We start from the raw sequence: 144,179 nt of genomic DNA, 5'->3' as shown, positions 1-144,179 counted from the left end.
CGAGCAATGGTTGGTTAGCTTTGAATGGCTGATAGGCACACACGGATTGTCCTTCTTCCCATTATCTGCATAACTTTCCCTGAACTGCTAATGCGTGGGTTTCTTGGGCCTTAACCAATTTTTCTTATTTGTTATTATATATTCATCTGCCAAGGTTGCTATACCGAGCATAGTTCCATTCATTTTAGTCATTCATGTGTATCCTTATATCATCATGAACACAGTTTCATTATTATTCCTTGATTAATATGAGTTGTTATAATCTGTTAAAACTTCCCTTCACATTCATAGATTTGCGTCACCAGTCAAAATGCTCTTCTTCGATTTGGCATTTTCTACAAATGTATGTCTCCTGCTTTTATTGAAGCTTCTAAACTTGTGTTAGTATGCTTGTGGGACAAGTTCGTATCCTTTTAGGATGACTGTCTTTATGATCTCATAGTTTACACAGTCCTTCGCTAGAAGTGCTGCATATGTTTTTTGAGCTTTGCTCCTTAATGCTGTTTGAAAAACATTGCTCAGCATTCTCTTGGCCAGTTCATATTAAAGGCAGTTCTCTCAAAGTGTGTAAAGTAATCTTCTACTTCCTTCACTACAAACTTTGGGACCAGGCGTACTTATTTCATCATATTGAATCTGCTATGCTTGTCCTTATATATTTGATACTCATCTAGATTTTTTGCTCAATCCAAGCTTTCTCGATCTTTATCCTAGCCTTTTTGAGTTTGACGTGATTGGGCTTCATGGTTGTTGTCTCTGCCGGTAAATCTTCCAGTGTTTCTTCTGTGAAAATATCATTATCCACTATGTGTTCACTGATTACTCATATCAATTGAATTTTTACTTTGGCTCCCTAATCTCTAATTCTTCCTTATTTTCTCATCTCTATAAAGTTTACATTTCTACACAGTTTCTAATAGTATATTATGGGTGATCACCACGAGATCAGTAACAAACAACGCTAGTAAGGGCTCACCACTTGGATAGCAATCCTCATTGAAGAACCCAGATGATTGGCATTAACAAGTAAAGAAAAATGACCGATGTAGAATATTTTATGGAAGACTCATCTTCAACAGTTTCGGATCTCCCTACATCCTCATACTATATTAACAATATATATACATACCTATGTATACATATATATGTATTAATAATATATATATATATGTTAATAAAAAAATATATATATTAAAAGAATATATATTAATAAAAAATATATACATATTAATAAAAAAATATATATTAATGAAAAATATATATCTTAATAAAATATACGTAAGTATCAAAACATATATGTATTAATAAAAATATATACATATATACTAAAAAATATATATATCTTAATAAAATATATGTAAGTATACAAAAATATATGTAATAATAAAAATATATATACATATAAAAAATATATATATTAAAATGTATATATATATATTAATAAATATATATATTAATAAATATATATATATTAACAAATATATATATTAATAAATATATATATATATTAACAAATATATATATATATATTAACAAATATATATATTAATAATTATATATATGTATATATATATTAATAAAATAATATATGTATATATATATTAATAAATATATATATGCATATATATATTAATAAATATATATAAGTATATATATATTTAGTAATATATATATATATATAATAATAAATATATATATATGTATATATATTAATAAATATATATATGTATATATATTAATAAATATAAATATATATACAAATATATATATATATATGCATATGTATTCAGTAATGTGATTGATAATTTAAAATTCAAATTAGAATTAAATTATAAATCCGTTTCACAAGAAGGAACAACAAAAAGTCAATAATTTGTACGATCGTTTCGGAAAACAATGTTTTTATTGTGGTATACATTAAGCGCCGGACAATAATTTTTACATATAGTATTTAAAAAAAAAACAAAGTTTCCTCATCAGCAAAAGTATTGGGAAGGGTTTTTAATATATGTAAAAGACACCATAAATAAACCTAGCATTAAAATGAAGGCAGATGTATCTGGACAAAATTAAAATAAAAGGTATGTATTTCCTTGATAAGCAAATTAGTATGGATTAAAGATAGAAATAAAATAGAATAAAATTATAAATCTGAATTTGGTTTAAATATAATATTATAATAATATATTTCTAACAAAATTCATAGACACACACATATACATATATATATACACACATATATATATAAATATACATACACACGCATATACACAGATACATACATATATATATCAATATATATAATTATTTACCTTTTAATTCTTCGCCTTTCGAAATCAGGAATTAAGGTCAAAGTATTCATATGGATGTTTATTGTAGCTTTTCAACTCATGAAATGATAAATTTTTAAAAAGAACGCTAATGGAATATTTTATATCGGTTAGCATACGTTTGATTAAACCGCTAAATTAAAACTGAAGAAAAAAAAGGGAAAGATAATCTTATTTCTTTAATTAAACATTGCAAGGGAGATAATTAGTATTTAATTTATTATTAAGGAATAATAAATCAAGCAAACAAAATATTATAATCTATTTTGAAATTACTGAATTTAATATTTGATAATTTATTTATTTATTGAAATAAAAAATATCATAGATTAAGGCTCAGAATATATTTTAATAATATATAATAATGGTCGATATATCTGATCAATTAATATTAACAACAATATTAAAATATTTAATAATACCTATCTATATTAATGTATATATAATTATATATATATATGTATCAATATGTATCTATATTTATCAAAATATATCTATATTTATCAATATATATATATAATTATATATATATATCAATATATATATATATATATATATATATATAATTTATTAATGTGTATATATATATATATATATTTATCAAATCATATATATATTTATCAATATATATATATTAATATATATATATATTATGCTTATATATGCATATATATTAATATATATATTAATATATATATGTATTAATATATATATATATATATTTATTAATATATATATATATTTAATATATATATACATTAATATATATTTATTAATATAGAAATAAAGATTACAATAAGTTTACCAAGGTAATCAAAATGGTAAACTTAAAATATGTTATAAATATTAAACAATTAATATTTACAAGTAAAGTAATCTCAACCAGATGTAAAAGCTCAATAAACCCGAAAAGGAAATAGAGCTTATAATATGAACAAATGATTAATAAAACATGTTAAAAGACATCTTGAAAAAGATATAAAAACATATCTAATTTTAAAAAGGAAGCACAAGATGAGTGGATAGTCCTTAATCCGTGGAGTTTCGAAAATACTCTCCTTCTCATCAGAGGGCGGGACTTAGCAAGATGCGGGATCGGATTTTGCATGTAAAAGTATTTAATAAAACTACAAGTAAGTAAAAGATCTTACTTGGTTAAAAAAAGGGTGAGGTAAGGGGAATAGGAGGTAAAAGAAAAATGATAAAAAGATTTAACATGAATGGATTGTCCGGTGAAGGGTAACAAATCTAATATTAATATATATATATATATATATATATATATATATATATATATATATATATATATATATATATATTAATATATATATATATTTTTATATCTATATTGTGTAATATACAGATATATATATATTAATCAATATATATATATATCAATATATACGTATGTATATTTATTTATATGCATATATTTTATAATATATATATTTAATATATATGTATATATATTAATACATGTATATATTTATCAATATATATTTGTATATATTTATTTAGTTATATATATATTTATTAATAAATATATATATATATATCAATATATATATATATATTTATTAATAAATATATATATATATTTATATATATATATTTATATATATATATTTAGTAATATATATATATATTTATTATTATTTATATATTTAGTAATATATATATATATTTAGTAATATATATACATATTTAGTAATATATATATATATTTAGTAACATATATTATTAATATATATATAGATATATTTATTAATTATATATATATAATATACATATATTTAATATATATATATATGTATTTATTGTATATATATTATGTATATATATATATTTATTATAAATATATCTACTGTATATATATATATATATATATTTATTATAAACATACTTACGGTATATATATATATTTATTATAAACATATTTATGCTATATATATATATTTATAATATATATATATATAATATCTATATAAAGATATTACATATATAGATTATATATTTAATAATATATACATTTTATTAATATATATATATTTATTATTACATATATATTTATTCATATATGTATATCTTTAGAGATATATTTATTAATATATACATTTATTAATATATATATCTTTATATATATTTATAATTATATATATTTATTAATATATACATATATTAATATACATATATATTCATATATATGTATTTATTTATATATATTTATTAATATATATGTCTTAATATATACATGCTTATTAATATATAGATATTTATTAATATATATATGTTTATTTATATATGTATTAATGCATATATATTTATATATATAAACATAAAAATATATCATTACAGATATATTTATTAATATATATATTTATTAATATATATATATTTATTATATATATATTTTTATGAATATATATATATATATTTATTAATATATATATATTTATTATTATATATATATATTTATTAATATATATATATATTTATTAATATATATATATTTATTAATATACATATATTCATTAATACATATATATTAATTAATATATATATATATTTATTAATATATATATTCATATATGCAGTAATATATATATAAATATGTATTAATTGATATACATATATATATATTAATATATATATTATATATAACAAATATATATATATTAATATATATATATAAATATATATATATATATCAGTATATATATAAATATATATATCAATATATCTATACATTCATATATATATATATATTAAAAATATATATTTATTAATATATATATTAATATATACATATATATATATATATATTTATTAATATATATATATTAAAATATATACATATGTATAGTAATATATGCATATAATAAAAAATATATATATTAATATATATTAATAAATATATATTAATATATATATAAATATATATACATTAATATTTATACATTTATATATATATTGATATATATATAAATATATATATATACTAATATATATATATTAATATATATATATTAATATATATATGTATTAATATATATATATCTATTAAACTATTAATAAATTTGTATATATTATGAAATATACAATTGTTAATAATCATATAAGTATATTAATATATATATATATAAATATTCATATGAGAATATTAATATATATATATATTTTATCATATTTATATAAGTACATAATATGTATATATGTAGTTATTAATATATTATCATAAGAATATTACTATATGTATATTTATTGATATATATATATAAGTATGTTACTATATATATGTTTATCATTATATATATATTAATATATATATATATTTATTAATATGTATTTGTTTTTAATATATATATATTGATTTATTAATATATATGTATATGAATATATATATATATATTAACAATATATATGTATATATATATCTATTTCTCTGTATATATATATATTTGAAAATATATACATAGAAGCAATATATATATTTATCAATATATATATATGTATCAATATATATTTATATATTTATCAATATATATATAGAATTATCAATATATATATATATTTATCTATATATATATATATTTATCAATAGACATATTTTTTTATCAATATTTATACATATTTATCAATATATATATATTTATTTACCAATATATATATATATTTATTCATCAATATATATATATTTATCATCATATGTATACGTATTTATCAATATATATATGTATTTTTAAATATATATATATAATATATATTTATTGAAATATATATATATATATATATTAAACATTATACAGATACATTTCATAATATACGTATAAATTTAATGATATATATATATGCATATATTTAATATTATTATATATATATTCAATACGATATATGTACGTGTGCAATAATATATGTATTTAATAATGTATTGATATTTATCTTTAATAATATATATATATATATTTTCTATAATATACATATATATATTCAATTATATATAGGTATTTTATAATATATATATTTTAAAAAATATATATGTATTGTATAATATATGTATATATTCATATTTAATAATGTATATATGTATATATTTAATAGTATACATATATTTATGTATATATAATTATATGTATATGTATCAACATGCGTCTATATTTATCAATATATATCTATATTTATCAATATATATATACATGATTATATATACATATCAATATGTATATATTTATTGATACGTATATTGATATATTTATCAATATATATATATATTTATCAATATATATATATATATTGATAAATATATATATATATTTATGTATCAATATATATATATATTTATCAACATATATATATATGTAACAATATATGTATATTATCAATCTAAACATATTATCAATATAAATATATATATATATATTTGATGATATATATATTTTCATATATATATACATATTATCAATATATATATATACTATCAGTATATATATATTATCAATATATATATATATATATATATATATATATATATATATATATATCATCAACATATATGTTATCAATATATAGGGTGGGCCAAAATAAGGGTCCTATTTTTAAAAATACATAAATTTTTATCAATATATATATATTTATCAATATATATTTATTTTTATCAACATATATATATTTACCAAGACATATATTTCTATCAATATATATATATTTATCAAGATATATAAATTTTTATCTATATATATATTTATCAAGATATATATATATTTTTATCAATATATATATATATATATATATATATATATATATGTAAATATATATTGATAATATATATATGTATATATATTGATAAAAATATAGATATCTTGACAAATATACATATATTTATAAATATATATATAAATATATATATATTAATCAATATATATATATTTATCAATATATATATACATGTATATATTTATTAATATATATATATATTAAATAATATAGATATATGTAATCATATACATATGTATTTAATAATATATATATACTTAATAACATATGTATGTAGTTAATGATATATATGTATTTAATAATATATATGTATTTAATATTATATATATTTGTAATATATATATATTGAATAATGTATATATATTCAATAACATATATATATATTTAAAAATGTATATATTGTATAATATATATATATTCAATAATGTATATATATATATTCAATAATATATGTATATTAAATAATATATATATATGTAATTAAAAAATATATATTATATTTAATAATATATATAGATATTATATTTAATAATATATATATTATATTTAATAATAAATAAACATTTTATAATACATATATATTATATGTAATAATATATATATTACATTTAATAATATATCTCTATATATATATTAAATAATATATATATATGTATTTAATAATATATCTATGTATATTTAATAATATATATATGTATTTAATAATATATCTATATATATTTAATAATATATATATGTATTTAATAATATATATATGTATCTAATAATGTATCTATATATATTTAAAATTGTATATATATATATTTTATAATATATATGTATATATATATTTTATTATATATGTATCTAATAATATATATATATGTAATTATATATATATATTTAATATTATGTATATATATATTTAATAATATGTATATATAAATTTGGTAATATATATATATATTTAATAATATGTATATATATATTTAATAATATGTATATTTATATTTTATATTATATATATATATTCAAAAAAAAAAAATATTTAATAATAATATATATATATAATAAATTATATATATATATAGTTATAATATATATATATATAATATAATATATATATTTAATAATATATATATATATGTTGCATAATATATGTATTGTTATATTTAATGATGTATATGTATATATATGACATTATCTATATATATTAATGTATATATAATTATATATATGTATCTATATTTATCAATATATATCTACCTTTATTGATATATATATACTTATATATATTTGTCCTTATATATATATATTTGAATGTCTATACATATATTTATCAATATATAATTATACATATTTATTAATATATATATAATCAATATAAATATAGATGTATGTATTAATATATATATTTTATTAAGATATATATACATATGTATATTAGAAATATATATATATATATAATCAATATATATAATCAATATATATATTATCAATATATATATTATCAATATATATAAATATTATCAATATATGTATATTCATCATATCAATATATATATTATCAATATATATATATATTATCAATATATGTATTATTAATATATATATATATATATGATCACTATATATATATTATCAACATATATATATTATCAACATATATATATACATTATCAACATATATGTGCATATTTTCTCAATATATATATATATATATATATTCTCAATATATATGTATATATATATATTCTCAATATATATATATATATATATATATATATATATATGTATATATTCTCAATATATATTTATTTATATATAATCAATATATATACATATATATTCTCAATATATATATATATATATCTCAATATATATATATATATATTCTCAATACATATATATATATGCTCAATTTATATATATATGCTCAATATATATATATATATGCTCAATATATATATATATATATATGCTCAATATATATATACATATATACATATTCTCAATATATATATATATTCTCAATATATATATATATATATTCTCAATATATGTATATTCTAAATATATATATATATATATTCTCAATATATATATATATTCTCAATATATATATATATATATATATATATATATTCTCAATATATATATATATATATATATATTTTCTCAATATATATATATATTCTCAATATATATATATTCTCAATATATATATATATATATTCTCAATATATATATATATATATATATTCTCAATATATATATATATATATATATTCTCAATATATATATATTCTCAATATATATATATATTCTCAATATATATATATACATATATATTCTCAATATATATATATATTCTCAATAAATATTTATATATACATATTCTCAATAAATATATATATATTCTTAATATATATATATATATATATTCTCAATATATATCTATATATATATATTCTCAATATATATATATATTCTCAATATATCTATATATATATATATATATTCTCAATATATATCTATCTATATATATTCTCAATATATATATATATACTCTCAATATATATATATATATATTATCAATATATATATATATATACATTCTCAATATATATATATATATATATATATATATTCTCAATATATATATATATATTCTCAATATATATATATACTATATATTTATATATATATTCTCAATATATTTATATATATATATATATATATTCTCAGTATATTTATATATATATTCTTAATATATATATATATATTCTCAATATATATATATATATAATTTTCTCAATATATATATATATATATATTCTCAATATATATATATATATATATATATATATTCTCAATATATATATACATATATATATTCTCAATATAGATATATATATATATATTCTCAATATATAGATAAATATACTCAATATATATATATATATATGGATTCTCAATATATATATATATGTATTCTCAATATATATATATATGTATACTCAATATATATATTTATATATTCTTAATATATACATATATATTCTCAATATATATATATATTCTCAATTTATATATATATATTCTCAATATATATATATATATTCTCAATATATATATATATATATTCTCAATATATATATATATATATATATATATATGTATATATATATATATTCTCAATATAAAGGAGATTAGAACAATTGTCTAAAGAGCAGAGTGTATTTTAATATAATAGTGAAATTTCTAGTTTAATTAAAATACAGGAAAGAAAAAGTGCTCGTTGTAATTTAGATATTTAGATATATAATAAGCTCGATAGGTAAATATCCTAGAGCTAATTTAATATTTAGTAATGTGATTGATAATTTAAAAATCAAATTATGATTAAATTAAAAATCCGTTTCATCAGAAGGAAAAACAACAACAAAATCAATTATTTGTACGATCGTTTCGGAAAACAATGTTTTTATTTTGGTAGACATCAAGTTACGGACAATAATTATTACATATAGTTTTTTAATAAACAAGGTTTCCTCGTCAGCAAATATTGTGAAGGGTTTTTAATAAATGTAAAAGACACCATAAATAAACCTAGCATTAAAAGTAAGGCAGATGTATCTGGAAAAAATTAAAATAAAGGTATGGATTTAAACTTGATAAGAAAATTCATATGGGTTAGAGATAGAAATGAAATAGAGTAAAATATAAATTTGTTTTAAGTACTATATTATACATACATACATACATACATACATACACAAATATATACATGCATATATATGAAAAATAGACACATATATACATATACATAGATATACAGATATATACATAAAAATATAGGTAGACATATTTACCTTTTAAGTTTTCGCCTTTTGAAATCAGGAACTATGGTTAAAGATGTTTGCTATAGCTTTTCAGCTTATGAAATGATAAATTCAAGAAGAACGCCCGTGTAATAATTTATTTCCGTTAGCATACTTTTGATTTAAAGACGCCACGGTTTATAATTCGAAAGAAATTGTAGGTTAATGTTATTTGTATAATTGAATAATGCAAGGGGGATAATTAGTCATATTTTCTTTTATTAAAGGATGTAAGGGGGATAATTAGTCTAACTTTATTTATTACAGAATAATAAAAAAAATTGTAATCTATTTTTACTAATAAGTAATTTTTAATGGTTTAAGGAGGTTTATATTTATTAAATTTAAACCAACGTTTATGACTGCATGTGAAGATTAGTTCCTGTCTTGAATTTAATAGGGTGGTTGCATTTTTTATATCTTTATATTTCAAAATTTTTAGGGTCTCTTTTGTACATAGTGCACAGAATTTATCTTCTGGTTTATATGGTTTGCAAGATTCAATTACTCGCCATTTCAACTTGAAAGAAATATTGCTATTTTTGAGTTGCCAAATATAGTTGGATAGAGTAGTTTGGTTTGACAGAGAGTTATTTTTAAAAGAATATTTGTGCGTTGAAATTCTATGTTTTATTAGGCCAGATGTGAAGCCAAAATTCTCAATATATATATATATATATATATATATATATATATATATATATATATATATATATGGTGGATATCTGTGCGAGCAAACGCCCGGGCATATCCAGGATTGGATGAAGTAGGTGTATATTCACTAGCAGAACAGCCGGCCTCACCTGGGATTGTATGACCTAGGTGAAATATAGGTCCGATTAGACAATTTTTAAGGCGCTTGTGCAGTATAGGTCCGATTTGACAATTTTGTAGTACTTGTGCATTATAGGTCCGATGTGAAAATTTTGAAGGTGCTTGTGCATTAGAGGTCCGATTTGACAATTTTTAAAGTGCTTGTGTGATTTGAAATATATAGAAGATATTGTGCAGTATACATGTCATAATATGCAAGTGACCTCTCTACATTGTCGACTACCATTAGATTAATATACAGTCATTGTTATTATATGCCAGTGACCTCCCTTGGATGGGGCTTCATTGTCGAATACCATTAGATTGATATACAATCATTGTTATAATATGTAAATGACCTCCTTTGGGTGTAGCTCCATTGTCGAATACCATTATATTAATATACAATCATTGTTATAATATGCAATTTACCCCTCTTGGATGTAACTTCATTTTTAGATTCCATTAGATTAATATACCATCATTTTTATAATACACTAGTTACTTCTCTTGGATGTAGCTTAATTGTCGGATTCCATTAGATAATATACATTCATTGTTACAATATGCAAGTGACCTCCTTTTGATGTAGCTCCGTTGTCGAATATTATTAGATTCAGATACACTCATTGTTATTATATGCAAGTGACCTCCCTTGGGTTTAGCTTCATTGTCGAATACTGTTAGATTAATATACAATCATTGTCATAAGTAAGTAATCTCCCTTGGATGTAGCTTCATTGTCGAATACCATTAGATTAATATAATATCATTGTTGTAATAAGCAAGTCACCTCCCTTGGATGTAGCTTCATTGTAAAATTCCATTAGATTAATATACAATCATTGTTATAATATGCAAGTGACCTCCCTTGTGTGTAGCTTCATTGTCGTATTCCATTAGATTAATATACATTCATTGTCATAATATGTGAGTGACCTCCCTTGAATGTAGCTTCATTGTCGAATACCATTATAATAATATACAATCATTGCCATAATATGTAAGTGACCTCCCTTGGATGTAGCTTCGTTGTGGAATACAATTAGATTAATATAAAATAATTGTTATGATATGTAAGTTAACTTCCTTGGATGTAGCTTCATTGTCACATTCTATTAGAATAATATGCAATCATTATAATATGCAAGTGACCTCCCTTGGGTGTAGCTTCATTGTCAGATCGCATTAGAATAATATAAAATCGTTGTTACAATATGCAAGTGACCTCCCTTTGATGTAGCTTCATTGTCGAATACCATTAGAATAATATACAATCATTGTTATAATATGTAAGTGATCTCCCTTGGATGTAGCTTCGTTGTCGAATACCATTAGAATAATATACAATAATTGTTATAATATGCAAGTGACCTCCCATCGATGTAGCTTTATTGCCGAATACCATTAGATTAATATGCACTCATTGTAATATTATGCCAGTGACCTCTCTTCGATGTGGCTTCATAGTTGGATATTTGTACTGGCAGATCACCCAGCGTTGCCGGTGATTGGATAAGAAAGGTGGATATCACATGTGTGTGCGCATGCAGATACCTGGTATCTGTATGCACGCACATGCTTGAACGTATGCATGGTGTGCTATTATGCCTGAATCAATATGCGCATATGGACCCGTATAATCGCCTCCTTGGGAGGCGGGGGCGTCGATGTATGTATGTATCTGTGTATGTGCACATCCATGCCTACGCACGCACACCCAATCTTAGCACCTTAAAGAAAATTTGACGCAAGCAAGAACAACGCAGGTGCCTGTGCATGCAGGTGCACGTATGCACATATATTTGCACGCCAGGGCGGGCATGTATGTGTACCTGTGACCATTTCTTTTAAGTATATATGTGTGTACGTGTGCATGTGTGTACCCGTCGCTGCAACTGCTCACTGACCCCCTCCAAACAATTAACAACAAAATAAAAACTAAAAATAAACAAACCGAATCATAGCCCCCCCCCCGCCTCCAAACATAAGCTAACACCCAACAGCTCAAGACATACTTACCAAGAAATCACCTCACCAACGAGACGCTAACAACTTTAACACTAAAACTCGGATTGTAAAGTAAACCCCCCTCCTCCCACCTCCACATATTCTCCTTCCCCTCATGTATCCCTATGCCCTCAGCCACACCAGAAATGAACGTCCCATACCCTCCCCCACAAGTTCCTTAAACACCAAAACTAAAACATTATCGACACAGCAAACGCCTCTCCACCTTCCCTCCTTGTTCCCTTCCTCTCTTCCTCTTCCGCCCTCCTCGCAAACCTTCCCTGACCTCATTCACTCTTCCACTCTTTCATCCCAAAATAGCGAACATTTCTGTGAAAGTCTGGGGACGCTACAGACGGCCAAAAAAAAAAACGGCCTTGTAGCCGAAACAATAATGTAACTTAACAGAACGATAAGGTAATAAAAAATAAAACGCATATTGGCTCTACAACAGTATTGAGCACTTTCTTCAGTTTTTATTAATTACCATCTCCACTAAATATTAATATATATATAAATATTACTATATTAATATATGTATACTACTATATTAATATATATATATATATATATATATATATATATATATATATATATATATATATATATGAATATATATATATATATATATATATATATATATATATATATATATATATATATATATATATTAATGTATATTTATATTTTGTGTACAGAAAGATGTTAGTTGAGACAGATCATTGGTACCGTCGGTTTCAAGCCCGATAATAAGGCCCGTTTAAGGTATCCTTATCAAGCTCTCTTCAGCCAATATTCGTCTATCTTATAACCGGAAGTGTGAAGTATATATACCTCGCGAATTCACGTTTACATCTCGTTTTGTTTAATCCCCCCCTTTTATTTATCGGATAATGTAATACCTAATTTTAAACTTTGAATTATTTAAATTTAAGATCTAATTTCGAAAAAAAATTTTTCTTTATATAGATCGATTTTAATTTGAACCCAAATTAATTTTAAAATCTCTTTCTTTATGTATAAAAAACTTTAAAATCTGCATTGGTATCGGTTAAAAACTTAAAAATTCGTTTAATAATATCGAATTACATTTAAAAATTTCCAAAAATACGTTTAAAGTTTAAAAACATATATTTTTAATAATATCTAATCACGTTTAAAAATTTCGAAATACGTTTAAAAATTATTTAAAAAACCTCCAAATCTTTCAAGGTTTGGGGGAGTGAGTATTTATCTATCCTAAGTGATTTCCCTAGTTTATTAACATTATTATATTTTTCTATAGTTTTAAATTCGAAATAGATTATAAATTACATTTATAAAATATAATTAAAAAATTTTTTTATAAAATACATTAATTTAAAATCTATAATATATTTGCGATTCAAATCCAAGTTTACCGACTAATCATTTATGTATTTTACTAGTATATATATAATATTTATATATATATCATATATAAATATTATATATATACTAGTATATATATATATTATATATATACTATATATATGTGGTATATAATATGTATATATTATTTATATTATATATATATTATAGATATATATATTATATATGTATATATTTTATATATTAAATATATATTATATATTATATATATTATATAATATATATATCATATAATATATATATAATGTATACATATATTATATATATGTATATATATTATAAATTATATGTATTGTATACATATATATTATATATAATATATATATATATATTACATATATATATTTTATATATATTGTATATATATCATATATATATTATATATATTATATATATAAATATTATATATATTATATATATATTATATATACATATTATATATATATATATTATGTTTATATATTTTTTTTTTTTTACAAAGGCATCACCACATTATCAAGGCCCAGAGGCCACTCAAGGATAAGGGTTAAAGAGTGTACAGTAGAAGTTGGTCAATATAATAATCATTAGTAATGAAAATTTGGTAAATTTAATAACTTATATGGAACGGCTCATCAAGAACTTATTTACTTTAGACTTGAACACAACCATATTGTAGTCAGCCGGAAAGCAGGAAAACGGAAGACAATTCCACAGGTGTGCAGTTCTAAGAAAGAAGCTTTGTTCATGGAATGTACGTTTAGGTTTAGGCACAGATAAAGAGTGGGGGAAATTATTGATAGTGTTTACAGCTAGACGAGTGTTTCTTGTTAAAGTTTGGCGAGGGGGGACCATAGATTGAAGCTCAGTTGAACACTTTCCATTAAAATAACGATACATCAGAGACAAACTCGCAACATCTCTTCTGTGAGATAGAGGTTGCAAGGAGGAGAAAAGGACATCTCCTACGAGGCTACGAAGTCTATTTTGAACTCTATCAAGGCAGGACAAGTCCTTTCTAGCAGCTCCTGCCCAGATGTGGCAACAGTATTCCATCCTTGGACATACCTGGCTCTTATATAGATAGAGAATAGCATCAGCAGTGAGATATCTACTGGATTGATAGAAAGATCCCACCATTTTTCCAGCGGCCTTGGCAACAGATTTGATATACGTGTTCCATTTAAGATCAGGAGTAATGGTCAAGCCCAGAAGCTTGTCAAAACTTGAGGCCTCCTGAAGACGAGAGCCATTCATTTCAATTGCTGACAAATGTGGATTAGAATGTTGATGATGTAAAGAGAGAAGCTTGGTTTTAGATGCATTAAAAGTAACCAGCCACTCCTTTCCCCATTGTACTACGTGCTCAAGATCAGAGGATAGAGAATTGGAGAGAACTTGGTCGTTTACTGTCTTAGATGTGGTACCATAAATGGTAGTGTCGTTAGCATAAATGTCTACAAATGATGTAAGGATATGATTTGGAAGATCATTAATGTAGATCAGGAAAAAAGTTGGGCCCAGGATGGATCCCTGAGGTACACCGGCATTAATACTGTGAGCTTCTGATTTTTGCCCCTCAACTACTACTCTTATGAACCTATCAGAAAGAAATGATTTAATAATTGAGAAGACTTTTCCAGCTATACCATAGCTAGCGATCTTATGAAGTAAACCTTTATGCCATACCCTATCAAAGGCTTTAGATATGTCAAGAGCAATTGCCCTAGAAAGATTGCCACCGTCGAGAGATTTGCTAATCCTATGAGATATAACTGTAAGGACATCTGCTGTAGATCTAGCAGAACGGAAACCATATTGAGTGTCACTAAGAAGGTTATTTTTGTTGAGATGTTTGATTACTTCTGTATTTAACACAGATTCCAGCAACTTACTCATGACGCACAGGAGACTTATTGGCCTGTACTGAGAGGGGGATGAGCGATCACCTGAATTCTTAAATACAGGGCATACTGATGAGATTTTCCAGGGAGATGGGAAACTATTCTCCTTAAGACAACGTTTAAACAGTTTTGTAAGTATGGGCGCTAGTTCAGGTTGAAGTTTTTTGAGTACTATAATTGGAATACCATCAGGGCCAGTTGCTTTACTGGAATCAAGGTTTTTGATTAGCTTGGCAACATCACGTACAGATATACGTATATCACATAGCGTGTTTTCTGATACAGGAGGAAATATTGGGGGTTGACGGTCTTGGTCGCAAAGGGTAGAATTAGCTGCAAAGTTCTTGACAAAGAGTTTGGCTTTGTCTGATGCTGACGAGATTACCTCAGGTCCATTGATAATAGTTGGGATGGAGCACACGCTTCTGTTCAGGATTCTGTTTGCTATTTGCCAAAACTGGTGGGAACCAAGCTGCTGCTCAGCTACTTTGGACTTAACAGATTGAGCATACAACTCTCTTGCGTTCCTTATTACTTTCTTACAATGATTGCTGGCAGTCCTGAAAACGGCTTTAGTTTCCATACATCTATTACGTTTGAAGCAGTGGAAAAAGTGATTTCTGTGCGCAATGGCAGCAGCACATTCTGGAGAGAACCATGGCTGGCTGTTAGGTTTTTGCTGAAACTTTTTCGAGGGTATGAAATGGTCAATACCTACAATTAACCATTCAGTTAGGTCTAATACTATAGAGGACACATCCTTTTTAAACATGGAATGCAGAGGTAGATCAGATATAAATGTACGGAAGCTATCCCAGTCAGCCTTAGTGTATCGATATACTGTACGATGAAGAGGTACGTCTGGGGACTTATTACATTTCATTTTTATCTTAATTGATACAACAGAGTGGTCGGAAGGTCCAAGAGGCGACAGAACAGAAACTGAACATAATTCAGGGCAAGTTGTGAGAAAAAGGTCTAGTAGGCTCGCATACTGGCCGTCATTATCGGGCACACGGGTAGGTTCCTGAACAATCTGAGTGAGGTCATAGGCAATGGAGAAATCATGACAGAACCTCCCCTCATCATCGGTCTTGTTTGAGTGGGTCAACCATTCGACGTTGTGAACATTGAAGTCTCCACATACGTGAATGTTAGCTGAACGATAAGTAGAAAGGACTTGGTCAATTTTCTCAGATATGCTTTGTAAGATAGTAACTCCGCTGTTGTGGGGGCGATAGAGAGTAAATATAAATGCAGTAGTGTGAGCTAAAGCAACCCGGAAGCACATATAGGGTAAGTTAGGATCTTCCCTGGAGATGTCCCTCCCACATGGAAAGCTATCTTTAATATAGGCACATATTCCATGCCCATGGCGATCTTGGGGGTCAGATTTAGAAGTTAAGTTAGAGTATCCTGTAATTGCAAACTCATCTAGGGAAATAGCCTGTCCAATGCCAGTTTCACTTAAAAATAAAAGGTCTGGTTTAGTCTCCTGTAATTGGGTTTAAACCTCTGGAAGGTTAGAACGTAGACCCCTGATGTTGGAGAAGGAGACATGGTAGTAGGGGTCTACGTTGGAAGTTGGAGAACTGGGTTTAATCGTGTATTTTTTCTTGAAACTTGTCATGATGAAATTTTGGAATTTGTGGACTAGGTCGACAGATTTACTTAGAGCAGGACAGAGAGGGGAAACTAAGAGAGAAAAAGAAACGAAGAATTTTTTTTTTTTTTGTACCACATGATAAGGTAAAGCCGTAACAATTACCCACTAGTATGGCATCGAGAGGCCCCACCAGAAGCTACTGCATGGTCCAGATGCCATTCACCAAATGGCAATACAGCAGCCCCAGTACTTTGCACCTGCTGATAGGACAGCCTCCTTAGTGGTTAATCCAAGGTTCGGGTCCCTGACTATCAGGCGGATAACGTCAGCCCAGACAAAACGTTTACCTCCAGCACCCTTACTAGTGACATGGCTACAAGGATAGACATAGAAACAGAAAATTTCCACCAACTCTGCCAACTGTTCGCGCAAAAATACTGCCAACATAGAAAACAGCTTTTTCTTCTCCCTTTGTCAGAAAAATCACTCATTTAAAAAATGAGGACTCAGGGACAAATAAGAAGAAGCGAGAGTAACAGGAGCTGCCGATAACGCATCCACAATGCGTTTTCTACTCTCCATTAAAAAAAAAAAAAAAAAATAACTATTAAGTATTGTACTTAATAAAAGTCCAACGGACATGTTTAAGGGAAAGTATGGTGATAAATTCCCCTCCCACGAACTAAAAATGAGTACAATTAGGTAATCTATTTTTGCAATCAACTCAGTAGATAAATAAACATTTATGGACGAGAAAAAAAAAAAAAAAAAAAAAAGCTAGCATTTAATACAACAGAAATACATAAATTAAATACTGAAATAAAAGGTAGTTATTAATATTTGAATCTTAAAATAAAAAGTGCGAATTAGTAGAGAAAATCACTTATCACAACAACGCTTCCGTCTCCAAACTAGTGAAGAATTTAACTTTTAATAGCGCTCAGAAGATTTTTTTTTTTTTTTTTTAAATTAACCGTTAAGAGAAAGCGTGATTTTATTCTGAACTTTAACTAATCACGTTTTAAGCAACTTATGATATAAAACAAAATCGGATGGGGGGGGGGGTTCTTCCGAAGTTAGTTGGTGACGTTATAAGTAATTGCGAGATAAGATGGGAGCCAGAAATTAGGGGTGGGGGACTGAAAATGATAATATAATGGATTGATTATACAATATTTAAGATCAACTTGGTAGATAAACATTTATGGACGAGAAAAAAAAAAAAAAGCTAGCATTTAATACAACAGAAATACATAAATTAAATACTGAGATAAAATGTAGTTATTAATATTTGAATCTTAAAATAAAAAGTGCGAATTAGTAGAGAAAATCACTTATCACAACAACGCTTCCGTCTCCAAACTAGTGAAGAATTTAACTTTTATTTACATATTATATATATTATACATATTATATATATTTATATTTTGTATATATATTATATATATATTTGTATTTTGTATATATATTATATATATATTTATATTTTGTATATTAATTATATATATATTTATATTTTGTATATATATTATATATATTTATATATTATATTGATATTATATATATTATATATATATTTTATATCTTATACATTATGTATATATTATATATATATATTATATATATATATAATATATATATATTAGATATATACTTATATTTCGCATACATATTATATGTATATTATATATATATATGATATATATATTTTATATATATTATATATATATTATATATATATTTTATATATATATTATATATTATATGTATATATCGTATATATGATATATATATATATATCTTACGTATATAATACATATATATTGTATATATATTATATATATATATTGTATATATATTTTATATATATATTATATATTATATATACATATTGTATATATATATATATTGTATATATTTTACATATATATTATATATATTATGTATATATTATATATATTGTATATATATTTATATATATATTATATATATATATATATATTATATATATATATTATATATTTTTGACTTATCGAGTAAACAGAAAATGCAATTACTTTGTTTCGTCAAGTCGTGGCTGTGAAATGAATCGAACCGGAAGTTCAGTTTTATCAACAAAGCAGGTTCGCACTAACGGTTACAAAACTATATTCATTTTATTTAATATTTTAATAATTCAGGGGGTTAATTTATTTTAATTACATAAAAACATCCCACGACTCTAAAGATGGGTTGTCTGAAAATTGCAAATAAATTGGTAACCTAGAAATATGGTTTTAATCACTTGTAACAAACCAAGAATTAAATTTTTATATATATAGATAATATATATATAGTATATATATATAATACATATATATTTAATATAATATATATATAATATATATATCATATACAAATATATAATATATATATAATATATATAATATATATATATATATATATATAAAATATACATATTCATATAAATATATTTATATATATCAATAAAAATACATATATATATGATAAATAAATAAATTTGTATATATATTAATAACGGTCTTTCTCACAGTTCTCCTCTTTTTCTGATTGGTATAGTTTCTCTCTCGTAGGCTTTTCATTCAGCAATTAATCCCTTGTGGTCAGGAAGCGAATCTTTACTCCATTATATTTCCAGTTCTCACTACTCCATTTGTCACTTGTAAACTGCAAGTTGATTGTTATCCATAGTGTGTAGTTGGGTTGTTGTGTAGAGAAAGTTTTTTTTTGTTATTCAGTGATGTTAATACAGAAAGTGAATTTTTTATATTCATTTTGTTTTAAAATGTTTAGTGCTAGGTCGATGGTACTGCAGTAAAATAGAGTTTTCTGCTGGAAGGGCCTTTTTTTAGGATTGTTTCATCAATACAGCAGAGCACGCCACTTTACTGTGGTCTTCAGAATCGTCAGTGAAAATGTATAAATGGTCAGGGTTCTTTCATGAGGATATCACAGGATTTCTCTTGGTAGGTATAAGGGTGAGATTTTGCTTTTGGGAGTTCATTTAATTATAGTATTACTTTGGGTTTTTTAGAATCCAAAGATGGGGTTTCAGTCAGTATGTGTTCTTGAATACTTTCTACAGCCATTTCTGATTCCTTTAGAATTGTTTCCATTTTAAGACTAAAGAGCTTTATGGCTTTTCTTCTTGATTGCAATGACTCTTATATTTCGGATTGAATATAGTGTGACGATATTGAGATATGTTAATATCGTATTAATAAAAATAAATAAATCTAATAGTTAAAATGCCGAGATGCGAAGGAATTAAAATGACCAAGTGAACCGTCACCATGACAACGACGGTGACAGTGAAACAAAAAAAAACAAAAAAAACGGTGACATACTTAAAATACAGAAAAATATAATCAGCATTCATACCGAAGAAAGTGAACCATTAAGAATTGAGATGCAAGCAGTTGCAGAAGAGATTCCAAAAAGGGAACACGTCTAAGCAACTCCATTAATAAAAACAAGAAATATGAAAGAAAACATATTTTGCGTCAGTCAGCGTAAATAAAGGTCAGTCTGCCTTTTACTCTTTTTATTTGTCAGTTATAAAGATATATTGGACCACTTTAAGAGAACTATTAAATGTCGAAAACTCAGAAATCTCGCTAGAGTCTGATAAAAAAAAATATCACCCGAAAGAAAAAAAAATAAAAGGGAAAAGGAGAAATAAAAAACAAACAAAAATAAAATAGACAACGTGAGACAGACAAAATAAACAAAACGGAAAATCAACAGAAGTAGTCTCCCTTCTTCTATTATAAAAAAAAGGAGATACTGATGTAAGGGGTGCAACGCCGTAAATTATTTCTGTTCTAAATTTGTCTTTCTCTTTTTTTTTTATTGGTAGTTTGATACGCAATATATATATATATACAAAAAAAAAGGAGAAAGGAAAAAAGAAAAAGAGCAGACTTATGAATTTACATATATATTATCATCTTTTAAAAGTTGTATATATTACCTGTTTGTTCTTTGATTCTGTTCATTATATAAAAAAAGTAAAATAAATTAAAAAATAAAAATATATATACATATTGAATCGGTTGTCTTTTCATGTTAAAATATATGCTGAAATTTCTCTGACCTATCATTTCTCACAGCGATAGAACAGCCGGTTGCTAAATACATCCATAAATAATCAACCATCTCAACAAAAATAACCTTAGTGACACGTAATACGGTTTCCATTCTGCTAGATCTACAGCAGATGAGCTTACAGTTATATCTCATAGGATGAGCGAATCTCTCGACAGAGGCAACCTTTCTAGGGCAATTTCTCTTGACATATCAAAGGCCTTTGATAGAGTATGAAATAAAGGTGTACTTCAGAAAATCTCCAGCTACAGTATAGCTGGAAATGTCTTCTCAATTATTAAATCATTTCTCTCTGATAGGTTCATAAGAGTAATGGTTGATGGGTAGAAATCAGAAGCTCACAGTATTAATGCTGGAGTCCCTTAGGGGTCCATCCTGAGCCCAAGTCTCTTCCTGATTAATGATCTTCCAAATCACATCCTTACACCATTCGTAAACATTTATGCTGATGACACTACTATCTATGGTAACACATCTAAGTTTGTAAACGACCAAGTTCTCTCCGATTCTCTCTCCTCTGATCTTGAGAAAGTGGTACAATGGGGAAAGGGGTGGGTTGTTACTTTTAATGCATCTAAAACCAAGCTTTTATCTTTACATCATCAATGTTCTGATCCACATCTGGCATCAATTGAAATGAATGGCTATCGTCTTGGGGAGGCTTCATGTTTTGACAAGCTTCTGGGCTTGACCCTTACTCCTCTCTTAAATGGAACACATACATTAAATCCGTTGCCAAGGCCGCTGGATAAATGGTGGGATCCTTCTATCGATCCAGTAGATATCTCACTGCTGATGCAATTCTCTATCTATATAAGAGCCAGGTACGTCCAAGGATGGAGTACTGTTGCCACATTTGGGCAGGAGTTGCTAGAAAGGACTTATCCTGTCTTGATAGAGTTAAAAATAGACTTCGTAGCCTCGTAGGCGATTTTCTCTTCTCTGCAACCTCTTTCCCACAGAAGAGATGTTGTGAGTTTGTCTCTGCTTTATCATTATTTTTATGGCAAGTGTTTGACTGAGCTTCAATCTATGGTCCCCCCTCGCCAAACTTTCACAAGAAACACTCGTCTAGCAGAAAACACTATCACTAATTTCCCCCACTCTTTATCTGTAGCTAAACCTAAACGTAGATTCCATGAGCAAAGCTTCTTTCTTAAAACTGCACGCCTATGGAATTGTCTTCTGTTTTCCAGTTGACTACAATATGGTTGTCTTCAAGTCTAACGTAAACAAGCTTTTGATAAGCCGTTCCATATAAGTTAACAAATTTCCATTACTAACGATTACTATAGTGTCCAATTTCTACTGTACACTCTTTAATCCTTATCCTCGAGTGGCCTCTTGACCTTGATAAGTGGTGATGCCTATGTAAAAAATAAAAGTCTTTAGGTAAGATTTTCTGGCTGATCGGTATATGAAACTGCAATAGTCAAGTTTTAATCTCTCTAATGAAGTTATATAGAACTTTAATTAAGTTCTATATAACTTCATTTGAGTTTCTTTATCCCCCTTCCCCCACACTCGTAGTAGTTGCAGTCTTTTATTGCAACTATTTCTTAGGTTCTTCAGGTGGGGGATAATCTGTCTCTATGATGTCCTGGCAACTTTATAGTCCTTTGCTCTCTCTATATATACATATACAGTTATATGTATCTCCGGTTGAAACCAAGCATAGGTTCCAGAAGTCTGCTCTTTTTTGCTATATGGGAAAATCCGTAGGTGGCTTCGCCCTTTTCCACTGTGGTTGTATACATGTGCATTGAGTCAGGTGCACAGTATTGTATATGCTGTAGATTTACATCTTGGTTTGATCAGCAAGACGTGCCCCTTTCACATCTGTCTTGATTGCTGGCTAGGAACAGGAATTACTTTTTTTTAATGTTTTCTGCAATAGGTGGCCTTGATTCTGTTTATTTGAATTATTTCTTTTCTTTTTTCCTTTGGGAATAAAGATGGTGTAAGGAGAGAGAGAGAGAGAGAGAGAGAGAGAGAGAGAGAGAGAGAGAGAGAGAGAGAGAAATATACTTTGTCAGGAGAATGGGTAGGATTATATAAATGTTTGGGTTATTTCCGTTGGGCTTTTAAACCATGGGTGTATGGAGAAAGGGAGGCTGTCTGGTTGTCTGGCAATTATAAAATAAGCTTATTTTCATGAGACAGAACGAAAGATGAACATAGCTCAGGGCAAGTTGTGAAAAAAAGGTCTAGGAGACTTGCATACTGGCCATCAGTGTCGGGCACACAAGTGGGTTCGTGAACAATCTGAGTGAGGTCATAAGCAATGGAGAAATCATAACAGACCCTATCCTCATCATGTTTTGTTTGAGCAGGTTAACCATTCCACATTGTGAACATTGAAGTCTCCACATATATGAATATTAGCTGAAGGATGAACAAACAAACTACTTTTATGCGATCAACAAACTACTTCTATACAAACCACTACTACTGCCTGTCTGCTTTCCGAGACTACCCTTCTACACCAGCAAACTCTGACTCACTCCTGCAGCTTCCATCTCTTCCTGCAGCCCTCAGCAGCATTCCAGTATCTGTCGACATCAGGCTACCTGCTCCAGTACTTTTAGCTGTCAGGCTACATGTTCCAGTGCCGGTCGACATTAGGCTACCCATACCAGAACCTGTCAATGTCCAGCTACTCATACCAGTACCTACTGATGTCCAGCAGGCCTGTTCGAATACTCACTATCATCTGGTTACCTCCTCCTTTCATTTTTTCCACATTTATCCATTACTTATATTTCAACACTCACCACAATACATTATTCTATTTAAAATAGACCTGAAGGTTTTAAATGATTTTATTTACACACCACACACAATATATTAGGACGACAATAAAAAAACAAAGAAACCAAATAAAATGAATAGACTGTTTCCAGTTTTCAAGTTCATTTAGAACAGGAAACAAGCAGGTCGAACATCAAGTGGAAGTGGTATTTAAGTGGGAAGAAATAGGGATGGATGTTAGAAATAGATGCTGTCCTTCGAAGTTAAATACAATTTGGAGAGGATAAGGGCAAAATAAATGTGAGGAGTGGACATCTTGAAGGATTTCTATTACTGAAAAACTAAAACAGTGACAGGACTCATTGAGTCTAACCTCACCACAATGGATTTCAAAAAGACCTCGTCAGGAAACACATATTCATATGTTCACAACTTTCACTCCTACCCCTTTTGTTGAATGTCATCGAATGTACCCTTCCCTATAACATCTAATTTTAATCTTAAGTTGAAGAATAAAATAATAATTTTAAATCTTAAGTTTAAGAATAAAATAATAATTTTAATCTTAAGCTGAAGAATAAAATCAGACTGTAAAAAAGATCAACCACATGACATGGCATCCAGATCATCATTCAGGATTGCAAAAAAATATTGTTTCTCGCTCGTCCACAATAGTTGTACAATGACGATCACATATGCTACATCTAGAAATATCAACTGCTTGGAATAATCCAAGAAATTAATTTGTTGACATACTCTCGAAACTGTCAAAGTTTACAGCACTTGAAGGTGTTTTCAGTCATTTCCTTGTTACCATGTTTGTACAAAAAGGGCTGCTGTACTGGGAAAAATATAAAAATTGACACAGTCTAGAAGGATTTCTTTTTTGCTGACTGAGAACAGAAAAGATAAAGTATAGTATTAGGGCAGATACTACACTTTGATCCCAGCTAAGACAATAAAATAATAAATGTTTGGTTTTCATTTATTATAAACTGTTTAAGAAATATTTATGCCAATTCACCATTCAAAAAACTGTTTTTTTCTCAACTATATACAGAATACCCTCACTCACTTGTGGTTCACCGTTCGTGGCCCTCACATACTCGCAGATTTTGTTCCAAAAGTGTTTTCATAATTTTGGCAATTTATTAAATTTCTTAGAGAATTTTTTTAGCAGAAATACACATTCACCCTAAATAATTTAAAAATAAGTCAGTTAATATAAAATAAGTAGACTTTTTAGTCTATTAAAAATGTGCAAAAGTTATAGTGTGTTAGCAGAATGCTTTATGCCAAATTAATGGTTAAATACGATTAAATCTTTCCATGGAATTATTCATTTAATCCCAAACCCTGTATCAAACACATAATACTTAGTTTGCTGCACCTCATCATAACAAAGGTCCATACAAAATCTCAGCCAGATCGGCCTAGTAGTTTCCGAGAAAAAGAGGAATGGACAGGTGGCCATACTAGATAGAAAATTAGAAAAGGGAAATAAAGCAGTATAACTGGTAAATAATTTTAAAATAATGTCATTTCATTTCTTGTTGATTGGCTGCAGTCAAAAGCATGAGAGATTAAACAACTTTTTTCTCTCAATTGCACGAGAGTTTTCAAAATGATTTTTATTTTTTATTACATTTTCAGCCCAAACAAGGCACATTGCCACTGTGGTGTAGGGGGCTACTATCAGGGGCAGCAGCTACTGGGGCACTATGTTGGGATTTGGGCAGCAAGATGTCGGTTCACGTTACACTTGAACTTCTGCATGTCAGTACAGTTGGGGAAGCAGGGACCTGGAATAGAATTCCAGAGTCTAGCAGTTCTGGGGAAGAAACTACTGGAGTAGAAAGATCTTCTACATCTAGGGATCTCTACTGTGTGGGGGTGGGATTTAGCTGCCTGTCGGGTTTGTCGAGGGTGTCTACGTCGTGGGGGCACAAGTGTCTGCAATTCGTCAGAGCATTCACCATTAAAATACTTGTAGAACAGGCAGAGGGATGCAACGTTTCGTCGATGGGACAGAGGCTGAAGCTTAGATGCCAGTTCAGGGCCTATCAGATTGGCGACTCTCTTTTGAACCTTGTCTAGGAGCAAGTGACTAGCAGCAGATGCACCAGCCCAAATGGGACAACAATACTCCATACATGGGCGAATGGTGGCCTTATAGAGGTACAGGATCCTTTCAGGTGTCAGTAGTTTTCTAGCATGGTAGAGAGAGCCTACTTTTTTCGCAGCGGCCCTGGCAATGTTTTCAATATAATTGTTCCAACTCATGTTTCCTGTGAACGTTAGGTCAAGCAGTTTGAAAGATGTACTCTCAGATAAAGAGTCACTGGCCATTGCTATTGGTGGCAGAGAAGGTTTCTTGTAATTATTGAAGGAAACCAGTTTAGTCTTGGCAGCATTGAATGTGACCATCCATTTATGTCCCCATTCCACTACAGATTGGAGGTCATCCTCTAGTGTTTCTGCCATTTCTTTAGATATGTGTTCATTTGTTTTCCTGTCATGCCTGTTATAGAGTGTGGTGTCTGTAGGGAAATGTGCGACTTACCTAACTAGCATGTGTGCATAATTCAACGGGTCGGTCGTGGAATGAAATGAATGAAGAAGAAAGAAACAAAAATGGCTGCCTTATCTCTTTATATGCCTGCAATGTGACCACCCGATATGCAAACGAGATGCGCCCTGGTTGGAGATAAAAGAGGGTTGATTTTTTAGAGGGAGGTTCATTTTGAAGTTGGATTTCGAAGAAATAAGTTGAATTAGCAGAAGTTCGTTTGGAGTTGAGAGAAGGTACGTTACATATACAGAAGTTTGGAAGTTGGAAGTTTGGACAACAGTGTAAACCTTACCCAGGAAATTATTGGTGCGACGGGCGGAAGAAATAACACTCAAGTTATTGTATTATAGTGTCATCAGCATATATACCCATCTCAGAGGCAGTTTTGTCGCGGAGGTCATTAATAAATATTAGGAACAATAGAGGTCCAAGGATAGACCCCTAAGGCATGTTTGAATTCAAGTTTTTGGTAAGTTATATGTAATTATACTGTATCTCTGTATGTCATATGTCATCAAAATGCTCTGCATCTTTTGCAGCTCCAGAAAATTTGGCAAAGCTGATAGCATCTGTAGAAGAAGCAGAAACAGAACCAGGAAGATTCTTTACAAGAGGATGAGTGTCTGACTCTAAAATGACTGGCTGAACTCATGCAAAAAACAAAAGAACTGCAAGAGAAAGCTAAATCATGGACTCATGAAACATGAATTACATGGTTCGTTCTAAAGAGTTCTCATTTATCCATGTTAACATGCAAAACATTTTTTATCATGTTAAAAAAAAAAAAAAAAAATTACCTGACAATAACCGTTTTTCTAATGAAAGTCAAGGAAAGTAATCAAGAAAATATTGCACCACCTCCTGATTGTCTTGAAGAAACAGTGTCATCATAATCATCCTCATCAGCACATTTTCTCCTCCTCCATTATTGACGAAATAAAATTAAAATGTTTTCAGTTCATCATAACTACATTATTATTCTATTAACAAAGCTGTCTTTAAAATGTGTCTAGAAAGCATATTTTAGTGTATATATATATAATATCATGTTTGAAGGTTACATCAATAATTTGCAATTTTCAGGATTCATGGGAGAGGAAGAAACATAACCTCTGTGAATAGCAGAGGGATTCTCTATCATAGTTTAAAAGTCTATGTTGTATTACTGACTTAGATAGCAATAAGACGTTTTGATGATATAGGCGTGATAAATGAAATAGAAACTTCTGCATTTAAATAAAATTATTTTCTATATTATACAGAGTAGTCACTGAAAATGGATGTTTTAAAGGAAAACAACACTCTGCAAATATTTCAACAAAAATTTTATAATGTACTAAACATTTACTAAACTATGCCATAATGAATATTTAGAAGCGAAAAATTATGTCTGACAAATGATGGCCCATTTTCATGAGCACAAATTTGAAGCTGCTTTCTAAAGTTAGCCTCCACTTTCATTAAAGTTTTTTCGCCTATTTTTTGGATGTTTTCACATATTGCAGTCTTCAATTATCCAAGTGTGAGGTTTCCCAGCATAGACATGCAATTTCAAAAATCCTCACAAATAAAAATCGCACATAGATCGGGTGAATGTGGAGGCCACGGGAGATCTCCAAAGCGTGAAATGACATGATTAGGGAATGCAGCTCGAACAGCAGTCAAGGATAAACAAATAACAACTAAACGGCATTTTAAGCCGGTTTTGAGACTACCTTTCTCGCTCCCTATCCCTTACTCAGGGAGCGTTCTATAAACATGTTTCTCATGACTCACTTTGTAATAGAAAAAAACATTCATTTGATAAAAATACTTTTATTCATCTAAATAAATAATTGGAAAAGTGATTTTCTTTTATGTTTAATTTTATAATAGTATGACATTTTTGCTCAGCGACCTGCACAGATGTGGGTAAGGAAGTCCACCAGCAAAAATGTGCCACCCAGCTCTCTCCCATCAAATGAAAATCTATGAGGGAAATCTCCATATGATATTGAGCTGTGTATAGGCTGTTGACTCTCCCTGAGTAGTGACTAGAAGTGTTAATGGCAGATTAATAAAAGCATGCATATCAACTGATAAAAATATTGCGATTAAATTAAGACGAAAGATTAATTTCTTCAACCTTTTTTTCCTGATTGTATATCCAAATGAATTAAATCCTTAGATGTTCGACTCTGAAATTTATAACAACATGGTGACTTTTTTTAATGTGTTGGATGCACGATACTTGAATTATATGGCTTTATGCCTTCCTTGAATGTATTTGATTGCTCAAATAATAAGTTGAATCCACTATCCTCCATGGATAATCTTGTTGAATTCTGCTCTTAGGGGGGTGGGTGGAGGTCACACACACACACACACAAAGGTGCAGATATTTTCTGCTTACATCTTTCAAAGATACAGAAATTTCCAATTTCGAGTTGGCATTTTAATCTCTAATGCTGAAATAATTTGTTTCATTGAGACAATAAGAACAGTTGTTTCTCTCCTTTCACCAGAGAGCATTTTAATATAAATAAAAATTAGAATTATTTCTTTATTCCTTTTATTGGTGGTCAACCGAAATCTATAAAGTCCTCTCCTGTCAAAGGTCGACTCAAAACTGATTTTTAATTTCTTCAATCACACATGGTCCGCACCATGCGTGTGTGCTGATGTATCTAATACGAAAGGGTTAATTTGATTAGACAACATTTTGTTGCCATGCTGAAATTCTAAAAATACTTCAGACTTGCATGCCGTAAGTCTAGACATGACAATCGTCACCGGCCATTTAGCGTCACCCAGGAGAGGAACGACACAATAATAAAAAACAAAAAACAAACAACTTTTATTCATTTAAAGTCAAGTTACAATCTTAGTTAAAGCATGTATAAAACCAAACCTCTTAACTGGAAATAAGCTTTAACGTGCAAATAGTTGCAGTGACAAATTCTATGTTGATTCTATGCATGAAAATTGTCTGCTAATTAGAGGAATTTTTACTATTTTATTGCATTTTTTTATCTAGAAAACGGACAACATTAGCATTTAACAGTATTTATTTCACATTGAATGATAATAACCCATCAATCATAGGTTAATATTTTTTATCCAAATATGTAATGATTACTTGATGTATTCTACTCATAGATACGTCTGATATTATCCAGAATGTCAAAATCAAATAAACATGTATTAAGTTGAATGTTTTATTTTACTCATTGTTTGCATATAATGTTTAGATAATTTTATGTTATTACTCCACATAGGTAATGCTGCTAGTTTATATATATATAAATATATATATATATATATATATATATATATATATATATATATATATATATGTATATTGAGAGAGAGAGAGAGAGAGAGAGAGATCATACTTAATAGTTGCATATATTAATTAATGCTGCTGAGAAAATAAAGATAATATGGTTAAAAAAAGAAAAGAAAGAGAAATACTACTGTTTAATAAGATTTTATCTCAATCAATTTGAAAAATGATACAGATCACCAACACTCAATGCATTCTTTTAAAATAATGAAATAAAAAGATACTTTTAATGTTAAAAAACAATGAAAATTGAAATAATATTGTATGCTTTATGAAGACAAAAAAAATGTCAGCCAATCAACAGAAAATCAGCCAATCAAAATGAGAATGTTCATTGATAGATTAGATTATTATTTTTTGGTACATAACATTTAACAACATTTAAGTAGTAACAGGTTTTATTTTTACATTAAATTTTCCACACATAATGACAGCATAATAAAATTTAACCAATATGAAACAAGAATCAACTTGCTAGACATATTTAAATTGTGACAATTTCTCTGTAATTGCATAATAGGATGATAATAAAAATTTTATTATCAAGAAAAAATTTCCTGAGTTAAGAGTTTGTTTTTTATTCATTAAAAAAAAAATGATTGGATTTTGTATCTTTTGTTGAATTCTCACAACAGATTTTTTTGAAGGCCTTGGGAAATTCATGTCAACATAAATGTCTAGAGAAAACTCTAGAAACATTCATTCAATTATTAAATAATCTGTTTTCATTGTAGACATTTGTATCCTCATTGTGGTCCCATAAGGTTGCTAAAAAGTATGAGCTAAGCATTAATGTTGTCTATAACGGAAGTAGGCAACACCAACGGAAAGTAAAACGACTGCTATGCTACCAGCTATCACAGGCCACTTCCATCGCTGAAATGAACAAAAAATAAAAAAGATAGAATCAATAAAATATTTACAACTTTGAATAACTATATGCAATCGATGAGTATAACATTAAACAAGATCTGAGTTTTTGGAGTATAAAGTCACTAATTAGTCACTCTGTAGTTGTACTGGTCACTGGTTAAACATAATCTGTCTTGAGAATGACAGGAAACTAAACCCTGATGGCAGACACACAAATTTACATCACAAATAACTAGTGAATTAAAACTTCTTGAATAAATATTTGAAGATTTTAAGAGAATCATAACAGAATCAGACCTAAACAGGGTGATATGCCGTAAAAAAAAAAAATAAATAATTATAGTTTTTTTTTCTTCGGCATAACATAACACAAAAAAAGGGCTAATCTGTTATAAAAGAAAATTATACTTAATTAAACATTTTTCATGGATAATATTAAGTGTGAACATTAATAAAGAAGATCTAGTCAGAGAATTGTATAGACAAAAATTCCAGAATATTCCTTGCTGAGGTTTTCATATGCAATAACAAAAATTGACCTCAACGAAAAGTTTTTTTCTCAATGAAAACAAATTTCAAAAAGGAAAAATTTGTAAAGTAATACAGTAGTTCAAACTATCTGAAAAATATATTTTCAGATTTTTAAATTAAAAACATGATTGTTTTTGCTCTTAATAACACAAAGTTTTCTTTGAACTTTTAAGATGAGGAATTTTTATTTACAGGTTTTCTTTGAACCATCATCTTCTATTTAACATCTTCCAAATCAATTTATCTCTGATCAGGTCTTTCCCTTAAGTTCATTTTTATCATAGGTTTTCCTTGGTACAAACTGGACTGGCTATTGCCCTCTTTAATGCTAATATGTCTATTTCTACAAAGTTTGTCTTTTTCACAAGTTCATTTATAATGCGTTTCCTGACGTATTCAAATATAACTGTTCTTGATTATTTTATGATCTTATTTTTTTCTATTTTATATCACAATTTTTTCACCAGATCAATAACTTTCACAACATTCAAGAGCTTTTGGTCCTTTTTTCTTAATATTCTTACTTCAATCTAATTGCAGATTCCTAAAATTGTTTTCCCTTCTCTTAAAAACATATCCTTCTCTAATTCCTTTCATTTTTTACTTATTTCCTCAAACCACTAAATGTCTAACAAACATTCAAATATGCTGCCACAGCAAGTAATACTTTTTCATCAACCTTTACTAGTTACTGTAACAAACTTGTCATAAAACTTGTCTTCCAGATCTTCATGCAAACCATGTTATGTATCAAGAGACGTTGCAGGTATCAACTTTGACAGTATAATTTCATCACATGATTAACATCACTTCTTTATCCACGCAATAAAAATACCAACATCACTTATTCCCTTTTCATTTCAAATGTGATGATAACACACTTAAATCTGACAAACTGAAGATGATGTTCACATTTATTTTAACTAATAAAAACTCAACCATAAATGATAAAATAAAACATCTAAAAACTTTAAATGCAAATGCTTGGAAATTACTCACACCACATCTGGGCTGGTGCATCCATTATTAATTTCTCACTCGTAAAAAAAAAAAGAGTTTCAAATCTAGTAGGTTCTGCACTATCAGCCAAGCTCCAACCACTGTGCCATCATCACAATGTTGCATCCTTGTGTATGTTTTACAAGTACTTTAATGAAATGTGCTTTAAACTTATAGCATTTGTGCTCTCCTCTATGTACATATTCCAACTAACTCAACAGCAAAATCCCACACCTTACCTGGTGATATCCCTAAACGGCAGAAAGCCTTCTACTCTAATAGTTTCTTCCCTCAGACTGTCAAACTTTGGAATTCTCTCCCTGTTTCATACTTTACCGACTGTACTAACTGGCAGAAATTTAAATGTAATGAGAACAGACATCTTGCTGTTCAACTCTTCACAGACACGATTCCAAATAGTATTTCCTTTATGTTCCAAGTGGCAATATTCCTTGTTTGGGGGGGGGGTGAAAGTAGTTAAAATCAATGTCACACTTCATGTAATGACTTATGCGATACCATGTCTGAAGTTCTTATTGAACTCACAACCTATAAGCAGAACGGTTTATCCACTTGTCCATGTGGCCAGTTTGAAATATTTAGAAAGTTATTGACTATGAAAAAAGGAATCTGAAGAAGGCCAGAGAGGTAGAAGAAGACAAATGTGAACATTGCAACAACAAAGATGAGGAAAATAGTTGTATGACACTATTGGTGCCATGAATGCACGCAGCGAGGTGCATATTGCAGTGAGGGGGGTGTTTAACTGGACGGGATAGAGGAAGAGAGGGCAGAAGAGGGGTTGTTGATGTCTGATTGGAACAAAACAGAAATGTCTATGGGATTTTGTCAGAAAGATAAAAAACAAATAATAATTGTTTTTATCCCATTGTCGTTATATATCTGTTAACATGAAAGGTTGTTTTTAAAACCTCTGTTGAGAGGTATGAAGAGATCCAGAGATTCTTGGTTGATTAAGGCTGACAGCTTAGAATGGGGGTCAAGGAGAGAGGGTCGCCACCGGGCGTTGTTTGACCTGGGATGACTAATCACTCCTAATTTTATAATAAGTGAAGGCCTCAGTGCAAAGGAGGGTTAAAAGTTGGTAGAGATAAGCTCTAAGAGGAAGAAAGAAAAGGTGTTCGTAACCACTCTCTGAAGGAGAGGTGAGGAAAAGGGGTTGGATTTAGAAAAAGGGATTCTAAAAAAAAAGAGTAGAATCGTAGCCAGAAAACTGAACGGCTGGGCTGGTCAAGCGCTCCCGATTTGGGAGCCCTCAGGGCCTGATGTTATGATGTTAACTAGCCTGTGTTAATGGGAAATCTGTGACTTTACTGGTCTGGTCTTACATCGTTTCACTGCTATAGTCAGTCACCTTAATTTAGACAGTAGCTGTTATGAAGTAATGAAATTAACAAATAGTTTGTTATTGTTATAAACCGGAGTTTGTTTGTAATGAGGACTCTTAATTTTGCAGCAAGCCACAAGGACCAGCGAAATGATTGATGTACAGGGTAGGAGACGATTCGATCGAGAGGCAAAGCGCCCCACCATGAAAACACAGTGGGTGAAGACAATCAACAGGCCAACTTGTGACGGGACAATGTACGATCGAAAGAACACCTGTCATATCGCGTGGAATCCGACGAGGTTAAGGACATCTGGTGTGGTGTGGTGCAGTAATGTGTCTGTGTTGTTGAAAATTGATGAGCAAAAAGTCTGAAAACTGCAAATGCTAAACACATTAAAAAATGATTAAAAACTGGTTTTCTTCCACTTGACATGAAAAATTTACTTTTCATGATCATTATACTTACGGAATGATCCACAGAAGGTTTGGTGGGGGTTTTAGTTGTTCTAAACATCTTTTTGTACATGTTACGTTCAGACTGAGTTTCTTTTGTTAGCTTTTTTGTGAGTTTTGATAATTCTTGATGAATGATCTGCAAAAAAAAAAAAAAATTTGATGAAAGAGAAATGAGATAAAACCCAAAAAGCTGGGATAAAATTAGCTACAAGGCAAATTGAGGTTATTGCCAATCAATACTGTCTTGCCTGTCGACAAACTACTTCAGAGCAAAGTAGTGAGGTACATCTTAATACAGTTCCCTCATCATTTACTGTTCATGTTCATTGCAATTTGTCTTTGACTCAAATTATGCGAATTTGTTCACACTCTAGTTGTCATACCTTTATTTCCAATGCATTAAACAATATCAGTGAGAAGAGGCATAGAATGCAACAAGTAACTGTGATAGACACTAGCGCACAACTACATGTATTTGGTGACTTTAATGTTCACCATAAAAACTGGCTTGGATTCTCTACTTACACAGATGCAGCGGGCAGCACAACTCATAGCTTCTCTATATCTCACTCCCTATCACAAATGGTTACGTTTCCAACCCGTTTCCCTGACCAGCAAGAACAACACGCATCACTTCTAGATCTGTTTCTGACTACAGTTCCTGAGGATTGTACAACAAATGCTGACAGCCCACTCGGGAACACTGACCATGCAGTGATAATGGTAGAAATCGCCCTAAATTCTAGACCCAAAACTGAAGAGCCAGTGCTCAAAACAACGAGATATTATAAAAAGGCTGACTGGGAAGCCATCAGAGATCTTATCAGAGATGCCCCATGGGGAAATATTTTTTCTCTTCCTGCTGAACAGTGCGTAAATGAGACCACTGAATGGTTCAAAACAGCAATGGAAGCACATGTTCCCATGCAGAAATTTTATAGCAAGCCCCACTATCCCCAATGGTTTACTTTGACTTGCGCAACTGCCATTTCTAAAAGGCAGCATGCATACCGCAGATTTAACTGACATAAGTCCAGTTCAAACAAACAGGAGCATATAGAAGCTAGAAGTAACGTTAAGAAAGAAATAGCGACAGCTAAGAGAGAATTTACTGAAACCACTAAAAAATGCATCGAAGCAAAAAAATTAGGAAATCGTAACTTCTGGAAAATCTACAACAGTGTAGTAAATAATGGGTAATCAATAATTCCCCCGCTAACCAACAATCATGAGGTTGTTTGCTCAGCAACTGACAAGGCTAATATGCTTGCCAGCCGGTTTGCCTCAAACTCCACACTGGACCCTTCCAACCACCCCCTTCCTGACTTTCCTTTGCAGACAGACACCACGCTAGACGATCTAAAAATCACCCCTGCTCAGGTACACGCTATCATAAAAAACCTTGACACTTCAAAAGCATGTGGACCTGATCTCATCCCAGCTGTGCTATTAAAAAAGTGCTCAGCCGAAGTAGCTCCAGTTCTCTCCAAACTCTACAACAAATGCCTTAATGAATCATGCTTTCCGGGCTGTTGGAAAACTGCTTCTGTGGTACCAATATTCAAGAATTCTGGCGAAAGAACTGACCCATCAAATTATCGCTCCATTAGCCTCCTCCCACTTTTCGCCAAAATATTTGAGACCATAATTAACCATGCTCTAGTCCGGCACCTTACAGATGACTGACAAACAATATGGATTTAGACAAGCCCGTTCCACAGCTGACATACTCACTGTAATCTCTGAACGAATATACCATTCACTGGACAAAGCGGGGGAGGGCAGAGCGGTAGCTCTAGATATATCTAAGGCTTTTGACAGGGTATGGCATAAGGATCTCCTCAGGAAAATTAAATCATACGGTATCACTGGTAGAATACTTAACATTATTAAATCCTACTTAGATAAGAGAAAAATCCAGGTTGTCCTCGACGGTCGTACATCTAAACAGTGTGATATAAATGCGGGAGTGCCTCAGGGGTCTATCCTTGGACCTCTATTGTTCGTAATATTTATTAATGACCTCCCCGACAAAACTGCCTCTGAGATGAGTATATATGCTGATGACACTACAACTCTATAACAGGAATGACAGGAAAACAAATGAACACATATCTAAAGAAATGGCAAAAACACTAGAGGATGACCTCCAATCTGTAGTGGAATGGGGACATAAATGGATGGTCAAATTCAATGCTGCCAAGACTAAACTGGTTTCCTTCAATAATTACAAGAAACCTTCTCTGTCACCAATAGCAATGGCCAGTGACTCCCTGTACATCTTTCAAACTGCTTGGCCTAACGTTCACAGGAAACATGAGTTGGAACAATTATATTGAAAACATTGCCAGGGCCGCTGCGAAAAAGGTAGGCTCTCTCTACCATGCTAGAAAACTACTGACACCTGGAAGTATCCTGTACCTCTATAAGGCCACCATTCGCCCATGTATGGAGTATTGTTGTCACATTTGGGCTGGTGCATCTCTCGCTCCCAGACAAGGTTAAAAAGAGAGTCGCCAATCTGATAGGCCCTGAACTGGCATCTAAGCTTCAGCCTCTGTCCCATTGACGAAACGTTGCATCCCTCTGCCTGTTCTACAAGTATTTTAATGGTGAATGCTCTGACGAATTGCAGACACTTGTGCCCCCACGACGTAGATACCCTCGACAAACCCGACAGGCAACTAAATTCACCCCCTCATACAGTAGAGATCACTAGATGTAAAAAAATCTTTCTACTCCAGTAGTTTCTTCCCCAGAACCGCTAGACTCTGGAATTCCATTCCAGGTCCCTGCTTCCCTAACTGTAGTGACATGCAGAAGTTCAAGTGTAACGTGAACCGACATTTTGCTGCCCAAATCCCAACATAGTGCCCCAGTAGCTGCTGCCCCTGATAGTAGCCCCCTACACCAAAGTGGCAATGTGCCTTGTTTGGGGTGAAAATGTAATAGAAAAAAAAAAAAAAAGAAAAAAAAAAAAAAAGAGATTATCATTTTCCTTTTAAAATGTGTTAAGACAGTATTTGTAATAGAACATTTTTGTTTTGCAATTTCGTCAAGTTCGCAACTGAACCAGACTAAATATTTATTTTCAATAAATTGCAAAAGTAAATAATAAAAAAATGTGACAAAGCCAAATAAGGGGAGGGAAAAATACTACGAACTGATCTAATCTAGCTAGTTCTTACTATCACTTAATAAACACCACGATACCGCATTTACTCCATCATATACTTCTTTTGAAAATTACTGAAAAAAATCATACCTAAGGAACACTACTTCAAACCCATATTTAAAAATATGGTTTTCTTTTAATGGTTAATAAACAACAGTATGAAATTTCTATGATTACTACATTTAACAGTTAATAAATGCCAGTATAAAATTTCTATGATTACTACATTTAACAGTTAATAAATGCCAGTATAAAATTTCTATGATTACTACATTTAACGGTTAATAAATGACAGTATAAAATTTCTATGATTACTACATTTAACGGTTAATAAACGACAGTATAAACTTTCTATGATTACTACATTTAACAGATAATATATAACAGTATAAAATTTCTATGATTACTACATTTAACAGTTAATAGACAGTATAAAATTTCTATGGTTGCCATATTTACCACTTAATAAACAGAAGTATAAAATTTCTATGATTACTACATTTAGCAGTTAATAAATGCCAGTATAAAATTTCTATGGCTACAATATTTACCAGTTAATAAACAGCAGTATAAAATTTCTATGATTACTACATTTACCAGTTAATAAACAGTATCAAATTTCTATGGTTACTACATTTAATGGTTAATAAATAACAGTATAAAATTTCTATGATTACTACATTTAACAGTTAATAGACAGTAAAAAATTTCTATGGTTACTACATTTTCCAGTTTATAAACAGCAGTACAAAATATCTATGATTACTACATTTAACAGTTAATAAATGCCAGTATAAAATTTCTATGATTACTACATTTAACAGTTAATAAATGCCAGTATAAAATTTCTATGGTTACCATATTTACCAGTTAATAAACAGCAGTATACAATTCCTATGATTACTACATTTAACGGTTAATAAATAACAGTAAAAAATTTCTATGATTACTACATTTAGCAGTTAATAGACAGTATAAAATTTCTATGGTTACCATATTTACCAGTTAATGAACAGCAGTATAAAATTTCTATGATTACTACATTTACCAGTTAATAAACAGCAGTATAAAATTTCTATGATTACTATATTTTACGGTTAATAAACAGCAGTATAAAATTTCTATGATTACCATATTTACCAGTTAATAAACAGCAGTAAAAAATTTCTATGATTACTACATTTAACAGTTAATGAATGCCAGTATAAAATTACTATGGTTACCATATTTTCCAGTTAATAAACAGCAGTATATCTATGATAACTACATTTAACGGTTAATAAACAACAGGATAAAATTTCTATGATTACTACATTTAACGGTTAATAAATGACAGTATAAAATTTCTATGATTACTACATTTCACGGTTAATAAACGAGAGTATAAACTTTCTATGATTACTACATTTAACGGTTAATAAATGACAGTATACAATTTCTATGATTACTACATTTAACGGTTAATAAATAACAGTATAAAATTTCTATGATTACTACATTTAACAGTTAATAAACAGCAGTATAAAATTTCTATGATTACTACATTTAACGGTTAATAAATTCCAGTATAAAATTACTATGGTTTCCATATTTACCAGTTAATAAACAGCAGTATAAAATTTCTATGATTACCATATTTACCAGTTAATAAACAGCAGTATAAAATTTCTATGATTACTACATTTAACAGTTAATAAATGCCAGTATAAAATTTCTATGGTTACCATATTTACCAGTTAATAAACAGCAGTATAAAATTTCTATGATTACTACATTTAACAGTTAATAAACAGCAGTATAAAATTTCTATGATTATATTATTTATCAGTTAATAAACAGCAGTATAAAATTTCTATGATTACTACATTTAACGGTTAAGAAATAAACGTAAAAAATTTCTATGATTACTACATTTAACATTTAATAAACAACAGTATGAAATTTCTATGATTACTACATTTATCGGTTAATAAACGACAGTATAAAATGTCTATGATTACTACATTTAACTGTTAATAAATGCCAGTATAAAATTTCTATGGTAACCATATTTACCAGTTAATAAACAGCAGTATAAAATTCCTATGATTACTACATTTAACGGTTAATAAACGACAGTATAACATTTCTTTAATTACTATATTTAACAGTTAATAAATAACAGTACACAATTTCTATGATTACTACATTGAACAGTTAATAGACAGTATAAAATTTCTATGGTTACCATATTTACCAGTTAATAAACAGCAGTATAAAATTTCTATGATTACTACATTTAACACTTAATAAACAGCAGTATAACATTTCTATGATTACTACATTTAACAGTTAATAAACGGCAGTATAAAATTTCTATGATTACAATATTTATCAGTTAATAAACAGCAGTATAAAATTTCTATGACTACTACATTAAACAGTTAATAACCAACAGTATTAAAATTTCTATGATTACTATATTTTACGGTTAATAAACAGCAGTATAAAATTTCTATGATTACTACATTTAACAGTTAATAAATGCCAGTATGAAATTTCTATGATTACCATATTTACCAGTTAAAAAACAGCAGTAAAAAATTTCTATGATTACTACATTTAACAGTTAATAAATGCCAGTATAAAATTACTATGGTTACCATATTTACCAGTTAATAAACAGCAGTATAAAATATCTATGATAACTGCATTTACTGGTTAATAAACAGCAGTATAAAATTTCTATGATTACTACATTTAACAGTTAATAAAAGCCAGTATAAAATTTCTACGGTTACCATATTTACCAGTTAATAACCAGCAGTATAAAATTTCTATGATTACTACATTTAACGGTTAATAAATGACAGTATAAAATTTCTATGATTACTACATTTAATGGTTAATAAACGACAGTATAAACTTTCTATGATTACTACATTTAACGGTTAATAAATGACAGTATACAATTTCTATGATTACTACATTTAACGGTTAATAAAAAACAGTATAAAATTGCTATGATTACTTCATTTAACAGTTAATAAACAGCAGTATAAAATTTCTATGATTACTACATTTAACGGTTAATAAATTCCAGTATAAAATTACTATGGTTACCATATTTACCAGTTAATAAACAGCAGTATAAAATTTCTATGATTACCATATTTACCAGTTAATAAACAGCAGTATAAAATTTCTATGATTACTACATTTAACAGTTAATAAATTCCAGTATAAAATAACTATGGTTACCATATTTACCAGTTAATAAACAGCAGTAAAAAATTTCTATGATTATCCTATTTACCTGTTAATAAACAGCAGTATAAAATTTCTATGATTACTACATTAAACAGTTAATAAATGCCAATATAAAATTTCTATGGTTACCATATTTACCAGTTAATAAACAGCCGTATATAATTTCTATGATTACTACATTTAACGGTTATAAACAACAGGATAAGATTTCTATGATTACTACATTTAACGGTTAATAAATGACAGTATAAAATTTCTAAGATTACTACATTTAACGGTTAATAAACGACAGTATAAACTTTCTATGATTACTACATTTAACGGTTAATAAATGACAGTATAAAATTTCTATGATAACTACATTTAACGGTTAATAAATGACAGTATAAAATTTCTATGATTACTACATTTAACAGTTAATAAATGCCAGTATAATATTTCTATGGTAACCATATCTACCAGTTAATAACCAGCAGTATAAAATTCCTATGATTACTACATTTAACGGTTAAGAAACGACAGTATAAAATTTCTTTGATTACTACATTTAACAGTTAATAGACAGTATAAAATTTCTATGGTTACCATATTTACCAGTTAATAAACAGCAGTATAAAATTTCTATGATTACTACATTTAACAGTTAATAAACAGCAGTATAAAATTTCTATGATTACTACATTTAACAGTTAATAAACAGCAGTATAAAATTTCTATGATTACTATATTTTACGGTTAATAAACAACAGGATAAAATTTCAATGATTACTACATTTAACGGTTAATAAACAGCAGTATAAAATTTCTATGGTTACCATATTTACCAGTTAATAAACAGCAGTATAAAATTTCTATGATTACTACATTTAACAGTTAATAAACAGCAGTATAAAATTTCTATGATTACTACATTTAACAGTTAATAAACAGCAGTATAAAATTTCTATGATTACTATATTTTACGGTTAATAAACAACAGGATAAAATTTCAATGATTACTACATTTAACAGTTAATGAACAGCAGTATAAAATTTCTATGATTACTATATTTTACGGTTAATAAACAACAGGATAAAATTTCAATGATTACTACATTTAACGGTTAATAAACAGCAGTATAAAATTTCTATGATTACTACATTTAACAGTTAATAAACAGCAGTATAAAATTTCTATGGTTACCATATTTACCAGTTAATAAACAGCAGTATAAAATCTCTATGATTACTACATTTAACAGTTAATAAACAGCAGTATAAAATTTCTATGATTACTACATTTAACAGTTAATAAACAGCAGTATAAAATTTCTATGATTACTATATTTTACGGTTAATAAACAACAGGATAAAATTTCAATGATTACTACATTTAACGGTTAATAAACAGCAGTATAAAATTTCTATGGTTACCATATTTACCAGTTAATAAACAGCAGTATAAAATTTCTATGATTACTACATTTAACAGTTAATAAACAGCAGTATAAAATTTCTATGATTACTACATTTAACAGTTAATAAACAGCAGTATAAAATTTCTATGATTACTATATTTTACGGTTAATAAACAACAGGATAAAATTTCAATGATTACTACATTTAACGGTTAATAAACAGCAGTATAAAATTTCTATGGTTACCATATTTACCAGTTAATAAACAGCAGTATAAAATTTCTATGATTACTACATTTAACAGTTAATAAACAGCAGTATAAAATTTCTATGATTACTACATTTAACAGTTAATAAACAGCAGTATGAAATTTCTTTGATTACTATATTTTACGGTTAATAAACAACAGGATAAAATTTCAATGATTACTACATTTAACGGTTAATAAATGACAGTATAAGATTTCTATGATTACTAAATTTAACGGTTAATAAACGACAGTATAAAAGTTCTATGATTACTACATTTAACGGTTAATAAACGACATTATAAAATTTCTATGATTACTACCTTTAACAGCTAATAACTAACAGTATAAACTTTCTATGATTACTACTTTTATAGGTTAATAAATTACAGTATAAAATTTCTATGATTACTACATTTAACGGTTAATAAACGACAGTACAAGATTTCTATGATTACTACATTTAACGGTTAATAAACGACAGTATAAGATTTATATGATTACTACATTTAACGTATAATAAACAACAGTATAAAATTTCTATGATTACTACATTTTATGGTTAATAAACGACAGTATAAAATTTCTATGATTACTACATTTAACGGTTAATAAACGACAGTTAAGATTTCTACGCTTACTACATTTAACAGCTAATAACAGTATAAAATTTCTATGATTACTACTTTTATAGGTTAATAAACGACAGTATAAAATTTCGATGATTAATACATATAACAGTACATAAACGACAGTATAAAATTTCTATGATTACCACATTTAACATTTAATAAACAACATTATAAAATTTCTATGATTACTACATTTAACGGCTAATAACTAACAGTATAAAATGTCTATTATTACTACATTTAACGGTTAATAAACGACAGTATAACCTTTCTATGATTACTACATTTAACGGTTAATAAACGACAGTATAAGATTTCTATGATTACTACTTTTAACGGTTAATAAACGACAGTATAAGATTTCTATGATTACTACATTTAATGGTTAATAAACGACAGTATTTAATTTCTATGATTACTATATTTAATGATTAATAAACAACAGTATAAGATTTCACTGATTACTACATTTAACGGTGAATAAACGACAGTATAAAATTTCTATTATTACTACATTTAACGGTTAAAAAATAACGGTATAAAATTTCTATGATTACTACATTTAACAGTTAATAGAGAGTATAAAATTTCTATGGTTACCATATTTACAAGTTAATAAACAGCAGTATAAAATTTCTATGATTACTACATATAACAGTTAATAAATGCCAGTATAAAATTTCTATGATTACCATATTAACCAGTTAATAAACAGCAGTATAAAATTTCTATGATTACTACATTTACCAGTTAATAAATAGCAGTATAAAATTTCTATGATTACTACATTTAACGGTTAATACACAACAGTATAAAATTTCTATGATTACTACATTTAACATTTAATAAACGACAGTATAAAATTTCTTAGATTACTATATTTACCGGTTAATAAACAGCAGTATAAAATTTCTATAATTACTACTTTTAACGGTTAATAAACGATAGTACAAAATTTCTATGATGACTACATTTTACGGGTAATAAATAACAGTATAAAATTTCTATGATTAATACATTTAACAGTTAATAAACGACAGTATAAAATTTCTATGATTCGTACATTTTAGATATAATAAACAACAGTATAAAATTTCTATGATTACTACATTGAACGGTTCATAAACAACAGTATAAAGTTTCTATGGTTACTACATTTAACGGTTAATAAACAGCAGTATAAAATTTCTATGATTAATACATTTAACGGCTAATTACAGTATAACATTTCTATGATTACTACTTTTAACGGTTAATAAACGACAGTATAAGATTTCTATGATTACTACATTTAACGGTTAATAAACGACAGTATAAGATTTCTATGATTACTACTTTTTACGGTTAATAAACAACAGTATAAAATTTCTATGATTACTACATTTAACGGTTAATATACGACAGTATAAAATTTCTATGATTACTACATTTAACGGTTAATAAACGACAGTATAAGATTTCTATGATTACTACATTTAACGGTTAATAAACGACAGTATAAGATTTCTATGATTACTACATTTAACGGTTAATAAACGACAGTATAAGATTTCTATGATTACTACATTTAACGCTTAATAAACGACAGTATAAAATTTCTATGATTACTACATTTAACGGTTCATAAACGACAGTATAAAATTTCTATGATTACTACATTTAACGGCTAATAACTAACAGTATAAAATATCTATGATTACTACTTTTATAGGTTAATAAACGACAGTATAAAATTTCTATGATTACTACATTTAATGGCTAATAACTAACAGTATAAAATTTCTATGATTACTACTTTTTTAGGTTAATAAACAACAGTATAAGATTTCTATGATTACTACTTTTAACGGTTAATAAATGAAAGTATAAGTTTTCTATGATTACTACATTTAACGGTTAATAAACAACAGTATAAAATTTCCATGATTACTACATTTAACGGTTCATAAACAACAGTATAAAGTTTCTATGGTTACTACATTTAACGATTTATAAACAACAGTATAAAGTTTCTATGGTTACTACATGTAACGGTTAATAAACAGCAGTATAAAATTTCTATGATTAATACATTTAATAGTTAATAAACGACAGTATAAAATATCTATGATTACTACTTTTATAGATTAATAAACGACAGTGTAAGATTTCTATGATTACTACTTTTAACGGTTAATAAATGACAGTATAAGATTTCTATGATTACTACATTTAACGGTTAATAAACAGCATAAAATTTCTATGATTACTACATTTAACGGTTAATAAACGACAGTATAAAATTTCTATGATTACTACATTTAACGGCTAAAAAAATACAGTATAAAATTTCTGTGATTACTACTTTTATAGGTTAATAAACGACAGTATAAGATTTCTATGATTACTACATTTAATGGTTAATAAACGACAGTATAAAATTTCTATGATTACTACATTTAACAGTTAATAAACGACAGTATAAAATTTCTATGATTACTACATTTAACGGTTAAGAAACAGCAGTATAAACTTTCTATGATTACTACATTTACCAGTTAATGATAGAAGTTTTATACTGAATGTTACTACATTTACCGGTTAATAAACAACAGTATAAAATTTCTATGATTACTATATTTACCAGTTAATAAAGAGCAGTAAAAAATTTCTATGATTACTACACTTAACAGTTAATAAATGCCAGTATAATATTACTATGGTTACCATATTTACCAGTTAATAAACAGCAGTATAAAATATCTATGATTACTACAGTTACTGGTTAATAAACAGCAGTATAAAATTTCTATGATTACTACATTTAACAGTTAATAAACAGCAGTATAAAATTTCTATGATTACTACATTTAACGGTTAATAAACAACAGGATAAAATTTCAATGATTACTACATTTAACGGTTAATAAATGACAGTATAAGATTTCTATGATTACTACATTTAACGGTTAATAAACGACAGTATAAAATTTCTATGATTACTACATTTAACGGTTAATAAACGACATTATAAAATTTCTATGATTACTACATTTAACAGCTAATAACTAACAGTATAAACTTTCTATGATTACTACTTTTATAGGTTAATAAACGACAGTATAAAATTTCTATGATTACTACTTTTAACGGTTAATAAACGATAGTATAAATTTCTATGATTACTACTTTTAACGGTTAATAAACGACAGTATAAGATTTCTATGATTACTACATTTAACAGTTAATAAACAACAGTATAAAATGTCTATAAATTTTATAAGCAAGATAAATTTCTTATCTAGTTGTTATATTATGGCAAGAATGAAACAGTCAAGCAACATAAGTTTAATTTTAAACGATTGATTAAAAAAATAAATAATTGAGCAATCAATCAAGTTTATTTTTAAAAAATAAACTTGAGAAAGTGTTCTTCAGTTCAACAAGTTTGTCTGTGCTGTTAAAATTATTCAAAATAGTCTTTATCGGTTATTGTAGTTAATGATCTAAGTAGCAGTGTCGATATCGTTTTTGTCTTTCTTTGTTGATAAGTGACAAATATACAGTATCTAATCGTGTAGATAGTAGCAACATCACTAGTAAACGCGTCGAGGCGATTTGTTTGGGATTAGTGATTGATGTACAGCATTCACTAGTTTGGTAGTAGAAGCATGATTAGTTGCAGCGTCTTTGAAGATTTGTTTTTCAATAAGAAATGTTTGAGGAAGGCAACTTAGCAGATTTGTTCTCTACTGTAATCAGAGTTTTTTTTTCTGTCTGTTTCGATTTACTCAAAACCACACACACCTCGTCTTCTCATGTATCGTTCTCTTCTTCCTCTTCTACTTCTTGCTCTTTTTCTTCTTTTTTTCTTCTCAGTCGTCAGAAGCGTCGTCTTTGTCTTGACTACGTTTTTCCTTCTCCCTTCTTGCTTACAGTGACCCGTTTTTATGCTAAGCTGAACTCTCGTGTGTGCGAGAGAACACAAGATTTTGCGTGATTACTTGGCAATATTAACCGGCCGCCGCCATCTTGCCATTTTTCTTTGGACGTGCCCGCTTTGCAGAGTGCACACCTCGAGCGTTTGTCAGGTAAGCCCGTCTATTCGCAATTTATTACACACTCCCCCCTGATCTCATTATCACAGAAAGAGCAGGGAGGCGGTGGCCTTTTTCTTCGAGTGCTTCTTCGGAGAGGGGGATTCGGGGCTTCATCATCGTCTGCGCTGTCTTCCGTGACACGAAGGTCGGCGAACCTAAAGTTGAGCATCGCAGTATCACTGTCCGGGTCTTCATCATCAGCAGGAGGGTCAGTACTTTGAAGGCTACCACTCTCAGTGTCGCTGTGCATTGAAGCCGTCATGAACCAGAATGATGGGTCGTTGGTCACGGATTCAATTTCACTATCTTCGTCAAGCGGCAGCTGCGTTTAGAATACTGATCTTAAGTCTTTAATATGACGAGGTACTCCATCAATTCGCACCGCCTGCGGGCTGATCACTTCAGTGACATGACCGGTTCCGTAGCGAGTCGTGCACTGGCCTCGGGGTTTTTTAACCCAGACGACATCTCCTTCTTTTATGGTCTTTTGTGGTGGCTCTGGTTCGGGTAGTGAGCTGCTCTCCAAACCTCTCACCCTGACACGGTATGTATGTAGTGCGTTGGCTGGCGCGGTGGAGGGTGAAACATCGTCCTTAGGGGTGACGTTGTACCAATAGATTGCTTCAGGTACCGTACACCCCTTCCGCGCTGCGATTGTCTTAACAGTTCTGTGATTGCGCTCAATAATCCTGTTTCCACTGGGAACATGGGCACACCGAAAATGCAGATGGACACCCCAACCATCTGCAAACTGTTTAAACGGCTCACTAACAAAAGCGGGGCCATTGTCGGTGAGTATCTCAGAAGGAAGGCCACGCTCGAGGAACACACCTTCCAACTCATGGGTAATGGCAGCCGCATCCTGCCGGCGAAGGGGCTGCCACAATGAAAACCTAGATGGTCCACAGTCGATAAGCGTCAAAAAATGCCTCCCGTTGTAGTGCGTTATGTCCATCGCAATCCTATCCCAATTACGCTTCACACTGAGTATTCCCTTCTTCCACCGGACAGGTGCTGGGTCGATCGATCGGCAGGTGTTGCAGCTTCCCACAACAGATTTCACAGCCCTCCGAGACACAGAGGGGTTAACCAATCTGGCGAAGTAAAGCGTTCGGTTTACACTGGGGTGCCCGCTTTGGCAATGGACATCATTAATATGCTCCGGGCTGAGTCTATGTCCCACTGCAGCGCAATTTACAGGTGCTGACTCGTTCACTTCTTTTGGCAGGTCTAGCCAACGGCGTGGCACTCTGGTCAGACGATCCGCCTGATTCAAACAGGACTGCACCAGTGTCACATCTATGACCAAGTCGTATTCCTTAGTGGTTTCGGTTAGGGTAGCAAGCCGCCTCCGGATCAACATTTCGGCCGACGCCTTCGTTGTCAGACGTGCTTTTCCGTTCAAGGCATTGGTCATCCACCGATGCACACACGTGGAATCCGTGATGATGTGAAGGATTCTAGCCTGCCACTGAAGCGCTAGATTGACTCCTTTCAGTGTAGCATCGAGTTCAGCTAGGTTTATATGCTTGGCGTCATTCTCCGGCCGAAGCCAGCAGGCATCTTCTATTATCCTTCCGTCGACCGCCAGAGCAACGCCAAGGGCAAGTGAGCTGGCGTCTACCCAAACTGTAAATTCACTTCCATCGACGCACCAGCTCCCCCGTACAGGGTCATCATTGGTCACTCTGGCCACAACTTTCACCAGCATGCTTCACAGGGCAGGATCATGCACCTCATCGTCCCATCCAGTTGACATAGAAGTTGCCCATCGCTTTATGGCCGCTACAGCCACTCGGAGCCACCCACACACAGGGAAGTGACCCACCAATTTTCCGCAAATGGAAAACGTGCTCCGACGTGTGATGGTAGATGGGATTTCCGGGATTTCACCACTCCTTCCCCATTGAAGGCCATCTGCACTTCCGCTCACCTGCAGTCCGAGCACTTTCGCCCCGTCCTGTAGCCGCTCCGGCTCCTTGCACGACAATCCGAAGTGCTCGAAGTGTTCTTTGACCGCCTGGGCAAACAGGAGGCTCTCATTGACAAAAATGTCGTCTATATACGACGATGTCGCATGTTGCACCGCTTCATCTTGACGCCGGATCGCCTGCATGATTACTGTCATGATGTTAGGGGCTACATTCAGGCTGAATCCTAGCCTGGTCAAGCAATAGTGAGTTCCTTTGATCACCACCGTCTGAAACGGCCACAGCGATTTCTCAACACGTATTTGCAAGTACGCTCTTCGCAAGTCCAGTATGGCTGCTTCCGCACCCTGCCGCCGCCACTCCCGTAGTTTATGAGCACAGACATCAGCCCCCGCAGTATGTGGGTCAACGTATTCATTAAGTTCCCGGTAATCAAGAACAGGTCGAACTTTCTGCTTGTTCTCTTGTCTGACAGCCATCAGGGGAATTAGCCCCCGCGGGGGCCCGAGCTCATCCTCTGGGTATGGAACTAACCAGCCATTATCCAGCCACACTTGAAGTTCTGCCTCGTACTGCCCCCTAAGCCACGCAGGAGGGGGATACTCTGTAAGTCGATTCCGCAATGACACTGGTGGCTGGTCGCCTGCCCATTTCCAGGACGCTGTCCAAGTGTTTGTGCCCTTATCGTATTCTGCATGGAAGTCGGGCTCATCGAGAGTGATTGCTGCACACATTTGTTTGTTTGGTCGAGAGAAGCTCACATCACCGGCGCCGTTCACAGTAATTCCGCCTAGCTGTGTGATAGCGTCCATTCCAAGGAGAAGGTCATATCCGAGCAGCTCCCCATCGACCACTAACACCATCACAGCAACCGGAGAGCCATTGCCAATGCTGATATGAACAACGCTGACCCCACAACACACCAATGAGCCTTGGCCAACAGTAAGTACAGGGATCCTTCGTTTCTTCCATGTGGCGCAATATTCCTTTCGAAGAAGGGTTTGGGTACAGCCGGTGTCAACCAACGCTGAACGTTCACATCCATCAACTTGAACTGTTACTGCAGGCAGCGCTTTGTTCAATGCCGCGTTGGGGAGGGTGCTAGCGCTGCGGCGTCCTCCCCTTGCCCGTTTCCCAGACAATTCCATGCTATGTGGCCTGGCTTATTGCATTGGTGACACCGTATTACTTGTCGTGCTCCATAATTAGGGGTGCGCCTTGTACCGCTTTTGCAGTCTCTGGAAAAGTGGTTGGGGCCACCACAGGTATAGCATCGTGGCGAGTCCAGAGTGTCAACAGATGCGGAGACTAGTTCTCGATCGTCTTTTAAGATGTTTCGTGCTCTCGCCAATAATTCCTCCAATCCAATCTCAGTGAGTCTTGACGATGCTCGCAGCAGTCGACTTGCCTCATCCGGAAGTCCCGACAAAAAGGCGCAAGCCAATATGTGATCACTTGCACCGCCGAAGGGAGTGGCAAGCTTTTTCAAGTCGGCCATGTAGACATCCACTGTCTCCCCCGGCCCAAGTCGGCGTTCGTAAAACTGCCTCCAGGCGACAAAAGGGTCTGTACCAAATGCCCTGTATAGCGCTTGTGTAATCTGCTCCATGGTCGGATCCTCCCCTAGTTGCTGGTACACGGCATAAGCCCCTTTAGTGAGTCTCAATGGGATAACCATAGCTGGGTCTTTAATCTTGCACAACCGGCAAACGCGCTCAGCCTTTTCCAGCCATTCGACCACCAAGGGACCAGTGGGGGAGCCATCGAATTCCGGAATTAATCTGATGTCAAATTTCTCTATACCAAAGCCGAAATAGCTTGTAATCAGAGTTTTTTTTTCTGTCTGTTTCGATTTACTCAAAACCGCACACACCTCGTCTTCTCATGTATCGTTCTCTTCTTCCTCTTCTACTTCTTGCTCTTTTTCTTCTTTTTTTCTTCTCAGTCGTCAGAAGCGTCGTCTTTGTCTTGACTACGTTTTTCCTTCTCCCTTCTTGCTCACAGTGACCCGTTTTTATGCTAAGCTGAACTCTCGTGTGTGCGAGAGAACACAAGATTTTGCGTGATTACTTGGCAATATTAACCGGCCGCCGCCATCTTGCCATTTTTCTTTGGACGTGCCCGCTTTGCAGAGTGCACACCTCGAGCGTTTGTCAGGTAAGCCCGTCTGTTCGCAATTTATTACACATCTAGTTGATATGAAAATATTCGATTCACATTTAGATGAACCGGTTATTCAGTTATGCTTCACGGCTTTGTCGATTCTAAACTTGATACAGATTTTTCGTCTGCCAAGTCTGCGATTTCAAAATGTTATCTGCAGCCTTCTCTTCCCTTGGGCAAGCTGTCTGTTCTCCTCCTTGGTGTATTTTGGTTCGCCCTTAAGTATGCATCATAGTAGATAGTAGCAGCATCCCTAGTAACAAAGATTTGTTGACCTTTAAAATTATTATTTCGACAAAATTCCTTGTATGGTCCACGCGAAGAGGGCTGGGGATTTGACCAGTGATCTCTGGTGAGGAAGTCAGAATTGACCGGTGGTAGTACTTATCTGTTTGTTATTGTCTCAATACCCATGGGCAAAACTAGCTAGAGTTAAAGTTGATTGCACTCCTTAGTCTTGAAGTTGGGTTCTGAACTGACAGGGGTCCATGGGGCATACACCGGGCTCTCTTGAGCCAGTCCTTTTTGGTGAGCTTTGCACCTCTCTATTTAAATACCAATTTAGCAGGTGCCCGACTCCCAGGGCAAGTCTCTTCCGATTGGTTGAAGTTGGATTTTGATAGCCAAATCAAATTGCTAGAAATTAACCAATCAGAGTTGAGTATTTGTAAAAATTTGTAAATATTGTTGTTTTTAGCTGTTTGCTGCTGCTGTTATTATTTGTCATGATTTGGGGCTGCTCCTGCTAATTTGTTGACTGTTGCTGCTCCTGCTAATTTGTGGACTTTTTGTTAACTTTGAATGGCATTAATTATTAGTTTTGAGAAAGATTCATAAATCGAAACAAGATCTCGCATTGACTTTGTAACATAGTCAATAAATCAGACAAATAATGACAAACTTGGTATTGTAACAAAAATCAGGCTTCTGGAAAAAAAAAATATCGAAAAATTGTCCAAAACAAGTAATTCTAAGTTGGCGAGCTGGTCAGTTTTCTGCAAGAGGGACCATAAAATTTCAACAAATTCTAATGTTATTTCTACGTAATTTTAAACCATTGCAAAGTAATTATGTACATTTGAAAAAATGATGACTAATGTCGCCGGAAATGACATCAGGTCTCTTTAATGGCAATGATTTTATACATTAAATAAAAGACTGGTTAAAGGGTAAGTTGACAGTATAGCACAGGATAAAATACTCATCATGATATAAATGGTTTCAAACTGTAGGACACAAAAAATGAAGGCGTGGTTTAACTTGGATCAGAAACAATATTAAAGTCAGCAACTCCGAAGTGAAACCTAAAGTCCATCTAATGGATAACTTGTAGAAGCATATTTTCTCAAAAAAATATATTTTACAAATATACTTTGCACCATATTCACAGAAATGTAGTAGCAAAGTTTTGCAAAGGTGGGATAGGCTATGATCCTAGCATTGGCACATGCAATAATAAATTTACATAAAAGTTATGTCTTAATGTTTGAAAATATATTTTGGTGAAGCTGTTTGATGCAGTGATATCAGTTAATCAAGCAGTTGGTACAATAAGCTGTGCCATTTTACATAATTGTTCGACCACTAAGCATCAGCTTTCTTACTGGTGCATTAATCTATAATATAAATCTCACCTGTCTGTTTAAATATATTTATGTTTGTATGTCTGCCTAAAACTTTCGACAGAGGTGACAGATTTTCACAAGATTGGTATCATTTTGAAGCTTGACCTTTCAGGCAACAAATATCAAAAAATTGGCTAAAAACATTAATTCCTTCACCCTCAACTGAGCACTTTTCTACAAGGAAGGGTAATTTTTTTCACCAATATTTTCAAGTCATTCCCTCGTTTCAACTGACTAGCCTTAAGTTAAACCTTTGCCACTTCCGGTTTAGTGATGGATGCAATGGCAAAGATATCACATTTTTTTTCACATCCTTTTCTTCTCTTTCGTGGTATGCCTGCTTGTCTACTATCACTTTTTTGTTTTGTTTAACACACACCTCCAACCACCCGGGCACCCAGGCTAGTTTTTTGATAAGTAGCAGATTTTAAGTTTTATTTAAAAAATCATGAAATAATTTAAATAAAAAAGGATTATTATTAAATTTTATTTAAATATTTATATTGACTACTTTTATACAACAAATGAAATTAAAAAAGAAAATTTTGTAATTAGTTTATAACCATGGAAAAAAATGGAAATGTTTTTTGAGAATTGCCTAAATTTTCATATTAGCTTAGCATCCCAAAAGGGAAAAATATGGCCTTAGCTCATGTCATTCTTCAGATGCTTCGTAACAGAAAAGACCATATATTTCTTGCTATTCATTAACCGTTTATTGGTTTATGTGAGGACCTATCATGTATGCCACACTGAGGACAGAAAGGAATCGGTTTTGCTTCAAAGTAGTATAAAAAGTGAAGGCTTAATTAGGAAATATATAAAATCTTCAGATTGTTCAGTGGTTAAAGGCAGGAATTAGAGAACAAAATTCAAACTTTTGTTGGGTCAATTACTAAAACTTAATATTAGCCACTCATTTCATTTTTCTGACTTGTATATTTTCCTTGGCTTTCCCCACCAACTAAACTCGCTGCATTTACTCATCCAAGAACTCGTTTTTATTTTATTTTTTTTTCTAAAATGAAATTCAAAGTATTCTGCTGAAAAAAAAATGAATAAAAAGAAAAAATATCTACCTTTGTTTCGGGTTCTAATTTTAGGGCTTTTTTCATATGAATTATTGCTTCTTTCGTTTCTCCTTTAGCAGCATAGGCCTGAAAGTTAAGCAATTAAGCATTAAAAAAAGAAAAGATCATGCTGGACAAAAAAAATGAAACATTTATTTATTTTCTTAAAATATTTTTATAAATAAATTTATAAATACATTTTATTTAAAATTTGGAGTGAACATCACAAAATAAACTTTTATAGGGACAAATTTTTAAAATTATATTAAGCAATAACTTTTAAGATGTTTATTTATTCTTCTTCCGGCATTTCTCATTTTAATCAATCATCTCATTTCAACTTTAAATCAAATAACAAACACCTACAATCTCATAGAATATTCAATAATATACAGATCAAAATTTCCTAAATATTCGATATCTGATAGGCCTGTAATAGTGTCCTTGTAAATTCATTCTTTTACCATTATCGCTGTATTCATCCAGTTTTTTCTTTCAATTTTCTATATTAGTTCTAGATTGTCAATTAATTTGCAAGATTAATTTGCAAGAAAAAATGCAAAAACAAAATCTGATACACAATGTTTTTTTTTAAGAGCGATATATCTTTGATTGGATTAAAAATAGCTTTCATGTAACTCATTTTAAGAATAAACTCAATGAATGGTGAAAAAGTGAATTTATCGGAACATTATCTGATAAAAAAATTGTTGGAGAATTGCGGGAGTACAATGTCAGCTAATTGACCATGGCATTTATAAATAGATTCAACAATGGCTGCTGATTCACGTTCCACTGCCGAGTGTAAATGCTTTGTTCGCATAAGAGTTCTAGAAAAATATGTTACTGGATGTCCATTCTGAGAGGAGCAAGCTAGCATAAATAGATCTGAAAATGCTGTTCTCTTACCCCAACTCGTCCACACGTTATTACTTATAAAAGAACATGCTTGTCCAAGTAGCGAGCTATATCACGTGATGACCGTTTTCTTTTCAAAAATGAAAACGCTGTAGTTTATTTCAAGCAAAATCAATTCTTATTTGCAGTCACGAAGGACGTATTTTAGCAGTTAAATTATGAATTTGTAATATTTTTCTTTTCTAGATGCAAGTGCTAATATTATATTTATTTCAGTTTTTAATCTTTATCTTTATTTCATTGTTTTATTAATTGTTTCCTCGTGCAAAAATGTGCTGATTCTATCTGGCAAGTTAATTTGGAATATATATTGTTTTATTTTTTTATGATAGATTTTTTTTGTCCATGAATGTTGTTTATATATTCCAAGTTGATAGTATAAACAGATTAGGCAATTATATTCATTTTCAGTTAGTAAGAGGGGAATCTTTCAACATACCTTCCCATAAACATGCCAAATCGATTTTTATTAAGTACAATACTTAATTTTTTTTTAATGAACAGTAGACAATGCATTGTGAATGTGTTATCGGCAGCTCCCGTTATGCTCGCTTCTCTAGTTGTCACAGTCCTCATATTTTAATGAGTGATTTTTCTGACAAAGGTTGGAAGTATTTTGCATGAACAGCTGCCAGAGATGTCGGAAATTTTCTGTTTCTATGTCTATCCTTGTAGCCATGTCACTAGTAAGGGTGCTGGAGGTAAATGTTTTATCTGGGCTGACATTATCTGCCTGATAATCAGAGATTTGAACCTTGGATTAACCACTAAAGAGGCTATCCTATCAGCAGGTGCAAAGTACTGGAGCTGCTGTATTGCCATTTGGTGAATGGATTCTGGACCATGCAGTAGCTTCTGGTGGGGCCTCTTGATGCCATATTAGTGGGTAATTCTTATGGCTTTACCTTTTCATGTGCTACAAAAAAAAAAATATTTCTTCATTTCTATTTCTCTCTTATTTTCCCTCTCTGCCCTGCCCCTGCTTCAAGCAAGTCTGTCGACCTAGTTCACAAATCCCAAAACTCCATCATGAAAAGTTTCAATAAAAAATACATGATTAAACCCAGAGCTCCAACTTCTAATGTAGACCCCCACTACCATGTCTCCGTCTTAAACATCAAGGGTCTACGTTCTAACCTTCCATAAGTTGAAACCCAATTACAGGAGACTAAACCAGACCTATTATTTCTAAGCGAAACTGGCATTGGACAGATTATTTCCCTAGATGAGTTCGTAATTAAAGGATACTCTAATTTAACTTCCAAATCTGACCCCCAAGATTGCCATGAGCATGGAAGATGACTTTCCATGTGGTAGGGACATCTCCATAGAAGATCCTAACTTACCCTATATGTGCGTCCAGGTTGCACTTGTTCAAACTACTGCATTTATATTTACTCTCTATCGCCCCCACAACAGCGGAGTTACTATCTTTAAAAGCATATCTGAAAAAATTGACCACGTCCTATCTGCTTATCCTTCAGCTAATATTCATGTTCGTGGAGACTTCAATGTTCACAATGTGGAATGGTTAACTCACTCAAACAAGACCGATGATGAGGGGAGGTTCTGTCATGATTTCTCCATTGCTTATGACCTCACTCAGATTGTTCACAACCCACCCATGTACCCAATACTGACGGCCAGTATGCACGTCTCCTAGACCTTTTTCTAACAACTTGCCCTGAACTGTGCTCAGCTTCCGTTCTGTCTCCACTTGGATCTTCCGACCACTCTGTTGTATCAGTTAAAATAAAAATGAAATGTAATAAGTCCTCAGATGTACCTCTCCATCGTACAGTATATCAATACTTTATGGCTGACTGGGATAGCTTCGGTACATTTATATCAGATCTACCTCTGCGTTCCATGTTTTAAAAGGATGTGTCCTCTTAGTATTAGACCTGACGGAATGGTAGGTATAGACCATTTCATACCCTTGAAAAAATTCCAGCAAAAACCTAACAGCCAGCCGTGGTTCTCTCCAGAATGTGCTGCTGCCATTGCGCACAGAAATCACGTTTTCCATTGCTTCCAACATAATAATAGATGAACTGAGACTAAAGCCGCTTAGAAAGATTTTTCAGTGTTAGGAAGAACTGATCAATTAGTTCATCTGCTGTTTTCTAGTGGCGAGCATATGACAAGCAAATACAGAATTAATGGGTTTGACATGTAGATTGTAGAATAATGACTTTCTCAAACTTTGTACAATTGAATATTAGTAAATAGACTTTAGGCACTATATAGTTAATCAGTATGCTGAGCTTGTTAGGAGGATTGTTAGAGAGATGCTATCAGAGAGTTGATGTAATTGACAAGGGTTTGTTATCAACAATTTAATTCATCAGTAATTGTCTCCGACATTCCCTCAACTCCACCAGGTCTCAGATTATCCATTCTTATGTTGAATAAATTGTAACAAAAGAGGTCCCTTTGTTAAATATCAAAGGTTTTATTCAGCATAAGAAAAGCATTTCAGACAGAATGGATGCCAACTGAAAGAAAATGGTCTTCTACAGCGTTTCGATAAATATAAGATCTTGTGACCTGATGTGAGACAACGTATATAAAACACATGCAAATAAGCAAATGAAGGGAAAGAAATTATCGCAACAAATACATTTATATATCATGAAGTTTCATTCCATATACCTTTCCCATTCTGAATAAGGCTTTGACATTTTCGGGATGATGTTTTAAAACTCCTTCACATGATTTGATTGCTGCATCAAAAGAATCAACCTGAAAATATTAACAACAAAAAGCAAAGAAATTTAATTAAAGACTTTTTTCTAAGAACATTCTAAGACATTATTAAAAATCTATGATAAATCTATATATTTATAACAGTGAAATTGTCTGTGTTTGTACATTTCCCTACCAAATTACTGTGTCAATTTTCAGTTCACAGATTTGACATAAGGAGTATTGAGTAGTGTTGGGACGATTCCTAAATTTTTTCTGATTCTGATTCCAGAAAAAAATGTTGATTAATGATTCTGATACTGATTCCGATTCTGATTCCCGTGGAATGGAGTTTTGAAATATACCATTATATAATCGAAAGTTTTTGTGTAGTGAAAAAATTTGGTACAGCGAAAAAGTAGAAATACATTTTAGGGAATTTCGAAAACGATTTTGATTTTTTTCGTAAAATTTCTTTCATTGAAGTCAAAACAAATATTTTAACCATGAAATCTATAACATTGAATTTCAGGAGTTATTTTATGCATTAAAAAATATAAAGAAAAAGGGTGAACATACACAAATGCTACCCCTGTAGTGAAATACGCATCGACTCCGATGTTGTACGTTGTTCGACTGAGGGAGAAGTTATTATTTTTACAAGGAAAGAATTTTTGCATGTGTGACCTAGTTTTTATTTATTTATTTTGGCTTGAAATTTGCACATGATTTTTGTTATTATGATTTTATCTGTTTTTTTTTGTTTTTTTTAATGGATATTTTTTTTTTTTTTTGCCGGATTTTATATAATTATTAACAGGAAAATTGGTGAAAGTCAAAATGGAATCCGCGCTATTTTGAAATATTATTTTCAAGTTTAATTATGTTCATGGGACTGTAAACCATTCACAAAATTTTGTGGATCCGCTTACTGGTGTTTGCACCAACAATATTGAAGCCTACTGGTCTCTTATTAAAAGAAGACTGAAATACATATCGGGATCAGTAGGAGAAATGAAATGGTCTCATGTCGATGCGGCCATGTATAGAGAGGCTTATAACATGAAAAGTGAAAAAATATTAAATAATTTTGAAACATTTTTAGAGCATGTTCATGAAAAATATGGTAATTAAAAAGAATCCCAATAAGCTTTGGGAAAAAATATGTTTTGAACAACTGAAATTTTTATTTTTGAATAAAAAATAATTATTAAAACAAAAACAGTAATGTTCTCGTCAAGTAGTTTTTATTTTATTCAAGAAAATAAAAAGGTACTCATGCACCTATTGAGCCGTGCTGAAATAATGACATTATTTAGAAAGCCATTCTTAAAATGAGGACGGGAGGGTGTTATGTACCTATTCTGTACATTCACCTAACGATTTAATAAAAACAGGTATCGTAAAACTTTAATTAAACTTGAAAGTACTATTTAAAAATAGCGCAGATCAATAAGTGCACTAGCACCAAATAACATTCCATGAGAGGTACGTACATGCTAAAGCTTTTTGTTTATCGCCACAAGTGCTAATTTGGACTTTTACCAAGTTTCCTTCAAAAAAACAATTAGAAACTCTTCAAACATTGAGGGAGGCACTTAAACCATTAAAAAAAAATAATGGTAATATAAGTGCATAAGCACTAAATTTTTGTTGTTGTTTTGTTTTCATTTTGTTTGTTTGTTAAATCTGTTCAAAAAAAAAATAAAATAAAATAAATAAAAATAACAAAAGAATACAAAAACAAAAATAAGAAAAGGGTATCGTAAAACTTTAATTAAACTTGAAAATAATATTTAAAAATAGCGCAGATTCCATTTGGACTTTCACAAATTTTCCTGTTAATAATTACATAAACTCGAGCAAAAAAAAAAAAAAAAAAAAAAAAAAAAAATCCTCCCCCAAAAAAGAAAAACATAAAATCATAATAACAAAAATCGATGAAGCTTAGGTCTGGCAGACGAGCCTCGTTCTGATATTCGTAAAATTTAGGTTAACAACCAGTGAAGCTACCGAACAGTAACCCTTTTGAATGAAGATAGCTATAAACAATATTTTTTAAATTAATTTCTTAATTTTACTTAAAAACAAAATGTAAACATATATAAACAAAATATTTTAGAAAATAATTTCTTAATTTTAAATAAAAATGATTATAAAGAATTAAAAAAAAAAAAAAAAAAAAAATTATTGAAAAATATTGCAAAGTGTTTACATAATGGGTTCTTTGGGATAAACTTCCCTTCCAAAAAGAAAAAGGCTTTAGTGTTTTTACTATTTTAAAGTGCTTTTCTTTTTAAAGTTTGAAACACAAGAATTTCCGCCATGCGCACTTGTTGTTCTAAGTTTGTTAACTTAAAACAACAAGTGCGCATGGCGGAAATTCTTCAGGGTTTTGTAATGCTTTTATGGTGGTCGAAAAACGTTTTTCAGCCGCCATATTACTTCCTATTTACTTGCCTCCCCACAAGGGCAGAGTTAGACACAAGGTCGGTTTTTTTTAATGTAGAAAAGCATTTATTACTAAAAAACGAAATGTAAAAGCAAGTTAAACTGAAATTAAAAAGAAAATTTTCTTTTAATTCAAAGAATTAAAGAAAGAAAAAAATTCCAAGAAATTTCGAAACTCATTAAGATAAATAAAGATTACCTTTAAAATAGTTAATAAAAAATTCTTGTACATCATATTAAATATGTTATGAAAAGTTCTATCATGTTTTTATGATAAATTTTTGACAAACAAATAGTTCAACGAGAATCGTAATGAAAGAATCGTAAATCTAAGGTATTTTTTAACGATGTGATTCCGATTCCCCCCAAAATACACGATTCTTACGATTAACGATTCCGATTAATCGTCCCACCACTTGTATTGAGATTTTAATCGGTTTCGGCCAGAAATTTGGCTGTCAACGGGTTAAAGTTCAACAATTTGACCTTTGAAAACTCTACCAAACTCCTCTGTCAATTTTGGGTCTAAACACTTGAAATTTTAAATGTAGATTCCTTGGACATGAATCAAACTTTTTAATTTGATTTGAGCCCAAAACAATAAATGTTAAAGGGTCAAAATTGGGGTCAAAGTTAAAAAATATTTGACCTCTCAGCCAATTTTTGGTCTAAACATTTGAAATTTTACATAAAGTGTATTCAAACATAGGACAAGCTTTTTAATAGGTTTTTGGCCGAAAATTTGGCTACCAAGGAGTCAAAGTTCAAAAGATTTCACCTTGGCGGTCTCTAGCAAACTATTCAGCAAATTTTGGGTCTAAACATTTGAAATTTTACATAAAGGGTATTCAAACATGCAGCAAGCTTTTTAATCAGTTCTTGGGCAAAAATTTGGCTGCCATGAGGTCAAAGTTGAAAGTTGACCTTTGTAGACTACCAAATTCCTGTCAATTTTTGGGTCTAAACACTTGAAATTTTATATGTAGGTACCTGGACATGAGTTAATCTTTTTAATATATATATATATATATATATATAAATTTGTATTCCTGTCTATTTGTTTGTTCACAATTTGAACAATATATACAAAAGGTCCGTCAGTTTAGTATTTCATTTATTTCTATATAGAGTATGATTTTTTAAAAACTGAACTGCTAGTTAGAAAAACTCGGATTGTGTTATGTAAGCCTACTTATTTTTATTAATTAACAATTGATATTAAACACCAAGAGAAATATTTCTCAGTAAAATATTTCAAAATATCCATTAATATCTTTGAAATTATATTTAAGCTAAAAAACAAACAAACAGATACGCTCTTTTTCTGTTATTAACTTATTAAATTTAAATTTATTTATCTTACTGACCTTTTTTAATGAAGAAAATTTGAAGTGTTTCAAATTAAAAAATAAACTTACATACAACTAATTTTCATTAATGTAGGCAATAGAAATACTTTTGTTTCCAAATATAATTTTTGCTATAAACTTAATTATCAATATATATAAAGTTAAGGGGGGGAGGGAAGAGAAGTTAAACGAAAAGACCCCAGAAAAAATCAAATATGAAAGAAACGAATTCAAGTTTTCAACGGTTTTTTCCCAAATTGAATTTTGAGCACTGTAAACAAATAGATAATAAACCTGAGGCGTTTTGTCTTTGATATTTAATTATTTAGAGAAAGATTTATTTTAAGAAAAAAAGGTCAGTGACATATTACATATTTATATTTTTGTGTCTTTTTTTACAATACATTTTAATAAACAAATCAAACATTGTACCCCTATTTGCCGAAACAGAAAATTCTGTATTTACGGTTTTATATGATTTTAGCGCCTTTAATTCTCATTTGCAAATTACTTAATTCTTCTTAGAATTCAGCAGCCCCCCAAAAGGGGGTACTCTGGATTGGGATAAAAATAAAAATTGCCTCAGTCTAGAAGGATTTCATATACACTGTCTGAGGATGACAGGCAAGATATTGACAAAAATGATACAGAATAGTTTGACAACCCAAGAGACTGTCTTGTTTCACTAATGATATATTTATTTATTTTTTACATGGTAGTCACCACTTATCAAGGCCCAGAAGCCACTCGGGGATAAGGGTTATTGCGTGTACAACGGGATAATATCGTAGTAATCGTTAGTAATGGAGATTTGATAAAGTAAAGGAGTGGTTTATCAGGAATTTGTTTATGTTGGACTTGAAGTTGTAGTCAGGTGGGAAACCGGCAAATGGAACAGAGTTCCACAGGTGTGCACTTCTAAGATAGAAACTGTGTTCATGGAATCTACGTTTTGATTTAGGCACAGATAAAGAGTGGGGAAAATTATTGACAGTGGTTTCAGCTAGACAGGTGTTTTTCGTGAAAGATTGGCGAGGGGGGACCAGAGATTGGAGCTCAGACGAGCACTTGCCATGGAAATAACGATAAAACAAAGACAGGCTCGCAACGTCTCTTCTGTGGGAGAGAAGTTGCAGGGAAGAGAAAAGGGCATTCCCCACTAAGCCATGAAGTCTATTTTGTACTCTGTCAAGGCAGGATAGACTGTTTTTAGCAGCTCCTGCCCAGATGTGGCTGCAGTACTCCATCTTTGGACGTACTTGGCTTTTATATAGATAGAGAATTGCATCAGCAGTGAGATATCTTCTGGATCGGTAGAAGGATCCTACCATTTTTCCAGCAACCTTGGCAACAGACTTGATGTACGTATTCCATTTCAGATCAGGAGTAAAGATCAATCCCAGAAGCTTATGATTCAATTTGGACCTACAAGGTCATCCTTCCAAGCATTGGTCTCGTTTTTAGGAGGGGCAAGGAGGTGTTATTGCCTGTAGCCTGAAGTACTTGAGAGAGTACTGACAGGCTCATCTAGGTTCTCTATTTTTAACATTTAAGTGTAGGTATGTCAATAAATGCGTTTTATTTAGCTCTTCTTTTAATACCAGATAAGGAATTATTGCCACATTTTGATTCTAGGATATGGTTGCTAAGGGCCCAACACTTGGGTATAATTCAGTTTGGTCAACTTCCCAGGGATTAACTTTTCCTTCAGAAAAGAGTTGGTTTATTACTGGTCTCCCCTTTCTTTGATTCAAACAATTTAACCCAAGCTCAATGGATGGCCCAATGAATAACATTTTTTTTATTAAATTAGGCAAAGAGTATGGGGTGTTGTTAATGGATTTAAAAGTAAAATCATCAATCAGAATAGAATGACCTGATGAGATCTAGGATGAAAATATGATTGCATTTGTGTAGCTTCAATATATTGTGTGTTATTAAACTATGTATTGCACACTCAAAATAACTACTGGATAATTTTAGTTTTAATATATTATTTTAATTTATAATATACCAAACGATGCATTAGGACAACATTGTACATTAGAGAATTATGGATGGATCACAGCAACTGTACTAAAATTGACAAAGTCTTTGCTAGATAAAATTGTGACATGTTCAATTTTCAAAATGTCCTTTTTCTTTATTTCATTTAATTAGTTATATCATTACCTCTTACCACCACTTCCACCTCCTTCAAATTCCTATAACTTCTTATCTCACCTGTTCTTCCTCCCACCATGTAAAGTATTTAATATTTATTCCTAATAGGTTTCATGGCCATAATCACTATCATTTATATGATCACTAGCGGGGGGGGGGTACCCAGCGATGCCCGGGTGTCTTGAGGTAAATCAAAACTCCGCAGGGGTGGGGATGGGGTTAAATAATAAAAAAAAATGTTTTGGTAGGTGAGTGTATGAGGATCGAACCCGTACCCTTGAGTTGGAAATTAATGTGTGAAAAAAAAATGTGCTAAGTTAACCATTGAGCCACGGCGACAGACAACGTTAAGCAGGTTATTTAACTATAAAAACAGGCGTGCGCAATAAAAGTTAACTCTGCTGCTTCCATTTGACCTAATTAAGAAGGTCAAATAGAAGTCACGCAGCGTTTGGGTTTGTTTACCCAAATTTAACTGTTTCTTCCCCCAACAGATGTTGGGGAGGGGGAAAGCCGCTCCCAATTGTCCAGATTGAATAGCAACTGATCAAAGCTGATTGCTTCTGGACGTTTTTCCCGGCGCAACGCCGAAGACGTCATTTGAGTTTAGTTTCACTTTATTTATACTAAAAAGCCCAATCAACATGCGAGAAGCCAAAATAGCAATAATTTTGTAAAAATCGACGTAAATAAATCTATACGCTATGCAGTTTCCTAATTCCTAGATATTATTATATAGGACCTATATACACAGTTGTAAGCGATAGTAACGAACCCGGGACCGTGTGTGAGAAAAGCCTTTGCCAAACACACACGAAATGGTCACACACATTTTGCCTTTTATATATATATATATAGATGATAATCAAACAATGTCACACAAAGTCAGCATTTATTGGGAATAAAAGTCAGACAAAACGTAGATTAAGTACTTCAATTTTATTAACACCTGAAAGGAACTAGTTTGGCATAAAATTGTATTTGACAACACTTAAACACCATATTTGCATATTTAAACAAAACAATTTAAAATTGGTCAGAACATTTTCTCATTAAAAACTTAAGACCATTTATATAAAAGCGCATTTTTGTATGTCCAAGAAAGGCTTCTTTCAGGAGGGCTTCTCGATCACGTCACTTTTCGAGAACTTTTTATATACTCCTTAAGTCATAATATCTACGATTTGCAAACGCACATCGTCTCTACATTTATTTTGAGCAAGTTTAAAAAAAAACAACAAAAAAAAACAAACTGGTTTCCAGTGTTTGTTTGTCTTCCTCGTATAAATAAAGCGAAACTGAATCAAAACAAAGCGATTCGTGGCTGGCACGTCTTGAAGGCAATCAGCTTTGATTACTATGGGGGAATACCCTTCATTTCATATGACACAATTGCTATTCATTAAGACATTGTCAAAGCTCCCCGTCTTGGGGGGGGGGCTGATTTTCCCCAACATTGTGGTGAAGCAAATACGGCAGAAACCTGAAAGCTTAACTGACTGTAGGCCAGCTTTCTGCCATATGGTTGACATCGCTAAATTTCAACGTTTTACACTTCTGCTTCCATCTTGGCATAGCTGTAACATTTTCTTTCACTTTCTTTTCCGTGTTCGCATTCCAGCCTCCCTGCCTACTATCATTTGTTTTTTTTTGTTTTTTTTTCAAACACCCAGGCAACGCCGGGCACCCCCGCTACTCTATATATAAAAGGCAAAATGTGTGTATGTGTGTGTGTTTGTATGTCTCACAAAACCTTCTGACAAACGCATCAGACCGTGACGAAACCGGTATTGTTTGAAACCTCGGTCTTTCGGACAACAAATATCGAAAAGTTGGCCAAAAACATTAATTCCTTCACCCTCAACTGGGCATTTTTTTTCAAGGAGGGGTCATTTTTTTCGTCAACATTTTCACAAGTCATCATCTCTGTTGGATTGACTAGACTTAATTCCAATGCTCACGACTTTCAGTTTTGCCATGGATGCATTTGCGAAGACGTTATGTTTTTTTCTCCTTCATAAGCTTGCCTGCATATTACAGGTTTAAGCCTGCCTGTATACTACCACATTTTTTTAACACCTCTCTTCACCTGGACTGCCGACTGTTGTTTTACCCCCCCTACTACCGTTTTTTTTTGGGGGGGGGATTCCTTACTACCTTGCAATGCTGGGTACTCTCGCTAGTATTTGCTAATTTACACACACACACACACACATATATATATATATATATATATATATATATATAAAAATTATGACTTAAATTATGACAAAATTTATTGTTTGACAAAGGAGTACAATGACTTAAGAAATTCAAAGTATACAAAAAAAAAAAAATAGAATACTTCAAAAAGAACTCTAAAATAGTAAATTAAAATCTGTAATTACCCACAATATGACTCAAACTAAATCCAATATAACAAATCCCTCTAATGCAATAAAAGATATTCCCCACTCAAAAAAACATACTCCAAACGCCAAGGCTTTTCAGAATCAATCAAAAACAAGTAACTGCATTAAGTGAAAGGAATACACTTGTTTTAATGGGTGGGGGGTGGGGAGGGGCTTTAGCTCCAATGTTAAAACTAATATACCTAAAGAAGTTTTAAAATTGTGGAAAACATTTCAAATATCCACTTTATATAGCACTTTCCTAAATAAAAATTTGATTAAAATATCCTATTCAACCATATCTAACTTGGCAGACAACTATTACATTAAATAATAAGAAAATTAAAACCGTTCAAACAACTCCAGTTCATTAACCTCCTAAAACAAATTGTAACTACCAAAACAAACATAACTGCCCACTAAAAAATGATTGCATCCATAAAGATATATATTCCTGCATCCAGCAAATAATACTCCTCTGGATTCCCATTATTAAGCAACCAGCAAATAATACTCCTCTGGATTCCCACCCATATAAGATAATTCTCAATAATCACAACACTCAAAATAGTAATAACTTAATCACACGAAAACAAAATTCTCCAATTAACAATAATAGTAATCTACCTAATAATCCTAATAATGGTGATCTCCATGACATTCCTCCGACCACTATGTAAGTTCAGACAAGAGCACTTTAGAAAACACCAATCAAAATCAATATAACATGAATAGCTAACCCGCTCCTAACCTCAATAAAGCTTCCTACAATAGCAATAAGGCTCAAGCGCATTTCACATCCCACACTTTTGATATTAATTAAAGTATGAATTTAAAACCATATGCATTCTTTTAATAATGAAAGCACCAATAATAATAATAATAACTATGATAAATGTACTTCTCTAACAACCTTAATCAGAAAACTAATATCCAAAAATATACCTTTCTCTATGAAATGGGCTATACTGAAAAAATTAAAATTGTACAGTCCAGGTTATGTTCTGTAATCTTTGCATCTCAGAAACAGTCAAGACTATTACATCCACTCAATATAATTAATTCAAAAAATGAACTAATTTCACTATGCAAACATATGAAGAAATTTAAATACAGCTAATTGAAATCACTTAGTTATTTTGTATGACTTTCCATATAATTATGTATAATATTCTCCATACATATCTTGTTTACATCTAAAATTAAATATTATTTTCACATCCAAACTCCAGAGGGTCTAAATCTTTGCATTTAAATCCTAATCTGTAGCTTAATTCTTTTCTATTTGAAATATCCACATCAATAGCTTTACAGGTGATTTTCATTATTGAAGAATCATCTTTTACCAACCTCATGTTTGATTAGTTTTGAACTCAATAGTAATAACATCCAATCAGACCTTAATTATTCTAGATATGTGTTTATTCTTTTAAATATCTCATTGTAGAACGTCACCCATAAAACACTAATTAATGTAGTATATAATAACTTAGAGATCACCATCATAGTAAAGTTTGTCTCCTATGAATTGGGACTCGGGTACAATCATTTCCAATCATATATATATATATACACATTTTTTTTTTACATGGAGGTCACCACTTATCAAGGCCTGGAAGCCACTCAGGGATAAGGGTTATTGCGTGTACAGTAATCAATTGGATAGTATCGTAGTAAAGGAGATTTGATAAAATGTCTTATTTAAGGGAGCGGTTTATCAGGAATTTGTTTATGTTGGACTTGAAGACATCCAAGTTGTGTTCAGGTGGGAAACAGGCAAATGGAAGAGAGTTCCACAGGTGTGCACTTCTAAGAAAGAAGCTTTGTTCATGGAATCTACATCTGATTTAGGCACAGATAAAGAGTGGGGAAAATTATTGACAGTGGTTTCAGCTAGATGGGTGTTTATCGTGAAATATTGGCAAGTGGGGACCAGAGATTGGAGCTCAGACGAGCACTTGCCATGAAAATAACGATAAAACAAAGACAGGCTCGCAAAGTCTCTTCTGTGGGAGAGGTTGCAGGGAAGAGAAAAGAGCAACCCCCACTAAGCTATGAAGTCTATTTTGTACTTTGTCAGCGACCTTGGCAACAGACTTGATGTACATGTTCCACTTTAGATCAGGAGTAAAGGTCAAACCCAGGAGCTTGTCAAAACATAGAGCCTACCAAAGATGAGAGCCATCCATTTCAATTGATGCCAGATGAGGATCAGAGCATTGATGATGTAAAGATAGGAGCTTGGTTTTAGATGCAGTAAAAGTAACCAGCCACCTCTTCCCCCACTGTACCACGTACTCAAGATCAGAGGAGAGAGAATTAGAGAGAACTTTGTCATTTACGGCCTTTGATGTGTTGCCATAGATGGTCATGTTATCAGCATAGATGTCAACGAATGATTTAAGTATGTGTTTTGGTAGATCATTGATGTAGCTCAGGAAGAGAGTTGGGCCCAGGAATGCCATCAGAGCCAGTTGCGTTACTGGAATCAAGTTTCTTGATTAGCTTGGCGACCTCACGCACAGATATTTTTATGTTGCATAGCGTGTTGTTTGTTATAGGAGGAAATACGGGGAGTTGATGGCCTTTGTTCCATAGGGTAGAATTAGCTGCAAAGTTCTCAGCAAATAGTTTGGCCTTGTCTGATGCTGAGGAGATGACCTCAGGTCCATTAATGATGGTTGGGATAGAACTCACGTTTCTGTTCAGGATCCTGTTTGCTATTTGCCAAAATTGGTGGGAACCACATTACTCTTTTACAGTGGTTGCTGGCAGTCCTGAAAGCAGCTTTAGTCTCAGTGCGTCTATTATGTTGGTAGCTATGGAAAAAGTGATTTCTGTGCACGATGGCAGCAGCATATTCTGGGGAGAACCATGGCTGGCTGTTAGGTTTTTGTTGGAATTTTTTGGATGGTATGAATCGGTCTATGCTCACAATTAACCATTCGGTCAGGTCTGATACTATAGAGGACACATCCTTTTTAAACATGGAATGCAGAGGTAGATCAGATATGAATGTACGGAAGCTATTCCAGTCAGCCATAGAGTATCAATATACAGTATGGTGGAGAGGTACATCTGAAGACTTGTTACATTTCGTTTTTATCTTAACTGATACAACAGAGTGGTCGGAGGATCCCAGAGGAGATAGAATGGAATATGAACATAGCTCAGGGGAAGTTGTGAGAAAAAGGTCTAGAAGGCTTGCATACTGACCGGTAGTATCAGGCACACGGGTGGGTTCGTGAACAATCTGAGCAATGGCAAAATCATGACAGAACCTCCCCTCATCCTCTGTCTTATTTGAGTGGGTCAGCCATTCCACATTGTGGACATTGAAGTCACTGCAAATGTGAATGTTAGCCGAAGGATGAGCAGACATGATGTGGTCAATTTTCTCAGATATACTCTTAAAGATAGTTGTGGGGGCGATAGAGGGCAAATATAAATGTGGTGGTGTAAGCAAGTGTAATCCGGAAGCACATATAAGGTAAATTAGGGTCTTTTCTGGAGATATCCCTACCACACGGAAAGCCATCTTTTATGCAGGCACATATTCCATGCCCATGACGATCTTGGAGCTCAGATTTATAAGTTAGAGTATCCTTTAATTATGAACTCATCTAGGGAAGTGGTCGGCCCTAGGTCAGTTTCGCTTAGAAAGAATATCTCTAGTTTCGTCTCCTGTAATTGGGTTTCAACCTCTGGAAGATTGGAATGTAGACCTCTGATGTTAGAGAAGGAGACATGGTAATAGGGGTCTACATTGGAGGATGGGGTTCTAGGTTTATTTGTGTTTTTTTTCTGGAGATATTTCATGGTGAGGTTTTGGGATTTGTGGAACAGATTGACAGACTTAGAGCAGGACAGAGAGGGAAAGTAAGAGAGAAAAAGATAGGAATTTTTTTTTTTGTAGCACATGATAAGGTAAAGCCGTAACAATTACTCACTAGTATGGCATCGAGAGGCCTCACCAGAAACTACTGCATGGTCCAGAATCTATTCACCAAATGGCAATACAGCAGCCCCAGTATTTTGCACCTGCTGATAGGACAGCCTCCTTAGTGGTTAATCCAAGGTTCAGATCCCTGACTATCAGGCGGATAATGTCAGCCCAGATGAAACATTTATCTCCAGCACCCTTACTGGCCACAAGGATAGACATAGAAACAGAAAATTTCTGCCATCTCAGGCTACTGTTCACGCAAGTACTGCCGACCTAGAAAGCAGCTTTTTCTTCACCCTTTATAAGAAAAAATCAGTCATTGGAAATGAGGAGTGAAAGACAAATAAGGAGAAGCGAGAGTTCCTGGAGCTGCCAATAACACATCCATTATCTACTCTCCATTTAAAAGAAAAAAAGGAAGGTTAAAAATAAAAGGTTAGAGATAATAAAGAGGTTAGAAAAAAAAAAAAAAATTAGGTACGAGGGACTTATTAATATCTACTTCATATAAGTCCGTTGCTCCACTTCCAATTTAGGATGATATTTTAATATAGTCTCCCAACAACATGCACAACATAAAACATTTCATCATTATTATCATCATCATCATCATCATTGTAATAGTTGTCTACACGTACATTTCCTTCTATTGACTCACTTTAACAATTAAAAACTTAATAATCTTATAAAATCTCATAAGTATAACACTTAAAATTAGATATGTAGAATAATTCAATTAAGCCTTGCTCCTTTCCATACAAATCTTGAATTATATATTCAGAGAATATGGCTCATATATAAACCTATGTGAATCAAATAACGTTCAATCTTATTTTAAATTTGAAATATGATAATTAAAATTAGTAATGCTATTTTAATATAAGCATTGGTTAGTTAAATTTGTGACACCAAAATTAAAAAAAAAAATGTAGGTAAAATAAACTACATGCTTGAGCATTTTAAATTATTTAAAATGCAAGCATACCTAATGAAAAAGCTTCCACATATCTTATGAAGTTCAGAACTTGTAAATTGTCATGATCATTTTAGACATGAATACACAGCCCCCACCCCAAACAACTATTTATTATTTTTACTTCTTTTATTTTTACTCTTAATCTTTTTAGCAAGTGCCAAGTTCCCTCCCAGTTTCTAAACCCTCTATCAGAGAAATTTTAACTGTGGTCCGATTTTTGTGGTCAGAAGATTCACCGGAGGCAGAAATTCATAAAAGACTCTTAGCACAATATGGAAACAATGTACTATGGAAAAGAATGGTATATGAATGGATTGAGAAATTTAAAACTGGTCAGACTAGTGTGAAACCTGCAGAAGGAGCAGGACATCCATCAAACCAGTGAAGAGAAAACTGTGCAAGCTCAACGAATGATATTGATGAAATAGCACAATCTTTGCAGATCAGTTTTGCTCAAGAAGTCATTCATGAAATCCTTGCATACAATAAAGTTTCTGCAAGTTGGGCGCCAAGACAGCTTACAGAAGAGCACAAGTGTGGAAATCTGCTAAATGTTGCTGACAACAATGAAGGTGAAAAAAATTGGGGGTTGAACTGCTGCAGTATCTTGCACACAGCCCAGATCTTGCTCCTTCCGACTATCATTTCTTTGCTTCACTCAAAGATTATGAGGCTGTAAATTTTCTTCTGATGAAGCAGTGCAAAAAGCAGTACATGAATGGTTGTGTGACTTTCTTCTCACAGGGGATTCATAAGCTTGTAGACGACTGGAACAAGTGCATCGAAATGAGTGGAGATTATATAGAAAAATAAATCTTTTTCGGGTTTTGTGTTTTTAAAATAAACAAAAACAATAAAAGTGGAGATAATTTTTTATTTACTCTTGTAGAATATACCATTGTTCATTAGATTTTACAACTGTTCCTGTATCCTCATTATTTCAACTTGGAGTAAGCTTTTTACACCATCATTTCTATTTTCAATTTATGTGCTAATAAGCAAAAATTATAATTGCACACATCTATTTTGCTAATAACATTTCCTTCGATGAGCCATTCATTGAAAATCCATGGATTAAGGGAAAAAAAAAACTTTAATAATTATTTGTACTTTGTCAAACAATAGATTCTGTTATAATTCTACATAATTTAATTCAGAATTTCCATTTATATTATTGCTCTATCTCACATATTGAGCTTTCTTTATCTGCTTAGGATCGTCTTATAAATATTGATACTAATATTTATTTGGACTTACTGTTTACATGATCATGCAATTTGTAATCCTATGATATTTCAGTATTTCATTTAATTATATATATATATATATATATATATATATATATATATCACACACACACACACAACAAGAATACAACATACATGTTGTTTTTCATTTTACATCCTCAAAATATACCATAGTCTATTACAATTGTTTCTGCAAACAAGGAATTTCCTATCTGTTTCTTCAGATGGTAAAAGTCAAAGTTTTTTTAAGAAACAGACAGGGAATTTCTTGTCTGCAGAAACAATTGTAATGGACTAAGGTTGTGAAATAAAAACATATTCAGATTTAAATTATGACAAAATTTATTGTTTGACAAAGGAGTACAATGACTTAAGAAATTCAAGGTATACAAAAAAACAGTATTGAGCACATTTTATCCTGTTTTTTACCACTTATACCTCTAAGTATATATATATATATATTGCAATTTAATTGTATTGTAACTTAGTCTAATATATATTTAAAACGTAAACAATCAAATTCTATTAAAAGACGGCAATACTATATTCTTATTGATTTATCCACCATTTTTAATGTGTGTCACATGTGAGTTTGATCTGTTTGCTTCTCTTTTAGAAGTGAATAAATGACCTTTAAGGATTGAAGGTTTCAGAATTTTATTTCTTGCTGTATGGTTCAAACTTGAGTTGTTTGTAACCAGAGACATTTTTCTATTCACGCTATTCATTATCAATTGGGATGGCTTAGCAAGACTTTAGTCGAACACGCTAAAAGTCTTCCTTTCCACGTGTCTGATATCATGGTCACATATATTCTCACCAAAGTGTAACGTTATCTTCTATGGGTCTTATTCATCTGCTTCTCTTTCGGAAACAAATAAACCCTATGATTAAAGTTTTATGCAATTTTCTTTCAACAATTAATGCTTACAAATTATCGTTTTTATTTTAGCTTTTTAAATAGAAAGAGAATAACATTACATTGTATATTATGAATATCTGATTTAATTGGTAAACTTCAAACAACGGATGTTTTTAATTAAATGACATACTGCACTTACTTTCAATTGTGCTGCAGCTAAGTTGTTATAGCATTTAATTTTATCCTCAAGTAACTGTTGTAATTTTTGAGGAGGTTCTTCAAAGGACACATTCTCATTATCAATAACACTAATGGCCCTACAAAGAGAATAAAAAAGCATTTTAATAAAACATGAAAGAGGAAAATATTTGAAAATAAATAAAATAAGTTTTACGATTGAAAAAGTTTTTGAATTTTACTTTGTCACATCAGCTAATTTTACTCATTTTATAAACATTTTTGTAGTAAAGACAGTGCAATAAATAAAATATGAAAATTTAACTATTTTATTAATAATATTAAAGCTCTTAACAAGGTCATTGAGTCAAAGAATCAGAGTCAGACAAAATTTATTGCTTTAAGAACCAAAGAAAATTTTCTGTCTAAAAAAGTCTTAAAAACAAACAAAATAAAATGATACATGTTCAAAACAAAAAACAAAAATAAAAAACATCATGTAATTAATGAGTCTACAAGTTATGTTATTTTATTATTTTCGATGAATAAAGCCTTGGATGGAATACATTTACAAACAGCTGTTTATTTTCATGGCATATCAACCCTATTGAAGTAAACCAAGCTGCTCTTTACTCATAGCTGAGGAGAAGGATTAGCTTCATACCTTTCCTAATATTACAACGAATGCAATAGATCTAACTGGATTTTGAACTTTACATAGCCGATCCATAATCTGTGTTGATATCCTTTGCATCAATTATGACCAAAATGAGGAGAGTTTGTTAAATTTGAAGTACATGCTTCACAACAAACATTTACTCATTTGATATTATACACATATTGCTCGAAAATTAACACTCAAAATATTTTTTACAAATTATGCATGAATGGAAACAAGTAAAGCAGTTATCTCCCTATCATCGCTGGAAGATGTGACAAAGTTAGAAGGTGGAAACCGAAAACCAGTGCCCAAGAGGTGTGTCCATTTGCAACAGCACTGTCTGCATTCCCCGATAGTGGCACCTGTACCATTAACCTATCAACTAAACTCTTCACAAAGGGAAAAAGTAAAAACTGCGATTGTTAACCTTCCAGAAATACAGAAGCAAGATAATCACTTATTCAAAAATAACAAAACACAGTTCACTTATCCAGAAATGACACAAGCTGAATCATCACATAAGAAAAAAGCACAAGCAAGGTCATAAAACATAAAAAAAAAATAACAAAAACAATGTCATCACATATTTCAAAATGACACAAACAAGATCATCACATATTTCAAAATGACACAAACAAGACCATCACATATTTCAAAATGACACAAACAAGACCATCACATATTTCAAAATGACAAACAAGACCATCACATATTTCAAAATGAGACAACCAAGATCATCACATATTTCAAAATGACACAAACAAGACCATCACATATTTCAAAATGACACAAACAAGATCATCACATATTTCAAAATGACACAAACAAGATCATCACATATTTCAAAATGACACAAACAAGACCATCACATATTTCAAAATGACACAAACAAGACCATCACATATTTCAAAATGACACAAACAAGACCATCACATATTTCAAAATGACACAAACAAGACCATCACATATTTCAAAATGACACAAACAAGACCATCACATATTTCAAAATGACACAAACAAGACCATCACATATTTCAAAATGACACAAACAACACCATCACATATGTTAAAATGACACAAACAAGACCATCACATATTTCAAAATGACACAAACAACACCATCACATATTTCAAAATGACACAAACAAGACCATCATATATTTCAAAATGACAAACAAGACCATCACATATTTCAAAATGAGACAAACAAGATCATCACATATTTCAAAATGACACAAACAAGACCATCACATATTTCAAAATGACACAAACAAGATCATCACATATTTCAAAATGACACAAACAAGACCATCACATATTTCAAAATGACACAAACAAGACCATCACATATTTCAAAATGACACAAACAAGACCATCACATATTTCAAAATGGCACAAACAAGACCATCACATATTTCAAAATGACACAAACAAGATCATCACATATTTCAAAATGACACAAACAAGACCATCACATATTTCAAAATGACACAAACAAGACCATCACATATTTCAAAATGACACAAACAAGACCATCACATATTTCAAAATGACACAAACAAGACCATCACATATTTCAAAATGACACAAACAAGACCATCACATATGTCAAAATGACACAAACAAGACCATCACATATTTCAAAATGACACAAACAAGACCATCACATATTTCAAAATGACACAAACAAGACCATCACATATTTCAAAATGACACAAACAAGACCATCACATATTTCAAAATGACACAAACAAGATCATCACATATTTCAAAATGACACAAACAAGACCATCACATATTTCAAAAGGACACAAACAAGACCATCACATATTTCAAAATGACACAAACAAGACCATCACATATTTCAAAATGACACAAACAAGACCATCACATATTTCAAAATGACACAAACAAGACCATCACATATTTCAAAATGACACAAACAAGACCATCACATATTTCAAAATGACACAAACAAGACCATCACATATTTCAAAATGACACAAACAAGACCATCACATATTTCAAAATGACACAAACAAGACCATCACATATTTCAAAATGACAAACAAGACCATCACATATTTCAAAATGAGACAACCAAGATCATCACATATTACAAAATGATACAACCAAGATCATCACATATTACAAAATGATACAACCAAGATCATCACATATTACAAAATGATACAAACAAGATACTCACATATTACAAAATGACACAAACAAGATCATCACATATTACAAAATGATACAAACAAGATCATCACATATTACAAAATGATACAACCAAGATACTCACATATTTCAAAATGATACAACCAAGATCATCACATATTACAAAATGATACAAACAAGACCATCACATATTTCAAAATGACACAAACAAGATCATCACATATTTCAAAATGACACAAACAAGATACTCACATATTACAAAATGATACAAACAAGATCATCACATATTATAAAATGACACAAACAAGACCATCACATATTTCAAAATGACACAAACAAGATCATCACATATTTCAAAATGACACAAACAAGATACTGACATATTTCAAAATGACACAAACAAAATCATCACATATTACAAAATGACACAAAACATCACATATTACAAATTTTTTTTTTTTTTTTTCAGGTTATTTAATGCCGAATCCAGTGATTTTGAAGAATCATTTTTTACTAGAGTATGTTTGTTTGTTTTTTTTGTTCTTTGTGTTGGCTTCTATTTAACCTATAGTTGGGACCCTAACAGGTACTACCACTCCAGGTCAGGGTGGACCTGGGAGAAATGGTAATTAAAGGGTGGCTCCACACTCCCTAAAGCCCGCTAGCTGGGGCCTCACCATCGAATATAGTTTAAGGTCATATCTAGGACCGTTGTATGAAGGGTTCTTTTTAGAATTTTTTATAAAAACCAATTTTTTTAAGATATGAGAGTATGGTGATTTAAATATATTCTGTTTTTCATATGATTAGGGTCAGGATGGAGTTTCCTTGTTTTAAATCTTTTGATATATTTTCAGTTCTTTTAGGAATTTAAAGATATTTTCTGCATCGTTGTATTTGAATAGGTTTTTCATATTATTAGCATTGAAGAGGAGGTTCGTTCTTAGGTTAGTTAGTGCTTTGCATTCTATAAGGATGTGTATAACTGTAAGAGGTGTTTGGCAGGTGTTGCATTTTGGTTGTAGTTCTTTTTTCAGAATAAAGGAATGTGTGAGGTTGGTGTGTCCTATACGAAGGCGGGATAGGACAACTTGTTCTTTCCTGGATTTTGTAGGGGTGGGGGGTATTCGTTTACTTTGGTTTTTATTTGAAATAGTTTGTTGTAGGTGTTTTGATTCCATTCCTGTTGCCATTTATTTTGAAGAAACTCATTTATTTTAGGCTTCAGGTCTGTGAATGGTATTTTTATATTATCTGGGGTTAGTTTGAGGGGAGATTTTGCTGCTCTATCGGCTTTTTCATTACCTTTTTCACCTATGTGGCCAGGGGTCCAGCATAAGAGAATTTCTTCATTGTTGGCCATAGTATTTAGATTACATAGGAGTTTTACTATAAGGGGGTTTTCCAATCTTTTATTTTTCAGGGATTCTAGAACTGATCGAGAGTCCGATAGTATAATAAATTTTTGGTAACTGCTGTTGTGGATGATTTCAAGAGCTAGATTTATCGCGTAAGCTTCAGCTGAAAATATTGAACTTTCTGATGGTAGTGCTTTCTTTAGGGTTTTTATGTTTGATACCGCTGCGCAGGCTGTTCTTTCTTTGTCTTTAGATCCGTCAGTGTATATAAGGTGATGTTTTGGGTATTTTTTGAGAATGTTATAAATTTCCTCTTGATATATGCTTGGGTAGCAGTGTCAGAAATTTCGTGAAAATAGTGAATAATTCCACCCCATCTTTCCAAGCTTATAACTCCTCGAAAAATGTAATTCAAGCCCTAATTTTTTTTTTCAATTAAAGGAGCAAGGACCAAGGTTTTATTAAAAAAAAACAAAAACAAAAAAAAACATTGTGTTTTTTTTTAAAAAAAAAGGTTTTAAACTTCGGACTTTACAGGTAAATTTCTAAAAAAGCGATATTTTTTTTGTTTTAAATTTGAATATATTATTTATTGACCTTTTCTCTTCAATTTGTGATATATAAAACTCCCCGACATAATTAATTATTTACTTTTTAATAGACATTTCAAAATGAGAGGCGTGAATTATTCGACCCCCTGTCTTTCCAAGCTTATAACTCCTCGAAAAATGTAATTCAAGCCCTAATTATTTTTTCAATTAAAGGAGCAAGGACCAAGGTTTCACAAAAAAAAAAAAGACAAAAAAAAGACAAAAAAAAAAACAATGTGTTCTTATAAAATAAGGTTTTAAACTTCGGACTTTACAGGTAAATTTCTAAAAAAGCGATTTTTTTTTTGTTTTAAATTTGAATATATTATTTATTGACCTTTTCTCTTCAATTTGTGATATATAAAACTCCCCGACATAAATTAATTATTTACTTTTTAATAGATATTTCAAAATGGGTGACACTTGGGGGGGGGGGGGGGGCGTGAATTTAAAAAAAAACGTTTGTCTAAAATATTATATTCGGTTTATTGGAAAGAACATAAAATTTCACATTGACCCTGAAAATATCGTAAAAATAGAATCAATAGAAAAATTTTGATAGATTTTTAAAGTTTAAAAATTGAAAAATATTGAGTTTGTAAAATTCATTACTGTTTTTAAAAAAAAAAAAAAAATATTTCTATTACTTTTAAAACAACTGTAATAGTTTATTTTGGAAGTATAATCCATAAAGAAAATAAATAACCCACTTTTAACACAGAAATTACGAGATTTTTATATTGTATTCGCAGTTTCGTGTTAGGGGTGTCAAAAATTCCTACAAAAATTCTGATACTGCTAATGCTTGGGTGTGTTTTTGCTTTTTGAAGTTCTTTTAGGCTAAGGTTTACGTTTGGAGTTTTTATTTTCCATAGAAGGATGTTTGGAATTAGTTATGTATGTTAGTAGTGATGATTTCGGTTTCTTTGAGTCCATTCTTAGCCCAAATGGTTTTATTGTTTTTTTATTACTTTCGAATAGGTATTTGTATTTAGGGTTGAAGATGTTTTCGTAGGCTGGGTTTGATGGAGTCGATTTAATTTTTAGATAATATTGGCAAGCTAGTTTTTCAGTTCGAATTTGAGGTGGATATTCGTTTGCCTCTACAAATAAGCTCTATACGGGTGATGTTCTGAAAGCTCCTAGTCACTTATGCTTCCGTGGTGGACTGGGTCTAATTTTTTTAAATATGATTTTCTTGCTGCTCTGTATATAAAGCAAGCATAGTCTAATTGAGATCGGATGAGGTATTTGTATATTTTATGAAGGGTTTGTTGATCTGCTCCCCACTTTGTGTGGGCAACCACTCTGAGAAGTTGAAGGGTGTTATTGCATTTGCGTCTTAGATAGTTTATGTGTGGTATAAAATTTAGTTTTTTATCAAATATGACTCCAAGGAATTTGTATTGGTTGACTACAGGTATGATATTTCCTTCTAGTTTAAGGACTGGGTCATTATGTATTTTCCTAATAGGGCAGAAATGAACACATTGAGTTTTAGATTTAGAGAAGCTGAATCCATTGTTTATTGCCCAGTTGTTGATTCGATTTAAGTTTAATTGTAAAGTCCTTTCCAGGGAATGGATGTGGTGGGATCTGTAGCTGATGACAAAGTCATCGACATAGAGTGCGCTATCAATTGCAGGAGTAAGGTTTTGGATAATTTTATTGATTTTTATTGCAAATAATGTTGTGGATAGGATACTTCCTTGAAGTATGCCTTCTGTTAAATTTTGGTTGTTTGATAAAGTTGTTCCTATTCTGACTTTAAAGTTTCTTGTGCAAAGGAAGTTTTTAATGAATAATGCCAATCGTCCTCTTATGCCTAAGTCTTGGATGTCTTTTATGATACCATACCTCCAAGTGGTATCGTACGCTTTCTCTATATCGAAAAAAAATAGCCGTCATGTGTTGTTTTTTTATGAAGGCTTCTCTTATAAGGGTTTCTAGTCTGGTTATTTGATCGATTGTGCATCTTTTTTTTGCGAAATCCTGTTTGTATATTTGTAATTAGGTTGTTTATCTCTAGGTGCCATATTAATCTTTGGTTGGCTATTCGTTCCAGGGTTTTGCAAAGGCAACTTGTTAAGGCGATGGGTCTATAATTCTGGGGGTTGGAGGAGTCTTTTCCAGTTTTTGGTATTGGGATGATTATCATTTCTTTCCATATTTCTAGAATAGATTGTTTTCCAATATATTGTTGAGGACATTTAGAAGGCACTTAATGGATTCTTCTGGTAGTTGTTTCAGAAATTCGTTGTGAATCTTATCGAGGCCAACTGCTGTGTTGTGGGATTTTTTTATTGAGTTGATTAATTCTTCGAGGGAGATTAATTCGTTGTATATTTCATGGTTGTCTGAGAATAAGTTTAGTTTATATTTTTCAGCGTTGTACTTTATTTTTTGGAATTTTGGGTTGATTTGATTTGAGTTCTTAGCAAACTGTTTAGCTAGTGAGTCTGCTATCTGTTTTTTTTCTGTAATTAGTGTGTTGTCTACTGATAAATGTTTAATGGGGTTCATTGTTTTTTTCTTAGCATGTTCCAGACTGATTTTTGGTTTGTGGAGAAGTTTAACTCGCTTACATATTTTTGCCAGGATGTTCTTTTAGCTTCTTTAATAGTTTTCCGGGTTATTGCTTTATGATATTTAAAGTTGATTAAATTTTGTTTGGTAGGTTCTGTTTGGAATTTTCTTAAGGCTTTGCGCCGTAGTTTGATGGCTTCTTGACATTCTTTGGTGTACCATGGTTTGCTGCATTTATATGGAGTAGATTTGAAAGAGATACATTTTTCGGCGATTGTAGTTAGTTTGTTGGTGAAGTCTTCAATGTTTTGAACGTTTTCATTTGTATTGAGGTGTTTTGAGCATAATTTCTTGTATTCTTCCCAGTTTGCGTTTTTTAGTTTCCATCTTTTAGTTTCTTCTTCCAGGGGGACTTTTAAATTTTCAAGTATTATAGGAAAGTGGTCGCTTCCACAAGTGTCATTGTACGTTGACCATGAAAAGTCCATTAGAATTGACGGATTACATAAGGTCAGGTCTAATGCTGAGTTTTTGCTGGAGTTCGGGCATAGGTATGTTGGGGTTTGATTGTTGAATATACATAAATTATTATTGTTAATGAGTTTTTTCAGGAGTCGCCTTTCTGGTTGGTTTCGTTGCTACCCCATATTGGATTGTGGGAGTTAAAGTCTCCAAGTAGGATGAAGGGTGTGGGTAGTTGCCTTATAATATTTTGGAGTTCATTCGCTTTTAATTTTTGGTTTGGGGGGATGTAGATGGAACAAGTATTGATTTGTTTATGTAGAGTGACTTTAATTGCTATTGTTTGAAAGTTAGTTTTAAGTTCTAAGTGGCTGTGTAGTATATCATTTCGGACTAAGATGGAAGTACCACCTGAAGCGCGGAGATCAGTATTTTTTATGTAGTTGAATTGTTGGTATTTATTTAGGTTTATTTTTTGTTTGTCTTTGAGAAAAGTTTCCTGTAAACAAATAACAGCTGGGTTTAACTTTGCTGAGAGTTGGTGTAGTTCTTCTATATTTGCTTTTATGCCTCTGTAGTTCCACTGAATAATTGTGTTGATCATTGTTGTGCTGTTATTGTTTGATTTTTGTGGGGAGTGTTGTTTTAGAGGTCCATATATTTAGGTCTCTCTGTTTCTTGAGTTTATATTTATTTTTATTTATTTATTTTTTTTTTGGTTCACGTCTCCATCTCATTGGATGTGGAAGGTGTGTCTCTTGTCTGTGTTTGGGTTTCATTTGACAGGTTTTGCCGAGTTTTTTTCTTTTGTTTTGGTCTGGGGCTTTTGGATTTGCTCCGTTTTACATGTTCTTCCTGACTTACTATTTCAATTAATTCATACTTATTTTCTTTTTCAATTAATAGAATTTCTGTTTTTGGTTTGTTTGGCATTTTGTGTTTTCCTGTTTTGCTTCCATTTCTTCTGATACTGTACGTTTATGGTCTGTTTTTGTTCTAGTTCGTGATTTTGGTCTTTCACGTAAGTTTGTGATTTTTGTTGATGAGTTTCTTTTTTATTCTTTGGAATTTGTGTTTGGTTTTGGTCATTTAGTTGAGTTTTTGAGTATGTTAGTATTTGTTTTTTGTTGGTTTCATTTTGGTTTTCTTTTAGGGTTTCAATTAAATTTGTGAGTTCAGAGATCAATTTGTTAAGTAATTCTTGGTAGTCAATTTGGTTGGTTTGGGGTGGGTTTTTGGTAATATCTGCATAAGTGTTTATGTTTTTGTTGGAGTTAACCCTTTTTCTCGCTTCAGGGAAGGAGATACTTTCTTTATATTTAATTTCTGTAATTTACTTTTCTTTTTTGAATATTTTGCAAGTTTTGGAGAAAGCTGGGTGGTTTTCCAGGCAATTTGAACATTTTGCCTCATTGGGGCACTCGCTCTCTGTGTGGCTGGGTTCTCTTAAACCACATTTTCTGCATGTTTCATGTCCTCTACAAGCCTCTCTGATGCCCATATTTTTGGCATTTATAGCATCTTGGTATAGTGGCTTGGTATATATGGTTCTACTTTTTCGTTGGTATACCCTATCTTGATTTCTTTCGGGATTTTGGGGGTATTGAAAGTTAATACATACGTTCTAGTAGATATGGATTGTCCGTTTTTTTTTTTAATATTCTGTCCTGATCTATTACTCCCTGTTTTTTAAGAGCATTTTTGATTTCATCTTTGGTAGCTAGAGTTAAGTCGTGGCTCCTTATGATTCCTTTTGAGGTGTTTAACCTTTCGTGAGCAAAGGTTTTACACTCGTAAGTATGGAATTTTTCCATTTCTAAGATATTTTTCGCATCTTTGTAATTATCAACTGTGATAAGTAAGTTACCATTCATTTTTTTTACCGTTTTTGGTTTGCTGTTTTGGGATATCACTTTTTCGATTAAGAAAGGAGATAGCTCGCTAGTCTTTTTTTCTCCCATGATCTCAATAACTAAGAATCTTGGGAAGTTTTCTTTATTAATGTATTTTTGAATAAATTCTTGCTCACTGTCTGAGCTTGTGTAATCCGGAACATCGGAGTGAGTCCTTTTGCTTTTTTTGTTATTCATATTGATTTTAATTTTATTTCATCCTTCTTGCTCCCCACCCACCTCAGAGCCCTATATGGGAGGTGTTGGGGGGGGGGGGAAACCGATTCGCCCCAACAACAACAGGGATACAAGAAGGACATACTTGTCCAACTGGTGGGTCTGAGCACCTGTCCTACATCCATTTTTACTAAATGTGATTTTCACTGATTTTCAGTAATAATATTTGTTTTCCAGTCATGTCAGATCCATTGTCCAGTTAGTTGATTGACCCATGAGCCACCGCTTTCTAAATCTGTTTATTGTGTGATGTGGGGAGTGTGAGTGTATTTTCTTGTTATGTGTGTCAGATTTAGAGCTGGACATGACCAGCCGATTGATCGGAGCGGGCCTCTCCGACCACCCGTCTAACCGAGGTAAGGGCCAAAGTAGTGTGTTGGGATGGAGAGGAACTTGTTTCTGTCCTCTGCAACCCTCAACTACCAGGATCCGGTTCCAAGGTGATACGGGTCGCCACCTACGGCAAACAGGTAGCCCCGTTGAAGGACTTTTACCCTCTGCTGGGTGGGCACTCAGTGTATTCTAATACCCCACCGACGGGGTTGGGAAGTAGTGGTAGAGGTGAAAAAAAAGACAAAAAAATTGGAAGGGAAGGGAGGGGAAAAAGGGGGCTGTTGTTTTTGTTTTTTAGTTTTGCAGAACATAATTAAGTTTTGCAAAGGGAGATACAAAACAAAAAAAAAAAATCTGTAGGTGCATTTCGTCTCAAGAAGTCAGTAGACAGCCTGATCTGGTAGCACCAACATATTACAAAATGACACAAAACAACATCACATATTACAAAATGACACAAACAAGATTATCCGATGTTCAAAAATGACACGAGCAAGGTCATCACATATTACAAAATGACACGAGCAAGTTCATCACATATTACAAAATGACACGAGCAAGTTCATCACATATTACAAAATGACACGAGCAAGTTCATCACATATTACAAAATGACACGAGCAAGTTCATCACATATTACAAAATGACACGAGCAAGTTCATCACATATTACAAAATGACACGAGCAAGTTCTTCACATATTACAAAATGACACGAGCAAGTTCATCACATATTACAAAATGACACGAGCAAGTTCATCACATATTACAAAATGACACGAGCAAGTTCATCACATATTACAAAATGACATGAGCAAGGTCATCACATGTTACAAAATGACACAAGCAAGTTCTTCACATATTACAAAATGACACGAGCAAGGTTATCACATATTACAAAATGACACGAGCAAGGTCATCACATGTTACAAAATGACACGAGCAAGTTCATCACATATTACAAAATGACACAAGCAAGTTCTTCACATATTACAAAATGACACGAGCAAGGTTATCACATATTACAAAATGACACGAGCAAGTTCTTCACATATTACAAAATGACACGAGCAAGTTCTTCACATATTATAAAATGACACGAGCAAGGTTATCGCATATTACAAAATGACACAAGCAAGTTCTTCACATATTACAAAATGACACAAGCAAGTTCTTCACATATTACAAAATGACACGAGCAAGTTCTTCACATATTACAAAATGACACGAGCAAGTTCATCACATATTACAAAATGATACGAGCAAGTTCTTCACATATTACAAAATGACACGAGCAAGTTCATCACGCATTACAAAATGACACGAGCAAGTTTATCGCATATCACAAAATGACACGAGCAAGGTTATCACATATCACAAAATGACACGAGCAAGTTCTTCACATATTACAAAATGACACGAGCAAGTTCATCACATATTACAAAATGACACGAGCAAGGTTATCGCATATTACAAAATGACACAAGCAAGGTTATCGCATATTACAAAATGACACAAGCAAGGTTATCGCATATTACAAAATGACACGAGCAAGTTTATCACATATTACAAAATGACACGTGCAAGTTCATCACATATTACAAAATGACACGTGCAAGTTCATCACATATTACAAAATGACACGTGCAAGTTCATCACATACTACAAAATGACACGAGCAAGGTTATCGCATATTACAAAATGACATGAGCAAAGTTATCGCGTATTACAAAATGACACAAGCAAGTTTATCGCATATTACAAAATGACACAAGCAAGTTCATCATATATTACAAAATGACACGAGCAAGGTTATCGCATATTACAAAATGAAACGAGCAAGGTCATCACATATTACAAAATGACACGAGCAAGGTCATCACATATTACAAAATGACACGAGCAAGTTCATCACATATTACAAAATGACACGAGCAAGGTCATCACATATTACAAAATGACATGAGCAAAGTCATCACATATTAGAAAATGACACAAGCAAGGTCATCACATTCAAAAATGACACAAGCAAGTTCATGACATTCAAAAATGATGCTAGCAAGGTCATCAGTTTCAAAAATGACACGAGCAAGGTCATCACATATTACAAAATGACACGAAGTCATCACATTCAAAAATGATATGAGCAAGTTCATCACATTAGAAAATGACACAAGCAAAGTCATCAGATTGAAAAATTACACAAGCAAAGTGATCACATATTCAAAAATGTCATTAACAAGGTCATCACATATTCAAAAATGTCACAAGCAATGTCATCACGTTCAAAAATGTCACGAGCAATGACATCACATATACAAAAATTGTGAAGACATTGTCAGTTTTATTATCCTTAACTTTAATAACATCTCATCGAGATATGTTAAGCAAGTATAGAAGTAGATCACTAAAGAATTAGCAAATGATCATCTCTTAAACGAAATGAACAAAGCTATACCAAGCTCAACAGTCTGGATTAACACCAATTTATATGAGTGCGAGTCTCAGTAATTTTAGCCAATCAAAGCTTTAATGATACAAGGAATTAAACGGCAGATATATTTACTTTAAGTAAGAATTAATAGCACCACGGTAGTCACTCCGAGAGAACAAGTAGTTGCCTCGTTCCTTTTTCAAAGATCTGAAAAGGAAAAGAAAAATAGAATCAATTATTTTTGGAAAAAAACAAACAAACAAACAAACAAAAAAAAAAACAATGTGTGATTACTTTTTTTTTCTAATCAATTTGATTGTTGGAAAATATTGAGATTATATCAAGTAATGTACGTGCAAAATATTGTTTTTTTTTTTAATAAAATTTGTGTCTGCTGTGAATGAAAAAAAAAAAATTATTATTTTGAATAATTTCTCAATTTGTAACATAAAATTTAATTTCTATTTTAAATAAGTCATAATATCATATAATGTTATGCTTGACAATGATTGATTATCCCCAATATGTCTTACACTATATTTATCCTTTATTCTTCTTTGTATTTTTCTAGAAAGAGTGGGAAGGGAAGATAAAGTACAAATGTTTTTTATCTCCTTTTTCAAGTGAACATTTTATGATTAGTGTCGGAGAAAGAATACAAACTGCGTTTTCATCTAGAACAAATTATTGAAATCCTTAAAAAAAATTAAAAAAAAAAAAAAATGAATCCAAGAAAATAAAGAAGAGTAACACTGAGTTTTTTCTTGTTTTATTATTATTTGTCAACAAAAAAATTCAAACAAATTGTTAATGAGGAAAAAGAGCATCTGAAACGTTTGTATATTAATGAATCAAAAAATTATTACAAATAAAAGTCACCAGTTTTATGCCAAGCCAAACTGGTAGCAATTTATACACTTGGGTGGATTGTTTTCTTAAAGCACCTGATATTCCAAAATATCACCCATCTAAATATTAACCAGGTTCAACTTTAGCAATCTGAAGAAAATCAGAATTTCAAAGGAATTTGATTGTTTAACAAATAGTTCATGAATAGTCAAGTAAGAACTGCAGTAAGAATAACAGACATGTTCATCATATGTAATAATAAAAAAAAATTCAATGTAAAATCTCAATGTGAAATAAAATAAAAAAATTCAATGTGAAATAATTATTAAAGTTACCCATGATAAATTCTTTCATCAATTGTCATAAGATTATAATTTGGTCCCTCTTCTTTTCCCAGAAGTTCAAGTGTGTATGTGATTGTAGAATTTGCAGGAATTTCTGGAGATCTAAATAAATAAATACAATAAATTAAAATCAAGCATTAAAAAAATTGTACATACAAATGTATTTTAACATTTAATTATCTACTGAATGCAAAATAAACTCATACAATTTATATGAAAATAAAATGAAACTATATTTTTGGTTTTATTTTTTAAAGCAGAGAATGGAAAAAGGTTTACTTTTTAATTGGTAGTGTAATATTTTAGGTAGTAGACTAAGATTTTACAAATAACACAATAAAATTGGTAATTTTTAGGAATTGGAGATTTTGGTTTTTATGCCATATAATTTATTTTTAAAATAGTCATCTGATAAGAGAAATTAGTGTTACAAACAAAAACAAAACATAAGTATCATAGCAAATGTAGAGACATTTATTTATGAAAATCAAGCATTAAATGTACTTACAAAAAAAAAAAAAAAAAAAAAAATGGAAAAATAAATTTTCAATTTTTTTTTTTTCCATACAAAACTAGACTCTGGTATCTACCGCGATGTTAGGGTAAGAGGATTAGAGTAACTTGTGTGTTTTTTTGTAGAAGGTAGAATTGTACATAGTGAATCTTGTCAAAGTCATATTGGAATAATAATGCGAGAGATTCAGAATCTAAGAATAGACATAAAAATGTTTCTGATTTCCAGGCTTTTAAGCTGTGTGCTGATTGGATTATTGGTGGCAGAAATGCTCTTTGGTTCTGATATACATGCATCCTTTGTTGTGTGCGAACACATCGTGCCATCATTCATGTTGCCAATTATTTTAGCAGAGCTCAAATTATTTTGGTGTATAGATATTTTTTTTTCAAGGCGGATGGAAAAGTTTTTGATGTTTACCTGATTCCAGAATTTAGCAACATTATAACTGACATGCCAATCATTGTGTTGAGAATGTTGAATTGGTTTGCACACTTTGCCCCATGGATAAGATTGAGTATGTCTTGCCAATATGATTGTGAGATGGTGCTCTTGCTATACACAGGCTCTTATGATTGCATATGCATAGATGCATTCAATACAGCTTATCAATTTGTGGTGTGGCGACTGACCAGAGGAAACAGCAAACGAGTTTTTAGCTTAGATGCATCATTTTGTTTTGCTGGTTAAGGAGGGTGTTACTTGAAAGATAAGTGACATGTACGTTCATGTTAGGGTTGCTACATGTAAAGCTGCTGATCTAGACTTCCTCCAGTTTGGACACCATTACAATAATACAACTTCTGATCTAGACACAAGCCATCATTACTAATGACAGTAAGTGCAGGGAACCAGTAATGGAATTGGGTATATATCATCAGTGTCAGGAAAATGTCCAAGACGTCAGCATTACTATTCTTCCCGTGCAAATGAAAAACCAAAAGTTGCTGTGAAAATGTTAGTGGTCAGACAAAAATGTAGGATATGGTTTCCAGATGCTTACAGATGCTGGTGAAAATACTGGGAGAACTCAAAAGTATGGGAACAGAAAGTCAGATATCAGACAGGTTGTAAATGTTGACGTCCTGAATGTGCATAAACAATTGCTGGGTTTTTCTATTATTTTGATTGTTTGGACAATTATTCTCATCTTTAGTATTATTAGCACAACATTTCAGTCGTTGAAACCTATGACCTTTGTCAGGTGTAAACTCCATGTTTTTTTTTTTCGACTAAGGGAAATGGGTTTAGCTCTGTATTGTAAGAAATCAGACTGTGGGTTTGAGGGTGTGTCCGTAAATTATAAAAAAGTTCAATTTTCAAGGGTCACTACGGTATTTTTAAAGATTTTCTTATGATTCAATTTTTAACTTAATTCTTATGTTAATTGTCAATATTAGTGAAAAAACGTTTTATGAAACCATGGATAGAAACTTACGCGTGTTTTCATTTTTTTTTTTTTTGTTTTCATTCCCCAAGGCGGGATGACGTTAAAATACTAGATATAGAAGAAAGATGGAGGGTTAGGAAACTCAAGGAAGCAGCACATATGGTGGATAGCAACAACATCCTAAACTGTCAAAGTATTGAATTTAACCAAATTTGGAATCCATTTATTACAAATTTATATACGGAAAATAATAGAAAATAACAAAAAGAAAAAAAAAATTCATCTAACCCAAGGGAGATAATCCCTCCTCCCCAAAAAAGTTTTTCCTTGGAGTCGCCTTGCACCATTTTTGAGAGAAAAAAAAAAAAAAAAAAAAAAAAAAAGCAACAACACAAGTAAATTGTCTATCTAATTTTCACAAAAAAAATTTTCAGACTGCACTAGTTGCAATTTCGACAAAATACATATCTAATGTGGATACGTTGCTTGCATATCTAATGTGGACACGTTGCTTGCTTTTGTCAGGAAAATGAGCTGGGAAGGCGAAGAATTCAACGTAATCTCATCCACCAGACTCTTGTAAATGGTGCATTCCTGGTTATGACTGTTCGCATCAATGGAATATCATGTATAATTCTAGTGGATACCGGATACACACAATCACTTGTCTGCAAGTTGTGTTGTAAGGAATGGACGAGGAAAGTAACCTGTGTGCTCACAGCAGACACAAGCACACTTAATTGCTGTGGAACTGGAGTGGTTCACATTAATATTGGTGCAAACTTCAGCATCAGCATAGAATTTTTAGTTGTGGAGGGAAACCTACTTGGATTGGATTTGTTGCTTGGGTTGGATGCAGTCAAGACTGGGAGGAGTAGATGAGACTTGTGTTGGTGATCAAATTCTGCATTACCATTACTGGATCTGATTTAACTACGGATACGAAAACTTGGAAGTGTATCACATCTTGGAAATGGGCTGGGGACCAAACTCCAATTATGTTGAAAAATAGACTTGCCGAATAACCAGCCCAGCACAAATTTGTGAGGAATATGATCGTGAGCTGCAAACGTGGATCAACTGCAGAGGATGAACTCGGTTCCACTAAAGGGTCTAACTCCTTCATGGCTGTTCTGCAGAAAAACAAACAGAAGATTCGGTTTGTTATGGATTATCAGGAGCTAAATGAGCACGTGGACATGTATACGGCTAACATGGATGTTTGCTTGCAAAAATTAAGGGAATAGCAACAGCAACGATCAAATGTTGCAGTGCTAGACCCTATTTGCAAGTACATATCGACAAATCTTTTTGGCCTTTCCAAACAGTAGAGATCAAGGGGCAACAATATTGTCTTACCCACCTAAGATTTGGGATCAATGTCACCCTTTAATAATGAGGGCCATTTAAGTCAGGACGAGATCATAAATACGGCTATGTCTTCATATATTGACAACATTTTTTTTGAGTGTGTGCTCTACGACCAGTGTCAAAGAATATGCTATGGTGGCGTGGAAGTGAACTTCTAGTAGTTCCCAATAGTTCCCTGTTGAATTGTATTTTCAGTGTGTAGGAAATTGACTGCCCATTTCTCGGTGCATGGTGGGTGCAGATCACAATACTAATAATTTATTTATTACTAGCCAGTGTCTGGTGGGTACAAATCACAGTACTAATAAGTTAGTTATCGCAAACCAGTGTCTGGCCGGTGCTGACTGCAATACAATGTTACTTATTACTAGCCAGTGTATGGTGGGTAAAGATCACAATACTAATTAGTTATTTATCGTCAGATAGTGTTCAGTTGGTGCAGGTCACAATAATAAGTAATTTATCGCCAGCCAATGTCTAAGTTCTATATCTCAAGCAGTTATCCATATTTGTCTACAAAAATATTTTTTAATTCATGGTCTTATCAGAATTAATATTATACTGATTATTCTATTGAAGAGCATTCTATTGTATACTTATGCGATGAAGTTTTAAACTACCATGGAAGTTCTGCTAATTATTGTTCAAGATGTAGCATGAGGAACTCTACAGATGTCAGGTGTGTCAGAAAAAGATAAAGATTGACATAGTACTTGAAAAGCATTTTGAATGCTGCATGTAATAAAATTATACAAGTGATGGTGCTTAGGAGCTAGAGTAAATGCCATTTTAAATGACTGTTTTTGGAGAGGTATAAATAAAAATTAAATTTAATAAACAATAAAAATAATAAAAAAAGAATGTATCATCTGAGAAGCAAAGAGAGAAACAAATATTTCAAATATATTCATACCTTCCTAAAGAACCATAAGCATATTTAGCATCACATTTCAATTCAGCAATTTCATTTTCAGCCATTAAAGCAACTGTAATATCCCAAGCTGAAAAAAATAAAATAAATAAAATCTGGTAATGAGTTCAATATTAAATTAAAAGTATAAATTTATTAAAAAAGAAATTGAAGTTTTTTGGGTTTTTTTTTTACAAGAGAGTCACCTCTTATCAAGGCCTTGAGGCCACTCGAGGATAAGAGTTAATGAGCATACAGTAGTCATTGGGACAATAGTGTAGTAATCGTTAGTAATGGAAATTTGGTAAATTGGATTATTTAAGGAAACGGCTTATCATGAACTTGTTTATGTTGGACTTGAAAATGACCATATTGTAGTCAGCTGAAAAGTAGGCAAACGGAACAGAGTTCCACAACAGGCAGTTCTAAGTTTTAAAGAACTGTAGTTGACAAGATTGATTAAAAATCTGTTGATCAATGTTGACCTTCAAACATTCAATTTATGCTCAGGCACATAATCTTCGCTTATTACCAGTGTGTGTATTACATGCATCACAAATAATTCATATAGGCAAATGAATGTTGAAGCAAGGAGAATTTACCATATTTCTAACTACTCCAACATAATTAACTATAGAAATTCTTGTGATCCTTTCCAGTCAGCAAAAATCAAACATCGTTTTTGGTTTTTAAGAACTAAGAAAATAGACTAATTTATAATTCTTCTAATAATAAATACCTTCTTTCCTTTACTCAATTTAAAGTTAATTGTATCTGTTAATAATTAGTGACAAGCATGCAATAATGCAAAAAATCTTATGGCCAAGGTAAGTGAATTTACTGATTCTTTTGAAAACTTCTTTCCATGTTTCTAATGAAATTGGAATTCAACAAATAATATTAACTGCTAACTCTAACACTGCATGGCTGGAGCACATTATCTGAAACTACTTTTTGCATGTCTTTCATTTGATTAAGTTTGAATCAGTTTCAAACTTACAGATACTGCATGGGTATTTCTCGTGTAAGACAGACATTGTTTTTTCTGCATTGGATATCATATTTCATTTTTGTTGTATTAACTTTCAAGCCATTCCATTTCACCTCTTAAATACTATACACACTTGTCTTGTACTGACACACACACACACACACATATATATATATATATATATATATATATATATATATATATATATATATATATATATATATATATATATATATATATTACCGTTATTGGATATTTTACCTTTCACCAGACGATCCATTCACGTGAAATCACCTTTTTCATCACCTTATTCCCTCTGCTTCAATATTTGTTACCAAGTAAGATCTATGACTTACTTGTAGTTTCATTAAATAATTTTGCAAGCAAAATCCGATCCCGCATTTTGCTAAATCCTACCCTCTGATGAGAAGGAAAGTATTTCTTTGAAACTCCGCGGATTAAGGACTATCCACTTATTTAGTGTTTCCTTTTTAAAATTAAATGTTTTTAACTCTTTTTCAAAGTGTTTTTTAACGTTTTATTAACTAGCTGTTCTTTATATATATATATATATAAATTTCAACAATATTTCTCGCAGTTAATAGTGGCCAAATGGATTTAGTCTTTGCTAATAGAGTCAAAGATGGCTTCGTTGCCTGGTTTGAATCTCTTGACCAGTGTTAATTATGACACTCTGCAATGACAATTCTCAAAAGGATGAAACACTAGTGTCTGTAGGTATTTAATAATTATTATAGTAAATAATTGTGTGTGTATATATATATATATATATATATATATACATACACAGGTAGCAAAAAGAAAGTCTGCAAATGTAAGCTAAATTTAATGTAACTGTTTAAACAAACTATACCTCATTTGATTGGCCTTTTATTCTTCTATAATTTTACTTGTTCATATTTGACTTTTAATTGAAATATTCTAGTGTTCACGTCAATTTAAAAAAATAACTTTAAATTGAGGAGGCAAAAGAAAGTCTACACAATGGAAAATTGTTATTTAAATATAAATTTAGGACATTAATGCAACACAAATACAACAGGAACACAATGAACTAGTAAATATTTAGTTGCATAGTCCTTCTGCAATTTGTCAGCCTGCAATCTTTTGGGAATTCCTTGAATTAGACTGCAGCAATACTCCAGGGAAAGGGCATCCCACTTTAATTTTTGTCCAAAGTTCTTCCAAATTTGAAATTTTATCATTGCGTAGCTGTTGCTTGATGTAATGCCATACATTTTTGATAGGATTGAGGTCTGGAGATTGTGCAGGCCAATCTAAACACGGAATAGCATGCTCTTCCAGGAACCTATTGACATTGCCAGCTGTGTGAATGGGAGCATTGTCCTGTATGAAGTTAGGATTATCATCCAAATTCTGACCAAAGTAGGGTAGAAAATGCTCAGTTAACATATTAATGTACTTGATCGAATTAATTCGACCTTGCAAACAAACTATAGGCCCTGGGCCATTGGTACTAATAATGCTCCACACCAAAACTGAACATCCACCACCTTGCAGCGTTGAAACTGAGCAGCTACGATTAAATTCTTCGTCTTTCCTCCGATGGGCGTACTGCCTACCATCACTGTCTAGCCTATTGAACTTGCTTTTTTTTTTTTTTTTTTTTTAAATTACATTTTCACCCCAAACAAGGCACATTGCCACTTTGGTGTAGGGGGCTACTATCAGGGGCAACAACTACTAGGGTACTATGTTGGGATTTGGGCAGCAAGATGTCGGTTCACGTCACACTTGAACTTCTGCATGTCAGTACAGTTGGGGAAGCAGTGGCCTGGAATGGAATTCCAGAGTTTAGCGGTTCTGGGGAAGAAACTATTGGAGTAGAAAGATCTTTTACACCTAGGGATCTTTACTGTGTGGGGGTGGGATTTAGCTGCCTGTCGCGTTTGTCGAGGGTGTCTACGTTGTGGGGGCACAAGTGTCTGCAGTTCGCCAGAGCATTCACCATTAAAATACTTGTAGAACAAGTAGAGGGATGCAACATTATGTCGATGGGACAGAGGTTGAAGCTTAGATGCCAGTTCAGGGCCTATCAGATTTGCGACTCTCTTTTGAACCTTGTCTAGGAACGAGAGAGAGACAGATGCACCAGCCCAAATGTGACAGCAATACTCCATACATGGGCAAATGGTGGCCTTATAGAGGTACAGGATACTTTCGGGTGTTAGTAGTTTTCTAGCACGGTAGAGAGAGCCTACCTTCTTCGCAGCGGCCCTGGCAACGCTTTCAGTGTAATTGTTCCAATTCATGTTTCCTGTGAACGTTACGCCAAGCAGTTTGAAAGATGTATTCTCAGATAAAGAGTCACTGGCCATTGCTATTGGTGGCAGAGAAGGTTTCTTGTAATTATTGAAGGAAACTAGTTTAGTCTTGGCAGCATTGAATGTGACCATCCATTTATGTCCCCATTCCACTACAGATTGGAGGTCATCCTCTAGTGTTTTTGCCATTTCTTTAGATATATGTTCATTTGTTTTCCTGTCATGCCTGTTATAGAGTGTGGTGTCATCAGCATATATACCCATCTCAGGGGGAATTTTGTCGGGGAGGTCATTAATGAATATTAGGAACAATAGAGGTCCAAGGATAGACCCCTGAGGCACTCCCGCATTTATATCATATTGTTTAGATGTACGACTGTCGAGGACAACCCGGATTTTTCTCTTATCTAAGAAGGATTTAATTATGTTAAGTATTCTACAAGTGACACCGTATGATCTAATTTTCCTGAGGAGACCCTCATGCCACACCCTGTCAAAAGCCTTAGATATATCTAGAGCTACCGCTCTGCCCTCCCCCGCTTTGTCCAGTGAATGGTATATACGTTCAGAGATTACAGTGAGGATGTCTGCTGTGGAATGGGCTTGTCTAAATCGATATTGTTTGTCAGCCAGAAGTTTAGCATCTGTAAGGTGATGGGCTAGAGCATGGTTAATTAAGGTCTCAAATATTTTGGCGAAATGTGGGAGGAGGCTAATGGGGCGATAATTAGATGGGTCAGTTCTTTCACCAGAATTCTTGAATACTGGTACCACAGAAGCAGTTTTCCAACAGTCCAGAAAAAAAGATTCATTAAGGCATTTGTTGTAGAGTTTGGAGAGAACTGGAGCTACTTCAGCTGAGCACTTTTTTAATAGCACAGCTGGGATGAGATCGGGTCCACATGCTTTTGAAGTGTGAAAGTTTTTTATGATAGCATGCACCTGAGCAGGGGTGATTTTTAGATCATCTAGCGTGGCGTCTGTCCGCAAAGGAAAGTCAGGCAGGGGGTGGTTGGAAGTGTTCAGTGTGGAGTTTGAGGCAAACCGACTGGCAAGCATATTAGCCTTGTCAGTTGCTGAGCAAACAACTTCATTATTGTTGGTTAGTGGGGGAATTGTTGATTACCCATTATTTACTACACTGTTGTAGATTTTCCAGAAGTCACGCGTTCCTAATTTTTGTGCTTCTATGCATTTTTTAGTGGTTTAACTAAATTCTCTCTTAGCTGACGCTATTTCTTTCTTAATGTTACTTCTAGCTTCTATATACTTCTGTCTGTTTGAACTGGATTTATGTCGGTGAAATCTGTGGTATGCATGCTGCCTTTGAGCAATGGCAGTTGCGCAAGTAGAAGTAAACCATTGGGGAGAGTGGGGCTTGCTATAAAATTTCCGCATGGGAACATGTGCTTCAATTGCCGTTTTGAACCATTCAGTGGTCTCATTTGCGCACTGTTCAGCAGGAAGAGAAAAAATATTTCCCCATGAGGCATCTCTGTAAGATCTCTGATGGCTTCCCAGTCAGCCTTTTTATAATATCTCGTTGTTTTGAACACTGGCTCTTCAGTTTTGGGTCTAGAGTTTAGGGCGATTTCGACCATTATCACTGCATGATTGGCATTACAGAGTGGGCTGTCAGCATTTGTTATACAATCCTCGGAACTGTTGTCAGAAATAGATCTAGAAGTGATGCGTGTTGTTCTTACTGGTCAGGGAAACGGGTTGGAAACGTAACCATCTGTGATAGGGAGTGAGATATAGAGAAGCTATGTGTTGTGCTGCCCACTGCATCTGTGTAAGTAGAGAATTCAAGCCAGTTTTTGTGGTGGACATTAAAGTCACCAAATACATGTGCTAGTGTTGAGGGAGAGTACTGTGTCTATGCTGTCAGATACCTTGTTAATTACGGTGCAGTCCTGGGTCGAGGGAGAGCAGTAGAGAAAATAAAAGTAGCTAATGTTATGTTGTATGTTTAGTCTAAAGCACATAAAGGTTTGATCATCCGATTCTAGGTTTGTTTCTCTAGTCAAGGAGAGGGTGTTACAAATGTAGACTCCAAGTCCGTGCATATGTCTGTCAGAGTCCTTACAGTAGAGTGGGAGATAGCCAGGCATGTTAAAGTAGTTAGAAGGGCTGGAGGAGTGTAGGTTAGTCTCACTTAGTGCTAAGATATCCGGGGTGTTTGTTAGGAGAAATGCTTTGACATCATTTAAATTAGTTCTAAGCCCATGGATGTTCGTAAATGCAAGCCTCAAGGGAGAAGGCAGGTTGGTTTTGTTTGAGTTTGGGCCTGGTTTTAGCGTAATTTTTTATTGTACTGTCATATTTTTTTTAGAGTTTCAGTTTAGGTAAGGGATGCTGAACAAGTGGTTATGCAGAATACCAGACATGCAACACAAGCAGACCATCAGTTGTCCTGCCATCTACTAAGATTGTGGCCTCGGGATAGCCCACCGGGGATGAGTGCAGGGTTCCTTTCCATGCGCGACATCGCACTACAAACAACCCGATATTATACAACTGTTGACGGAGCAGCTGCTCTAAGCGCTACCAAAGAGTTAGGGCTCCAGTACTACCAGTTGGGAACAGCAGCCAGGAACTGTCTATCCAGTACCCTCAACCCATCAGACGATGGTCAACCCAATCTACTTGTACTGGCATTATGGCATTCAAGCACTTCTAAGTGCCCAGTTTAGGGGATGGGATGTGTCGGGAGTGGGGAAAATGGCGTTCATGGCCCTAGTCAGAAAACAAGATCGACCACTGAAGCTCTGTTGACTCCCTATGATTCGACCTCTACGCCTAGCTAATAAGCAAAGAAGGAGTATGGAAGCCGGGCGATAGACAGTGCCTATCTACTCCTAAAGCAGTTTATGTTTGCAGACCGGTAATTTGTTTGAGTCACCAGCTCTAGGAAGGTTGTCATCCAAGACTGGAGAGGTCTTCCTCCCCTTAGGTTTAGCTTCAGAGTTTTCCTTCTCCTAGACGGATTACCTGGGAAGATCTATGGGTCCATCAGCACCGAGAGGGTTTTCCCCGCGCCTGGGTCCTAATCCCGGTATTTCTGAACACCTGGGTTGGTGGTTAATGTTAACAGGTTAGTTTAAAGGGGTTATATATCAACTGAAAAATTATACTCCTCAAAGTGATTACAGGGCATTGCTATTTCATTGTTTGTTAAGAGGGGCTGAGTAAGGGGTCATTCAGTGGGAGCAGCTATATTTGCAAACAGGTCTGTTGGTAGGCGTTAACATGGTTTGTTTTTTCCTTTAGGTTAAAATAAAAAAAAAAATATAAAAAAAAATTCCTTTTATTTTTGTTGGCTTAGGAATAGGATAATGCGTTGCCGAATCGTATGGTATTACGAATTAACTAGAAAAAAAAAATTGTATAAGCTCTGGATATTTTAAATAGCAGGAGGGTTAAGTTGTATATTCAATAGATACAAGTAACGTCATTTTTGATATGACGTACATTACAGTACAGGTATAACATTGCTAAGCTAAGGAAGAGACAGCTATTGCTATGTAGTATAGATAGTTGTATATCTAAGTACAGACTATTGTTAGTGAGTATCGACCTGGATAAGAATAAACTAATGCATGCCTGAGAGGTAGAAATGTAACATATGTTTAGTGATCATGACTTCCAATCGGTCAGCATGTGAAGGTTATGGGCTGAAAGCAAAGGACCCCCATCTGAGTCAGGTGTATTAGTATTAGTGGCAGCTTGGGGAGTAGAGCAGATTGTTAGTTTTCAGGAGAGGATTACACTTACAGAATATAGTTATGATTAATTATAAGAGTTTTAAGTGCCAAGTAATGTTTAGTTTGAGAAAAGAAAAACAGAAGTTTTTTTTTTTTTTTTAGCTTAGCATGCAGGTCAGACATAGGCAGTCATCTTGGAGGCAAAGTACATATTGGATATACGTAGCAATCCAGCAAGGGTGCTTGTACCGTAATGAGAACTTGCTTTCGTCGCTAAAAAGCACTTGTGACCAATATAAAGAGTCATGATCATCATTGCATCTGATGAAGTCCAGACGGCGCTTTCTGTTCTTTACAGAAATCATTGGCTTGCATCTTACAACATATCCTCACAAATTAAATTCCTTCAATATGTTCTTGACAGTAGAAAGAGAGCACTTTTTAACAAGATTGCACTGTTGTTGGATTTGGGGAGCCGTTTCAAATTTGTTTAAGCTTTGGATCTTAATAGCATTGTCTTCCCTGTTAGAAGTAAGTCTAGTGCGAACAGATTTAGGGGCATCATGAACACTGCTGGTGTTTTGGTGCTTTTGCACAGTCTTTCGTACCGTTTTCTCATCACATTTCAATCTGCGGCCGATTTCTCGATCGGATAAACCAGAAAGGTGGAGATTAATGAGCTCCTGACGATCACTAAGAGAAAGTCATGGCATATGGACTAAATGTTACGTTGTATAACCTGGAGCAACAACAATAATGATTAGAGATGCTTTGTTGCTTGTTGGTGGATATTTTAAACTGATTTAGGGGCAATAATTTAATCTGGTTTTAAGCGAATTTGTTACTGTGGACTTTTTTTGCCTCCTCAATTTGAAGTTATTTTTTTAAATTGACGTGAGCACTAGAATATTTCAATTAAAAGTCAAATATGAGCAGGTAAAATTACAGAGAAATAAAAGGCGAATCAAATGAGGTATAAATTGTTTAAACAGTTACATTAAATTTAGCTTAAATTTGCAGTTTCTGAAAAAATTACAAGTGCAGACTTTCTTTTTGCTGGCACTATATATATATATATATATATATATATATATATATATATACAGTGCCGGCAAAAAGAAAATGGGCAGATTAATCTGATGGAGGGGTTGTCATAAAAATTAGGTTTATAAAATTACATTAATCTGCCCATTTAAATCTGACTTAGGTGCTGTAAGCAAAAACATCTTAGACAGAATCATCCCTCTTATTAAAGAAAAAGTTAATTTCCCTGTTTGGCTAAATTCAGATTCCGTAATTAATTGGTTTGTCTCCCTTAAGAATAAACACGTCTTTAACTTCATAACCTTTGACATCCAAAATTATTATCAATCAATTTCTCCGATTCTTTTAAATAAGGCTCTAATCTGAAAGAACTTAAATACCACTTTAAACATATCCAAGGAGGTCTTTATAGAGATGATCTCTTTCTGCAAACACAAGTCCAAATTCAATTATGATAAATTTGAAATTATATAGCCATTAATTTAACCTTTCAGATATATATTCTTTTCTATAACATTATTGTTTTCTCTACACTCTACATACTTTCTTAATATTTTACAACTTAAAAATTTTTTTTTTTTTATTGTAATTCTTTTTTTTCCTTTGTTTGGCCAGTTTTTCATCTGTAAGTTCCGTTTTTAGCGTTCAAATATTCCTATCTATCAATATATTCATCTACTTACACATATTTTGCATGTATGTTTACTTATACTTTACTATATGCATTTACTTACTTACATGATGATTGCACGTCTTGTCAGACGAGTGCTACTCCCTTAGACACTTAAAGTCCATGAGCCCAAAAATGACTTCCATCGCCACTTTAATAGAAAAATGCCTAAGGAAGTATCTATACACAGATGATGTTACAGAGTCTTAGCTTTGTACGACAGCTAAGTCTCTCTCTCAGTTCAAAATGTTGAGATCCAGCAACAAGCAAGAGCAAGATAGCCAGCAACAAATTAAACTGCAGACCAGCTTAATGCGGGTACTGGTCTTCCGCTTTATGGTTTTTTTTAAATCAGAGATTTGCTTCTCCTAGAAAGGTTGCCTTCACCACGGCTTACGGGAGCCCTCTCTACCCCAATACACACACACACACACAAATATACACGGTGCTAGTTGGCCGTTGACCCAGAAAAGAGTTCATTCGCCCTTTGGAAGGTCTTGTTTTTAATCCTTCAGGGAGACTAGCCGCCCTCCTCACCAAACAAGTCTGGTGGGGGAACCAGTTCAGTCGCCGGTGACCCGACCATGAGGCAGGTAGTACTGGGTTACATGGTACCAGTAGCATATGACATGACCATACATACAAACACACATGGTGCTAATTGGCCATTGACCCCGAAAAAGGGTTCATTCGCCCTATGGAAGGTCTTGTTTTTAATCCTACAGGGAGGCCTCCTCACCAAACAAGTCTGGTGGGGGAACCACTTTAGTCGCCGGTGACCCAACCATGAGGCAGGTAGTACTGGGTTACATGATACCAGTAGCATATGACATGACCTTACTTATTTACTTACATACTTACTTGCTTTATCCGGAATTTGCAGATACTGGCCTCTCTCTCCCCTTTAATTTTTAAATTATTATTTTTATTTATTTTTATTCATCTATTTACTTATCTGTGTGTATGTGGGTGTGTTTGTTGTGTGTGTATATTATACATATATATATATATATATATATATATATATATGTGTGTGTGTGTGTATGTATTCATATATATGTATGTATTTACATGTGTACATATTTATTTTATATTTCTTCTTATTTCATTTGGTTGTCCTTCAAAAACTCCTGCTGATAATTCAATTCTCAAATAATAACTTGTAAATTTCAGTTGACGTCTTTTTTGCTCACAATTTTTTTGGCGCCTTTAACATTATCTTATCTGGGTCCTTTTGACATTGGTTTTTCTATTTTAAAATTATTCCAATCACAATTCAATTTTTCTTTCTTCTTCACCCATTTTCCTGAATTCAATCTTGCTTTGACAGTCGAGCTGTATATTTGATCCATTTCTTTTTTACGCACATTTTATCTTTCTTTTAATAATATATTAGAATTCTTTTCCATTTCCTTTTACCTATTTGTGAATTATTCCACGGATTTCTGCCTTTCGGATTACTTTGGATCATCTTCCAATTACGCGGTTCTCTTGGATTTTAATTGTGCGAATGGAAATTTAACTAACTTTCTTGGATTCTGCATCTTTGGATTTTACTGTTATTGGAAATTTTACCCTTCACGTGAAATTACTTTTTTATTCATCATATTCCCTCCGCTTCACTTTTTGTTATCAAGTAAGATCTATGACTTACTTGTAGTTTCATTTAATACTTTTGCAAGCCCCGCATTTTGCTAAATCCTACCCTCTGATGAGAAGGAAAGTATTTCTTCGAAACTCTGCAGATTAAGGACTATCCATTTATTTAGTGTTTCCTTTTTAAAATTAAATATGTTTTTAACTCTTTTTCAAAGTGTTTTTTAACATGTTTTATTAACTACTTGTTCTTATTATAAGCTCTATCTCCTATTTGGTTTTATCGAGCTTTTATATCTGGTTGAGATGGCTTTATAATATTAATTCTTTAATATTTATAAGTTATTTTAATTTTGCCATCTTGGATCATTTTGGCAAACTTAACTGTAATCCTTATTTTATTTTTATATATATAACCATTCCATATCTTAAATACCATACACACTTGTCTTGTACTGACATATATATATCTCCCCCATTCCATATCTTAAATACTATATACACTTGTCTTGTACTGACATATATATATCTCCCCCATTCCACCCCTTAAATACTATACACACTTTTATCTTTGTACTGATATCTATTTCTCTCTCTCTCATATATATTACATACATACTGGCAAAAAGCAAAAACAAGGAATAACTTCATATTTGTATTTTTTTCGGATATTACAATTGTTTTGACATCAACAATGGTACATGAAATGATTAGATTTGCCCTCACATCTCTATAAGATGTTCTGCTGATCGGTCACGCTTACGTTTAAAACTGTGCAGATTAAATGCAGGCACCTTAGAAATGTTCAATTTTAATTGTACACTCAAATGACAAAAACTCACCAGAAATAACATCACCATCTCCAAGAATAAATTCGAGCCTGTTATTTTGGTCAACAATAGTTCCATTTTCTAACTTTCCTTGAGTCTTCAGTACAACACGCTGACCATGAGTAGGCCGTGAATCACGACCTTTGCCCTCTTTAAGGATCTGCAACACAAGCAAATAAACTAAAGTTAATGTGTTTTCATTTTCTTTCATCATCACTAATTTAAACAATATTGTAAACATCATAAAACATTTAATAAACACAGGATTTAATAAGCATGTAGCACAAAAAATATGCAGAGGTTTCCGTTTTGTGCAACCATTGACCAGACATGGTTGAAGAAGCATAAGTAGAACATATTTGTCGTGTGAAATCGTCATCAGTTACAGGTAACTGATAACGCAATAATTATAAGGCAATAATTATAATTCTTCTCCTTCATACTAGGTGGTCTAGAAGTGAAAGAATACAGTAGACAAAAAGGTGTGGCCATGGTGATGATTATTTGCTTTTTCTATTCTGAAGTGAATTATTTTTGCAGTTTTATAGTTTGTTTGGCACGCATGTGTCTACTAAATATCTCTCACACAGCATCTGGTCACCCTAGTGTGAAGGAAATTAGGACATGCATTATATTAGTAATACCAAATGAGGTACCGTTTAGCACTGGACAAGGCACATTCTGCTACTTAATCTGACAGTCATAGTTTTTAAATCAGTAATTAGTAGATTTCTTCTACATCAATCATATAAAATTTATGACTGGATTCAAAATAAATTTTCTTTAAAATGTTTTTTTTAATATTTTTGTTGTGATTTCTATATTCCAAGAAATCGCAATTTAATTCTATTAACAATGAAACGTTGCCATGGTGTGTCTGCGAGCTGCAGATGACTTTTCAGACACACGTTTTAGGTTTGTTCATATAAATACTAGACATGGAAGTTCTACTAGTTGATGACATTGCATATTTTTAAAACAATAAGAGAAAAGAATTGCCTTTACCACGGAATTTGAACAAAACATGTGCGACTTTCCAGTCAAAAGTTATAACGTCTTGAAGTTGAGGCTTTCTAGAAACTTAGTTTAAGCGGTATGTAATAGCCAATATATTTATTTCTTTTGTTATAAGATTTGGAAATAATTGGTTAAGAACTTTTTACATGTGCATCGATAGAAATGATAACGAGCACCAACATTTGATTGTTTTGTTTATTTTTTGGAGTGCAACGTGCAATGCCATCATGTAAATTCATAACAAAACGTTTGCTTACAGTATACATAATAAAGTATGATATATATACATTTTTTATTTATATTTTTAATTATTTAGAAAACATCAGTTTTTGATTATGAAAAGAAGAAAAAATAATTTTGCTAAGTTTTGTTTAGTGCCAGAAAAAAATTTGTCAAAAAACATTCAATTCAAACAAAAATTGAATAGAAAGTTTATTTGTGCAAAAAATAAATGAAAAACATGTTTAAACGGGATAGAAATGTTTAATAAGACTTCCAAAAATATTCTCATTTTCATACATATTTTATATTCTGTCATTGTTAATTAATAAATACTGAAAATTTCATTAAAATGAATTTTGGTTTTTAAAGGGGAAGTGGGTGCAACTCTAAAACAGAGTCCCTCCCAAACTTCTGAAAAGCTTAATTTAGAAACCCATTTTTAGCATACGGTATTTTGTAACTATTTTGTACTTTTATCTAACAATTATTTGGTTTAAAAAACAAGTAGTGTCGAGCATTACATGAGAACAAGAAAAATGGATGTGATGTTTCTTGAAATCTTTAAAGTCTCGACAATGACTTAAAAATAAAAAAATTATTCAAAATAGTGGTAGAAACCCACCCGATAATTGTTATGGCAACTTAAAGCCATTAAATTGAAACTTAATTATGCTAATTAGCTTAATGTACTTGAAAACATAATTATAATCTGTACAGAATTTCCTTTCATTTGATATGCTACAAGATATATTTTGTTAAGAATTTCTTTGAATTGTGTCATGGTCACTATCTTGGATTTTTCACGGTATAATGATGACAAATGATAATGTCTATCAGAATAATATTTCACATGATAATAAAGCCTTACATGCCATTTTTTAGTTGTTTTTATGATGTTTCCACTTAAAGCAGTTAAAATGAAACTGAATTATGCTAATTAGTTTATAGTATTAATAGTTTAATGTATTTAAAAAATTTCCTTTAATTTGATATCCTACAAGCCATATTTTGATAATAACTTCTTTGAATCGTGTTATGGCATCCATCTGGGATTTCCTGGTCGCCATCTTGGATTTTTCATGACGTGATAATGTCCATTAGAATAGTACTTCATATTTTTCTTTGCTGGTTTTATGATGTTTTCTATTTAAAACCATTAAAATGAAATTGAAATGTGCTAATTAGTATGTTAATTAGTCCGTAAGTTACCAAGTGAGATGGTCATACATACAGCCATCTGAACTTTCATGGTGTTATGATAGTATGTTCAAAATTTCATCATATCTTAAAAAGATCTAAAGATACAGCTTTTTAAAGATTGGTTAGTCTGTAAATTGTGCAAATTTCCTACCATTCTCAGTCACAAGCTTATATGCATTTAAATAGGACTGACTTAAGACAAAATGTCCAGTGAACCATGCATTTTTTAATACTTTTTTATTTTTTATGCATTTTTTGATACTTTGCTACTTTGGTCATAACTCCAGTTCTAATGGACAAATTTTAAAAATCTAAAGATATTATTTCTTCATTTTTTATGCTCTTTCCAATAATGCTTAATTTGAGATTAAAAAAATGGTGTGGTATTGCTAATTATATATTTTAATAAAAAAAGACTTTTCAATTTTAGCCAAAAACTCAATCAAGTCAAGACAACAATTTATTTTCAACCCTGCAGAGAATTAATGCTGATACTTGCCCATCCACTGTTTGGATGAAGTGTCTCCAAACTAAGAAAGTCTTAAGATCTGATCATGTGATACTAGGACTATGGACAAAAAATTGACTTGAACGAAGATAGCTTTTATGGTTCTACAATAGGGCCAAAACTATGATGGATAGAATCATAACAGTGCTACAAACAAATATGCAGAGATGAGAAGTTGATCTCACAAAGAATATAGATTTAAAAGGGACATATAAATTGTATGCATTATGATTGTGTGAAAAAGTATGTTTTTGTAAACCTCATATAATATTGTTATCAGTATGGAAGATACTAAATCAAACTAAACTAACATGTCTCAATATCGGTCAAAAAAGTTGAGGAAATCAAAATCTTTTGATTCCATCCCTGAACCTCGTATTCTTATTCAAATTGTTTACTTTCTATAAATGGCAATTACCAGCTTCATTATTACAATAAGCTCTACATTTATTAAAGCACATAAATATTATTACTAGAATTATTAATATTAGTATCATTGATAAGCAAACATATAACAGTAATATTAGTGGTGGGACGATTAATCGGAATCGGAATCGTCCCAACACTAATTGTCATCATAAGTTTTTGAAAGTTGGCAATGTTTTTATCTTAATGTGAAAAAAGAAAGAAATAGTTTAAAAAAAAGTTTCAAATAATTTGTTTTTCATTATGAATGTATGGATTTTATGTTTAAATGTAAATTGACTTATGATCATTATTACTACTATTAATGTTTAATATTGATAATAGTAGTAGTATCAGTAGATTCATAGTTGATAAAACAAAAATCGTTAATAACATCAGAAGACATCAGTAATGTTAAGATATTCAGCAGAATTATGTAACAAATTAAATTAATTGAATAATAAAACACATATACAAGTATGAAGTTGCAAGTCATTAATGGAAGAGAAACAAAGGTTTTATGACGCTCACACACATATCATTGGTTCTCTACTATAAAGTGAAATAAAAGGTATAGGTGAACATAAACGTAACAAAACATTACGCATGTAACTTGCTTTTGTAGTGTGACTGTAATATTACAGTAAATCTAATATCAAAATACAACTAATTAATATTCACTCTTTGCTTTGATTTAACTCATAAATTTTGATGTAAGAAAATGTGAATGATGATTACATATTTGAGCATCCATAGAGTCTACAAATTGTGTAACTAAGATTTATGTACCCTACAAAATACTGTAATTATGATAGCAGTAAGAGGACTTGTGACTTAAAGGTCATCCTCTCTGAGTTTGTCTATAACATTAATAATCAAAGCAGAAGCTGGTGAGCAGATTTAATATACAAATGTAAAACATGATTGGAAATGGAAATTTTCCCTTTTCAAAACATTAATGATGAAAAAACATTTTGTATACAGTTTTTGTTTGTTAGAAATTTAATCGGGAAAATCTTACTATACTTTAGATATAAAGCATCTTTCCATTTCTGAATTTTTGAAATGATAATTATTTGTATGATTTAAATTCTTCGGACTACTGTTCTCATCCCGAGTGTTATTTTCACATTTTGGTCGAACCATGGGACTATAGCATAGTGGATAAAGTACTTGGTGAATTCAGTTATACTGTTCTAGAGATTGAAAGCAGGCGATACTCAAAATACAATGGCGAATTACTTAGGACCTCTACTCAGTCATGGCGGAATGAGAGCATGCTATCCTTTTGGATTAAATAAATGGTTCTGTTTGAAATTCTGTGTGGATTCATGTGTTTGACAGAAAGATTCCTGCATTTGACAAGATACACCTGTAGAAGGTCGGAGGTTGCATCGACCAAAACATTGTGCAAATAACACTCAAGATGAAAATAGTAGTTGGAAGAATTAAAATAATAAGGATGCCTATTTTTATTCTTTTTTGTTCAGATAAAAAATTAGTTCTTGTGTATATCGATAAGAACTTTATAACCAATTTAAGGCTGGGTAAAGATGAAACTCACCAATGTCAAATTCTGACTTCCTTTAAAATACCCAGAACAATCTAAATCTGGCACCTAATTCATCGTAGCTTCTTACGTCTCAGTAGCAATGTGTCTGAAGGTGAATAAAAGGTGAATAAAATTTAGAAACTAAAATGACTTCACTGCATTCCAGCCAACGCTGGGCAAGTAAAGTTAATTTAACAAAAAAAAATTTAACAAATTTAAAAGCCTTGCCTTTTTTAATAAAAGTCCATTTCCCAAAATGTCCATTGGCATTTCTAGTTCTTTCACATTATCTTGCTCAGAAGTTTCTGGCATATTTTCCAAACTTTCGCCACCTTCCACAGTGGCTTCAGACTTTAATGGTTCCATTCCCTCAGAAGTTTTAGGTTCTTCATTTGAGATTGAATTTTCTAACAAGGAATTTTCTGGTTTTGATGCAAACACCTTTTCATTTGCAGACTCAATTTGTTTGTCAATTTGTATGTCCTCAACTGAATTAATTACAACTCGCTCATTGTCTACATTATTTTCATGTTTTGCATAGTGTTCATGAGTATCACATTCAACAGCTCCATTCAAAAGAACTTTGCTCTCACTTAAAGGAGTCATTTTTTGATCAACTTTATTTTCTCCAATGCCATTTTCCATGTGACTTGAATCCATTGTGGCAGATGTCGACTCCATTTATGCACAATGCAGTTTTTACTGAAAGAAAGAATAAAATAATATTATGTAAATGATTGTGTAAAACAAATAAGCTACACAAAATAACTGCACATAAAATAAATGATAAAATTATAAATATTAATGAAATTAATTACAAAAATGTAATTAGAATAAAAGATGAAGTCATTATCAAATGTAAAAAATACAAAAGTAATTATTAAAACTTTTTTTAAATGAATAAAAATACAAAGATCTAAATAATAGAATGGGATACAAAAAAAAACAAAAAAAACAAAACAAAAAAAAAAAACAGTATCATTTGCTAAAGCCTCAGAGTATTCAATTTGTCCAAACAAAAATGTTACAAATGCAGCAGAGAATACCTCTGAGGTAAAAATCATATTTGCGCAGATCTGATCAAGTGCTCTTGATGCAAACAGGAACAGTGAGAATACTTAAGCAAATATAAACGATAGGAGTTAATAGTAAAATAAATTTGGATCGTTTTTTTAACTGAAAGAGTTTTTATTGTACAAAAATGCTAACAATTCATTCCTAATAAAGGACGAAATAATTTTTGTTTCAACTAGTAATGAACTTCTAGTCAGGCTATATATGCCTTCTCACATAAGAAAAAGTGTACTTGTTGTGCAATACCATTACGTTCATGGTCATGAAAAAAAAACAACAAAAAAAAACAAAACAACAACAAATACTGTGCTTACAGAGATAAATGATTTTGTAAATAAATTAATTCCGTCCAAACAAGAAACTTGAAAAAGTGACAACGGAGTTCAACTTGCCTCCCTTTCTCTTCATTAAGCTTATTTTAGATATCTTCAGGTCCTATACATTTGAATAACTAATAGTTTCATTATGCATTCATATGTATAATGGTTGATCTAAGCTTTTGCATTCTTAACAAGAAATGGTGCTGTATTTTTTGATTGGTGTAACTCTTTCCAACTCTTTTGGGGCAGCACTTTAGCTTTTGACCAACAACAGAGCAGAGAATATCAACAAAATCATGAAGACATTGAAAATCCTGGAGGGAAAATGTAGGACTCATCCACTAGCAAGGATAATTCTCCAGAGAGAGAGGGTCATATGTGAAGGGGGTATCAAATGGATCAACTAGTAACAAAGTAAAAAAGAATAGCAAAAAAAATGAAGGTTGCAGAGATGAACATATTGATGACACACATGCAAATATTATGGTCATTTCTGGTTTAGAGTGTGAACTGCATTGCACCATGTTTCACATTGTTTGAGGTTTGGATCAAGTCAAGCCAGGTAAATGAGTATACTTTTTTACTTGCAAGGTATTAAGTCTTATTTTTTTTTTAACATTGTTTTTCAGGTAGTTTGGTGATTAAATAGCCCCAGAAAGTAATCTTCCAGGAGCAGAATGAGATATCATCCACATGTGCAAGGTGGTTGGTGACATTCTCAATCTTACACAGTGTGATGCTACTTTTCAGCCAATGCATAAGAAATGTTCAATTTATGGTATAAGAAGATTTGCCACAAGAGTTTGCTGGGAATATCACCTCTGAAACAATGTAAATGAGTTGAGGGAGGTTAGGAAAGAATGCAAGCATTTACTGCTAAAATATGAAGATTATTAATTGAACCATTTGATATTGGCAATTCTTTTTGGATCAACACCAGTGGATGATCTTCATGTAATCAAAAGAGTGTGGTTCAATCTCTGCTGAATACAGATCAATAAAGAATGCATAACTCATAGTGATTTCATAGTGCTGCTTGTACAGGTTAATGAAAAATGAATGTTTAAAAGAGTAAGGCAGAAACCTTTCCAGTTCAATAGTATAGTCCACAATTATGAACAAATTTCTCAATTTTTCAGCAGACACCATGCCAATGGAGTTATGTGTCATGAAAGAGATAGATTGGAAAGAGATATCTTCTGATAAATTCTATCCATATCTTTTGAAGCAGGGAATTACAAATCTTGGGTCCACTTGAAGGTGCTATAGTTTAGAGTGGGGAATTTGTAGGTCACATATAGATATTTAATCATTATTTTTGTACATCATTTAGGATCTAACATCCTCCTACTCCTCATAGAAAAAAAAAAGTAAAAGACAATAAAAACTTAAAATTTTAAGTTAAGATTTATTTGTTCGATCAGAAGCTGATGTATTTTGTTTTTAATCAGCACCCATATCAGTTGAAGAAACCGTTGGGAATAATTAAAGTCAATTGACAAGTTTCCCTGTTTCATGGACCAAAACAGATTACTAAACAAAGGCTATGTGAAACAAAGTTTTGCCATTCATTCCCCCTCACACACTCACCAAATTGGCCTGCATCAAAAAAAGTAATTTTTCAAAATATGAATCATCTGAATCTCAGTTTTTTGCATTTTATTAAGAGAAAGTTGGTGCAATTTTTTCCCGTCTCATCAACATCTTCTATGATGATTATGATTACACTGGGGTTATTATTTAGTGAGATAAATTTCATTTCACTGGTTCATAATGCTCTAGATATTCATTACAGTAATAATCTGTTAAAATTATGTGTTACTAGTTAGGGATGCCAGGTATAGCCTGGTTGTAAAATATGATATATTTTAATTTATGCAGATTTCGTATACAGGGTCAATTTCCTATTGATTCTTATATATTATAAAGTTATGATTTCAAAAATAAAAAAATATATCCATGATTTGGGTTCATTAGTTTGAATTGAAACTGAAACCAAAATTTATGAAGAAAAAAAAAAATTATATATAAGGAATGTACTGATTAATCGTCAGGTAATCAGTAATCGGCCTAATTTGCAGATTAATTGGCCGATTACTTACCATTCTTTTTCCTATTAAATTTAAATCATTTCATCACTGCCAAAGTGACTCATCAGATATCTTTGACAATATACATAGTAAGTACTAATTTAACTTAACATTTAATTAAGTGCCTTGTCACTATTATGGCTTTTTGCCTTTATTAACTAAAATTCCAATTTCCAATTTATAAATGATTAGATAAGAAAAAAAAAAAATTACAATTTGAAAGTACAAACCAACATTACAGAGTTTTATACAGGTCACAACATGACCCTTTCTGCGCCTGCATGTTCGCTCAACTTCTCGTTTCCTTGATTCAATTCCTGTTATTTACTCTGCTAGATTAATAAATAATTAGATAGACCGATAGATAAACTGATAACTGAATAAATACCTTCTGCTCGGTGTTGCCCGGCGTTTACCTAACAGAATTACTAGTACAACCAATGATGTAATATTGTAACGTTACAAATTGTAATTCTTTAAGTGAATAAACTAAGCTGAAGTTCTGCACCTGCTACAGCTCTACTTCCTCTTCTATTCTTGCTGCCTGCCTCCTCTGCTCTACTCTCATAGTCTCCTCTTAAGTTGTAATGTAGAAACATTAGAGTTTCTTGGGACACAGTCTGTTCTTCATAGGTTCATACACATTAGCACCTGCACTAAAAAGTCACTCACTTTCCACAGATGAAGGTGGTGCACTTAAATATTTTGAAGTCAGTTTACCCAACAGTGGTAAGGTTTCCTTTGTCTTCTTCCACTACTGAAATGGATCATGACCTCTTGCAACTAGTTGTAAAGCTACATAATGGTCAAGTTCATTTGTGCACTTAATCATAAAGGGATTTATTATTTTTAAGTTTAGATTGTGATTCTTGCATTTCTGTCATAGTTGCAGTCTAACTCAGCTTCTACCTGCTCTAAGTTTTCATTTGTTACTGTAGGCTTATTTGAAGCTAATTTATCAAACAGGCTTGAAAAAGATACAGTTTTATTTTTACTGTGATCTTCTTGACCCTCAATAATGCTTGATTCTGCTTCATTATCATCAGTAGAAAGTAGAAGATATAGAATCCAATTCTTAGTGTTTTCCATATCATTCTTGTGACATTTAAATTTGAATCTGGGAAAGTAGACACACAAGTTTTTAACATTTCAATAGGATGAAAATCTTGTTTCCATTAATTCACTGAATTGTTCAACAGTGGAAAAGTGTTCAACTAAAGTCAGAATTATCAGAATTAGATTGGACAGCTTTTGAAAGAAATAACCTCAAAGCTAAAATTATCACTGATATGATTGAAGTTTTGTGACTTGCTTCTTTGGTGATTTCTTCAAATGGACTCAATATCTGAACAATTTTTTGAACAAGTCTCCATTGGTAAGTTGTTAAGGTAGGAATCTTATAGTGTCACAAATTCTTGTATGAAAAAACTGAACGAATCTGTTATTAAAAATTCCGGTTTGTGCAAATCATTCTGCTTCACGCCACAAAAAAGTCCTTTCTGATTAATGTTTACCAATTAAAATGTAGTCTGTTATTCTAAAAAAACAGCCAAGTTCGTTTGCTTATTTTAAAACTGGTAAACATTAATCAGAAGGGACCTTCTGTGGCCATTCAACATAAAGCAGAACACTCCACACAAACCTGAAATAAATCATTTGTAAACAATCATAGCGTTAACTTGAACGAAGCCAATACAAAAATAAAATAAAAATGTTAAAACAATAAAAAACAATAGTACTTATGCAGAGAACTTTTGGAAACCATTTCTTAACGTGTGGAAGAGTGGGTGTTATTCTAACTAGTCTGTACTTTCACCTAACAATTTAATAATACAAAACAAGTGATTTTTACTACAAACATTGAAGAAGGACAACTGAAGTTTTTTCTCTGTATGTGTTTGACTAAGGAAGGAGTTGAGGGAATCACCTCAAATAGACAAATGTAATCAGTGTCAAGCAAAGAATTCAACAGAATAGCAAAGAAATACCAATTGTATAAAGAACTATCTTGATAACATGCAGTTCTCTCTTTTATTAAAATTAAATTGATGTTGAACATGTACCTTTCTGAATTTTTGAGATTAGTATTGGATTCATCGGACTACTGTTCTCATCTTGAGTGATTTTCACAACATTTCAGTCGATGTAACCTCCGACCTTCTTCAGGTGTATCTTGTCGAACTCAGGAAGTAAATAAAGGGCTCTGCTCAAAATTCCATCCAAATTCCTGAGTTCGACAGAAACATTCCCAAGTTCTATAAGATACACCTGAAGAAGGTTGGAGGTTACACCGACCGAAACCTTGTGAAAATCACACTCAAGATGAGAACAGTAGTCCGATGAATCCAAACAATACAGATTGAACATGTACGTTTACTTAATTACATCTCCATGATAAACAAAGTGAAAAACACTACATAAAATTATTATATTTCCTTGAGGATACTATTTAAGAAGTACATGGTATAGTATTCTACAATATGTATTGATTAGGTATGCAATATTCCAGGTTTGTATATTTTAACAGTTTTTGTGATGAGTGATTTTGAAATTAGTATATGTTTATGACATTTGGTACTTTTTCTGCCACCTAAATTAAACATATCAGCATTTTTATCGACTTATAATGCAGTAAGTTGCAGTTGGAATTGTTTTAAAAAAAAGTAAGCATAATAATCATTATGTATAGAATTATATTAAATGTTCATATTTACTGTCATTTAATTCAGTTTTATTTGATGATACTTTAAAAATTGTTCATCAGTGCAATTTGTTATTATAAATGTTCACTTTTCACACTTAAAAAATGAAAGCCGAAATTGAATTAAAAATAATTGTACTTTACTTTCTTATTGTCAAGCAGTGATGAAAACCTGAAAACCTCTTTTGTGGCATTTTTACTGTTTTTTGTGTCAGTTGGTTTCAAAGTTTCCATGTTGTATGCTTATTCGTGTTTCTTCACCCTCAGCAGGATAGTGTATCCTGCTGATTCTGCTTCATTATCATCAATTGAAAGTAGATATAGAATTCAATTCTAAATATGTTTTTTATGCCAATCTTTTAAAATGAATATTTAAATTATGGGTTTAGGAAAGTAGACATACACAAGTATTTAGATAGGATTAAGATCTTGTTTCCATTGATAACCTGAATTGTTTAAAAATAGTAAAAGGGATTCCATTAAAGTTAGAAATACTAGAATTAGATTCGACAGCTTTTGACTAATAACCTCAGAGCTAAATCTGTCGGTATCATTGATATGGTTGATGTTCTGTGACTTGTTTCTTTGGTGATTTCTTCAAATAGACTCAGGAACGGAATATTTTTTTGAACATGTCCCCATTGGTAAGTTGTTAAGGTAGTAATCTTAACAACACACATTACAAGAGCTTTTCGTTGTTCTTAATTTATTTTCAGCATAAAATGTTAAATTCCACCATGTGGTCACATCTTTAATGATTTCGTTTTGTTCCAAATTAAGCTGATCCTGTATTTCAGTTAATTTGCTAATTGCTAATAAAAAGCGATTAAAGTGAGACTATATTTCCTTTAGATGTAATTGTTGTCTCCACAGACTGAGTTACAATGTATGATAGTTATTCTAAATCACATTCCCTGACATTAGCAACTATATTTGTATCTGAATCCTGCAAGACTAATAAAACTTTATTGAAGATTTTATACTCATTCAGAATATTGTACAATTCTTCACTTATTCTTGCACCTGTGTGTGCACCAGGGAATGGAATAACTCTAAGCACAGCTCAGCATGGTTCCAAGTCATTTGAAACTTGTCAAATACTGAAAGGAAGCATTATCTGTTGCAGCTGTCCAAATGTCTGTAGTTAATGAAATGTTGCTAATTTCAGCAAGAGACAGCTGAATTTTTGTTTTACTTGTGTAAATAGATCAAACGTTATTTTGTTCAAATTACAGCATTCCATTAAAAAAGTACTTCATTACAAAGTTTTGCAATAAATTGGATTTAATAATCCAATGTCAGGTGTTACAGAATATGGTTGAATATCAACAGCATTTCTCTTATCAGATAATGAATCTCTTGTGACCTGTGGTCATTAATACCCCAAACTTTCTTTTTGGCTAATATTGATTCTGTCGTAGTTTGGTGTTTCGCTGGAGGCTTGTAGTTGTTGCCACGTGTTTCTGGAATGTCTGTCTCTGAATATTCATTGTGCCTCCTTTTCTTTACTACAACTTTTGCTTCTTTTAAATGAACCTTTCTAAGATGGTTTAACATATTAGTCAGTTTTTGCTGATTTGCCACCCTTTGAAGTGATGGTTCGACATAACTTGCAAGGAGCTGTGTTCTTATTTTTGGGACTAATATCAAAATATTTCCAGCAGAAACTGGTTGTTATCATGGTTGATGGTATTTGTCAATAGTTAGTGAAATTTTTACATAAATTACTTATGTCTGATATGTAATTAGTAATTTATCAAGAAAATATACATAAGCTAAACCAGAAAAATAAAAATATATATGTAATGGTAGCGAGAGCCCAAAAATACAAAATAAAAGTATGACTAATGAAGAATACTTCATTTTTGGTTTGCACATTATCGCAATTTACAATTCCTCAACATGAAAACTAAAAGATGAATAATAATTTTCTTTGACAGTGATTTTAAAGTACAAAACAATAATGTTAATTCGATAGGAAGAGAAAGGACTGAAATTTTGCTTATGCTTACATCTATTTGCTTCAAATTCAATGCAGTTGTAAAAGTCTACACGTTAACAGCACATCATGCTTGTTATTTGATAATATGGTGTAGATCATGCATATCTCTTTGATAAATTTTCACTGACAAGCAAAAGAGGGAGTTAACTTATCTGCATTTACAATATCTATATATCTATAAAAGTGAATGTGTATGTGTGTGTGTGTGTGTGTGTGTGTGTGTGTGTGTACATTTCCCTACGCAATAATTGTCAATTTTAAGTCTACAGACTCGAAATTTGATATACAGAATACTGAGATTTGGGAAAATCTTTGTAATCCGTTTTCGGCCAGAAATTTGGCTATTAAGGGGTCAAAGTTCAACGATTTGACCTTTGAGAACTCTACCAAACTCCTCCACCCATTTTGGGTATAAACAATTGAAATTTTAGATATAGGTTCCTTGGACATGGATCTAACTTAATAATTTGATTTGTGCCCATAACAATAAATGTTAAGGGGTCAAAGTTAAAAAAAATTTGATCTCTGCGGTCTCTACCAAATTACTCAGACAATTTGTGGTCTAAACATTTGAAATTTTACATAAAGGGTATTCAGAGATAGGGCAAGCTTTTTAATCGGTTTGGGTCGAAAATTTGAGCTATCAATATATAAATGTATGGATTTTCACAAGATCAGTATCGTTTAAAGCTCGACCCTTCAGACGAAAAATATCGAAAAATTGGCTAAAAGCATTAATTTCTTCACCCTCAACTGGGCACTTTTCTACAGGGAGGGGGTCGCTTTTTTCGCTGATATTTTCAAAAGTCATCCACTCTTTTTGATTGTCTAGCCTTAATTAAAACCTACGTCACTCCTGGTTTGACAGTGGTCGTAACAGCAAAGACGTCATGTTCTTTTTTCCTGTTCTTTTCCTCCTTCACGGTACGGGTTCGAGCCTGCCTTCCTACTACCACTTTCTTTTTTTTTTTTGCTCAACATACACCTCCAAACACCCGGGCAATGCCGGGCTGAAAAGCTAGTATATCTATAAAAGTGAACGTGTGTGTGTGTGTGTGCGCGTGTGTGTACATTTCCCTACACAATAATGCTGTCAATTTTAAGTCTACAGACTTGAAATTTGATATACAGGGTAGTGAGATTTGGGGAAATCTTTGTAATCCATTTTCGGCCAGAAATTTGGCTGTTAAGGGGTCAAAGTTCAATGATTTGACCTTTGAGAACTCTACCAAATTTCTCCGCCAATTTTGGGTATAAACACTTGAAATTTTAGATAAAGTTTCCTTGGACATGGATCTAACTTAATAACTTGATTTGAGCCCAAAACAATAAATGTTAAGGGTCATAATAGGGGTCAAAGTTTTAAAAAATTGACCATTTTTTTTTTTTTCATTATTTGCTCAACATACACCTCCAAACACTCGGGCAACGCCGAGCTGAAATGCTAGTATATCTATAAAAGTGAAAGTGTCTGTCTGTGTACATTTCCCTACACAATAACTCAATTTTCAGTCTACAGACTCGAAATTTGATATACAGGGTAGTGAGTTTTCGGCCAGAAATTTGGCTGTTAAGGGGTCAAAGTTCAACGATTTGACCTTTGAGAACTCTACCAAACTCTTCCGCTAATTTTGGGTACAAACAATTGAAATTTTAGATATAGGTTTCTTGGACATAGATCTAACTTAATAACTTGATTGGAGCCCAAAGCAATAAATGTTAAGGGGTCATAATAGGGGTCAAAGTTAAAAAAAAAAAATTGACCTCTGCGGTCTCTACCAAATTACTCAGACAATTTCTGGTCTAAACATTTGAAATTTTACATAAAGGGTATTCAGAGACAGGACAAGCTTTTTAATCGGTCTAGGTTGAAAATTTGAGAAAATTATGAAGAACTCTTGGTTAAATTATTTATTACAAGAAATGGAAGGTCATAACAATGAAACGACAGACACTTGAAAGAAAAAAGATGTAAACGTGACACAAAATAACACGCGCTATCATCTTAATATATAGATGAAAGAGATTCCTATCCATAAAGTACTAAATATTTTAGAACAAATCAATGTTAATAAATTTCGAGAGAGACCTGAGCAAGTTTTGGTGATGCTGGTTATAGACCTGGCAAAATCTTCTCATTCTCCTGCCCTTTAAATTAGTATTAGAAAAATGGTATTCGATGATATGCACCCTCCCTCCTGTAGGTTTTATTGAAAATAATTAACTTTGGACTCCAATGCTAAGTTATCTCCTTTCTATTGAAATATTAAAGTTCTATTCATTCGTAATGAATTTTTAGAGTGATCTCCCTTACTTGTTGCTATTGTTGCTTATTAGCTTGTCAAATAAAGATGGTGGTTGGGACAAACAGATGCATGTCATTGTCCGAATTTATGCAACATGTTAACTAATATTAGTAAAAGTTGTCTTTTTTCATGTGATGAGAAATTATTTTGTTCAGTAAATTTAAAAGAAAGATTGCTTTTTTTCACAAAACACTCACAAAGAATCATATGCTAAATGGAAGCAAGATGTAGGTATATGGTATATATTCACAAATTTATCTAAAGAAAAACAGGGCTCAGTTGTATTTTTGCCACTACCATAAAATATAAGAGGATGTGCTTGACATTTGGCAATAATGGATATCGGTGGAGCAACCAGATTGAATAAAATCATAAACAAATTGAACAAAATTTACTTACAGGATGAAAACACAATTTAAGGAATTTTATTCTTACAAAAAGCCACAGTTAATAAAAAATGAATTTATGGTACATTATTAATTTCTATATCAAAAATTATGGAAATTTGAAATTACTCTGCGAGACGGCATTTTTTGTTCTGAATATAACAAATGTATCAATGAAAACAAAAAAAACAAAAAAATTAGCATGAAAACCAGGTCATCATCAATGAAGAAAGTATTTTCTGATATTTCATCAATATCAAAGACGTTGAAACAGTAGATTACAATAGATACAAAAGTATCAAGGAACAAAGACCTATGAACAGATAATGTCAGATAATGCATTGTTTTAAATATAATGTGACTAAACATTTTGCCCAAGATTTTACAAGTTTCAATTCTAAAAATTAGGACACTGTTGTGCATTTAGACCAGGTGAAATTTACTTTAGTGGCGGCTCGTGCCTAAGATTAGTGAGGGTGCTGCTTCAAAAAAAAATTTACCTATTTTAATATGTATTGTATTGTTTTAATATTGTATATATGTAAAAGGAAAACAAATATTCGAATATATAAATATTTAATCAAATAATAAACAAACATTTAAATAAATATTCAATAATATAACAAATACAAATAATCAATCAGAAAAAGATAATATGCAAAAACTTTTATTAAAAATATTTTTTAAATAGTGTACACTTCACAGAATAATAAAAATAATATATACATTTATTCCTTTTAAACTTTTCAGATTAAATAAAAAGTTTGCTTTTTTTCTGTAAGCAAACAAATGTAAAACATTTTAAAAATACATTTTATTTATAATTTTTTAATAACTTATTTTTTTTTTTATTTATAAAAAAAATAAGTTATTAAAAAAAAAAATTTGAAATTTACTTGCTTCCTCACGAGGGTAAATGTAGGGGTTTACTATTTGAAAAAAGAGTTTTTATTTAATAACAGTTTTATTGACAAAATTTGTTTTTAGAAATGTATTTATAACAAAACGCATTTATAAATAATATACAAAATAAAAAATGTTTACATTTTTGTATACTGGGCAAACAAACAAAAAATATTTCAAGATACATAATTTTATTTAGAGATCCTTATATAATTTGCGTTTTTTATAAAAAGTTCAAACAAACTTGGTTATTTATTGACCTTTCCATGTGAGTATAGTTCGACATACGGTTGAATTTAAAGGTTTATTATAAGAAAATAGAGCATCATATATAAGATATTTATATACAAGCATTATAAAAAAATTGGATTTTAATGTAGCCCCCGACTCCATAAAATTGCCTCAGTCTAGAAGGATTTCTATCCACTTAATTTTTTAATGTGTATTACCTGCCCCATCTGCTAACAAATTCAATATGAAGTTTAAGAATGCATGATTATTTAAAGTTTTTTTTACTTACAAACACATTTTAATTTAAAAAAAAAAAAACTATTATAAACAAAAACCCTTTTTTCAAAGTGTAAAGCTTCTAACATTGTCTTTGTGGGAGGCAAATAACTGTTCATTTTATCTATATAAACACATTGAAAAGATTTCAAAATAAAATGTTCTTCCCTTGTTTGTTTATAGAAAACAAAATGTAAACATTTTTTTTTACTCTGTAAAGTTTAGTTGCTACAAAATAAACAGCATTTAAAACTACTTAAAAAAAACAAACAAACGAAAAGTCAGGTAGGTGGAAAAGTAACTTTTATTTTTATGGTAACATTTATTTATTGTATATTTGATTTTTACCCTTAGTCGCATGTTGGCTTTACTAATAAATCTCTGAATGCTTTTATTAAAAAAAAAAAAAAAAAAAAAGTTTTGTATATCACATATTTTTGTCTGCTACCGAATTAAATCGCAACATTAAAAGTGTGCGTATTAAAAAAAAAAAGCACAAGATTTTATTTACAAGGACACATTATACAAGCATTTTAATAATAAAAATGTTTTAATAAGCCTCCTTTTTTTTTTTTAAAACTAGCTGAAGTACCCAGTGTTGCCAGGTTGTATATGATATATTTGAATATTTTGTCCTCATACATTATAATAAATATAGATTAAACAAAATATAAATTCATAATAGCTTCTTTTTCCACACACTAATAATGCGTTTTATTTTATAGTAGACCTAATCGTTTTTATACTCTTATCTTCCAGTCCTTCTTTCAAAATATGATGTAAGAATTGCAATTATTTTATATCAAGGTGTACATCTGAAAACTGTTAAATCTTTTTATTTTAACTATTTAATGTACTATATATATAAAGATGGCATTAGTAATCTATTCTGTTAATGAAATAATTAAAATTCAGTTTCAAGCAGTGCATATCTGAAAACTGGTAAATGAACCTGTAGCATTAATTTTGAAGAGCCTCTACATAAACATTTTTGGTGTGAGTTCTAACAGGTGTGTAAATCTAGAGGTTTTCAGGACTTCTAATGCATGAGCAAGCAACATACAACTGGCCATAAGAAAAGCAAGGTGTCTGAAGATTCAGTCTAACAACTTTTAGGCTTTTTTTTTTTTTTATTACATTTTCACCCCAAACAAGGCACATTGCCACTTTGGTGAGGGGGCTACTATCAGGGACAACAACTATTGAGGTACTATATTGGGATTTGGGCAGCAAGATGTCGGTTCACGTTACACTTGAACTTCTGCATGTCAGTACAGTTGGGGAAGCAGAGACCTGGAATGGAATTACAGTCTAGCGGTTCTGGGGAAGAAACTACTGGAGTAGAAAGATCTTTTACATCTAGGGATCTCTACTGTGTGGGGGTGGGATTTAGCTGCCTGTCAGGTTTGTCGAGGGTGTCTACGTCGTGGGGGCACAAGTGTCTGCAGTTCGCCAGAGCATTCACCATTAAAATACTTGTAGAACAGGCAGAGGGATGCAATATTTCGTTGATTGGACAGAGTGTGAAGCTTAGATGACAGTTCAGGCAGATTGGGGACTCTTTTGTCTTGTCTAGTAGCAGATGCACCAGCACAAATGTGACAGCAATACTCCATACATGGGCGAATGGTGGCCTTATAGAGGTACAGGATGTTAAAGTGTCTCTAATTCTCTCTTTTGCTGCAGATGCTTTGTGTGTAGACACAACTTAATCACAAGAGGTTAACAGAAGAAGTCTCCGAGCAACAGAGACTATTCCAGTTGCTTACTCAGTGAAGGGACTAAGGTGTATAACAGTGGTAGCAGAGCAGCGATAAAAAAAAAAAAAAAAAAAAAAAAAATGTCCCAAGCACATGTATTCACTGATAAGGCACCTCCACCTTTTGATAAAGAGAAGGATGATTACCAAAAATGGTTGAAGAAATTTAATATTTGGAAATCAATTACAGATGTCGACAAAAAGAAACATGGTGGATTGCTGATTTTATGCCGATGAAGAGACTCAAGATAAAGTCTAAGAAGCACTAGGAAATACTGATATTACTACAGATACGGGTTCAGATAAAGTTATTTTAGAATTGTCTAAACTCTTTGACAAAAAAAAAAAAAAACTATCAGTGCTTTTGAGGCGTATGAAAATTTTGAACTCTACAAAAGACTACAGTCTCTTACTATTCCAAATTCTATAACAGAATTTGAACTTAGATGGAATAAGGCAAAAACACATGGCATGACTATGTCAACAGATATACTTGCTTATCGTTTGCTGAAATCGGCAAACTTACCTCAACATCAAGAACAACTAGTGAGAGCCACAGTCACTGAATTAAATTATGATAAGATGTGTGAACAAATGAAAAAATATTTAGAACTGCCCCTCAAGACTCAAAGTTCAATATCAAAGTAGAAACTGATTTCACAGAAGAACTCACTGTACATGGTACATTTTTTGGTAGAAACTTTCAAAGCAGAAGTAGAGGCCAACGTGGAAGAGGCAGATGGCCTCCACAGAATTCTAAAAGTGACTCTTCTTTCTCTGTTGGTCATCATCATAAAGTAAGAGAGAGAAGACATTTCAAAAATCCCCTAGATCAATATGGTCAGGTCACTAGATGTCTCAATTGTGACTCAAAGAATCACTGGGTACAAAATTGTCTAGATAAAATCTCAAGTGTCAAAAATACGTCATACACAACAGAAACATCAGCTGTTGATGATTGTGATTATCAAGATCATCCTAGTGAGGACACTTATCATGAAATAACCTTGTTTCAGGATGTATTTTCCAGCTCTGAAGATATGAAGGGTCTGGTTAGTGAAGCTATGAATAGTGCTGTTGTTGACTGTGGTGCCACAAAAACAGTTTGTGGACAAGTGCGGTTCTCATGTTATTTAGATTCCTTATCAGAAAATGATAGAAAAAGTGTACAATATAAAGATAGCCATAACAAATTCAAGTTTGGTGATGGCAACTGGAGTCGTGCGTCGAAGACTGCCTGTATACCGGTCTCTATTGGCAAGGTTGAAACCTCTATCATCACTGATATTATAGATGCAGACATTCCCCTTTTGCTGGCTCAAGATGAGTTGAAATCTACAAAAGCAAAAATTGATGGTGAAGATGATACCGCTATAATTATGGGACAAAAACTTTTGCTATCTTTAGCTAGTAGTGGTCATTACTGTCTTCCTTTGTCTAAACAAAAGCAAATTCTTGTTCAAGCAAGTAGGAATCCAAAGGTCCAAATTACACTTTGTAATAAGCATATGTCTCCAAAGGATGCTGCCCTGAAACTGCATCGTCAGTTTTCTGACTGTCCTCTGAGGAAAATCATTGAACTGCTACATAGTGAGGGAAATGATAATCAAGAAATTATTAATGAAATCTATAAGATATTGAAGAATTGTAAGATCTGCAAAGAATATCAAAGAGCCCCTCCAAGGCCAATTGTTGGCTTACCCATGGCAACTAGGTTCAATGAGTGTGTAGCTGTGGACCTCAAACAATTTGGGAAGGTTTATCTGTTGCATCTGGTTGACCATGCTACCTGCTACCAGACTCTGGAGGAACAGTAATAAGAAATAAATCTACAGTTGTCAGAGAGCAATTCAAAGTTTGGATTTCAATTCATGGTACTCCCTGTAGTTTACTTACTGACAATGGAGGGGAATTTGCAAATGCAGAAGTTTTAGAGTTCTGCGAACAACTGAATATTAACGTAAAAACAATAGCGGCTGAATCTGCTGGTCAAATGGCTTAATAGAAAGAAACCATCGTATCATGGGGGAAATGATTCGGAAAACAGTTGCTGATTCTGGCTGTTCACTTGAATTTGCTGTTATGTGGTGTCTCTGTGCAAAGAATAGTCTGATAAATGTTCATGGTTTCAGCCCATTCCAGCTTGTTTTTTCTTGGAATTCTACACTACCATGTCTATTAACAAATAAACCTCCTGCACTGAACCCAGAGGTTTCCAGTGATATCATTAGAGAGAATTTAAATGCATTGCATTCAGCTCGGAAAGCATTTATTGCTATGGAAAATTCAGAAAAACTGAAGAGAGCGCTTAGACACTATGTTAGAACATCAGGAGACATCAAGTACTTCACTTGTGACATTGTATATTATAAACGTTTGGACAGAAGAAGGTGAAGGGGGCCGGCTACTGTTTTGGGTCAGAATGGTCAACAAATTTTGGTGAAACATATGTCAGAGTACATCCTTCTCACCTTCGACTAGAAAAACCCACAAAATCGGTGATAAGCAGAATGAACTCAGCAACTTTGAAACATGAATCTATTACAGATGAACAATCTAAAGATTCTCAATTTCAGGTAACAGAAAATAAAACATCATTTGAAGATATATCATCAGACGATGATTCACTGATTGACAGCAATAGTGAAGAAAGTAAACAGTGTGTCAATAATAATACTGATCCAGCAGCAAGCATCAACAAAAATGAAAGCTCTGGCAATAATCTACAACTCCAAGATAGATCATTAAAAGGTGCTGTGAACAAAACAATGACTACCACCTCTTCACCACTTAAGAAGAATATGGAATTTTTTTTTTTTTTTTTTTTTTTTTACAAAGGCATCACCACATTATCAAGGCCCAGAGGCCACTCAAGGATAAGGGTTAAAGAGTGTACAGTAGAAGTTGGTCAATATAGTAATCATTAGTAATGAAAATTTGGTAAATTTAATAACTTATATGGAACGGCTCATCAAGAACTTATTTACCTTAGACTTGAACACAACCATATTGTAGTCAGCCGGAAAGCAGGAAAACGGAAGACAATTCCACAGGCGTGCAGTTCTAAGAAAGAAGCTTTGTTCATGGAATCTATGTTTAGGTTTAGGCACAGATAAAGAGTGGGGGAAATTATTGATAGTGTTTACAGCTAGACGAGTGTTTCTTGCGAAAGTTTGGCGAGGGGGGACCATAGATTGAAGCTCAGTTGAACACTTTCCATGAAAATAACGATACATCAGAGACAAACTCGCAACATCTCTTCTGTGAGATAAAGGTTGTAAGGAGGAGAAAAGGACATCTCCTACGAGGCTACGAAGTCTAATTTGAACTCTATCAAGGCAGGACAAGTCCTTTCTAGCAGCTCCTGCCCAGATGTGGCAACAGTATTCCATCCTTGGACGTACCTGGCTCTTATATAGATAGAGAATAGCATCAGCAGTGAGATATCTACTGGATCGATAGAAAGATCCCACCATTTTTCCAGCGGCCTTGGCAACAGATTTGATATACGTGTTCCATTTAAGATCAGGAGTAATGGTCAAGCCCAGAAGCTTGTCAAAACTTGAGGCCTCCTGAAGACGAGAGCCATTCATTTCAATTGATGACAAATGTGGATTAAAATGTTGATAATGTAAAGAGAGAAGCTTGGTTTTAGATGCATTAAAAGTAACCAGCCACTCCTTTCCCCATTGTACTACATGCTCAAGATCAGAGGAGAGAGAATTGGAGAGTACTTGCTCGTTTACTGTCTTAGATGTGGTACCATAAATGGTAGTGTCGTCAGCATAAATGTCTACAAATGATGTAAGGATATGATTTGGAAGATCATTAATGTAGATCAGGAAAAGAGTTGGGCCCAGGATGGATCCCTGAGGGACACCGGCATTAATACTGTGAGCTTCTGATTTTTGCCCCTCAACTACTACTCTTATGAACCTATCAGAAAGAAATGATTTAATAATTGAGAAGACTTTTCCAGCTATACCATAGCTAGCGATCTTATGAAGTAAACCTTTATGCCATACCCTATCAAAGGCTTTAGATATGTCAAGAGCAATTGCCCTAGAAAGATTGCCACCGTCGAGAGATTTGCTAATCCTATGCGATATAACTGTAAGGACATCTGCTGTAGATCTAGCAGAACGGAAACCATATTGAGTGTCACTAAGAAGGTTATTTTTGTTGAGATGTTTGATTACTTCTGTATTTAACACAGATTCTAGCAACTTACTCATGACGCACAGGAGACTTATTGGCCTGTACTGAGAGGGGGATGAGCGATCACCTGAATTCTTAAATACAGGGCATACTGATGAGATTTTCCAGGGAGATGGGAAACTATTCTCCTTAAGACAACGTTTAAACAGTTTTGTAAGTATGGGCGCTAGTTCAGGTTAAAGTTTTTTGAGTACTATAATTGGAATACCATCAGGGCCAGTTGCTTTACTCGAATCAAGGTTTTTGATTAGCTTGGCAACATCACGTACAGATATACGTATATCACATAGCGTGTTTTCTGATACAGGAGGAAATATTGGGGGTTGGCGGTCTTGGTCGCAAAGGGTAGAATTAGCTGCAAAGTTCTTGACAAAGAGTTTGGCTTTGTCTGATGCTGACGAGATTACCTCAGGTCCATTGATAATAGTTGGGATGGAGCACACGCTTCTGTTCAGGATTCTGTTTGCTATTTGCCAAAACTGGTGGGAACCAAGCCGCTGCTCAGCTACTTTGGACTTAACAGATTGAGCATACAACTCTCTTGCGTTCCTTATTACTTTCTTACAATGGTTGCTGGCAGTCCTGAAAACGGCTTTAGTTTCCATACATCTATTACGTTTGAAGCAGTGGAAAAAGTGATTTCTGTGCGCAATGGCAGCAGCACATTCTGGAGAGAACCATGGCTGGCTGTTAGGTTTTTGCTGAAACTTTTTCGAGGGTATGAAATGGTCAATACCTACAATTAACCATTCAGTTAGGTCTAATACTATAGAGGACACATCCTTTTTAAACATGGAATGCAGAGGTAGATCAGATATAAATGTACGGAAGCTATCCCAGTCAGCCTTAGTGTATCGATATACTGTACGATGAAGTGGTACGTCTGGGGACTTATTACATTTCATTTTTATCTTAATTGATACAACAGAGTGGTCGGAAGATCCAAGAGGCGACAGAACAGAAACTGAACATAGTTCAGGGCAAGTTGTGAGAAAAAGGTCTAGTAGGCTCGCATACTGGCCGTCATTATCGGGCACACGGGTAGGTTCCTGAACAATCTGAGTGAGGTCATAGGCAATGGAGAAATCATGACAGAACCTCCCCTCATCATCGGTCTTGTTTGAGTGGGTCAACCATTCGACGTTGTGAACATTGAAGTCTCCACATACGTGAATGTTAGCTGAAGGATAAGTAGAAAGGACTTGGTCAATTTTCTCAGATATGCTTTGAAAGATAGTAACTCCGCTGTTGTGGGGGCGATAGAGAGTAAATATAAATGCAGTAGTGTGAGCTAAAGCAACCCGGAAGCACATATAGGGTAAGTTAGGATCTTCCCTGGAGATGTCCCTCCCACATGGAAAGCTATCTTTAATATAGGCACATATTCCATGCCCATGGCGATCTTGGGGGTCAGATTTAGAAGTTAAGTTAGAGTATCCTGTAATTGCAAACTCATCTAGGGAAATAGCCTGTCCAATGCCAGTTTCACTTAAAAATAAAAGGTCTGGTTTAGTCTCCTGTAATTGGGTTTCAACCTCTGGAAGGTTAGAACGTAGACCCCTGATGTTGGAGAAGGAGACATGGTAGTAGGGGTCTACGTTGGAAGTTGGAGAACCGGGTTTAATCGTGTATTTTTTCTTGAAACTTGTCATGATGAAATTTTGGAATTTGTGGACTAGGTCGACAGATTTACTTAGAGCAGGACAGAGAGGGGAAACTAAGAGAGAAAAAGAAACGAAGAATTTTTTTTTTTTTTTTGTACCACATGATAAGGTAACTGAGTCGTGGGAAGCTATAAAATTAGTATCACGATCTGGAAAAGTAAGTGGGAAATATGGAAATGAGTGGAATGCTATAAACAGGGATGGTCAGACTACGGTTATTGATTTTGATGGTGACATTCAAGATTAGAAAATGGATGTCACAGAAGAACTTAAGTCAAAAGAGGAGGTTGGTAATGAAATTGGTGATGAAATCTTAATATGCTATACTTATATTACTGAAGCTAAAGAAGAAATTCTATCAGCAAAACAGGAAGGACTAGACAGTTGGAAATCAATGTTTACGAAGAAGTTGATAATACAGGTCAAAGCCTTATATCAGTAAAATGGATTTTAAAAACAAAAATTATAGATGGCAAACACCTTGTTAAAGCACGGTTAGTCACTAGGGGCTTTGGAGAAAATGCCACTTTTAGAACAGACAGCCCTACCTGCCTAAAGGGGAGTGTAAGAGTTGCATTATGTATCATTTCTTCTCTTGATTACAAAACTGCCTTCCTTAAGAATCAAAAGCTTGAAAGAAAGATTTTTTTTCAACCACCTAAAGAAGCAAAAACATCAAAAGTTTGGCGCTTGAACAAGTCTGTGTATGGTCTTCAAGATGCACCTCACGAGTGGTACCTTACCTTAAGAAGAGCTGTTCTTGACGTTGGATGGAGGAAGAGTTCGGTTGATCCTGGTGTGTTCTTCTGGCATAATAATGACAATCTGGAAGGAATATTAGTCACTTATGTAGATGATCAGCTGTGGGGTGGTACACAGCAATTTGAAAAGGAAGTTATTGAAAAGCTGAGGTCGTTGTTTGTGGTGGATGTTGAAAACAGTAGTGCCTTTATGTGTGTTGGAATAGAGTTAACTCAATATGCTGATAAGTTAATCTGTATCAATCAGAATAAGTATGGCCAAAGTTTGTCTGAAATTGCTATAGTAAAAGACAGATCTGCAGATAAATCTTCTCCATTAAATACTGAAGAGATCAAAATACTCAGATCCACAATAGGAAAAATTAATTGGCTTGCAAACACATCAAGACCTGATCTAAGTTTCAGTGTACACCAAGCAAGTATCTCTCAAAAAGCACCAACTATAGAAAACATAAAAAACCTAAATAAATTAGTAAGAGAAATAAAGTCAAGGCCTTCCTCAATATTATTTCCAAGGTTTGAAACTCTGTCAAACTTGACGCTGAAGGTATATTCAGATGCAAGCTTTAACAGTACAAAAGGCGGTGGTAGTCAGGCTGCATACATTTTATTTTTAACAAATGGTGAATTATCATGCCCCATTGTCTGGAGTTCTTCGAAAACAAAAAGAGTAGTAAAATCTGCACTAGCAGCTGAAACCTTGGCTCTTGCTGAAGGTTCTGATCATGCATATTTATGGTCCAAACTAATTGCCGAAATCATATTTGGCAAAAAGGATTTCTCTCTACCCATCACTTGCTTAACGGATAACAAATCTTTATATGATGCTGCTCATTCATGCAACCATCTTGAGGATAGACGTCTTCAATTCGAAATCTCAAGCATACGAGAATCCATAGACAAACAGGAAATTAATGTTGAGTGGATTGAGGGTGAAAACCAACTTAGTAAGGTGTTAACAAAATTTGGAGCCAATAGAGGAAAGGTTACTATGTTTAAATTTTAGTAAACTAAGTTTTTGTTTGGTGATGGAGGTACTCTACAAAGTGATCGGTGTGTAGGATGATTTAATTTTTTAGTTTCACTGATAACTATTTGTTTCGGGAAAGATGTATGCAGGGGATATAAGTGAGGGGTAATGTGTGTTGCTCTTGGGAGCCTTTGGGAATGGACCAATCTGATGGTTGCAAACAGAGAGAGAGAGAGAGAGAGAGAGAGAGAGAGAGAGAGAGAGAGAGAGAGAGAGGCCAGATTGTTAAAGTGTCTCTAATTCTCTCTTTTGTTGCAGATGCTTTGTGTGTAGAAGCACAGGTCAGCCTCTTCCAAGACATAATCACAAGAGGTTAACAGAAGAAGTCTCCGAGCAACAGAGACTATTCCAGTTGCTTACTCAATGAAGGAACTAAGGTGTCTAACACAGGATACTTTCAGGTATTAGTAGTTTTCTAGCACGGTAGAGAGAGCCTACCTTCTTCGCAGCGGCCCTGGCAACGCTTTCAATGTAATTGCTCCAACTCATGTTTCCTGTGAACGTTACGCCAAGCAGTTTGAAAGATGTATTCTCAGATAAAGAGTCACTGGCCATTGCTATTGGTGGCAGAGAAGATTTCTTGTAATTATTGAAGGAAACCAGTTTAGTCTTGGCAGCATTGAATATGACCATTCATTTTTGTCCCCATTCCACTACAGATTGAAGGTCATCCTCTAGTGTTTTTGCCATTTCTTTAGATATGCATTCATTTGTTTTCCTGTCGTGCCTGTTATAGTGTGTGGTGTCCTCAGCATATATACCCATCTCAGAGGCCGGGGAGGTCATTAATAAATATTAGGAACAATAGAGGTCCAAGGATAGACCCCTGAGGCACTCCCGCATTTATATCATATTGTTTAGATGTACGACCGTCGAGGACAACCCAGATTTATCTAAGAAGGATTTAATTATGTTAAGTATTCTACCAGTGATACTGTATGATCTAATTTTCCTGAGGAGACCCTCATGCCATACCCTGTCAAAAGCCTTAGATATATCTAGAGCTACCGCTCTGCCCTCCTCCACTTTGTCCAGCGAATGGTATATAGGTTCAGAGATTACAGTGAGGATGTTCGCTGTGGAACGGGCTTGTCTAAATCCATATTGTTTGTCAGTCAGAAGTTTAGCATCTGTAAGGTGACGAATTAGAACATGGTTAATTATGGTCTCAAATATTTTGGCGAAAAGTGGGAGGAGGCTAATGGGGCGATAATTAGATGGGTCAGTTCTTTCGCCAGAATTCTTGAATACTGAATGCTTTATCCTTGAGCTTTATAGACATAGCAAAACTAATTTTTATTAGGAATTGACTTAACGCTTGAACTGAAATGACAGATTGTGGTCCGACACGTTTCACGATATGGCGTCTGTTGACACGACAGGATGCATCTAGCATTATACGACAGTTGAGAGCTGTCTATTTTGAGCGTGGTACCCCGCTGGAAATTCTGACTGATAATGCCACTACATTTCGATGTCAAGAATTTCAGAAATTTACGCAGGAATGGGAGATTAGAATGCGTTACCGATGTGCATATTTTCCAGAAGGTAACGGTATAGCGGAGCGGTGTCACCGCACCATTAAAAGAATTGCGGCCAGGACACAGTGTTCTATTCCAGAAGCTGTGTACTGGTATAATGTGACACCAAAGGATGATGCAACACCAGAAACTGCACTAGCTAATGGGATTTACCGCTATGAACAGCGTATAAAAGGAATTGATGTCACACCATCAGTGGTTAACGTTGTCAATACACCATATCAAGTGGGAAACTGTGTTTGGGTAAAACCCCCAAATGCTGGGTGCACTGTAAAATTTTGCAGAGGAAAAATAAACAAAATCATAAGTCCTCAGACCATGTTGATTAATGGTCTACCATGTCATGTAAAAGATATCCACCCCTTTTATACCCCTTCTGATTCTGAGGATAATGAGGAAGATCACATACAGTTCAGGGATGATCCTGATCGCCTACTGCCCCTACAGGTGAGCATAGAAACACTACCTACAGAACCAGATGAGGGAATGATGGAACATACTAGTGGCAATAGTGATGAGGACGATGGACATGAGGAAGTAGTATCACCAGTTCCTCATCAAATTACCCGAGAAAGACGAATACTGCCCACCCGCCGTGATTGTGAAACACCGCCTATAGCACCACGAGAGGGAATGATGGAACATACTGAGGAAGATGGAACCGAGGAAGTGATGCCTCCGATTATTCGAAGGAGTAACCGACAAAGACGGATACTGCCCCCTTGCCCTGATTGTGAAACACCGCATAGGAAACCACAAGAGGGGATAATGGAACAGACTGGTGGCAATAACGGTGGTAATGAGGAAGTGCTTCCCCCGATTCTTCGAAGAAGTACCCGACAAAGACGACTGCCCCCCTGCCCTGTGTGTGATCATGAGATCAGGGGGGAGTGTAGGGAAACGTGCGACTTACCTAATTAGCATGTGTGCATAATTCAACGGGTCGGTCGTGGAATGAAATAAATGAAGAAGAAAGAAACAAAAATGGATGCCTTATCTCTTTATATGCCTGTAATGTGACTACCCGATATGCAAATGAGATGCTCCTGGTTGGAGATAAAAGAGGATTGATTTTTTTAGAGGGACATTCATTTTGAAGTTGGATTTTGAAGAAATAAGTTGAATTAGTAGAAGTTCATTGAGAGAAGGTGCGTTACGTATACAGAAGTTTGGAAGTTGGAAGTTTGAACATCAGTGTTAACCTTACCCAGGAAATTATTGGTGTGACGGGCAGAAGAAATAACACTCAAGGTATTGAATTATAGAAGTTCATGATGACTGTTGGTTAGTGACTGGTCTCATTCATTACAGTTTTTTGAATGCAAGCAAGACCATTATGGTGTACAAGTACTGTCAACAAATGGATGAAATGCATCAGAAACTTCGACAACAATACACAGCATTAGTCAACAGAAAAGGCCCAATTCTCTTACACAACAATGTCCGACCACATGTTGTGCAACCGACCCTGCAGAAGTTGAATGAATTGGGCTACAAAACTCTGCCACATCTGCCATACTCTCCAAACTTCTCACCTACTGACTACCACTTTTTCAAGCATCTCAACCTGTGTGAGAAATGCTTCAAAAACCTAAGCGATATCAAAAACGCAAGATTTTTTACGTTACTCGCATAAATACACTTCTTTTGTGTTGGTAAAAGTTTATTGATACTGATGTTTATTTCGATCAATAAATTTTTTTTTGAGTCAAGATATGTTTACCTGAGTTGAAAAGTTAAAAACCGCAAGAAGTTTCTTGTCAACCTGATACATTTTCATAAATTTTAAGTTTAGAAAGTCTTTTTACAGGTTTCTTTTTATTTATTTATTTTTCAAGCGAATTCCAAATATAATTTGTTAAAATATACTGTATATGTATTTTTATAAGTTAATGTTTGTTGACAAAAAAAACATCAATTTTTCCTCAAATTTACAATTCCCAGTAATTTCACAACTCAGAGTCCCTTTACGAGTTAGCCATCAAGACGGTTTTTAATGAAAAAATCCAGCTCTCCAAGATAGGGTCCCTCTGGATTGTGACAAAAATAAAAGGAGTCCTTCACTCACAGAGGACAGAAAAACTGAAGTGTAGTATTGGAACACAGAACAGATACTGCAGTGTTGCAGTGTTGCACTATTTCTCTTAGACAAAAGTATCCAAGAGGTCAAATGACAATAACTAATTGTTTTTGTGTGTAGGCGGGGTGTGAATTTTTTTTTTTTTTTTATAATAAAATAAAATTATAAAATGTAAATTAAATATACAATGAAGGTTTTCAATGTTTGTTTTTATGATGAGAAAACATTTTTCGGTATTTTTTTACGATCTGCCCCAGCGTAGTATAAAGACCCCTACCCTAACCTCCCTATGGTAAGAACGGCTTTCGGAATAACCACCCCCAGCCTCCACATAGTACGGCTTTCGAGGTTGGAGGGTTTGGTAAATTTTTACGACGTGCCCCAGCGTTTTATAAACACCTCAACCACCCTATGTTAAGAACGGCTTTCGGAATAAACACCTCCAACCCCGAAAACCGTTCTTAACATGGGGAGGTTGTAGGGGGGTATTTTCCGAAAGCCGTTCTTAACATGGGGTGGTTACGCTGGGGCAGGTCGTAAAAAAAAAAAAAAATTAAAAAAAATTTTTGTTTTTTTTGTGTAAATGGGTAGTTTTTCAAAGGCAATTACAAAATTTACTAAAAAATACTATTCGAAAAAAAAAAAAAAATTAATTCATAAAAAAAAAAAAAATTAAACAGAATAGGAAAATAATTATGCCTCAGTCGACAAGATCTCCGGTGTAAGTAAAATTAGTCCAATTTCTAAATGCTGCGACTGTTAGAGATCGTGTCGTAAATTTAAGAGAAGAACTTACGATGTGAATCAGTGAATCACATCAAGATATTTTTTATTTTATCGTATTATAATTATTATTGTGTTCCTTCATCTGAATAAAATAAAATAAATAAATACTAATTGATACTATTTAATTTTTTAACATCAAGTTTAACTTTCACTTTGATGCACAACACAAAAAATATTATTTCTGAGAAATATCAGTTTAACCCTGTTTTCGGACACTAAAATAAAAATAACATTAAAATAGGTTTATCGAAAGTAATTTCTTTCGATAAACCTATTTTAATGTTTTCTTCTTTTTTTTTAGTATAAAAAAAAATGGCAGTTTCGAACGAGCAATTTTCCATTAAATATCGATTAAAAACAGTAACACAATGTCGTCGAGTGTCAAAACTAAATCAAAGCAAACTTTAATAAAACGTTTCTACGTTGCGTAATGAGGAGGTTAAAGTTAAACTTTTCTTTTTAATATAAAACATTTTTAAATGTGCGCAACAGATAAAAATACAATAATTTGTTATTCAAGGTGACCGTCAAAATGCAAAATCGGAAAAATTGATATAGAATTAGAATAGCGAAACAATAACCAAAACATTTAATTGAATCAATATGATTTTTAAAAATACACACGATTTTGCGGTGCCGATTTTATTATGCTTTCTTGTGCTAATTTATTTACTTTTTTTTTTAATTGTTAAATGATCACAAGACTAGACTAAATTTAGAGATTTTTAATGAAGCAAACACTACAGATAGAAGCATTAAATCGGAGATAGGATCCAAGGTAAAATCAGTGATTAAAAAAAATAAAAATAAAATAAAAAAAATCATAATAATTAAAAAAATTGCTCGAAAATTTCTAAAACGAAATTCCATTTCAAAGTGGCATGTGCTTAAAAAAAATAAAAAGAAGATTCCAGCAACAAAAAAAAAATTACAATTCAAATTCGAGAAAAAATGATTTAAGCAAGCTGAAATAATTGTGATATACTTCATAAAACAAACAAAATGTGGAGACAAATTTGAAATGGAATTACCTTCGAGTCGCAAAACGAGTTGGAATTTTATCAACATTCAACAAGTAAAAAAAAAAATATTATTCTTATTTGACCCGGTGCATCTGAAATGAAACCTCGCTAAATTTGAAGCTTCTAATTTATTAATACTTTTCTTTTTACAAATCATCAATGTTTTGAAAAACTCGGAGATGATTATAAGTTAACAAAAAATCAAGTTCATCACATTTATTATTCTTAAACATAAATAATTAACATTTTTTTGTAGCGGCATTTATAAATTTCAAGCCACTTTGTTTTTTTTTTTCATATTAAGTTTCCTCTGGAATATTTTTTGCCCGTAGATATTTAAATTATAAATGACAATAAATATTATGAATAGGTATCTGTATATGATGCTATTTGATATAAAGTGACTTGTTAATTGTTTTTAAAATAAAAAATGTATTATTCAAAAACAATCCGTTAGAGATCGTGTCGTAAATTTAAGAGAGGAACTTACGATGTGAAACACCGTTTTTCAAATAACTTCCCTTTTCACTAACGATTGCAAAGGATACCTTCCTTCGTACATTTTAGTTTCCTGAAACTTTAGTTTTTTCTCTCTCCTTTTTTCTAAAGCATCATCGGGTTTGTATTACTGTTCACAAAGATTTGAAAAAGTTGTCAAAAACAAATATATAACAAATAAATGTTATCAAAGACAACATAAGTTACTTTCCTACCTAACTGGATATGTTTTAGTATTTTTATTTAATATAACATGTTTATTCAGCTAAAAAAATATACAGTGTTTACCGATGTATTGGAAAATGAAAAATGACGCCTGACTCTCTCTTTGACACGGTAAGTTTGGGAAAAGGAGTTAAATTTTTTTAAAAATATACAAAATACTGTTAAAACTCACCGAATATATGTCAGCCTATTGTTACGGTAATATATATTGAGCGAGTTTCTAACAGTATTTTGTCTAGTTATTTTTATTGGTACTAGTGCAGAGAATTACCCGGACGTAAATAAATAATAACGTTATTATTTAAAAGGCCATTCTTAACATGGGGAGGGTGTTTTGTACCTATTCTATACTTCAACCTTACAATTGAATAAAAAAAAACATATAAACTTTAATTAAACTTGGAAATACGATTTAAAAAAAAGCGCGGATCACTCTCTGCACTAGCACCTTTTTATTTATAACTCCTTTTCCCAAACTTATTGTGTCAAAGCGAGAGTCTGGCGTCATTTTTCATTTTCCAATACATCGATAAACACTATGTTTTTCGAGCTGAATAAGCATGTTACATTAAATAAAAACACTAGAAAATTATCCAGTTAGATAGAAAAGTAACTTATGTTGTCTTTGATAACATTTATTTGTTATATATTTGTTTTTTGACAACTTTTTCGAATCTGTGTGTACAAATACAAACCCGCATCATCTTATAGGTCTTTAGTTGGTACTTAGTTCTCTCCCACTGCAAGTACTTAAACACCAGAATCGGGAAGTAGGATTAAGAAGTCAGCGCCCCCGAGGAGGGGCACTCTTACCTGTAAAAAGTATCTGAGCAGCCCCGTCTGCATTCCCCGTTAAAGCCGCCCCAGGCGATTAGCAATAAACTAACCCCTTCTCAAAGAGAAAAGGCAAAGCCTGGGAGAGTAGACTTCTTAGAACTGCACAAAATCAAACTACTAGGTGTTGTAAGAAATTTCTTTCTTACACACTCAAATTCCTCCCTGCAGAGGCAAATGAATTCCACCAACAAAAGTCATACATTTAAACTTTATTCACAAGTAACAGCAATGATAGTTCTTTGGTTCTGGTACAGTCCTTTTGCAAAACGGTGGCCCGATTTCCCCATACGCATGGAGCCTTTAGTATGAATTCCTATTGTCGGAATGTTAGTTCATTATTCCTCTGGAAGGATCCATGAAAATCATGGAGAACACGACGGGAATAATGGCGCCTATAATCAGGCATAATGTGAACCCCTTGGGCCTCAAGAAGAAATAAGATAAGTTCCAATAATCGAAATAATAACATGCCAAACAGTAGTAGAATGTCCTCCTTGATTTGAATAAGTTCAGCAAAATAAGATGTCTTTGCTTGTAGAGATGAGTCCTTCATTCACCGACTGGTGTCCATGAAAGAATTATCTTGGCTCCCTAGTGAGGGAACCACTTGTTTGAGTCTGTATCGTTCCGTGTTCTTCTCAGACTGAGAAATAGACGCATAAATACAAAAAAGACGCCAAGTCAAATCACCTGACATATTCAAATTTAAACCAATCACAGACCGCCTACCAAATCGTGTAGGCGGCCTAAAAGCAAGCTGGCAATTAAATGTGGAAATTTCTCACAGTGTGTCAGAATTTTTTTTGAATTTTTGACCCCCTTAACAGAAAACTGCAAATAAAATATACAAAACTCGTAATTTCTTTTTTTAAAGTGGTTTAATTAATTTCTTTATGGAATATATTTCCAAAATAAACTATTAAAGTTTTTTTTTAAAATAGAAATATTATTTTTTATTAAAAAAAAAAACAGTGTTTACAAAGTGCCTGCGCACATGTTTTCTAAGTAATGAAATGAATTGAATTTTACAAGTTAAATTTTTTTCAATTTAAAAATCTATCAAAATTTTTCTATTGGTTCAATATTTACAATATTTGCATGGAAATTTTATGCTCTTTCCAATAAACCGAATATAATATTCTAGACAAACGTTTTTTTTTTTTTAAATTCACCCCCCCCCCATTTTGAAATGTCTATTAAAATGAAAATAATTAATTTCTCACCTCAGATTTATATATCACAAATTGAAGATAAAAGATCAGTAAATAAAATAATCTAATTAAAAAAAAGAATAGTTTTGTGTAAATTTACCTGTAAAGTCAAAAGTTAAAATTTTTTTTTTTTAAAAACCATGTTGATTTTTTTTTTAAAGTGAAACCTCACATTTTTAAAATATTGTCCTGAAAAAATTGAATACCTACAATAATATTTTCTGCTTCATTCAATTTTTTTTTTAGATTTCAAAAAAAAATCACTCCATAAAGAAGAAATAAAATATATTAAATCAAAAACTCATGTATTTCTTTAAGAGAATAAAAAAAAAGGAAAATTGGTTGAGTGGAATTTTTTTAAACGGTAAAAACTGATAAGTGAAATATGATCATTTTTCAGGTATGGTGGCTCATATTGATTAACTTTTGTTTACAGCAAACACATGTCAGAAATAGAAAGGGGAGATTAATTCTGGTGCTTTTAGGCCACCGAAGTTCTCAACTGGAAGAAGGAGAGACGTTTGTCTCCTCTTTCTTCCAGTTGTGACCATCTGATATCGCGGTATTTTTGAATCCTTGCTTAAAAAGTACTCAATACGTTAGTAGAGCCAAATATGTTTTTAATTATTACAACCTCAAGTGTATTAACATGTTTTTTTTTGTGATTACATATGGATATTAAAAACCAAGAGAATGGAAGTAAGAGAGAAAAAGAGGAGAAAGAAAAAGGGAGAAAAGAAAAGAGGAAGAAAAACAATAAAAAAAGTAAAAATTAAATTAAAAATTATAAAGATTAGACAGGGCAAAAGAGGGAGAAGAAAAGAAAAGAAAGAAGGGAAATAGATAATTGAGTGTGTCAAAAAGTTGTTGAATTCTGGATGATGATCTGCATGCGTCTCAAGGCTGAAACGAAATTAAAAAGTTAGCAATCGTCTATGACGACGACGGTGGTGGTGGGGAGACAGAAAAATCTAAGATACGTCCAGTTTAAATGAGTAACAGATGCGTCCAATATAACTTATAAGATCTCTTTGGGTAAGCAATCAATTATACATTCTATTGGGTAGATTTCAAAATTGGAGTCAACTTTAGGGAGGAAGAGAAATAAATAAAAATAAATAAAATAATAAATGAGTTGTTTGGAAAAATATAATTAATTTGGTGCTATAAAGAAGTGTTGAGATTGTCTAGGATTATGGGGCTGGTTGGGCATAAAGGTGTTAGATTACATAAAAGAAAAGGGAATGAATTTTGAAGGGTGTGGAATTTCTAGGAAAGTGGGATGTTGTAGTGGTTTCAGACATTTAAAGTTTTAGCTACATAGATTTAATAATCTTATTTTTAAATGTTTGGAGAATGTTACGCATAACTATGTTTGGAATTATTAATGGAGAATATTATGCATGGATATAGGAGAAGATGGGGAATTTGAAGGTTGACCGTAATTGCATTCTTAAGAATTTTTCGGTTAATAAAAAGTGTGATAATTAACAGTATAAGGAGGATGAGATAATCTCAAAGGAGTAAAATAGAGAATTAAAATTTAAGAATGAAAATAATCTGCTTGAAAAGTAATAAAGTAAAATAGTGTTTAATGTTATAGTTGTGAGTTTCGATGGGTAGTTTAACAGTGTAATAGTGTAATAGTGTTAAAGAGTGTGCAATTGTTTAGGTTGGGGAGGTTTGTATCATATGAACTTCAGTAGGGTGTGAAGTTGCTAAGAAGGTGGGATTTGTAATGTCTACAAACAACTGACATTTCATTTCTAATGTTTAATAATTTATCTCTGTCTTTAAAATTAGTAATAAAAACAATTCACGTAAACAAAGGAAGCAGGGAGAGTATAAAGATTTGCAGGTATTAGACTTTTTTTGAGAATTTCCCATTTAATGGTGGGGGGTAGATTATTTTGAATCAGGTTTAAGTAGTTGGTAGTTAATGTTTTTGTTGAGGTGGTTGGGGTTATTGAAGAAGCACTTATGGACTCTAAAATAGTCTTTAAAAGAGGTTTCAGCAAGTCCGATGTAGTATCTTTTATCATTTAGGTTTCCTATTAGGGCAATAGTGGCTTTGGATACAACTTCAGTCTGTAGGCATTGTTGTTCGAATAGACAATCTGATTTATTTGTGCAGTTTTTTGATATTATTGTAATTATTGTTGTGATCTATATATTAATACGATAGCATGTGTGTTCTTTTGTGTGTCACGCTTACATCTGGGTCATTTAATTGTTATGAAATTCCATTTCTTATCTTTATATTAATATCGTAATTCGCTTCGGCCATTATCATGCTGTGCATCCCTAAAAAAGGAAAGTAGAATATTCCAAATAAACCCTGTCACCCCTTAAAAGGAAAGTGGAATGAATAAAATAAAAAAAAAATTGGTGTCGCTGTTGAGGCAAAGCTAGTAAAAATGATTTGTTCTTCTTGGCCTTTTAGCCAAGATCAAAGTGTAGTAACTATTCTTCAGATGCTACATTTCAATTTCTTCTTCGCTATCAGTGGAGGAGAAATCCTTTACGACCAAGACAATTTTTGTTCCTTTTCTCCACGTTAAAAAACGAACCTGGTGTTTAAACCCGTCCCGTGGGGAGGGATTGTAAATAGGTACTATATTTAATGCAACAATGTTTTAATATTACAAAAGTAACTGGGAAAAGTAATTTTTGATTTAATTACAAAATGCCCTGGAAATGTCCCTTCTGATTTATTATAAAATGCACTGTAAATGTCTCTTCTGATTAGTTATAAGATGCCCTGGAAAATGTCCCTTTTGATTATTTTTTTTGTTTACTTGCCTCCCCACAAGGGCAGAGTTGGACATGAGGTCGGTTAAAAATTTGGGGGGAAACCTGCTCCCCAAAATGGGCATTCTGGTCAGTATCAAAAATAAAAATTGTATCAGTAATACAGGATTTCGCCTCCATTAACCAAAACCAAAAAGAGGGGATTTAAGTCACTGGAATGCTGAGACAGATACTACACTCAGAAATTCATGTTGAAGCAATGGTTGCCTAATCTCTAATCATGTTAATGTTATTATTTAAGTAAGGAGGAGCGACATAGTGGGTTAAAATAATGAAAATTCTTGTTGAAAATTAGTAACATATCCAAGAATTATGAAAAATGATGAAATGTAAGTTAATTCATTGGTGTGTTTGTAATAAAATAATATGTCCAGACAATATATCAAAGTTCTTATATGAGTACGAGGGGGTGCATAATGTGGGTTTTAATTATAAAAAATGATTGTTGAAATTAATAACATATTCAAGAATTATGAAAAATGTTGAAATGTTAGTTAATAGATCGGTGTGTTTGTAATGAAATAATCAGACCAGGCAATATATCGAAGTTATTATTTTAGTAAGAGAAGGCGGTAGGGATGGTGTTAATTACAAAAATTATTATCGAAATGAGTAACATATGCAAGAATTACGAAAATTGATGAAACATGAGTTGATTGATTGGTGTGTTTGTAATGAAATAATCAGTCCTGACAATATATCCAAGTTATTATGTTAGTAAGAGAAGGCGATAAGGATGGTTTAAAAAAATGATTGTCGAACTTAGTAACATATCTAAGAATTATGAAAAATGATAATATGTAGATTAAATGCATTAGTGTGTTTGCAATGAAATAATCAGACGAGACAATATATCAAAGTTATTATTTTAGTAAGGGGGCGAAGATGTCGTTTAAAAATGATAAAACGTGATTGCCGAAATTAGTAACATATCCAAGAATTATGAAAAATGATGAAATGTGAATTAATTGATTGGTGTGTTGTAATGAAAAAAATCAGCACAGACAATATATCAATCTATAACGTGTGTTTAACTCATAAAGAAATATTGTTGAAATCAGTAACCTATCCAGGAATTATGAAAAATGATGAAATGTGAGTTAATTCATTGGTGTGTTTGCAATGAAATAATCAGCCTAGACAATAAATCAAAGTTATTAATTAGTAAAGGGAGAGGTGTGAAAATGTGGGTTAAAATTATGAACAATAGTTGTCAAAATAAGTAACATATCCAAAAATTATGAAAAATGATGAAATGTCATTTCATGCATTAGTGTGTTTGTAATGAAATAATCAGCCCAGACAATATATCAAAGTTATTATTTTATTAAGGAGGGGGTGATAATGTGGGTACAAGTTTGGAGAAATGACTGTTGAAATTAGTAACAAACCCCAAAATTATGAAAACGATGAAATAGAGGTTAATTGATTTGTGTATTTGTAATGAAATAAGCAGCCCAGCAAATATATGAAAGTTATAATTTTAGTAAGGTTGGGCAACACTGTTAGTTAAAAATATTATCGAAATAAGTGACATATCCAAGAATAATGAAAAATGATGAAATGTGAGTTAATTCATTGGTGTGTTTGTAATGAAATAATCAGCATAGACAATATATCAAAGTCCTTATTTTAGTAAGGTGTACGATATGGTGAGTTTAAATGATGAAAAATTATTGTCCAAATTAGTACAATATCCAAGAATTATGAAAAATTATGAAATGTGAGTTAATTGATAATTGTGTTTTTTTATGAAATAATCAGCCCATACAATATATCAAATTTATTATTTTAGTAATGGAGGGGCGATAATGTGGGTTAAAATTATGAAAAATTATTGTCGAAATAGTAACATATTCAATAATTATGAAAAATTATGAAATGTGAATTAATTGACCGGTGTGTTTGTAATGAAATAATCAGCCCAGAAAATATATCAAAGTTATTATTTTAGTAAGGGGTGATACAGTTTTAATAAAAGGGCTAGAATAATATGATTGTGCCTTCATTCATGCTGAACAGAACGCCCACAGAATGCCCAGCAACAATATATTACATATGAAAAATGCCGCTGTGGAATTTCCACAGGTCCCGCTAGTTATTAAGCATTTTATTATTATGTTTTTAATTATTCTTTCTAGTTTATCACTGTGACTGTACCTGAATTTTAGAGTATTTTTATTAAAGATTTTATGTAATATGTTATTTGGGGGGAAGTGGGTGTTAACTAACTTGAACAATTTTTTTCCCATTAAATTAAAAAGAGGGTTGAACCAAATAATTTTCCTAGACCTGTGATTTTTATTGTTGTTGTTGTCGTCGTTGTTGGGGGAGTTCAATATAGTTGATGGTATATGGCTATCAATTCAGACAATAGGAATGAAAAGTTTACTCACTAAAAGAAAGTGTAAACTTAAAACTAATATAAATATTAATATTTATATAGTAATCTAAACCAAATAGAGTTATTTTCCCTAATTGCAATGGGATTTTTGAAATATCCATAGCTCAGCATCGCAAAATATTCAAATAATAGGTTACTTCCCCTGATTAATGCAACGGTCAATTTAAAATCAAAACAACAGTCCTAAGAGATAAGAGAGCATATCTCTGAAAAATCGGGAACTTTATACCATCAAAAAACAACTGTATATAGCCATTCACACCAGTAAATGAATATTTTAATGGAAAATTATTGAATTTGTCAATATCATCAATTATTAATTTTCCTATCCTGCATTCAACAATTGTCCCACTTTCTGCATTGTTACGCCTTCAAATACATCTTTTAATATATATATATATATATATATATATATATATATATATATATATATATATATATATATATATATTTAATTAAATTTACCAAAATGATCCAAGATGGTAAAATTAAAGTATATTATAGATATTACAGAATTAATATTTATAAAGTTATCTCA

The 144,179-nt window shown here is 32.1% G+C and overlaps 1 protein-coding gene across 2 annotated transcripts; it reads right to left on the bottom strand.

Moving 5' to 3' along the window:
* Nucleotides 1-31,589: 31,589 nt before the first annotated feature.
* On the bottom strand, nucleotides 31,590-136,130 carry LOC145276850 (peptidyl-prolyl cis-trans isomerase FKBP8-like). Of its 2 annotated transcripts, XM_080128216.1 has the most exons (12): nucleotides 135,665-135,730; nucleotides 129,179-129,260; nucleotides 108,734-109,207; nucleotides 103,614-103,761; nucleotides 92,461-92,548; nucleotides 88,264-88,374; nucleotides 87,212-87,286; nucleotides 74,430-74,547; nucleotides 58,814-58,903; nucleotides 55,250-55,327; nucleotides 35,682-35,807; nucleotides 31,590-32,337 (listed from the first exon to the last, which is right to left on the bottom strand). In XM_080128216.1, exons 3-12 carry the CDS (start codon nucleotides 109,184-109,186, stop codon nucleotides 32,251-32,253), a joined length of 1,374 nt encoding a protein of 457 aa, XP_079984342.1. In that variant the 5' UTR covers nucleotides 109,187-109,207; nucleotides 129,179-129,260; nucleotides 135,665-135,730; the 3' UTR covers nucleotides 31,590-32,250. The 2 variants fall into 2 exon arrangements, with proteins under 2 accessions (XP_079984342.1, XP_079984341.1); XM_080128215.1 differs by lacking the exon at nucleotides 129,179-129,260 and having other exon boundaries at nucleotides 135,665-136,130.
* Nucleotides 136,131-144,179: the final 8,049 nt, after the last annotated feature.

This window comes from Euprymna scolopes, chromosome 5 (genome assembly GCF_053919585.1).
Source record: "Euprymna scolopes isolate OS-2025 chromosome 5, ASM5391958v1, whole genome shotgun sequence".
In the NCBI taxonomy this organism is placed as follows: Eukaryota; Metazoa; Mollusca; class Cephalopoda; order Sepiida; family Sepiolidae; genus Euprymna; species Euprymna scolopes.
The sequence above is the reverse complement of the archived record's forward strand: the minus strand, read 5'-3'. Positions and strand labels throughout refer to the sequence as shown.

What these genes read in the sequence shown, in the direction of transcription:
- LOC145276850 (XM_080128215.1), bottom strand. Translation starts at nt 109,186, where the DNA reads ATGGAGTCGACATCTGCCACAATGGATTCAAGTCACATGGAAAATGGC. An exon ending in TAGCTGCAGCACAATTGAAA is followed by an intron (nt 58,904 to 74,429) that starts GTAAGTGCAGTA and finishes TAATATTTTCAG; the next exon opens with GTTGATTCTTTTGATGCAGC. An exon ending in AATTAGAACCCGAAACAAAG is followed by an intron (nt 35,808 to 55,249) that starts GTAGATATTTTT and finishes TTTTTTTTGCAG; the next exon opens with ATCATTCATCAAGAATTATC.